Genomic DNA, 144,179 nt, shown 5'->3' with positions numbered 1-144,179 from the left:
CTTCTGTCTTGCTGGAGGAAATTTCTTGGCTAAAACTCCATGGAAAATGGTTGTTTGGAAAGTGAAGTTCCCCAGAGCTTTCAGAATCAACTTTTTTTTTTTTTTTTTTTTGAGACAGAGTTTCACTCTTGTTGCCCAGGCTGGAGTGCAATGGAGCAATCTCAGCTCAGTGCAACCTCCGCCTTCTGGGTTCAAGCAAGAACCAACTTTTTCATCATTTTAAATCTACTTATTAGGAAATCTCTCTAAAACATATTACACAAAAAGAATAATCATACTGAGTCAATACTGCATGCAAAGATATAATAGCATGGAATAAATTATTCATTTCCTTGCCTCCTGAAGAGTACTCTGAGTGCAATTTTAACCATTCTTTCTGGCTGTGAACCTCAGAGATTTTTACGGTTCTGTAGAGTAGATAGAATGCCAATCTTCTTTGCATATTTATGTCATTTTTAAAAGGTTTTTTTGTTGTTTTATTTTGTTTTGTTTTTGCCTCCTCTGTGACTGTCAGTGGTCACTTTTTAAATTTTGGTTTTGTCAGTGTGACTTCCTTTAACAGCTTCCTTCCTCTTCTCCTTTGCTGTGGAAATAGTAACTGGGATACCAATCTAGTTAAACTTGTAAGTAAAATGAGGTTAAGTGAGATCCTAATAAAGATACAAGATACTTACAAGTTAAGTGTATGAGATTTAAGACAAAACCAGAGTGACACTGCATGCAGGACTGCCCATTCCATCTGGAATGCATGACCGTCTGTCATCTATTTGGCTACTTAGAAGCTATTTTTACCTCTTCTCTATTTTTGTTCTGAATAGGTTAGTGTGAGAGAATTGTTTTAGCAAAATGAAATATTTTTTTAATGTGCCAAAGTCTTTTTTTTTTTTTTTTTTTTTTTTGAGATGGTGGTCTCACTCTGTTGCCTAGGCTAGAGTCCGGCAGCACAATTTTGGCTCACTGCAGCCTCAATTTCTCAGGCTCAAGCAACCTCCCAGTTCAGCATCCCAAGTAGCTGAGACCACAGGTGCATACCAACATACCCAGTTAAGTTTTAAATAATTTCTAGAGACAAGATCTTGCTATGTTGCCTAGGCTGGTCTTGAACTCCTGGACTCAAGTGATCCTTCCACCTTGGCCTCCAAAAATGCTAAGATTATAGGAATTAGCCACCTTGCCCAGCCAAAGTCTTGAAATGGCATAAAATAGGAGTCCTCAGCCCTGGTATTGATCCCCTCACCAAAGTCATGCCCCTTTTGATGTTTATAGCATCTTGATAAAAACCAGGGCTGTGAATTAAATGTCCATTAAGAAAAGAATAGGCTCACTTGTATAACAAAATACTATGCAGCTAGGAACTATGTATACTACTTATTTATAAGCACTAAGTGGAAATTATGTTCCTTCTTATGTTGTTTAGTTAGAGGAGTGGGTATTGACAGAAAAATGCTTTCTTCTTTGATCCCCCAGGTTGACAGTTCTGAGATGCCTTGCACAAGGCCCCCCAGAAGGTCCCAGCAAAATCTAGCACCAGTTACTCACGGCACCGTCCAGCTCAGTAATGAACCTTGCTATTAACCACCCCTTTCCCTGCTTTCCCCACTCCCCACCCTGATCCCTGCTCCTGCGCCCTGCAGTCACCTCCCCAGGTCAGTGCATACGAGCTTTTGTCTCAGAATTTGCTTTTGAGAGAAGCCACGTTAAGAAAGACATTACTGGCCAGGCTTGGTAGCTCATGCCTGTAATCCCAGCACTTTGGGAGGATCACTTGAACCCAGGAGTTCAAGACCAGCCTGGGTAACATAGCAAGACCTTGTCTCTACTAAAAAAAAATTTAAATTACCTTGGCGTGGTGGTGTGCACTTGTAGTCCCAGCAACTAGAGAGGCCAAGACAGGAAGATCACTTGATCCAGGAAGTTGAGGCTGTAGTGAGCTGTGATTGTATCACTGCACTCCAGCCTGAACAACAGAGCGAGACCCTGTCTCAGAAAACAAAAGAAATAAAGAAAGACATTGTCAAGTGAGGACATGGTGTTTAGAGTTGCCTTATCTATGTGGCAACCAAGGGAAAAGACCTAGAGAGCTTCAGAGAAGCTGGCCCAGAATGCAGGCACAACTGAGCCACATAACTACCACTCACCTCTAGATATCTTGTTCTGTGAAAAGAATAAGCCCCTATTGTTTAAGTCACTCTTAATTGGGTTTTCTGTTACTTGCAGCAAAGGTACTTTTTTTTTTTTTTTGAGATGGAGTTTCACTCTTATTGCCCAAGCTGGACTGCAATGGCGCGATCTCAGCTCACCACAACCTTTGCACCCTGGATTCAAGTGATTCTCCTGCCTCAGCCTCCTGAGTAGCTGGCATTACAGGCATATGCCACCACACCCGCCTAATTTTTTGTATTTTTAGTAGAGATGGCATTTCACCGTATTAGCCAGGATGGTCTTGATGTCCCAACCTCAGGTGATCTGCCTGCCTCGGCCTACCAAAGTGCTGGGATTACAGGCATGAGCCACTGTGCCCAGCCCATGATACATGAGGCCAATTGAAGACCTCCTTGGGAATATTTTATGTAGAAAAGAAGGCAGAGGAACAAGCTCTCTGTATGGGGAAGCCTGAGGGTGTGAGCCAGGCAGCTCCTGGTGACCACAGGTCTAGCTTGTGGACAATGCGGATCTGACAGAAGCAGAGAAAAAAAGAGAGAGTCCTGTGATTTAAATTCTTCTGGCAGTGAATTCCTCTTTTTGCCTAAGATATTTCACACAGCATTTCTATCACTTGCAAACAACAGTCCTGCCTAATTTAAGTATGAGCCATTCTTGTTTTGTTGTTTTTTTCCTTTTTTTTTTTTTAAGTGGGGAAAAAAGTGGGTGCATGAGTGTGAATGTGTCCTCATCTAAGCATAGAAAAAAATCGGAATGGATACACTTAACAGTCGACAGTAGTTATTTCTGTGGAGACTCAGAATGGAGGGGAGTAAGGAGGACATATGTATCATTTGTACTTTGTAAACTTCTCAATGTTTCAACTTGTTATAATGAGTTTGTATCATTTTGCAATTTTAAAAGTCTAAAAACTACAGAAACTCTGAGATAATAAATGTGTGTTATTTGATGCTGTTAAGTTTGAGGTATACGGCAACAGAAAATACACACGGAATCACTGCAAACTTGACAACCACTGCTTGAAAACCACCCAACAAACCTCAGATAGACAGCCACAGATCCCAATGCCCACATAAAACCAGCAACAATTTGCTGAGTGAAGGACTGATGCTGGGAAGTTGTATCTAATTGGCCTGTGACCATGGCCCCACATGCATAGATAATTTCCCCTAAAATCCAACCCAAGTAAGCCTATGACCTAAGTTTAAAAACAAAACCTAAAACAACAATCTTACTCTGCAACTGCAGCTTCAAAACAAGCTTATCTACTCGCCCCTTTCCAGCCCAGTACATTTCTAGAGAGAAAAATCTAGAGTTGCCACAGGTCAATGAGTCTGTATAAAAAGCCTAAATGTTAAAGGAGGCAGGAAGTATCGGGGACCATTCCACACACACAAGCTGATGGGATGGAACCAGGACCAGAGAGGATGGGGTTATGGGAAATGGATACAGAGGCTGGCTCAGCCATGAGCCACTTTAGGTAGACAGGTCAAAGCATGTAAACATAAGGACATGACAATCTCAGGGTGGAGATGATGTTGGCAAGTGGAGTGCAAACAGCTAAAAGGAAAGCAGGTGACAGTTCTGAGTGGCGCTAATAGAACCCGAAATGATAGATAGAGTGTGCCAGGAACAGCAAGAGAGGGGACTGGTAAAATCCTGTGTGGGGCTAGAGAATTGGGAGGCAGCATCCACTTACAGGGGAGACCCAGATTCTGGGCAGGGATACTGAGGCAAAAGTTCAGCCTTATGAATAGTAAAAGCTACATGGCGTACTTACTACCTGTCTACAGGCCAAGTGCTTTAAACTGTATTTCACTGAATTCTGCCAAAAACCCCATGAGGAAGGAACTTTTATCATCTCCATTTTTCAGATGAAGAAACTAAGGTGGACAAAATATATGTGTTTTGCTCAAAGTCACATAGCTCGTATATCAGTCAGCTCCAGATGCCATAACAGAATACACAGACTGGGTGGCTTAAACAACAGAAATAGATTTTCTTGACATTCTGGAGGTTCGAAATCTAAGATCGAGGTGCTGGCAGGGTTAGTTCCTGGCGAGGCCTCTATTCTCAGCTTGCAGATGGCCACCTTCTTCTGTGTCCTCACATGGCCTCTTCTCTGTGCACTCATGGAAAGAGATCACTGGTTTCTCTTCCTCTTCTTACAAAAGCACCAGCCCTGTCAGATTAGGGTCCCACCCTTAGGAACCCCATTTAACTGTAATTACCTCCTTAAAGGCCCTGTCTTTAAATATAGTCATCTAGTGGGCCGGGGCTTCAACAACATATGAATTTGAAGAAGACATAATCCAGTCCATAATATAACTCATAAGGAGCAAACACAGACAGTGTGACTCCAGAGCCTGATGCTTTTTGTGTTTATTTTAATACATATTTTATTAAGGTATAATTTAAATATTATAGCTCATTTAGTTTTGAATAAATGCTTATGTCCACGGGACCCACATGTCTATCAAGAATGATACAGTTCTCTTAACCACCACACCCTACCAGACCTCGTGATGACAAAAGGTGCTGCCACTGGTAGATTTCACAGCAGGCAGTGGTCATCCATAGAACTATGGACACAAGGTCCACCCCCAGCAAGACTCGATTCTGAGCTCCCTCCCTCCCATGCACACACTGCATGGGGCTTCCTGCCTGGGCCAGTCCTCACGCTCTGCTGCTGCTCTCTAGGTCCCAGGAGTCTGACCATTGCAAGCTGTATTTCCCAGGATATTTTTCCTCCTCCCTCTCTGCCTTGGGCAGTATCTCAGCATCTCTTCTCTGGCTTCAGCTCCCAAGAGATGACCCTAGTGCCTCCTCTTTGTTTTTTTGTTTTTTGTTTAAAAAAAAAGAAAGAAAAAAAAACATATTACCTCCTCCCTGTTGACCTCCAGTTTAGAAGTGGAATGGGCTTTCTGCTATCGCAATTCTTTGGATTATCTCGCCTTCCATTGTTTGGCTTCTCAGCTCTTCTGTCTCCTGTATAACCACTTCCCTGCATATTCCCTCTGTTTCAAACACTCAGCAGGGTTTCTCTTTTCCTGATTATACTTTTCTGGTATATTGACATATTCCCTATTTGTCATAACTGGCTCAGTAACTGGGATGAGTCTAGACATATAGATGGATCCCAGGCACAGAGGCCTCATAAGCAGAGGTTTCTCCAAGAGAATACCAGGAATTGTATTACATTTGTTCTCCACTTGTTGACATCTCATTGGTCCATCTTGTTATCAAATTTGCACTTGTTTGATTTATTCACTGACTATGGCTCACCTATTTTTCAGCTAGACCTCTGAATGACATCAAGACAAGAGATGCCTTTATCACCAGCTCCTTCAGCTGTTCTCATAACTGTAAGCTACTACTGGATTCCTCACACTGCAAATGCCTCATGTTCTCACTTATAAGTGGAAGCTAAATGATGAGAACAAACGGACACACAGGGGAATAACACACACTGGGGCCTATTGGAGGGTGGAGGGTGGGAGGAGGGAGACGATCAGGAAAAATACCTAATGGGATTAATACCTGGGTGATGAAATGAGACAAGTTTACCTGTGTAACAAACCTGCAGCTTACCTATGTAACCTATTACCCCTGAACTTAAAAGTTTTAAAAAAAATGTGCTTGCTGATATGAAATGGTTGGGGAGAAAAGAGTGACTAAGGAAGACAGGATGGGACACTAACACCGAGGAGCCTTCAACAGCCTGTGGATATTCCTGAGGATCCTATCAGCCAGCTGGGTGTGGAGGAGGAGCCATAGGCAGAGCCTTTCAAGAGGCAAATGCCCGTCCAGCTCTGGCTCCAGTTTTCCTTACAGCGGCCTCTGCTTAACTATAAAATCTATACTGAGTAGATTACCATGACTACTGCAGAAGGACCTCCACCTCTAGTTTGCCTGCAAAACTAAGTCTTTTCTTCCAAGAGCCTTTGGCTTTAGGAGGGAGCACCAGGAGGCAGAATGTAGCCACAGGCTCACTGTCCTACATGCCAGGGCCTTCTGCAGAACCGCAATAGTTACGAGTCAAGCTTCCTTTCCTCAGCCCATACCACCAAAGCAATGGGGTGTTGGCCTGCCCTGACAGCAGGAGGAGAAGCCCCACTGTCGGGGGTAAAAAGAAACCAGACAGTTCCCACTTCTCCTTCACTCTACGTGATAAATCACTTCAGCTGGGAGAACCATCGTGAAACGACCTGGCAGCTAATGAGAGAAATGGAACCCGAAAAAAGAAAGAAAGGAAGAAAGAATCCTGTTAGTCACAGAGCTTTTCATCTGAACCACAGAACAGGCTATTGCTTTTTGCTTTCTGTGGGAATAATAAAATCACAGTCCTGTAACTATATTAGCTCCTCAAACAAAAGCAACTCCCTAGAATAAAACTATGAGGGGTTTCTGAGTTGGATTTAGCTTTCACTGGGTAAAGGCATAAATTAAAAGGAGGAACCGGGTACCCTTAAGAAAGTCAATGAAGTAACTAAGCTCACTATTCAAACCAGGAAAACACAGGCTGTGAGGCAGCTTCGCTCTGCAGTCTATTCAACACCTGGCGAACAAAACAACACCGACTCTGCCCAAGCCGGGATTTTCCCACAGTGGACCAGCAACTTCAGAGGCCCCTAGAATGCCAGGACTGTGTCTTAGACCTTGGAAAATAGGATGAAAAGGACAGGCTCAAAGGGATATTTAGTTCCAAAGGAAAATCACAAAAGCTAAAAGTTATTATAGGAGACAGGCCCAAAAGCACATTACTGGAGATAAAATTTTAAAGATAAATAAATACTCTTTATGGAAAAGTGTTTAGGAAAAAACACAGAGAGAGCATGAATATCATATTATAGGTACAAAATGTTCTATCCAAAATAAAAAGTAGGTTCAGAATCACATCAGCCTAATCATGCCTCCTAAGCAGCAGGCTGTGTGAGGTAGAGAAATGTGGGCTCAGTACCTCTATACCACCATTCTTCATCCTCCCCTGCCCCAACACACCCACCTCCTGCCTTTCAGAACCGCCTTCCTCCAAAGACACCCAGGAACCTCAGAAAGAATGCTTCTCTAAATTATTCATACCACAGTGCTACTTCCTGTCCTTCCCTTCCAAGAAATATTTGCTATGTTAAAATCCAGTGAAAGTGAGCAATGCTTGAAACAAATAGTGAATCATTCCTGGTAATATTTCAGGCACTGGTAAAAATTTCATGGAATGGGGGAGGGAAAGAGGAGTCTCTTTCTCATACCCTAAATTATACCACATAGAAAAACAGACTATAAACATGACCTCTTTTATGTGGAAATTCACATTGCATAGGTAGAACATTGTTTTTTTAAATGCTGACTTTCAAAAGTCGAGATCAACTTTCAATCAAAATACTCACATATTTAAAGAAGACCAGCAGAAAAATATTTATGAACTTATTTTCAACTTGTCCTCATTTTTGAACTTTTTTATCAGTGAAGAAATGGAAACATTTTTTCAATAACCAACAAACCTTTCTAAAACCCTGTTTGATCTTGCCACACTTCTATTAGTAAACCAAAATGTTTTGGAAGTGTTTTATCCAAATCACACTTTGGATAAAATCCAATAAATGATAGGTCTATGTCCACATGACAATTATATGAGGTTCCTACTTTAATACTGGCATTCTCATTTCTGACTGTGGTGGTCTGTTGCAGAGATAGCTGTAATAATCCCTCCCTACTGCATGCTCTTTTTTGCTGTGACTTTGCCACTCTTCCCATCAATAGATGAAGTCTGCTTCCTCTCCTCTTGAATCTGGGCTGGTTTATTTGTTTCGACCAAGAGATTCTAGCAGAAAGGACTCAGTGTAATTGCTAGGCTTGTGCTTTCTAAAGAAGCTTCAGAACCTCTATCTTGCCCCCGTGGAGCCCTAAGCCTCCATGTAAGAAAGTCCAGGCTATACCGCTGTACTGCTAGAGAGTCACCTAGAGTGCCCCAGTTGACAGCCAGCTCCAGACACCAAGGTGCCCCAGTTGACAGCCAGCTCCAGACATGTGAGGAAGGCCATATTGGATCCTTCTGCTCAGTCAAGGCCAGCCAGCACATGAAGAGCAGAGGCCAGCCTTCTCCACTGAGTCCTGCTCAAATTGCAGATCCACAGAATCATAAGCAAATGACTGCTTTAAGCTACTTTGCTTTGAGGTGGTTTGTTACATAGCAGTAAGATAACTAAAACACAGACCTTATACAAAAATGACTACATTGTGTAAAGCTACCCAGAACAGATACCTCAAAGACCAGATACCTGATCTAAGAAAGTATAGTCTGTCTCGCCAGGTGCGGTGACTCATTCCTGTAATCCCAGCACTTTGGGAGGCCGAGGCAGTGGATCACGAGGTCAGAAGTTCAAGACTAGCCTGGCCAACATGGTGAAACCCCGTTTCTACTAAAAAAAACATATATATACACAAAAATTAGCCGAGTGTGGTGGCAGATGCCTGTAATCCCAGCTACTCAGGAGGCTGAGACAGGACAATCACTTGAACCCAGGGGACAGAGGTTGCAGTGAGCCGAGATTGCACCACTCCAGCCTGGATGACAGAGCAAGACTCCATCTCAAAAAAAAAAAAAAAAAAGAAAAAACTTTCCTTAAAAATAAAGTCTATTAATAAAAGACGTGTGCCAAAGACTGTTACATACATCAACTCATATTGCATGTATTAATTCTCATAAAGACTGAGATAGATAATTATGATGAGCCCTATTTTACAAATCCAAAATGTTCAATAAGTTATGCTCCCTAAAGTCCTTAAGGCTTACGCTATATGTTTCTTCTGGATGAAAATCTATTTGATTCAATTATTTAAAATAATGTGTATTGCTTATTGTGTGCCAGTAAGGGACTGAGTTTAGGCAATTCTATGAGCAGAGTTAAAATTGGGAGAGCAAGGGGGCTTTACATCAGCCCACTAAAATTTAAAGGGCACAAGCAAACATTTTCAAGAATTTTCTATTCTAAAATGTGTTATATTTACATGTTGACAGCACATATATTTCTCTAACATAAACAACTAAGTGGCCAGGCGTGGTGGCTCACACCTGTAATCCCAACACTTTGGGAGGCCGAGACGGGCGGATCACGTGGTCAGGAGGTGGAGCCCATCCTGGCTAACACGGTGAAACCCCATCTCTACTAAAAATACAAAAAAATTAGCTGGGCGCGGTGGCGGGTGCCTGTAGTCCCAGCTACTTGGGAGGCTAAGGCAGGAGAATGGCGTGAGCCTGGGAGGCGGAACTTGCAGTGAGCTGAGATCCGGCCACTGCACTCCAGCCTGGGCGGCAGAGCGAGACTCCGTCTCAAAAAAAAAAAAAAAAAAAAAAAAAAAACGGCCGGGCGCGGTGGCTCAAGCCTGTAATCCCAGCACTTTGGGAGGCCGAGGCGGGCGGATCACGAGGTCAGGAGATCGAGACCATCCTGGCTAACACGGTGAAACCCCGTCTCTACTAAAAATACAAAAAACTAGCCGGGCGAGGTGGCGGGCGCCTGTAGTCCGAGCTACTCGGGAGGCTGAGGCAGGAGAATGGCGTGAACCCGGGAGGTGGAGCTTGCAGTGAGCTGAGATCCGGCCACTGCACTCCAGCCTGGGCGGCAGAGCGAGACTCCGTCTCAAAAAAAAAAAAAAAAAAAAAAAACAACTAAGCTTGACATCTAATTATCAAGAATAATTACTTAAATATGAAGCCACCAGATGGCACATAGTATTAAGAATACATAAATCATACATCATATGTTACAAAGCTGATTCAAGAGTGGGTTTATGTCTTGTACTTATAGTGAAGGCTCTATCTCTGAGTACATCCCTGGTAAAAGAACACCTCAAATGAGAAAAATCTCTAAGTCATTGCATTACTTTACAAGGCTATTCACTGTAAACCTTAACATGATTTTGGCTTAATGTTTTTATTATTGGCTACCCTGTTGACTAAAACAAAGATCTGGTACCTTGGCTGGTCAGACTGAAACTCCTGGCCAATGCAATTGACTATGAAATGTTGTGAGTGCTTACTACGATAACATGGTACAATTCAGGCAGAAATAAGCTTTGCTGAAGAAATATTCTACAAAGTGTATTACCCATGAGGTTTCATTTCTATACTCTGAACTGGAATCAATTGGTAATATTCAATCCAAATAGCCACCTGAAACAATACCCAAGTGCAGTAGACCAAATGTTTGTGATCTCACAAAATATACTGAAATCTTATATATTCAATATATATTGAATCTTAACCCACAATGTGATGATATTAAGAGGTGGGGCTTTGGGAGGTGATTAAATCACAAGGGTAGAGCTTTCATGAATGGGTTAGTGCTCTCGTAAGAGATCTCAGAGATGTCTCTAGGTCTCTCTCCACCATGTGAGGATATGACAAGAAGATGAGAAGATGGCCATCTGCAAGCCAGGAAGTGGGTGTTCACCCACAGATAGAGATGCCTTGATCTTGGACTTCCCAGCCTCCAGAACTATGAGAAATAAACGTTTGTCATTTAAACTACGCAGTGTATGGTATTTTGTCATAGCAGTTCAAGCCGACTAAGACACCAATGGAGCACTTTGCCTCTATGATTTCATTGCTTCTCATGGTTCCTTCATCTGCCTCACTCTATTTATCCTTAAAAGTTCTGCAGAGAGGCCAGGCGTGGTGGCTCACACCTGTAATCCCAGCACTTTGGGAGGTCAAGGCGGGCAGACCACGAGGTCAGGAGATCGAGACCATCCTGGCTAACACAGTGAAACCCCATCTCTACTAAAAATACAGACAATTAGCCAGGCGTGGTGGCAGGCATCTGTAGTCCCAGTTACTAGGGAGGCTGAGGCAGGAGAATGGCGTGAACCCAGGAGGCAGAGCTTGCAGTGAGCCAAGATCGCATGACTGCACTCCAGCCTGGGCGACAGAGCGAGACTCCATCTCAAAAAAAAAAAAAAAAGTTCTGCTGAGAGCTGAGGTGTGCCTGTAGTCTCACCCACTTGGGAGGCTAAAGTGGGAAGGATTGCTTGAGGCCAGGACTTCAAGGTTGTCATATGCTATGATCACTGTGAATAGCCACTGTACCCCAGCCTGGATAACACAGCAAGACCTCATCTCCAAAAAAGGAAAGTTCAGAGGAGGCCTCAACTCCTTCACAGTCTTTCTTAACCTGATTTGTGTGGAGTCATTTCCGTATACGCCCATAGCACCTTGTGCTGACATCGCTCATAGGATTTATCACAATTCAGTACAACTCAACAAGTATTGAATGAATACCAATGAGACATGGTTCTAGGCACTTAGGAATCATTACTGAACAAATCAAAGATGCCTACCCTCCTAAGGAAAGATAGATAATAAACTATAATACATAAATAAATGCTGTAGTATGTTATACTGATAAGTGCTATGGGAAAAAGAAACTGTGGAGTGGATTATGGGGAATGGGATGGACTAGAGCACACAAGAGATTCAGGTTGCAGTCTAAAATAGGGTGGCCATGGCAGGCTTCAGTGAGAACATGAGATTTCATCAAAATCTTGATGGAGGTGAGGAAGTTAACTCTGTAGATCCTAGAGGAGGAGGATTTCAGGCAGAGGGAAGAGCTAAAGCAAAGATCCCTCCAGCAGGAGCATGATGATGAGATTGAGAAACTGTGAGGAGGCCAGTGAGTTTTGAGCAAAGTGCACCAGAAGCAAGGAAGAGAGGGAGAGAGGTGAAGCAGGGAGCATTAATTTTGTCGGACCTGTAGCCATTACAAAGACTTTGGCTTTTACTCTGAGCGAAATGAGGAGCTGGGAGAGCTGAGTTTTGAGTAGAGGAGAGACATTATCTGACTTAGTTTTGTAAGATTTGCTCTGGCCACTATGTTGAGAATAGAATTGTAGTGGGGCCAAGACAGAAGCAGAAAAACCTGTTAAGAGGTAATTATAGGTGAGAGATGATGATGCCTCAGGCCAGAATAGTAGCAGTAAAGGAGGGCAGATTCTCTATATAGAAACTTGGTAGATTAGATGTGGGATGTAAGAGACAAAGAGAACCCAAGGATGACTCCTGGGATTTTGATCTAAGCAACTACTACAATGGAGTTATCATGAACAAAGCGGGGAGACTATGAAAGAAACAAGTTAGGATCCAAAAGAGCAGGAATTCAGAAAAGAATATAAACCTGGCCATTTTCTAAAAACCTTGCATTGACATGCTCTAGTAAGATGGAGCAAACACAAGGAGAGTGAGCACAGTAGTTTGAAAGAAAATCTGGGATTCAGCAGAGGGAAACATTTTAGAAATGTTACATTTCTCACTTTCAATACTTGATATCACAGACAATATTTTGAGGAAAAAAACACAGAAATCAGTGTCTCTGAGTTGAAAAGTGATCCTGAAGAATTAGACTCTGATCATGAAAAAGTCCTAGAAATACCTGAAATGTTATGTTTACAGATTTGTTTACATTTGCCTTTATATCTATGGCACAATAATGAAATATGATTTTAAAAACCTGTCTAAATAAGTCTAATATTTTTTCAATAAATATAAAATAATTTGGTGATAAATCATTGTGTCAGTTTAATTGGAAATTAATTTTTATTGGTGATACAAAAAATGACATTTTAATCAGATGTAATGAAATATGATAGTAATATCCAATACTAATCATTTACAATGTGCCAGGGACAGTGCAAAGTGATACGTTTCTATCTTTTCATTTCATCCTCACAACAATACTATGAAGTAGTTGCCATTATTTTCCTCTTCAGCAAAAGCTCAAAATAGCAAAGAAAATTTATACTTTCTGTATGTCCCATAAGATTTTCATACTTTGCAATATTTTTTCTTGGAAAAAGGTCATCAGCCTCTTATTTAATAATTCCTCACATTTAAGAATTTTAAGAACAAAATCCTTAGCACAAGCCTTTCATACCTGCTCCATATGTTATCGCAAGCGTGGCCTATATCTCTGTTCCATGTAGACCTCGAATTCTAGTTTCCTGTGTCTTTTGTGTTTAGAATGCTAAGTTTGGTTCTCTCTGTTAAGGTCAAAATTCAGGCATAGAAGGAAGAGTCGAGGCTAAGAGGATTGGGACACTTAAAGTCTAAGGGGTTAGACAAATACCTGAATACGTAATATAATTCATAACACATGACAAGTGCTCAGCCTCTGTGTATGCAGCAAGCTCCGACAAGGAAGGGACAACTTAGGACAAGCCCTAAGGAAAGGAAGAGAGGGTGTTTTTTAAACTCCTTTGGCTATATCACATATTATGGATAATTTCAGTAAGCATTCCTGGGCTGCAGCAAGCTACTTAGGGAGTGTTTGGTTATAACCCTTTCGCATCTTGTATCACTTAGACCACAAGAGCATGCAGTATTTGTTTAATCTTGGACTACAGATGATAGACTAGGTTATATAAAAGTCCTGAAAATGATTCAGTTGCAGCTTCCTGGAAAATGTGCAAGAAACTCTGACACATAATGACAAAAGCATAGGCTCAAAACCACAGTTACGAAAACTATTTAGGACTGTGCCATGGAAAGATATTAGTAACACTTACAGAGTATCAGACAGTAACATATTAGACAATAACATCTGCAGATTCAGTCCATGAATTTTCACTGGGTAATTGTACTGGGGAAGAGAGGGACAAAAAAAAGTAGTTTGTCCTGGAAGAATGGAAGAAGCCTAGTTAAGGAGATTGTGGACTTTGATTAAGAAATTATACTGGCAAGAGCCAGGACTGCGAGCACAACAAATTCTAGCAAATTCAATTCCATTTCACTCTTTATAACTCTCATTCATAGTTTGAGAATATAGGTATGCTATAGGTACTAAGGGGCCTCTTATCTTAAAAGGATCTCAGAACTGTAATTGTATCTGCTCCAACTCATGGATTGGGATAGAATAGACATGTTTCCTGATCTATAAATGTAAGACCCTAATGATATGAAAATCTGCTTGTGCAGGGGAGGCATAGGCATATGTGTCTTCCTCTAAGTTCTGCTGGCAAGAAGATATTCCTGGAAGAAAAAACAAACATGTACAATAAATCATTGTCATTTTTGACAGGACTTTTTTAAAAAGTATGTCAAATAGTTAAGAATTTAGTTAATAGGAAGAGATTCCTTGCTAAGAAAAGTTTACACAGAAAAAGAACACTAGCAATCATGACACTGAATTTTTTAAGGGTTCTTACTCTCATTTGCTGCCCAGGGATGTACACAGATAAAAAGATTTATTCTCAGTTCTGAGATCTATGATACAGCATGGTGACTATAGTTAAGAATAATGTATTATGTACTGGAAAATGGCTAAGAGAGTAGATCTTAAATGTCCTCACCACAAAAAAGAATAAGTATATGAGGTGATAGATATGTTAATTAGCTTGATTTAATCATTCCATAATGTCTACACATATTAAAACATCACATTCTATGTACTATAAATACATACAATTTTTTCTTAGTATTTTTTTTTTCTTTTTAGAGACAAGGACTGGATCTGTCACTCAGGCTAGAATACAGTGGCATGATCGTAGCTCACGACAGCCTCCAACTCCTGGGCTCAAGTGATCCTTCCACCTCAGCCTCCTAAGTAGTTGGGACTATAGGCACATGCCACCATGCCTAGTTAATGTTATTTTATTTTTTGTAGTGACAGGGTCTCGTTTTGTTGCCCAGGCTGGTCTTGAACTCTTGGCCTCAAGTGATCCTCCTGCTTTGAGCTCCCAAAGTGCTGGGATTATAGGCTTGAGCCACCATGCCCTGACACATATACAATTTTTATTTGTCAACTATACTTTAATAAATTGGAGGGGAAATCCTGAAAAGAGACATAATTCTTCACAGCCTTATTGTCAAAGGAAAGTTACTTTAAAGTTGCAAATAAACGAAAACAAGAAACAACAAAAACAGATTCATTCTCCCCTTCCCCATCATATGTACACACCCAGACAAGAAACCTGTTTCTAAATCCTTGCAGAAGTGGGGAGGGTAGAGAGAGAATAAAAGTCTTGCTGGGAGGAGCTTTTGAAAATAGACGGAGCCCTTCTTTGGATGTTATTAAGGTAAGTGTGTTGTATGTGTTGGAGCGGGGCGAGGGGAAGACAACCATTGATTAAGTATCTGAACACACAAGTCAGATACTCTGATAAGGTTAGTTTTAGAAACACTGTAGATAACTCCTAACCATGTTATGACAACATTTTCCTATGCAGAGATGGGACGCTCCTTGGGGCATGAACCACTGTATCCTGTAACTGAGTTTAGGTAGTAACGATTCCTGTTAGGGCATGAGTCTTCTGTGTTCTGTTTTCCAGTATTACCAAGACAACACTCATGACTGAACCACAACTAACACAGAGAACAGAAGCGCTTTATCAAGATGCATGTGAACTTCAGCTTTAGGATGGGTAGAATTACTGATATCTTTTGTTACTTACGTATTGAAAGAAATGTCACTATTCTTAACAAGAACTGTTTGTTTGTGCTCCTAAAAATACATCCTATGATAAATTTATTTTACTTTATCCCAGTAAAGCATCAGTTTTTAAGCCCCAAAAGACATTTGCTATGGACATTTTCTTTGCTTTCTTTTAGCATCAGGTAGCATGGGCATAAAGTCTGAAGGGAAAGAAGCAAGAACCCAATGAACCAGTTAAAAAGGCATGAGAATCCCTATCATTTTGCATTATTACTACTAATGCTTTACATATTTGACTATTAACACTCACTAATATGAAAGTAGTACAGTCAAAAATGCAGAATTTGGACAGAAGTACAAAAAAGTGATCTTGTTCTCACAAAGTTAAATGTCTCCACCTTCTCAGGGTTGCTAATGCTGTTTTCCCACGGCCTGCTGGAAAATACTATTTTCTTTGGGTTCTTTCCAGGTGCTTTATTGAGAGGGCAAGATGGAGGAAGACGAGGCTGTTGTAAATCACTTAATTATGGAAAGACAGGGAGTGCTGACTTCAACATGCTTCTGTTTCTTCTACATAAATTCTCATCAATAGAATTGTGGAGGAAAGATGGTCAGAAAATGTAGCATTGGTGATTTGCTGATTGTTCTAGCGTAATAATTCTGAAATATTTTTATCCTATAATCTTACCTTTATACCCTAAACCAGGGTTTCTAAACTGCGTAAAGATGGACCAATTTTCTTAAAATTTCCAATCCATTGCAGATCAATGCCTTCATAAAATACAGTAAAAATGAATTACCAGAAAAGCAAAATTTTTAAAGCCAAGAATACAAAATATAAGTCCAAAAAGTTCGTATTATTGATTTCAATAGACATAAAATATTCTATCAAATTATTATTCAAGTTTATAAATGCTTACTCTCAATGCCTACACTTATCTTGCGGCAGACAGTAACAAACTATCCGTAACTACAGTTTGACAGTTAGTCACACATATATACACACAGAACACATACACAGCACAGATGCACACACACACTGACATATCAGATAAAGTAAATTTCTATCCACTTAAAGAATAGTTTAAATGTATATTATTACATTGCAGTTTTTTAAAACACTTCATACAAAAAAAGTTGATGAGAAAACAGCAGTCCCGTACCCCATCTCTCCCTATCTTCTAGTGCCCACCCAGAGAGGCAGCTATCTAATAATCAAACCTGTCAGAAAAGCAACAGATGTCACCCACCCACCTTCCAACCTGACCTTCCTCTCAGAGCTGTCTTACCTATCCTTCTCAATCCCAAGTTGTTGTTTCTGAGACCATTGCACAGATGTTGTCCTGAGCATTCTTTTTGCTCCCTTCTATATAAAGGTTCCTTTTGAAATAGGTAGTATTATTGTTCAAAACATTCGCTATTCCTGCATTGGGGTGGATGCTACTTCTTCATCCCATTGATATGAGTCTTGGCCATGATTTGTGATGTCCACCTTATAGACATGCTGTAATAGAAGGATTTTATATCCTTGCCCTGTTAAACTCAGAAGTGACCAGGTGATTTGGAATAGCCAGTGATACATCAATTCCAGGTAAAAGCTAAAAAGGCAGACTCACCATCGCTGTCTTCTCCCTCTGTCATAAGACTAGCAATGTCCCAGATAGAGCATGCTCCATTAGCCTGCATCCCATAAACCTATGATGTAAACCATGGAGAGTTTAGTGCCATTTGTTACTGCATCGTAGCCTAAGCTGACAGATATATCCTTGTTCTTGGCTCTTCCTTTTTGGATTACTCCCTCATTTGGTATTTTAGTAGCTTCCTGAGAAAGTATTCATGACAGGCAAAGACCTAGTTGTCTGAAAACAACAGAATACTGGATTTGGTATAATTTTCTCTCAGAATTAGAAAGCATTGATAAGTTATTTTCTAGCTTCAATGATGCTGTTGAGAAGTCCAGGGCCAATCTCACTCCTAATCCTTTGTATGTAACCCTTAATCACCACTTACAAGGTTGTATGTGCTTTTTAAAAAATAACTGTTATTCCAAAATGGCATGGTCACCGGTCCTTTTGAGATTTAAATATCTCTTTCAATCTTAATGTTCATGTGTTTCTAATCTAGGAAAGTATCTCCCATCATTTTTCTCCTTAAGATCATCTTTTAGTCTTTTTTTTAAAAAAACAATTTAGCTTTTTCAAAGTTATACATGTTCATAGTTTAAAGAGTCAACAGCCCTCTCACTGAATATTTGCCCTTCCCCATAGACAGCCACCATACATCCTTTTAGCTGAGTCTTTGGAATTAACTACCATATCTCTAAATAAAATGTTTTAATTGTGGCAATGTGGTGTTTCTGCTTCAGACATTATTTATTGGCTTCATTATGGAAATAAGAGGACTCCTCCCTCTCTGCATGCCCACCACATTCACCTTTCACCATGTATCACTATTTCAGTTAGATCAATAATCAGTATTTATATTATTAGAACCTTGTATTTTAGTCAGATTTCAGCCAAATATAAACTATGATTACTTTTCTTCTCCTACCCAACTCTTTCTTTTCCCTGGAGTTAATAAGTGTATTGTTCTTTTCATTTACTTAGTTTTCTAAGAAGATACCACTAATTCAAAACTATCTACCACTTGTTGAAATCTCATCTCAATACATTCAAATACATCAGATTTTCTGTTTGGTTAGTCAGTTGGTTATATAGTTTGGTTATATATAGATATGCTAATCCTTGATTTTCCAGTCATATTTAAGAAGGCACTAAAATGATGGCGGAAAGCTCTGTGTGCATAACAGAAGTTGGATATATTTTAGTAAGCAATTTTTTAGTAGCCTATATCTTTTAAATGTTTAGCTTAATGTTCTGTAGGCCCCCCTTTGTACTTTTTTCCTAGCTACTGCAAATGGAATGAAAAAGTATAGCCTCCGATTCCTTCTGCAGGCACTTAGGTATCAGCTTCCTCTACTCTGCCAAGTCAGTTACCTTTCTCCCATCCACTTTTCGTCTTCCAAACATATGTTGAGTTCTCTCAATTTCTGTTACCTCTTTTCCTGCCCTTTCTGTCCTTTGAAGGTTATATTAGTTTCTTATTGCTGCTGTAACAAATTACCACAAACTTAATGGCTTAAAACAACACAAATTTATTATCTTACAGTTATGGAGGACTGAAGTACAAAATCAGTCTCAGTGGGCTAAAATCAAGGTGTCAGCAGGGCTGCATTCCTCCTGAAAACTCTAGGGGAGAATCTGTTTCTTTGACTTTTCTAGCTCCCAGAGGTTGTCTGCATTCCTTGGCTCATGGCCTCATCTTCCTTCTTCAAAGCCAGCAGGGGAGCAAATCCTAACTCTCCTTCCTCCCTCTTTCCTTATAAGGATCTTTGTAATCACATTGGGCCCACCTAAAACCTCCAAATTAATCTCCTCATCTCAAACTCCTTCATTTAATCAAATCTGCAAAGTCCCTTTTGCCATGAGATAAAACACATTCATGTTCTAATCGAGGAAAGTATCTCCTATCCAAGAATCAGGTTCCAAGAATCAGGACATGGACATCTTGGGGGTGAGGGCATTGTTCTACATAAAGTCTTATACTTTTCTTTTTTTTTTTTTGAGACAGAGCCTTGCTCTGTCACCCAGGCTGGAGTGCAGTGGTACAATCTCGGCTCACTGCAACCTCCGCCTCCTAGGTTCAAGCGATTCTCCTGCCTCAGCCTCCCAAGTAGCTGGGATTACAGGCATGTGCCACCATATCTGGCAAATTTTCGTATTTTTGTATTTTTAGTAGAGATGGGGTTTCAGCATGTTGCCCAGGCTGGTCTCGAACTCCTGCCTTGGCCTCCCAAAGTGCTGGGATTACAGGTGTGAGCCACTGCGCCAGTCGGTTTTATACTTTTCTTATTTCTTACTGTCGGGTGTCAGGAAAGAGCAGAGTAAAAAGCATGTGTTCAATCATCTTGTTTAATCAGGAATCCAAATAGTGTATGTCCTGGGTTCCAAACTTTGAGACTCTTCTCACATCTACTTCTGATATAGATATAATAATAACAGCATAGAAATAATCAAATCTCAGCCAGGCACGGTGGCTCACGCTTGTAATCCCAGCACTTTGGGAGGCCAAGGCAGGCGGATCACGAGGTCAGGAGATCGAGACCATCCTGTGAATGGTGAAACCCTGTCTCTACTAAAAATACAAAAAATTAGTCGGGCATGTGGTGGGCACCTGTAGTCCCAGCTGCTCGGGAGGCTGAGGCAGGAGAATGGTGTGAACCCGGGAGGCGGAGCTTGCAGTGAGCCCAGATCATGCCACTGCACTCCAGCCTGAGCGACAAAGCGAGACTCCGTCTCGAAAATTAAATTAAATTAAATTAAATTTTTAACAAAAGAAATAATCAAATCTCAATAAAGCCCTCAATCCACATATGAAACTAGAACAGGACCAGGCACGGTGGCTCAAGCCTGTAATCCCAGCACTTTGGGAAGCCGAGGCAGGCAGATCATCTGGGGTCAGGAGTTCAAGACCAGCCTGGCCAACATGGCAAAACCCCATCTCTACTAAAAATACAAAAATTAGCTGGGTGTGGTGGTGCACGCCTGTAGTTACAGCTACTTGGGAGGCTGAGGCAGCAGAGTCACTTGAACCTGGGGGGTGGAGGTTACAGTGAGCAGAGATCACGCTACAGCACTCCAGCCTGGGCGACACAACGAGACTCCATTTCAAAAGAAAGAAAGAAAGAAAGAAACTATAACAGGCCTCAGAAATGTTTTCGTAAACCCTGTCACTGTTTTGGAGAGCAGGCAGAATAGGAATGAGAAGAAAATAAAAGTAGAAAAAATAAGTGAGAGGAGGAAAAGTTATTTTTTAAAGGAAATGCATATGACATTATGAAATGTGCAGGTTACTTAGTAATCTAGTGCTACCTGTGGACTAGTAGAGAAGAATCAAAGGTAGGAATCAGAAGGCAACATCATATATGAACAAAAAAGCTAAGGTTAGAATTGGAAGTTCTAAATTCAGACCCCAATTCTCAAACTTACAAGTTTGATCTTGTGGAAGCCAGTTAAGTAACTTGGTTCTATAGCTGAGGAACCTGAAACTCAGAGAAGTTATCTGAATTTAAATTAGCACATATATGTAAAAGACCGTAGGAAAATATCCATCACAGAACAGTTGAATGTCAGCTGTATCTGAAGCAGACAGTGGCACTAATTGAAAACTTAGCATTTTGGCATTGGCAGTGATACCATAACACGAAAACCCAACAGCTAGAAGGCAGATTGAAAGAAAATCATCTCTTCCATTTCTAAAAAGGTAGGCTAGCCTAGCCACAAGAAAATTCACCTTAATACCTGGATATAATTGCAGATAGGCTATAGAAATACCACTTAAATTCATTCAAATTTTTTTTTTTACCAAGTCCAGATGGAACATTCAAAAAAATTTTAACAAACTCCTCCAACATGCCAAACACCATGCTAGGTATTAAGGGTACAGCAATGAATAAGGCAGACACAATCTCTGTCTTCACAGAGATTAGTCCAGCAGGGAAACAGACAATTAACAAAACAATGACAAGATAGGTGCTTTGACGGAAATAAACACGTAGAGTCCAGGGACCTAAACCAGACTAGGGTGTCGGCGTTGAGGAGTTATGTGTGGCTCTCAAGAGTTAATGACACACCCTTCAGAGCTCAGCTAAAGAGCAGGAGCTAGTGAAGCAAAGATACACGGGAAGGGTTTGGCAGAGTGTTTCAAGGAGCCCACTCCTTTGACTAGGGAGAGTGACAAGGTACCTTGGAGGCCAGTCAGCCTAAATCTTGTATTATGCATGAAACGGCAACAGGGTTGATACCAGAAGAAAGTGCTTGGTTAGGAAGGTGCTTTTAGAATGACAGAATTACCATGATGGAGTCATAATTATTTTGCTTTCTTTTCAAGGTAAAGTTCTTCTCCCCTTTTCATTCTGTAAGGAGGCAGTGGAACACAATGGTTAAGAGTTCAGGCTCTAAAGCCTGTCAGAATGTGCCTGGATTCACATTCTGACTCTGACACTCACTGGCTCTAAGACCACAGACATATTTCCTCTCTGGCTTCAGTTTAGTCATCTGTAAAATGTTCCTAATATTAATATTTCCCTCACTGGGTTGTTGTGAGGATTAAATTAAGTAATATATCAAAAGGTGTTTAGAAGAGTGCCAGCACAAAGCAAGCACTCAATAAATCTTTTTTTTTTTTTTTTTTTTTTTCCTGAGACAGAGTCACTCTGTCGCCCAGATTGGAGTGCAGTGATACGATCTCGGCTCAGTGCAACCTCCGCCTCCTGGGTTGAAGAGATCCTCCTGCCTCAGCCTCCCAAGTAACTGGGACTGCAAGCACGTGCCACCATGCCTGGCTAATTTTTGCATTTTCCATAGAGACGGGGTTTCACCATGTTAGCCAGGCTGGACTCGAACTCTTGACCTCATGATCTGGCGACCTCGGCCTCCCAAAGTGCTGGGATTACAGGCTTGAGCCACTGTGCCCAGCCAATAAATCTTTGCTTGTTACTGTTATTGGTTTTAGTTGCCAGACACTGGACTTTTTGCAATTTCTAAGATAATAAGAGACCACCTGACTTTCTTTACATGGCATTGCTTTCAGTTGCAGAGAAGATGGAATATGCAGCAGCACTAGTATCCTACCACTTGGCCCTTGAAATGCTAATTACAAGCTACCAGAATCTTACTGATCAGTTCTCCAGTTCTGACTCTGTGACATGGGAAGACCAGAAAGCTTCAAAGAGGTCTACGTCTCTTTCAGGTTACAAGGAACCCAGACAGAAATGGCAGAGTGTAGCCACGTAGAAATCGGGCACCACAAGAAGATGTTAACTTGGTGGAGCCACCATGATTCAGGCTGTAATACAGAAGCTCAATATTTATAGATGCACCTACAGGTGATCAGTCTAAGAAAGACCTGCTTATGCTAATCCAGGAGATTACATCCAAAATTTCAATTGTATTCATTCAACAAATATTTGAGTGCCAGCTGTGTACCAGGCACTCTTCTAGATGTTAAGGATATAGTACTGAAAAAAAAAAAAGGGACAAAAGTCCCTGCCCTAGAGGGGGCAGACAATAAACACAATAAATAAGTTAATATATAGCGCAGAGAAAGTGGTATGTGCAATGGAGAAAAATAAGTAGTAAAGGAAAATAGCAAGAGCAAAAGAGCAAAGAAGTGAGTTGTTCGGTGATCAATTTCCACCACAGTAGTAAAGAAAGGCCTCACAGAAACAGGGGCATTTTAGCAAAGACCTGAGGAGTCGAGGAAGACATGGATATCTGGAAGAAGCATTCAGGGCAGAGACAACAGCAAGGGCAAAGTCTCTTAGGAGAGAGTGTGTTCAAAGTGTTTGAGAAACAGCAAGGAGGCCGCCAATGTGACTGAACAGAGAATGGAGGGGAATAACAGCAGGAAGTAAGACCAGAGAGGTAAGGGGGGTGTACAGGGACTAATTGTAAAAATATTTGTTTTTACTCCGAGTGAGATAGGAAGCTTGTAGAAAGGTTTAAACAGTCTTAATATGGTCTGTTCTATACTGTTAAAGGTATCACTCTGGCTGCTGTGTTGAGAATAGAATGAATGTTAAGGATAGCTAATGCAAAATTCTAGTCAATGATGGCAGTAGTTTGGACCAAGCTGCTATCAGTGGAGTTGGGGAGAGTGGTCATATATTTTGAAGAGACAGCAACAGGCTTTGATGACAAACTTAATGTGGGATATAAAAGAGTTGCTGAGTTGGCCTCAGCAATCAAATGATGGAGTTGCCAGTAACTGAGATAAAGAAGGTTGTAGGTAGAGAAAGCTTTTGAGGGGAAGGGGTATGCTGAGTTTTGTTTTGGATATGATCAAATGAAGAGGTCTATTAAACGTACAAGTAAAGATGCTGAGGTACTTGGAATACAAGCTTGGATTTAAGACTTGGGAGTTGTGAGCATATTTATCTTTAAAGACATAAGATTGAATTAGCTGGACATGATGGTGTGTGCCTGTCATCTCAGCTACTCAGGAGGCTGAGGTGGGAGGATTATTTGAGCCAGGATATAGAGGCTGCAGTAAGCCATGATTGTACCAGTGCACTCCAGCCTGAGCAACAGAGCGAGATCTTGTCTCAAAAATAATAAACAAATAAGTAATAAATAATAAAATAAAACCACAAGATTACTTAGTGAGCATTGATAACAGCTCCCTTCACATTGATTTCACATTGATTTCAACTGTGAAGAGTCTCAGCATCCCCAACTTCTCAGCTGGGGAAGAATTTCTGAGTAGATCTGATGCTTGAATCAGCAGGGTGGAGTACATTCCCTTAACCAGTGCTGGAGAAACTGTTACCATTCATTCACTCTTTCATTCAACAGACACTACTGAGCACCTACTATTACATGACAGTTACTAGGATACAAGTTCAACAAAACACAACTTTGCCTTTGAGAGTTTATGGTTCAATAAAGAGTATGTGTAAGTATACATGAAATGAATAAGTAGAGTTATAAGAGTTAAGGCGGGTACATGTATACAAAAGAGACAAAAACGAATTAAGTGGTTAACTATTCAGTAATGGGGACATTTGGGTCATTCACATTTTTTTAGCCATCATAAATAGAGGGATACGGAGGATTTCAATTAATTCCTCACCCAGAAGTATTTACATATTGATATCTATTATATTAAGACTGTAAGACATCTTAGCAAATAAATAAAAAACCCATAATATATCTTCCTCCTCACCTTAACTGAAAGAATAATCAAGAAAATAAATCTGAACAGTGTAAAACCACCTGAGACTGAAGACAGGCAAGTTATAAATTCATTCAACAAGTATGTATATATATCGAGCACATATTATGTCAGGACACGATTCCAAATGTTTGAGATACATCAGTGAGCAAAAACAAAAATACTGCTTTTTAGAACTTGTATTTTAGCAGGGGAAACAGTCAACGACAACATAAAAAGTAGTAAAATAGATTGTATGTTTGAAGGTAATAGGTCCCACTGAAAAAAAGGATTAACAGGGTAAGGGGATTTCAGAAAACTGGGATGTTTAGGGGGGTGGCTGAGGTGAGGGTCGAGTTGCAAGTTTAAGTAGTGTGGTTAAGGTCTCAGTGAGGTGACATTTTGGCAATGATTTGAAGGAGGCAAGGGAGATAGCTCTCTGCATATTTGGAAAAAGCATTCTAAGCATGGGGAAAGCCCTAGGGTGCCAAGGAAGAAGTGTGGCTGGTGCCCAGCAAGGAAATAAGTAGGGAAATTTCTTAAGTTATTGCAGTAATCCAGGCAAGAGCTGAAGTTATTAGGCTCACTTGTAATGGTAGTATGTAGTCAGTTTGGGGATATATTAATATTTTAAAGGTATAGTCAACAAAATTTCCTGATAAATGTGGAAAAAGGAAGTCACTAATATCATGCCAAGGTTTTTTGGTTTTTTGTTTGTTTGTTTGTTTGTGAGATGGAGTTTCGCTCCTGTTGCCCAGGCTGGAGTGCAATGGTGCGATCTTGGCTCACAGCAACCTCCACCTCCCGGGTTCAAGCAATTCTCCTGCCTGAGCCTCCCAAGTAGCTGGGATTACAGGCATGCGCCACCATGCCCGGCTAATTTTGTATTTTTAGTAGAGATGAGGTTTCTCCATGTTGGTCAGGCTGGTCTCGAACTCCTGACCTCAGGTGATCCACCTGCCTCGGCCTCCCAAAGTACTGGGATTACAGGCATGAGGCACTGCGCCCAGCCCATGCCAAGATTTTTAACCTTGGCCATTAAGATGCAAAGGGCTGCAGGTGCAGATGTGAGGGAGACAATTAGGTCCATTTGGACACACTGAGTTTGAGATGTCTAGTAGACATCTGTAGCACCTCAGATAATCTTGCCCTCGCTTGGCTGTGGGGCCACTGACCAATCAACCTCAGCCAGAAACGACCTGGCAGCGTTTTGCCTCCTGGTCAGGTCACACATCACATGAGTGTCTGCTTGGTGCCCCCATAAAGTTAAAGTAAGTGTGTTTGGCCGGGGGAGCAGGAAGAGACAGTAGTGTTAGCAACCCTTTGACTGAATCTTGACCTCCTGACCCAATTCACTCCTTTTCCCTATACTCATTTTCTTGGAATTGTACTCCCTAATAAAATAACAGCACAGAGCCTTTTGCCTCAGGCTATGCTATCTGGGAGAACAGAGGCTAAGACAACGTGGAAGTGGAAATATGAATACATGGTATTTTAAATGAGTATGGAGTTTGGGAAAGTGATTTGGGGAGAGGATATAATTTTGAGAGTTGTCAACATAGACATAGTACTTACAATCACGAGAGTGCATGACGGCACAAAAGAGTGAGCAAAAAGACAAATGTCAGAAAGTAGAGAGGCTGAAAATGTTAGAACATGTGAGAGGAAAGACAATCTGTTTTGTTCATAATTTCCCCAGTCTCTAGAAGAATGCCTGGCACAAAGTAGGTGCTCCACAGATATTTTTAGAATAAATGAAATAGGTCACCATGGTCTTGGGGTTAGGTAGGAAAGCAAATCACAGGAGGTGATGAACTAGGCTAGGCAGGGTTCATGGAACTTGAGTTCACAATGAGGGTGAAAATTATATTCGACAGCAGAGACGGGCAAAAAATAACAGGAAGAGGAAGTTGTGATTACAGAAAAGCTCTCAAATACCACTTTCTCTTTGAAGCCTTTTATAATCATCTTATGGGACCTTCCCCCATTCTGGACCTCTTTCAAGATACTTTTCTTATACTCTATCAAGTTACATCCATGTGCGCTCCTCCTTCATCTCCCTGATATTGACCACATTTTGCAATTGGAAAACTGAGTCAAAAATAGGGGGTTGCCTGTAGTCCCAGCTACTCAGGAGGCTGAGGGCAAGAGAGTCACTTGAGCCCAGGAGTGCGGGGCTGTCACGTGCGATGACCGCTCCTGTGTACAGCCACTGCACTTCAGTCTGAGCAACACAGGGAGAGCCTGATCCTGAAAAAAATTCATTTTAAAATGGAGGTGGCTTCCAAATCCCAGAGACAAAACTTGGACGCTGAAAGTAGAAATGTCAGAAAGTAGTGAGGTTGAAAATGCTAGAGTATATCCGAAGAGAGAATACTCAAGAGAGAAATGTCAAAGTAGAGAAATTGAAAATCTGGAGTATACCCCAAATTGTTAGTAGTAAAATAACTTGCATTGGAATGAATGGATGATTGAATAAATGAATGAACAAAGTTAGGTGGGAACGGAGGCCATTAGAGCAGAAGTCAAGAAGAATACATGTTTTAATAATTGTTTGAGGCCCACTGGTCTGACAGTAAGGGCCCAAGTGAATAGGGGAAGCTAGCCTCCAGTTAGAAGACACCTAGAAAGTTAGCAAAATAATCAATGATAATAAGGGTCTAAATGAAGGTCAGTGTATATAAAAAGGAAGAATGAATATGAGGACATTTTAAAATAAAAACTCACTATATTTGCTGGGTGATAATTATGGATTATAAGTAAATAATTCCAAAGTTTTGATACCATGTATAAGGCCACGGTAAGAAGAGCAGGTAGATGAATTCAATTTTTTTTTTTTTTTTTTGAGACGGAGTCTCTGTCGCCCAAGCTGGAGTGCAGTGGCCGGATCTCAGCTCACTGCAAGCTCCGCCTTCCGGGTTTACGCCATTCTCCGGCCTCAGCCTCCCGAGTAGCTGGAACTACAGGCGCCCACCACCACGCCCAGCTAGTTTTTTTTGTATTTTTTTAGTAGAGATGGGGTTTCACCATGTTAGCCAGGATGGTCTCAATCTCCTGACCTTGTGATCCGCCCGTCTCAGCCTTCCAAAGTGCTGGGATTACAGGCTTGAGCCACCGCACCTGGCTGATGAACCCAATTTTGAAAACGTATTTGACACAAGGATGATATCCAAATAAAAGCTAGTAATAGGCAACATTTTTCCTAACATTGTTCCAAGTACAAACATTGTTCCAAGTATACTTCACAGGTATTATGTCATGTAATCATTACAATAACACTATGAGGTAAGTGCTATTATCATCTTTGTTTTACAAATGGGAAAACTGAGGCACAAGAGTGAACAATTTGCCCAAAGTCATTAGCTAATAAGTGGCTGAGCCAGTGCAATGAATTCACCCCCACCCCCATCTCCTGCAAATTCATATTTTGAAATCTTCACCCTCAATGTGATGGTATTAGGAGATGAGGCCTTTGGGAGGTAAACCCTGTGCGAATGGGATTAGTGCCTTATAAAAGGAACCCAAGAGCTCTTGCTCTTTCTGCACTGTGAGATAAAGAGAAAAAACAGCCATTTACAACCCTGAAGAGGGCCTTCACCAGAACCTGACCATGTTGGCAGCCTGATCTCAGACATCCGGCCTCCAGAGCTATGAGAAATAAATTTCTGTTGTTTATAAGCCACCAAGTCTACATGGTACTTTATTACGGAAACCTGAACTCACTGAGAGCCAGGATTTGAACTCAAATGTTGAGAAACTTTGCCCGGGACCACTCAGAAATTCACTATTTATTCGATAAATATTTAACAAGTACCACTATATTCTAGACATTGTGTTGTTGCTAGGGAGAGGAAAAGCTGGTAGTGAACAAGAGAGATGTGGTCCCTACCTGCACAATTACATGGACACTAACCAAATAATGAGAAGTAGGAATTGGAAAAGAAAGTGATAAATTACAGTTAGGTAGGAGGAATGGGTGAGAGAAAAGAATTCCAGGGGAAGGGAAGGGCATGCGTAAATACCCTGAAGTGAGAGCCTACAGTAGGGAATAAAAAGAGGAGAGCCTGGAAAAAATTAAAATACTATGCAAGGAGCGCAGGTAGCTAAGGGGACAGATGGAAAGGCTGGAGAGAAAGACAAGATAATGGAGCTTAGACAATGTGTGGTAAGCAAAGGGAGGCCACTGGAGGAATTTAAGCAGGTCAATGATCAGATTTATATTTAAAAAATTACTCTGGCAGCAGTATGCAAATGTATTGGAATGAGGGAAGAGCAGTTTTGGAGGACCTGAATGGGTTATTGTGGGACTTCAAGCAAGAGACCACAGTGGTTTAGACTAAAATGGGAATGAAAAAATGGTCATGGGAACAGAGAGGTCACAAATCCAATTTTCCAGGAAACAGACAGATGTAGGTGATTCTGCTGTGTGTTGGAGGTGTGTTAGGTTTCTTGCATGAACTGAGTAGATGTTAAGATACCCTTTACTGAACCAGGGACTATGGGAGGAGCATTTCGAAGGAATTATGATACACAGGCTGAGTTTGAAATGCCCTAAGTCATCCAAATGAAAAGTGTACCAAAGGCAGTATGTTGGAACTATGAATATAGGGTTCCAGAGCAAGACCTAGGCTTGGGTTATGGATTGAAGAGTCTTTGACAGAAGGTATTTGATGCTACTGGGAGAGCATAAGACCACCTAGGAAAGTGTATGGGGAGACTCAGAAAGAAGGCCAGGGTTCATTCAGCTCAGCATGATTCCAATGTGTAAGAGGTAGATCAAGAAGGAAAGGCTGGTTGTTAAAGAGAAAACTCAGGTAGAGAGGAAACCTGTGACATAAGACCAGAGGGAAGACGGTATTTGGAAGAGAGTGTGGTCAAACGTGTCAAATACTGGGATGAGGGCTTGTAAAATGAGGACTGAAAACGATCCGCTGCATTTACAGACATGAAGCTTGTCTGTGGACAATTCAGAACCACTTCAGGTGAGCAGTGGGGACACTGGAGAGGGCTGGGAGGTGGGATGTGAGAGACTGTCCAGGGGTAAGAGACAGCTGGAGTTGTTGCAGAGCAATTTAGGGAGAAGAGAAATCTTTTTAAAGAATTGAGAGACTTAAGCATGTTTAAATACTAGTAAGAAAGAGCCAGTAGAGAAGGAAACGTTGAGAGTAACAGAAGGAAAGGAGACTTGTTAAGGGCAAAGTCTATGAGAAAATAGTAGGGTACCTGGAGTACCAGGAAGGACAGTTCCTTACAAGAGAAGTGAGTAATGGGCAGAGTCCAGATTTGAACACTCTCTGCTTCCTAAAGACACGTCTCCTTTAAAGGACAGAAAAATAATTATTAAGACTTGAGGCCAGGCGCGCTGGCTTACGCGTGTAACCATACCACTTTAGGAGGCCAAGGCGGGTGGATCACCTGAGGTCAGGAGTTCCAGACCAGCCTGGCCAACATGATGAAACCCCATCTCTACTAAAAACACAAAAATCAGCCAAGTGTGGTGGCAGGTGCCTGTTATCCCAGCTACTTGGGAGGCTGAGGCAGAAGCTGCAGTGAGCCGAGATCGTGCCACCGCACTCCAGCCTGGGCGACAAGACCTAGACTCCGTCTCAAAAAAAAAAAAAAAAAAAGACTTGAAACCCCAGGGAGAGGGGCGCAGAGTTCACTATCAGGGAGAATGGGGACCTAGTGGTGTGCTCCTGGGCGACCTCTGAGAGAGCAGTTCAGTAGTTTCCAGCCACGGAAGTCCCCCTGCTGGGTTTAGGGTGCAGTGGGTGCGAATCCCTGCTGTAGAAAACAGGCTGAAGAAAGCAAGCCACACAGGATGTTGTCTGGAGAAGGGCGGGCAGGTGGGATGGGGCATATTTCCAGCGGTCCCGGCAGGTTGTGGCTCGGAGGCCTCCGAGGGCCGTCGACGTCAGGCACGGCCGGGGCAGAGCGACGGCCCGGGCAGAGCCCCGGGAGGTGCCACAGTACCGGGGCCAAAGCCCCTCAGAAAAGCATGCTCCGCCGGCGGCCGCCAGGTTTCTCTGCGGAGTCTCAGAAAGGAAAACCCGTCCCCACGGGGGTTCCACGACGTCCCCGGGTCCCAGGCGCCGGGACGTTGGCAGAGGCGCAGCAGACCTTCCTCCCCAACCCGTACGGCTCCCGCGGTCCCCCGTCTCCCGGCGGCGTCGGAAAGTTCCCGGGGCTCGCGGCGGTCAAGACCAGAGCCGGGGCAGCCGCAGCCGCCTTCTTAGCCCGCCGCTCACCGCCACAGAGGCAGGCCTGCGTGGGGGTTTCCACCAAGTCGCCGACACCCCTCAGGAATTCCCCTACTGGGCCACACACAAACCCCGCTTCCTCCTTCAAATTTCCGCCGCCAGCTTTATCGATCCGAACGCCGCGCTGGGGTTTAGACCACTCCTCCCGGCGCCGGGCTCAGCCCGCCTTCGCCTTCCCTCTCCCAGCGGAACCCGTCCGCCTCGCGCGAAGAAACCCGAAGGCCTTCGGCAAGTTCCGTCCCCAGCGCGGGGGCGGGGCCGCTCGAGCTGCTCCGGGCCCAGCTCGGCTGTTTCCGTGCGCGGCCGCTGCGCACTCGGCACTGGGCGGCGCTGGCTGGCTCCCTGGCTGCGGCTCCTCAGTCGGCGGCGGCTGCTGCTGCCTGTGGCCCGGGCGGCTGGGAGAAGCGGAGTGTTGGTGAGTGACGCGGCGGAGGTGTAGTTTGACGCGGTGTGTTACGTGGGGGAGAGAATAAAACTCCAGCGAGATCCGGGCCGTGAACGAAAGCAGTGACGGAGGAGCTTGTACCACCGGTAAGAGGAGCAGGAGGAGGAGGCAGGAGCCAGAGAGAGCCGGGGGGACGGAGGGGGGACGGGGAGGCGCCGGACACCCGCGCTTGGGGCCTTCCCCTCGCAGGAGGGGCCGCGGTAAAGATGGAGCCTCCGCCCGAGCCCCACAACATCGCCGCCGCTCGCAGCGAACAAAGAATAATGGCGGCGGACTGGAGCCAGCGGCGGCCGGGGCGGCAGCGACTCTGCCTGCAGCCAGCGGCGGCGCTCATGGCGGGGGGCGGCGGGCGGCGGGCGGCGGGCGGGGTGGGAGCCGGCGGCCGGGGGTGTGTGCGGGCGGCCGGCCGCGGCGAGCTGGCGCCCCGCGTTCCCGCCGCCGCCGCCGCCGGGCCGGGCGCGGAGCCGGGAGCCCGGAGCCGCCCCGGGGGAGGCCGCCCGCTCGGCCCGGCGCTGCCCCCCGCGCCGCTCGCTCGTCCGGCCCCCGCCGCCCGCCTCGCCCCCGGCCCGACCCGGCCTGGCCTCCGGGGCAGCCGCCGCCTAGGTGCCGGTGGGGGGTGGAGGAGGAAGAAGGCGACAGTTGAGGGCAGAGGAGGTGAAGGTGCCTGCTGCCTTCCCAGTGGCCTCGGTGTCTGCCATGCCCGCTTCGCAAGGGGAAGAGCTGCAACGTCTGACCTACTCTTCTCTCCACTCTTTGTGCAATAAAGTTCGAAACCCAAGGTTTCCTCTCGTGCTGTATTTTATTCATGCCCTTTCCCCTCCGCTCCCACACCGTTGAGGAAATGCTGCTTTCTGCCCTGTGCTGCTTAGTTGAGAGATGAGAGCTTGTGTTTTGGGGGGAAATTTTTTACTCCTTCACCCCCTTGCTTTTTTTTTTTTTTTTTTTTTTTAAAGTCAGTAGTCATGGAAATGCATGCTTTTTGGGAGAAAGAGGGTGCTAAGAAAAACATAATAACTTTTTAAACTGTTGGGATCTTATAAAAGGGAAGCTGGCGTTTGAAAACAGTTTCGGTTTTAACCCTTTTCAATAAGGTAATCATTACTCGAGGTCTATGATTCTGAAACACTTCGTTGAAACGAATTATCAGCCGATGTACTCTTGTTTTACATCATTTCGCGGGGTGCAACCTTGCCAACCGCGTTTGAGTTATCTGGATCTCCCCTCACCCTGTCCCACTCCCCCTACCATATTTCCCACGAATTTCTTCGTGAACTTTAATGAGAGATTTAATACTACTACTAAAAATAGACTTTAAAGTATCCATTATTTCTCTCTCATGCAGTAGGTAACCCCCGTCTTGAGATTGACAATTTAAGCCACAAGCTGTATTTTTTCTTCGCCTGTTGGGAAAAGAGGACAGCAGAAAAATCATTGACACATTAAAAATTAAAAGAATTTTTAAAGGACATGCGGTATGACCTATTTAAGTTTGTAATATCATCCCAAGTTATAATTCTAACCTCAGCTGGCGTCTGCCTTCTGAAGGTTTAGTAGAAGATACTTTTGATTGCTGCCTATTGAAATATTTTACATTTATGGCTCATTTCCTGATTTAAAAGTAAAGCCCCGAACAGTTATTTTAGGTGGTGCAAAAGACGAACAAGTTTGTTTTAAAAATACTTGTCTGTCACTGTATGATTGCATTGTGATCGACACGTACAAACCTTCTGGTTAGGAACAAATACTGATTGGCACCAGAAGCACTGTCTTATTTTTCTGTATCCTAGTCACTTTTCCAAAACGTGCTTTGTTGTATTGCTTCTCTTTAAAAGACCACATTAGCAATTTGTCATTTACAAGAAACTTAAGAAGATGCGGTAAAGGGAGGTTTTCTATAAAGATTGGGAAAATGATTTTATTTTCAAACACTGAAAAAATTATATTGATAATGGTGAGTTACCATTTTTCCTTTATGATGTTTTGCAAGCCACTATCAGTTGAGTAGATTTTTGTTTGTTTGTTTGTTTGTTAAGAATGTAAGTCGGGTGCGGTGGCTAGGGCCTGTAATCCCAGCATGTTGTGGGGCTGAGGAGGACAGATCACTTGAGGTCAGGAGGGCAAGACCAGCCTGGCCAACATGATGAAACCCCATCTCTACTAAAAATACAAAAATTAGCTGGGTGTGGTGGTGCGCGCCTGTAATCCCAACTACTCGGGAGGCTCGGGTTGCAGTGAATTGAGATTGTGCCACTGCACTCCAGCCTGGGCAGCAGAGCAAGACTCCGTCTCAAAAACAAACAAACAAAAAGAATATACGACTCTTCATTTGTGAGATTTTTAAAAAATTGTTTGCTGATGGCCGAATGCGGTGGCTCACGCCTGTAATCCCAGCACTTTGGGAGGCCGAGGCAGGCAGATCACGAGGTCAAGAGATCGATACCATCCTGGCCAACATGGTGAAACCCCGTCTCTACTGAAAATACAAAAATTAGCTGAGTGTGGTGACCTATGCCTGTAATCCCAGCTACTAGGGTAGCTGAGGAGGCGGAGATTGCAGTGAGCCAAGACTGCCCCACTGCCCTCCAGCCAGGCCACAGCGAGACTCCATCTCAAAAAAAAAAAAAAAAAAAAAAAATTGTTTACTGATATGTTCTTTCTTCAGTCTTGCCCAAGAGATATTTTAAATTGTATTTTTTATTTTAATTTTTATTTATTTTTTTGAGATGGAGTTTCACCCTTGTTGCCCAAGCTAGAGTGCAGTGGGGCCATCTCGGCTCACTGCGAGCTCCGCCTCCCGGGTGCAAGAGATTCTCCGGCCCCAGCCTCCCGAGTAGCTGGGATTACAGGCGCAGGACACCACACCTGGCTAATTTTTGTGTTAGTGGAGACGGGGTTTCACCATGTTGGCCAGACTAGTCTCGAACTCCTGACTTTGTGATCCGCCTGCCTCGGCCTCCCAAAGTGCTGGGATTACAGGTGTGAGCCACCTTGCCCAGCGTATTTTATTATTTATACATTCATAATTTGTGATTCTTAGCAATTCCAGGTGGAACTTCAAACTTTTATATTCATTAATATTGTGAACATTCACCTGGAATATGTGACTAAATTGTACTTCTCCACTGTTCCAGCCATCGGTAAAAATTACAGCTGGATCCACTTGAATCTTTTTTTTTTTTCCCCATGAACACCTGCATTTAGAAAGCTAATAAATTATTTGACAGAATTTGCTTGAAGAATGTTAAAAGAACACTTCTTTGGGAATTTAAAACTTAAGTGTTACCTGTTTTGAATGAATTTTTCCCCCCCTACATAAAGAGCCTGAAGAAACTTAGAAACCTGATCCATAAAAATGGCACCTTTCTTTATCTACTTTCTGAAACTCATATGCCTGATTAGGTCTCATTATTAGAAGTTTTGGTTTCTTCATAGAGAAGTAGCTTGATTTCTCTCTCATTCTAAGACATTTGGTTTTGTTGTTTGGGTACAGTAAGGTTATGGGGTTATAGTAAAACCAAGTATGTGTCTTCTTCACCTGTTTTTAAATTTTTTCTCCTTTTTATAACAGTAGGGAAAATTATTTATTTTTAACCTAATGCTTACAGTATATTACCAAAATTTATAATTTCATTTATTCCATAAATAGCTTATCAGATATCAGTTACATAAACTTGTTTACAGCCAGCTTGTGACATAGTTTTGCAAATATCTTGATATATGGTGTAACTTTGATGGCTTCTTTATTGAATAGAGCTCAAATCTAAATTTAAGAGTGTAGTAAGATGTCAAGATAGAAAAATGCAGGAATTTTCTTTTTCTTACCCATATGTGAACTCATCTCTATGGCAGTATCACTTGAGACAACAGTTTATGGTAATTCAAATATGTATTTAGCACTCACTGTGACAGAGAATGTAGTTGAAAGAGCATGAGGTTTGGAATCACAGGCCTACGTCTGAATGCAAGCATTGCCACTACTCTCCTGTACCTACTCTAAAGGAATTTTGTGTCCTAAAGGAAGTTTCTTAATCTTTCTCAGCCTCAGTTTCCTTATATGTAAAATTAGAATACTACTACTTATTTCATAAGATTGTGAGATAAACATAAAGTACCTTAGGGCTACAACTAATGATAGCTAGTCCCTTAAGCTTTGTTTTAACTTCCTACCTGTGGGCCCTTAGGCAAGTTATCTTAACTTCTGGATACCTCACTTTCCTTTCTGATCAATGTAGAATAACTACCTCAGAATTGTGGGGATTAACTATAAAGTAATACATACTAAGTTCCAGGCGTTGTACAAGTGTCAAGTGCTCAAGTGTTGACAAGGTTTTTTTCTTTTAATTTTTTTTGAGACAGAGTCTTGCTCTGTTGCCCAGGCTGGTGTGCAGTGACACAATCTCAGCTCATGGCAACCTCTGCTTCCTGGATTCAAGTGATTCTTCTTTCTCAGCCTCCCTAGTAGCTGGAACTACAGGCATGCACCACCATGCCCAGCTAATTTTTGTATTTTTATTAGAGACAGGGTTTCACCATGTTAGTCAGGCTGGTCTTGAATGCCTAGGATTATAGGTGTGAGCCACCACGCCCAGCCGGCCTGTTACTTTTTAAATTATTTATTATTACTATATGTAATACAGTGGATCAGAAGCTACAACAAATCCAAAGATGAATTACATTGTCTTATCTCTACCCTCAGGAACTGTTGGAGACACAGTGACTAAGACAAATTATGTGTCAAAAGAAAGTAGTCAAAGGAAAAAGGGATCACCTTTGGTGAAGTGAGGAGTATATTTTTTATATTTCCAATTTGGTTTTTTGAATAAGTAATTCATTCAGATGATCTGTAATTCAAAACATATATAATATAGCAAAATGCCCTACATTCTCTTGCCCTGTTACCTAAGTGTTAGCAATTTTTTATATGTCCTTTAAGAGGTGTTTTATGCAAACACGAGCAAATATGTATGTCCTGTCTCCCCCTTTTTGTACAAATGGTAGCATACGGTGTATACACTCTCCTATATCATGCTTTCCCCCCACCACTCAACATGCCTTAAACTTAGCAATTTTGTATCAGCACATAAAGAGCTTCTTCATTTTTTAACATACAATTTGAGGCATTTTATTATGTAAGTAGACTTTATTAACCAGTTAGTGAGCTGATTTTACTTTTAGGTCTTACATGACCTGTTAAACTAAGGGAAACTGCCATCTTGTCTTTATTTCTTTAAATGAAAAACTTTTTATTTGAATGAAAAATAGTTTGTGACAGGAAATTGTTATTTAAAGGTCCTCATTTCCTGTTTAGCTCCAGTTTTTAAAAGTTTTAGTAAAATGATCAAAATGTACATGAGGAGGCAAGCAAGCCAGGTTAAGAGTTAACTCACGAGGTGAATTTAACTCTTTTGTTGAGGTTCTTACACTTCTAAACAGACTACTTATTTCAATTATTATTTTGGCCAAAAAGGTTTTTGTAGCTTTCTATCTTAATGAGAAAGAACATTCCATGTAGTCCAGTGTTTTTTGCGTTTTTTTAACAGACAGCTCATGGGATATTATTACCCAGTAAGGCTGATTATTATATTAGATTTCTCCCTGCATTCATTTATTTTTTACATACTTGTTAACTTACCTTGATTTTCTAGTATTTCTTAATGTAATATGAGTTTTATATTTTGTACCTAAATTTAAAAATAGTGAGATTCACCTATATAATTGCTGAGATGATAAACTTTACTGCATAAATGGTTTTTTTCCCCCTGTGTAAACCTTTGGTCAACCAGTTGGACCAAGTAATACGTATTTCAGCCAAAGCACAAAATAAGTTTTACTACCTTTTTTTTTTTTCTCTAGCTTTTTGAAACAGTGTTAAGCTATAGTACTTTACTTTTTTTTTTTTTTTTTTTTTTTTTTTTTTTTTTTTGAGGCAAGATTTGTCTCTATCACCCGGGCTGGAGTGCAGTGGTGCACACTTGGCTCACTGCAACCTCTGTTTCCTGGCTCAAGCTATCCTCCCACCTCAGCTTCCTGAGTGGGTGGGACAACAGGCGCGCACCACCAGGCCCGGCTAATTTTTTGTATTTTTTGTACAGACAGGGTTTTGCCCTATTGCCCAGGCTAGTCTCGAACTCATGAGCTCAAGCGATCTGCCTGCCTCAGCCTCCCAAAGAGTTGGAATTACAAGCGTGAGCCACCATGTCTGAATGCTGTAGTACATTTTAAATATACGTGCTGTTTGTATTTATCTTTAAAATATATACACTATGACTTTTTAAAGTTGTTTAAACTCAAAAAGTGATTAATAATTAGCAGCAAGGACACAAATCTCTTTGCAAAAAGCATCATTAAGTAAAGCTGTCATGGGCCAGGCACCGTGGCTCACGCCTGTGATCCCAGCACTTTGGGAGGCTGAGGCAGATGGATCACCTGAGGTCAGGAGTTCGAGACCAACCTGGCCAACATGCTCAAACCCCGTCTCTACTAAAAATACAAAAATTAGCTGGACATGGGGGCGGGTACCTGCAATCCCAGCTACTCAGGAGGCTGAGGCAGGAGAATCACTTGAACCTGGAACGCAGAGGTTGCGGTGAGCTGAGATTGCACCATTGCACCCCAGGCTGGGGGATAAAAGTGAAACTCCGTCTTTAAAAAAAAAAAAAACTGTCATGGTATAGTTCGTTTTTTGTATTCCCAAGGTGGTGTTTATGCATTGATCATATATGCCAAACTTTTTAATGTAAGAATACTGCTTTGAGGTTTTACTAATATTTGATTTAAAATACTACTATGTGCTATTTGGCCAGGCGCAGTGGCTCACGTCTATAATCCCAGCACTTTGGGAGGTTGAGGCAGGTGGATCACTTGAGGTCAGGAGTTTGACACCAGCCTGGCCAAGATGGTGAAACCCCATCTCTACTAAAAGTACAAAAATTATCTGGACATAGTTGTATATGCCTGTAATCCCAGCTGCTTGGGAGGCTGAGGCAGGAGAATTGCTTGAGCCCTAGAAGCAGAGGTTGCACTGAGCCAATATCATGCCACTGAACTCCACTCTGGGTGACAGAGTAAGATGCTGTCTCATAAATAAAATATTACTATGTGCTATTTGTACCTGCTAAATGATTAAAATGTTTGCAAAGTGCTTTTTGTTGTTGTTGAGACAGAGTCTTGCTCTGTTGCTAGGCTGGAGTGCAGTGGTACGATCTCAGCTCATTGCAACCTCTGCCTCCTGAGTTAAAACAATTCCCCTGCCTCAGCCTCCCAAGTAGCTGGGATTACAGGCACCGACCACCATGCCGGGCTAATTTTTTGTGTTTTAGTAGACACAGGGTTTCACCATGTTGGCCAGGATGGTCTCGATCTCCTTGACCTTGTGATCCACCCGCCTCTGCCTCCCAAAGTGCTGGGATTACAGGCATGAGCCACCACACCCGGCCTACAAGAGTGCTTTTCTTCACATATTTGGGGATGGGGGTGGGGTAGATCATTGAAATGTGTAAAGGCAGAACATTTTTTATCTGGAACATACCTGTCTGTAGACTACCAGAGTTAAATGATTTCCCACAGTGTAGTGGAATCGTCAGTAGATTGACTCTTGGAGTGGAGGCAAAGATCATTAAAGCAACAAACTGATCATGTGAACCTGGTTTTTTTTCTTTCCAATATGCTAGTTCAGTCATTATAGAAGAGCCAGATACTGGTCAGCTTGCTGAAGTTGTAAGTAGAAGGTGTGGTTTTATCACATTGGTAAAATGTAGGTTTTTGAGACAAAACTTAAATAAGAATAGACATTAGTTTTTCTTCACATTCAGAATGTCTGACTCCCCTTAATATATACATACTCTTATCTCATCTACTGGGTTTTTTGTTGTCATTTTTTGTTGTTTTTTGTTTTGCCATCTCTCTCCTTTTAAGCTCTGCCAGACAAAGCCCTATGAAAATAGATTTTACAGGTTGAAAATCTTTTATCTGAAATTCTTGGGACCAGAAGTATTTCCAATTTGGGGTTTTTTTCAGATTTTAGAATATTTGCGTGTACATACATAATGAGCTATCTTGGGGATGGAACCCAAGTCTAAACATGAAATTTATTTCATATACACATTATACACATAACCTGAAGGTAATTTTATACAAAATTTTTAATAATTTTGTGCATGAAACAGTTTTGACTGTGACCTGTTACATGAGGTCAGGTGTGGAATTTTTCATGGCATCATGTCAGTGCTTAAAAAGTGTCAGATTTTGGATGTTTTACTAGGGATGCTCACCCTGTATTATATTTTGCGCAGATGTTTGCTTATTTGTCTTCTAGGCTACCAGAAAGAGGGTCGCTTAGAAAAACATATTCTGACATTTATTCCAATAGATAAGAAGGCAGTTTCTCCAGTGATGAATAATTACCTATAAGCCTGTAATCCCAGCACTTTAGGAGGTTGATGTGGGCGGATCACGAGGTCAGGAGATCGAGACCATCCTGGCTAACACGGTGAAACCCCGTCTCTACTAAAAATACAAAAAATTAGCTGGGCGTGGTGCTGGGTGCTTGTAGTCCCAGCTACTCAGGAGGCTGAGGCAGGAGAATGACGCAAACCCAGGAGGTGGAGCTTGCAATGAGCCAGGATCGCCCCACTGCACTCCAGCCTGGGCGACAGAGAGATTCTGTCTCAAAAAAAAAAAAAAAAAAAAATTTTACCTATAATTTAATACATGCATTATACATCTCCAGTGATGAAAAATTACTATGTAGTAAAAAATTCTTGAAGCTAGATACACAATCTCAACTTCTAAAATAAAAAATAAACAGTAGTACTCCTTGATGAACTAAGTGCCTAAGTTGCCTTTTCTTGGGGTTGAAATAAGGTGATAGAGGAGTTTACCGTGAGACTAGCTGCGTGAACAAAGATGAAAAACACCCTTTCGGTTTTCTCCCTCTCGAATGATTCTAGGATCTCTAAAAAATAATCTTAAAAGGGGCAAGGTTTGGAGAGAATGAGGTCTGAGGAATTGATGGTGAGTTTTTTCTGAAAGAAGAGAAGTGACATTTGATTAAAGAGTTAAATGGGGAATTATTAATAAAATAGTTTAGGAGTAGAATGGATCTGAAAGTTGACATATACCAATGATGATAGAATGTGTCTTTCCCCAAAGATTAGTGAATGGTCTCTGAAACGAAGACATTTCTTTCATCAATTTTAAGTGAATTTCTAAGGATCTGGTTATCTGCTTGTAAGTTTTTGGTTATAATTGTATGACAGTATAGAAGTAACTAAAAATGTTTGTAATTTACCCAAGGTTAACCATTATTTTTGAGGGGTGTTATCCCTGTTGGTATAAGTAAGTAGTTGGCAGTAGAGGACACAGAAATACCTTTTCACTGCTGAAGTGAAAATTGTAGATTATTCTGAATTATTTGTACTCTTTTTTTTTTTTTTTTTTTTTTTGAGAAGAGTCTTGCTCTGTCTCCCAGTCTGGAAAGCAGTGGTGTGATCTCGGCTCACTACAACTTCTGACTCCTGGGTTCCAGCGATTCTGCCACCCCAGCCTCCCAAGTAGCTGGAATTACAAGCACGTGCCACCATACCCAGCTGATTGTGTGTGTGTGTGTGTGTGTGTTTTGTATTTTAGTAGAGATGGGATTTCACCATGTTGGCCAGGCTTGTCTCCAACTCCTGACCTCAAGTGATCTGCCCACCTCAGCCTCCCAAAGTGCTGGGATTACAGGAGTGAGCCACCGCACCCAGCCCTATTTGTACTCTTGAAAGGGAGTCATTTTCTTATAATAAGTATCAGTAGTAGCTCTATCGTTTACTGTGATCAGTAGTAACACCTTGACTTTATGTATTGCCATTTATCAATCATTTATTCAGTGAAGATTTATTGACCATTGACTTTATTATAGTTGGTGAAATAATCACAAGAAAATTTATTCAGTTAGGTATTCATAAAAATACCTAGGTATTAAATGAAGATTGTTCTAGTTGATATAAGCAATAAAGCCTGCCTAAAGCCTGACTATACGGCTCCTACCCTCAAGAATCTTATGGTATAGTGGGGATGATGAAATAGTATAAGATAGAATGATTTATATGTGCCAGAATACATGACATAATTTTTACTATCTTGAAGAGCTATAGAGTTCAGAAGAGAAGGGGCTTAGTGAGGAAAAGTTTTGTGGGAAAAGTAGAATTTACGTTGAATACTAAAGAACTTAGATAAGTACAGATAGAATGGAGTGTATTCTAGGTAGTGGAAAGGACAACAAAATGAAGATATGGACATATAATGAACTTGACATACTCATAAATTGGTGAAGAAAGTATTAGATTATAGATCTACATTATGAGGAATGCTGAGTATGAGGCAGGGAGCTTTGAGTTTCACATAAGAGAAGATAAGGTATAAACAGAGGAATAAAATGATGAATTGGGCTGAAATGTAGATTTCCTGACTCCCAGTCCTTCTCCTTGTAAGAACGTTTTGGTGAATGACAGATTGCATATACAACAGTGGTCCCGTGCTAGTGTAAACAAACCTATTAAGAAGAACTTTTATAGGTATTCCAGAAGAAGGCATTGTTACCATAGGAGATGACAGCTCCATGCAAGTGATTGCCCCTTGAAGACATTCCAGTGAGACAGGATGTGGAGGTGGAAGGCTGTGATATTGACGATCTTGACCCTGTGTAGGCCTAAGCTAATGTGTGTGTGAATGTCTTTTTAACAAAAAATTTTAAAAAGTGACCGCGGATGGTGGCTCATTCCTGTAATCCTAGCACTTTGGGAGACTGAGGCAGGTGGGTTGCTTGAGCCCAGGAGTTTCAACCAACCTGGGCAACATGGCGAAACCCCGTCTCTACAGAGAATACAAAAATTAATTAGCTGGGCTTGGTGGTGCATGCCTGTAATCCCTGCTCCTCTCCAGGCCGAGGCAGGAGAACCCAGGAGGCAGAGGTTGCAGCGAGCTGATACTGTGCCACTGCACTCCAGCCTGGGTGACACAGTGAGACCCTGTGTCAAAAAAAATAAAACAAAATAAAGTTGAACAAAAAATTAAAAAGTAAAAAAAAAAACAGGAAAAAGCATTAGATTCTTTTTTTGCTTTACTTTATTAATAAACTTGCTTTCACTTAAAATCCCTTTAGAGAAAAAATACTTTTATACAGCTGTACAATGTATCTGTGTTTTAAGCTATGTGTTATTACAAAAAAGTCAAAAAGTTAAAAAAATTAAAAAGCATATGAAGTTACAGGAAGCTAAGGTTAATGTATTACTGATGAAAGAAAATTTTGTTTATATAAATCTAGTGTAGCCTGGATGGGCACGGTGGCTCACGCCTGTAATCCCAGTTACTTTGGGAGGCCAAGGCAGGTGGATCACCTGAGGTTAGGAGTTCGAGACCAGCCTGGCCAACATGGCGAAACCCTGTTCCTACTAAAAGTACAAAAATTAGCCGAGTGTGGTGGCAGGCTCCTGTAATCCCATCTACTCAGTAGGCTAAGGCAGGAGAATAGCTTGAACCCAGAGGCGGAGGTTGCAGTGAGCCAAGATTGCGCCACTGCACTCCAGCCTGGGTGACAAGAGCAAGACTCCGTCTCAGGAAAAAAAAAAAAAAAGTATAGCCTAAGTGTACAGTGCATATGAAGTCTACAGTAGTGTACAGTAATGTTGTAGGCCTTCACATTCTCACACTGATTCACCCAGACCAACTTCCAGTCCTTCAAGCTCCATTTGTGATAAGCACCCTGTACAGGTGTACCATTTTTTATCTTTTATATTTTATATCTTTTATTTTTACTGTACCTTTTCTATGTTTGGATATGTTTTAATAACAAATACTTACCATTGTGTTACATTTCCCCACAGTATTCATTGCAATAACATGCTGTATGGGTTTGTAGTCTATACTATGTAGCCTTGGTACATAGCAGACTATACCATCTAGGTTTTGTTTTTGCAACAAAATTAGCTAATGATGCATTTCTCAGAACATACTACCATCAAGTGACACATGACTGTATTATTGTTAAAAATTGGACTTCATAGATACTTTTTTAAATAGCTTTATTGAAATATAATTCACATACTATACAATACACCCATTTGGTGTGTACAATTCAGTGGTTTTCAGTATATTCACAAAGTTGTGCATCTGTTACCACAATCAGTTTAGGACATTTTCATTACCCCTAAAAGAAACCTACACATCTCTTAGCCATCACCTCTTAATCTCCCCATACCTGCAGCCCTAGGCAACCACTAATCTCCTTTCTGTCTCTATAGGTTTCCCTATTCTGGACATTGTGTATAAGTGGAATCATATAGCATACTGTCCATTGTGATGTGCTGCCTTTATTTAGCATAATATTTTCAAGGTTTATTCATGTTGTAGTATGTATCAGTATTCATTTTTATTGCCAAATAATAGTCCAGTTTATGGATATACAGCATTTTATTTGTGGAGTTCATGGACATTTGGACTTTTTGACTGTTATGAGTAATGCTGCCATAAATATTCATTTATGTTGACTTGCTTTCATTTCTCTGAGTATATACTCAGGAATGGAATTTTATGGTAACTGTGTTTAACCATTTAAGGAACTGCCGGACTGTTTTCCAATCTACTGCACCACCAGCAGTGTATGAGGGTTTGAATTTTCCCCCATCTTCATTAACACTTGTTATTATCTGTTTTTGGGGGTTTTGGGTTTTTGTTTTTGTTTTGTTTTTTTAATTATAGCCATTCTGTTGAGTGCAAAGAGGTAGCTCAGTTTGGTTTTGATTTGTATTTCCCTCATGACTAATGATATGAAGCTTCTTTTCATGTGCTGATTTGGCCATTTGTATATCTTTGGGAAATTTTCTGTTCAGATCTTCTGCACATTTTAAAATTGGGTTGGCTTTTGTAGTTGTTTATTGTTCTGGATACAAGTCTCTTGTCAGATATATGATTTACAAAAATTTTCTCCTGTGGGTTTTCCTCACTTTCTTGATGGTGTCTCTTGAAGCACAAAAGTTTTTAATTTTTATGATTTCCAGTTCATCTAATTTTTCTTTTATTGTTTGTGTTTTGGTGTTATATTTTGTACATCATAAATTCTTGTTTAATTATTATAAACATTTAAAAAATATCTCCGTGATCTCTGTGAAAGCCCAGGCAAACAAGATACCATTATTTAATGAAAAATAACTAAAGCTACTAATGTGTATTTGAAGTTACAATCCAGCTACCTCAGGCCTTCCCTTTATTCTGTGTCCATATCCTTCAGTTTGTAGTGACAGATGAAAGAAGCAAAGATGAAAATCGAGAAATAATTTTGAGTGAAACATTTTAATTTAAAGCACAGTTGTCCCTTGGTATCAATGGGGAATTGGTTCCAGGACCTCCTTAGGTACCAAATCCACAGATGCTTGAGTCCCTTATATAAAGTGGCATAGTATTTGCATATAACCGATAATGTCCTCCCATATACTTTAAATCATCTCTAGATTACTTATAATACCTTATACAGTGCCTGCCCATCACTTGACTCTCATGGGTTCAATATAGGACTCAGCATGCAGCAAATTCAAGCTTTACTTTTGGGACTTTGGGGATTTTTTTTCCCCCAGACATCTTCGATCAGCAGTTGGTTGAATCCACAGATGCTGAATCTTTGGATACGGAGGCCCAATTGTAACTATGAATCAAGAATTTATTATTTATTATGAGAGAATGTATTATAATGACTATGTGATTGTAGTGTATAACTCATACACTCTACCATATTTGGGAAATTCACAGTTACAAACATTTACCTATGAAGGGGGAGTGAGTAGTCCTGGAGAATTTAAGTGATGTATTTACTGAGTCCTGGAGAATTTAAGTGATGTATTTACTGAGTCCTGGAGAATTTAAGTGATGTATTTACTGTGTAGAAACTCACACTAAGTAAGGCATAGTCTTCATCACTCTTGTAGTACTGCATTATCTCTTGGTGAAGTTTTCAGGGTTTTTGTTTTATTAATGGGTTTTGTTTTGGTTTGGTTTGGTTTTTAATGGAGTCTGTCGCCAGGCGGGAGTGCAGTGGCGCTATCTTGGCTCACTGCAGCCTCCGCCTCCTGGGTTCAAGTGATTCTCCTGCCTCAGCCTCCCGAGTAGCTGGGACTACAGGCGCGCACCACCATGCCCAGTTAATTTTTTTGTATTTTTAATATAGACGGGGTTACACCATGTTGGCCAGGATGGTATCGATTTCTTGACCTTGTAATCCGCCCACCTCAGCCTCCCAGAGTGCTGGGGATTACAGGCATGAGCCACTGCACCCAGCCAAAATTTTTGTTTTTAAGTAATACTAGTTTAAACTTATAAATAACTCACTTAGGGTAAATATTCTAGCCAAGATCATGAAAAAATACATTGATTTCATTATGTTCTTAATCAGATCTGCATCAGATTACCACAAATAGGAAGCTATTCTTTCTTTTTTTCCACAATTCATTGTATTCCTACCATTTCCAAATAGAAGTTTATGGTTTTAAATTACTGGTGTTAAGTACTTGTTTGGAAGGATTTTATAGTTAAACTAGTTATAATAATTTATACATGTCAAGCTCTTTCATATATAGTACATATTTTATCTCATTAGTTTTTGTAAGCTCTTGAGAGAAAGGTTCTTTTTTATTTCCAACTTATAAGTTCAGAGGTACATGTGCAGGATGTGCAGGTTTGTTCCATAGGTAATCGTGTGCCATGGTGGTTTGCTCTACACATCATCCCATCACCCAGGTATTAAGCCCAGTATCTGCCAGCTGTTCTTCCTGATGCTCTTCCTCCTCCCCCAAACCTCTGACAGGCCCCAGTGTGTGTTGTCCACCCCCCTACCGATGTGTCCATGTGTTCTCATCATGTAACTCCCACTTATAAATGAGAACATGCGGTATTTGGTTTTCTGTTCCTGTATTAGTTTGCTAAGGATAAAGGCCTCCAGTTCCATCGATGTTCGTGCAAAGGACATGATCTCGTTCTTTATGGCTGCATAGTATTCCATGGTGTATATGTACCACATTTTCTGTATCCAGTCTATCATTGATGGGCATTTCGGTTGATTGCATATCTTTGCTATTGTGAATAGTGCTGCAGTTAACATATGCATGCATGTATTGTTATAATAGAATGATTTATATTCCTTTGGGTATATATCCAGTAAGGGGATTGCTGGGTTGAATGGTATTTCTGCCTCTAGGTTTTTGAGGTATTGCCACACTCTTCCACAATGGTTGAACTAACACCACCAACAATGTAGAAGCATTTCAGAGAAAGATTCGTTCGTTCTTTTTTTTTTTTTTTTTTTTAAATGAGACAGAGTCACTCTGTTGCCCAGGCTGGAGTGCAGTGGCATGATCTCGGCTCACTACAACCTCTGTCTCCTGGGTTCAAGCGATTCTCCTGCCTCAGCCTCCTGAGTAGCTGGGACTCCAGTCATGTGCCACCATGCCCGGCTAATTTTTGTATTTTAGTAGAGATGAGGTTTCACTGTGTTGGCCAGGCTAGTCACGAACTTCTGACCTCAAGTGATCCACCCGCCTTGGCCTCCCAAAGTGCTGGGATTACAGACATGAGCCACTCTGCCTGGCCTAATTCCAGAGAAAAGTTCTTATATGTATTATGCTATAGTCCCATAGTATGGGACTATTACTGTGTAGTAATTTTCAGTTCTGCTGAAAGCTCTGTAGGCGTTACTACGTAGTAGGCACAGAGTATTTGTTTAATGAGTGATTCCCTATTAAAGGGTCATAAATTTGAAAGGTAAAAGTTAGGAACAATTCCTTTTTAGAGTTGTACAGATTAAAGGAAGTGAATTTTTTTTTTTTTGGAGACAGAGTTTCGCTCTTTCTGCCCAGGCTATAGTGCAATGGCGCGATCTCGGCTCACCACAACCTCTGCCTCCTGAGTTAAAGCGATTCTCCTGCCTCAGCCTCCCAAGTAGCTGGGATTACAGGCATGCACCACCATGCCTGGCTAATTGTGTATTTTTTTAGTAGAGACAGGCTTTCTCCATGTTGGCCAGGCTGGTCTCAAACTCCCAGCCTCAGGTTATATGCCCACCTCAGCCTCCCAAAGTGTTGGGATTACAGGTGTGAGCCACCATGCCTAACCAAACATATTTTTTTTTAACTGAGGAAATTAGATTCATTGTCCAAAGCTTAAAAGGAAGGTTTTCTACTTTGAGTTTTTATTAACTCTGATACTTTACTATGATAGTACTTCCAACCTCTGAGACATGAGAAATAGCATGAGATTGTGGTCATCAAAATGACCTTACCAGAAATCACCACCAGGTTGGTGATAAACAGTACATCTACATAGACAGTTGGACTTTATGTTGATTCTTTCAAGATTAAAGATGAAGATGCCTGAACTTGAAGCAAGTCTTTTATCAATACTGTACATAAAGCAAAATACGCTGTATGATACTGTAATGGTGGATATATGTCATTACGCATTTGTCCGTAGAATGTACACCACCAAGAGTGAACCCTAAGATTAAAAAGTAAACAACAACAGTAGGCTGGGCGCAGTGGCTCATGCCTGTAATCCCAGCACTTTGAGAGGCTGAGGTGGGCGGATCACCTGAGGTCAGGAGTTTGAGACCAGCCTGGCCAACATTGTGAAACCCCATCTCTACTAAAAATAAAAAAAGTTAGCCAGGTGTGGTGGTGGGTGCCTATAATCCCAGCTATTTGGGAGACCGAGGCAAGAGAATCACTTGAACCTGGGAAGCGGAGGTTGCAGTGAGCTGAGATCATGCCACTGCATTCCAGCTTGGGAGACAGAGTGAGACCCTGTCTCAAAAAAAAAAAAAAAAAAAAAAAAAAAATCAAAGCCTGTACATAAAGTATGTACTGTTGTCTGCATGCCATTTGTCAGTTTTATAGATTAACCATGGTTGGTTTTTAAATGTAGTCCAGTATGTCCTTGGTACCTTTGAGTTCTTGGGCTTTTTCCTTTGCTGTTTGACTAGTAAGCAAAATGTAATCAAACTAATTAGCATATTACATAATAGTCCGCATAGTTCCATTGCCAAATATTACAGAGAACTCCTCACTTTTTATAATTGGAGGCTATCTGGTATAACCCTGAAGTCTTGAACTTTCCTTACAAATCTCTTAATATCTTTTGTTCTCTATCTGTGAAGTTAGCTAACATCAGAATTCCTGCATTATAATTCCTCCCATAACATGTCTGTCTCACCTGAAGAAAACTGAATTTTCACTCTTGCATGTCCAATTTGTAAATAATTCACCAAGAATAACAATTCAAAATAACAAATGTTACTTCATAAACTTATTTTAAAAACACTTGGACATTCATCTCCCATTTGGATGTAGTGATTTTGACATAATCACTTTGGTTTTCGTAAGTAAATGTAAGTAGGCTATACGTATTTAACTTTGGGGCATAATAACTTTTGGGTCCTTACAGTTTCAGCATTGAGCTAGTTTACAAAGCAGAACTAACATTTGAAGACAGCTTCATTCTTTGTCAACATAAAAATTGCTTTTGTCAAAGTAACTGTAGGAAGTATATAATCTCTTTTTTCTTAAAAAAAAATGAGCTCCAAATAGCCATTTTGTAATGCTTCATGTATAGAGGTTTCTGTGAAATCAGTTCTTCGAAATGTTCAAAGTGTAAAAAGCTGTGAAACACCCATTAAGTGGGTGTTTGGAATGAAAGGGGAATGAAAAAATATGAGATAAAAATGTTATCTAAAATAATGCATAGTCATGGCTGCTGCTTAGCTAAGCAACACTGTCTGTTGGTGGCCATATACATGAAGACTTGTTTCAAATTCTTGAGTATAGTCTTACCTGAAGGAAAACAAGGCAAGTAAACTTTGCAAGTACTTAATTTAAAACAAACAAACAAAAAAAACTTTAAGAAAGCACTACACCCTTCTTGTTGACAGGTGCTATAGATTTAGTCACATATTCTGAGATGGCTGTCAAACCGTGCAGTATGTTTCTGTTTATCAGATGACGTTTTATTTGGGTTGGGGGGTATGGAGTCTCATTCATTGTGTCACCCAGGAAGGAGTGCAGTGGTGCAATCTCGACTCACTGCAACCCCCACTTCCCAGGTTCAAGCATTCTTGTGCTTCAGCCTCCTGAGTAGCTGGGATTACAGGTGCATACTACCACGCCAAGCTAATTTTTGTATTTTTAGTTGAGACAGGGTTTCACCAGGTTGGCCGGGTGGATCGCAAACTCCTGGCCTCAAGTAATCTGCCCACCTTGGCCTCCCCAAAGTGCAGGGATTTACAGGTGTGAGCCACTGCGCCTGGCTGGCATTTCTCTAACACATATCTGTTAAATACTTCCTTCAAGAACAATATCTTTGTCATAGGGCATGCTACTTTTTTTTTTTTTTTTTTTTTTTTTTTTTTTGCGACGGAGTCTTGCTCTGTCACCCAGTCTGGAGTGCGGTGGCATGATCTTGGCTCACTGCAAGCTCTGCCTTCCAGGTTCACGCCATTCTCCTGCCTCAGCCTCCCGAGTAGCTGGGACTGCAGGCGCCCGCCACCACGCCTGGCTAATTTTTGTATTTTTAGTAGAGATGGGGTTTCACCGTGTTAGCCAGGATGGTCTCGATCTCCTGACCTCATGATCCGCCCGCCTTGGCCTCCCAAAGTGCTGGGATTACAGGCGTGAGCCACCGCGCCCAGCCTGGGTATGCTACATTTTTTAAAACAAGTTTATTTATCAAGGATGGCATTCAAATACCCTGGTAATTACAAAACTGCAATTATAAAATACAAAATATTGAACTTAAACAGTTTATCTGAGTTAAATCCAATAAATAAATCAGAGAATTTATTTTCTTAAATAATATTGAAAAGATTCCTGGGGCCAGGCCTGGTGGCTCACATCTGCAATCCCAGCACTTTGGGAGGTCGACCCAGGTAGATCGCCTAAGGTCAGGAGTTTGAGACCAGCCTGGCCAACGTGGTGAAACCTGTCTCTACTAAAAATACAAAAATTAGCCAGGTGTGGTGGTGCACATCGGTAATCCCAGCTACTTGTGTGGCTGAGGCAGAAGAATCACTTGAACCGCGGAGGCAGATGTTGCAGTGAGTCGAGATTACTCCATTGCACTCCAGCCTGGGCAACAAAAGCAAAACTCCATCCCCGCACCGCCTCGCCCGCCCCCCACAAAAAAAGAAAAAAGATTCCTTTTTGCTATATATCGCCCTCTTTTTGGTGGTTAAGGTGGTGGTTGGGTTATTTTGGTGTTTTCTATTAATACATAGTTTATAAAAGTAAACAAATTTTCATGCTTTTATTCTTGTCTTATAAGTAATTTAAATTTTATCAGATTCAGATCACAGAGTTAACTTCATGTATAACTTTTCTTGCTTTCTAATGTCTAGATTGGAGGCTGAAATAAGGATTTGTTGTCTGTTTAAAGCAGAAGGACCTTGGTGGGAGCACAGGGAAAACTCAGCTTGATAAAGATACCAATTTATTTTCGTTTATCACATTGCCTGCTCTAACTTGTCCCCTTAAAATATTTATAACCTTTGTTACAGTGTGATCAGTCTAATCTAGTCTAAGGTTTATTCAGTTGAAGATCTGTTGAGGAGTGTGTGTACATATATACATATATGTATATGCATATGACATTTGAATATGCTTTTTTGACTGTCTGGTCTCAATGAAGATGTGCTATATTTAACACCAATAGACTATTATTAGCATCAGAAACCTGGAACATTGCTAATTTTCCAGTATTGATTAGATACATCTCAGTTCTCCCAGATTGGACATATGGTAAAGATAAATGACAAGTATTTTAAGGTTAACAACCCTCCCCTACTTAAGAAAAAAAAAAAAAAGTGCAGGGAAAAAAGTAGAGGAAAACAGTAGACAGTGCAATATAGTTACTGATTCTTGGAAAGCTAAAGTCTATTGTGTAGCACCTGAACATTATAACACTTTAGAAAATAAAGGTATTTTGAAGGGTGTAAGAATGTATTAGCAAGGCTTTGACCGGGAGAGGTGGCTCATGCCTGCCTGGCCTGTAGTCCCAACACTTTGGGAGCCGGAGTGGGCAGATCATGAAGTCAGGAGATCGAGACCATCCTGGCTAACACGGTGAAACCCCATCTCTACTAAAAATACAAAAAATTAGCCGAGTGTATGGTGGCATGCGCCTGTAGTCCCAGGTACTCGGGAAGCTGAGGCAGGAGAATCGCTTGAACCCGGGAGGCGGAGCTTGCAGTGAGCTGAAATCGTGCCACTACACTCCAGCCTGGGCGAAAGAGCGAGACTCCATCTCAAAAAAAAAAAAAAAAAAAAAAAAAAAAGTATTAGCAAGGCTTTCAGTTACCCTAAAAACTAAATATAGGTACAACATAGCTATTTAGAAATAATTATGTATCTCATGTAGGTACTTCTAGATATACTTATGAAGAGTATTTTTAGTTAACATATCTGACTGTAACAACAAAATAGTCATTCAGTTTTAAAATCATGTGCCCAAATATGCCTTTTGCTGTGGTTACCTTGGAGACTTTGGAGTTCTGCCATGTGATTTCCTTAAATCCCTGGAATTTTTGATTGCTGAGAGTTCAGGAGGAGTTGCCCACTTGTTAGTGTGCAGGGAAATGTGTTTTTCTCACTTCTAGTTGAGGTCATTCTATTTTTTTGTTTTTAATCATAGCATGTGTTCTATTAGTTATTAATGTATTATTTCTTCTTTACAGTCAAAATTCACAACTTATTTCTTTGAATGTTATCTCTGATCCTAAATGGGATGAAAATTGCCCTAGATTTAGGAGTTTAGAAAGTTTACTAGGTTGTGGGGAAGATGGGTTTATTTTTCATAAACTTGGACTAGAATGTTGATGATTATAAGGACTGGGACATTTCCTAAAGGTCAAAATATTTTAAGGTGAAAGTATGTATTCTTTCCTTTTGCTTAATGATTGAAAGAAAAAGTGGTAGTATGGGCTTGCTTTCTATTATGAGCTTTAATTTGTAATTTGATGAAGATTTTTGTTAACTTGCTATAGGTAGTTAAGTAAGGAAACAGTGGTGCCAGAATTTGTCCCTGATTCAGTATAGTTCTGTGCAGGTCTTGAGTAGATGAATTTAAATGCTACTTTATTAATAAGGGTTATATAGTCAACCTTTATAATACTAAGAACCTCCAACCTTCTTCCCAGCTTTATTTTTCTACACGCTTCCCATCATCTGACTTACGTGTTTTACTTGTTTACTAGAATGTAAGCTACATAAAAGCAGAGTTTTTAAAATTTCTTCTGTTCATTGCTTTATTCTCAGTGGCTATTATCATTTATCTTTTTTCCTTGTTTTCTATACAAAGTCTCTTATCAGCCACTAACTTACTCGTTTCTGTACAGGGCTATAATTCAAACCTTTGCTCATTCCATTTTTCTTGTAGAAAAAGTTCTTCCCAAACTTATCAATAGTGTGTTCATCCTTAATGCCTCTTTGGAATTCTCTCATTCTCCTGACTATTGCTGAACACAGTCTCTTCTTTTAAATGCCAAGGAAGCACTCATTTGACACTTTGCTGAGATGTTTACCTAAACTACATTTTAAACTTTTTAATATCTACTACCGCTTTTACTGTGGAAAGGGGTATGAAAGTGTTACAATATGGGATATGAAAGTCCCTTTACTATTGGGAAATCTAATCAGATAAATTTCTTGAGGCTAGAATGGAAAGAAAAAACTTTAGAAGTTAAGTGAAGGGACTGTTAATTAACTGTTTAATAACTTAACAACAGTTATGACCAGAGCAACATAATAGATAAAAGACAATCTCCACTAAGAATATTCACTAGGTAGAAGTATGGCTTGTAGCTTTTAAAAAAAAAAATACTGCTAATAATCTCAGGTTGTATTACAGTCTCATTATTGTACAAATGGATGAGAATATCTCTGTATTTGCCCAGGATCAAGAGGCTAGGTGACCTCTTACTCAATGTGTCATTCTTTGCTATATGTATTAGTATATAATAAAAGGAAATACTTCCTTTACCATAAATGTTAAATTAGCCGAGCCTGGTGGCGGGCGCCTGTAGTCCCAGCTACTCGGAAGGCTGAGCAGGAGAATGGCATGAACCCAGGAGGTGGAGCTTGCAGTGAGCCGAGATTGTGCCACTGCACTCCAGCCTGGGCGACAGAGCGAGACTCTGTCACACACACACACACAAAAAAGGCATCTTTTAATTTTTTAATTCATCCCTCTTGTTTTTACAGATGAGAAATTAAAACACAGAAAGTTTAGTTTGTCTAACAACCACTAGAGACAATGCCAGTTGGTGACAAATCCAGCTTGTCATCAAGTGTTAGGCTGTGTTTCCCACCTACTTAGAACACCATTCTTTGTTTTTCTAAAGATTGAATGAATAATACTACAGAATCACTTGGCTTTTTACTTTTTATATTAAGGGGTAGAATTCCAGAGACCATTATAGCAAAATGATACATATCTGTGAATCGGTTAAAAAATTGTTTCTTTTAAACATAGCACTATTTCAAAATTTGTTACCTAAGCTCAAAGTTTCTAAAGGATTAGTCTTATGTTAATTTTAAGATAAATCCAAAAAAACCCCAAATCTTAAACCTTAATGCCAAATAAATTTTAAAAACAGAATCATTGAAAGAACAAGAATTACAAAACTATCAAGCCAATAGTATATTTTAAGTGACTTTATGACTTTACGATACATTCTGTTTCTAATGTTCCAAGCCTGATGTTTCATGTAACATTCTGAGTTCATATGTATCTGGTTTCTTTCTTATTTTATAGCATTATTCAGTCTTTTATTATTTATTTTTTGCATTTGTTTAGTGAATTAAGAATCTCCTTCATACCACTTGGGAACTCACATATGTGTCTGGATTATGGCACTGCCAGCTAGACTGGTACTGGGTAAATAGGAAAATTAAAAATTCTACACATGATACTATACCATCTCTCCTCTCTATACCTGAGGGTATAAACAAAAAGAGCAAAAAACTTTCAGAGTCCAAAATAATTCTCACCAGCACTTTAAGGAAAGGCCTACTTTTTCTGATGAACTATTATATTTGTACTGTTGCCTAAGTTGTTGGTATCTACTTAAGATAAAAATTATAAAAATTAAGAAGGCTATCCTCTACCCCAAAAAAGGATTGGTAGGCTGCTTGAATGAAATGATAATAAAACACCAGTTGTTTAAATTGGGCTCCTATACATTGGAAATATCACACTTTGTTTTAAAAAGAAATATTATCCAGTTGTGGAGGGAAGAGGATGAAAAGCATTTTGAGTATGTCTTTGTAACGAAAATTTACTTGTATTCACTAATGACTTTGTTCCTTTATTGTAATACAGTAATATTTTATTTTCCAAAACAAAAAGTTGTAATGGTGTTCTGTACCTTAAATGTCAAAAAAAATTAAGTAGTCTCAATGTGTTGTAAATAAAAATGAAATAAATGATCAATCTGTGCGTTAGATTGTGTTTAATCAAATGGTAGAGTAAAACTACACATACCAGATGACAGCATAGCTTTAAAAATGTGGCTTGAAATAAAGTCCTTTAAAAATGGTTGTGTATACCCTGTCTACAAAGGAGGTATTATGATACATTTGTATTTATCTTCATTCTAGATAAAATGATGGTTTGCAGGGGGAGAAATGGAGAAAAAATTGTGAATGTCTACTGTTTTTTTTTTTGTTTTTTTTTTTTTTTTGGTAAAACAGTCTAGCTCTGTCACCCAGGCTGCAGTGCAGTGGTGTGATCTCGGCTCACTACAACCTCCGCCTCCTGGGTTCAAGCAATTCTCCTGCCTCAGCCTCCCAAGTATCCCAAGTAGCTGGGATTACAGGCACCTGCCACCACACTCGGCTAATTTTTTGTATTTTTAGTAGAGACAGGGTTTCACCATGTTGGCCAAGCTGGTCTGGAACTCCTGATCTCAGGTGATCCACCAGCCTCAGCCTCCCAAAGTGCTGGGATTACAGGCATGAGCCACCACACCTGGCTGTGAATGTCTGCTCTTATTACCTTGACTCAGTACTGTCATTGAGAGTATTTATTTATTTATTTTATTGTTACTGAAATTAGTTTTTTGTTTTTATATGCCATTTTCTTCAAGATGAAAAGTATGGATAACTTACAGGTAAACTTTTTTTTTTTTTTTTTTTTTGAGACAGAGTCTCACTCTGACACCAAGGCTGAAGTGAAGTGGCACCATGTCAGCTCACTGCAGCCTCTGTCTCCTGGGTTCAAGCAATTCTCCTGCCTCAGCCTCCCAAGTAGCTGGGATTACAGGCACCCACTACCACGCCTGGCTAGTTTTTATGCTTTTAGTAGAGATGAGGTTTCACCATGTTGACCAGGCTGGTCTTGAACTGCTGACCTCAGGTGATCCACCTGCCTCTGCCTCCCAGAGTGCTGGGATTACAGGCATAAGCCATCGCTCCCAGCCCAGGTAAACTTTTGTTGTTGTTGTTTGTTACATTTGATGTCTGTCTTATTTTTAGTTTAAAAATAAAGTTTTTTATTTTTAAATAAAAAGGTTCCAAAATATAACTCAGTAAGTTAATCACCAGTGATAACCAGAGTTATTTGATACTTTTTTAAGTTATTTTTTATAATTTAGAAATATAGGGTAAATAGGCAAAATTTAAACAAAAATGGTAATTTCATATAAAAAGTGAGATTTTAAAAACTTTGTATCAAAATTATAGTTTTGATTTATTATTTTATAATATTATACATGTCTTGTGACATTAAAGTTTAATTGTACAAGTAATCCTGAATCCATGCTCATGGGAAGAAAGAAACTTCAGTCAATATTAAAATACTGAAATATGTCTAGAGTTAAAGGTGAAAGTCATTCTGTACAGTTCTACAAAATTCTATTTCTCTCTTCAGAGCTACTGCTAGTAGTTTAGTGTTTAATCTTGCACACCTTTTGCATGCATAAACCTTTACAACAATTTGTTTTACTTTTTTAAAAATATAAATGGGGCTCTATTTTACAGTATGTCAATATATTAAATTTTTTCATTGTTACAATTTTGTAATGGTTCTCTTAATGATGGATAATTGTTTTCAGGTGGTTTTTTTTGTTATGATTAAAAAATTTTACAGCAAATACCATTGAACTACATCTCTGGATATTACTATTGATTATATGGTCAGTGCACTTGTCTTGGTGGCTTTATGAATATTTTAAATAATGTATTCAAGTCTATTGATCTTTTTCCTTATCATCTGTGTTTTGTGGATTTTGATATTTCCAAACTATTTATATTCATTTCTACAGAGATATTTTCATTTTCATTTTTTAAACTGTCACTTGTAAAACACTTTCTTTTTATAGAACCTTATGAGTGACAGCAAAATGTATTAGTATGTAATACATTGTGATGGAGTGTAATGATCACAAGGATCAGTGACAGTTTTGATGATCAGTTTCAGAGTTGTAAAATAAATGAAATATATTCTGGAAAAGTCGTGGGCTTTTTGTGTTATTTGTGGAATCACTAAAGGTAGTCCGTCAGTATTAACAAATTTGTTTTGACAGATAAGATGCGAGACACTGAATTATAACAGGCCCTAGAAACATTGCCTGTTTTCCTGAATCCTTTAGACAGGATTGTTTCCCCAGTTAACAGAGATTTCTCTAACCTTGATTTACAGTAGCTACTGCTGGTAGGAATTGCTCTCCACTCCACTTTTGCTGCCATCCAGTGTTAGATTACCCAACAGATACACTAAGTGCTTAGCAAAGCAGAGCCCAAAAAGTAATACGAATTTTTACCTTACACAGAATTTTACAATTAAAAAATATAAAAGGTGTTTCTCTGTGTATGTATATATGTGTACAGTATAGTGTTGCATGCTATACATAGGGTAAGGTATCAGAATGCCTTAACTTTTTCCGTGTTTGGCACCTCTGATTTGGCTCTGTGGCCATTTATTCCACCTTTCTACCTTGAAATTCCACAACTTGGGCTTTTGAAATTACCTGGTATGGTGCCATGCACGTGTATTCTCAGCTACTCCAGAGGCTGAGGTGGGAGGATCACTTGAGTCCGGGAGTTTTAGATTGAGATGACCTGTGATCACGCTACTGCACTCCAGTCTGGGCAACAGAGCGAGACCTCATCTCTAAAAAAAATTTGGGCTTGAAACGGACTGATTTTGTCCTACCACTAGTAATCACTTTTGGAAGTAGCTTACAATTCCTGTTTCTTTCCTCTTATGGGGGGAAATACCCTTATGGGAGGTATTATGAAGCCAATATCTAATAGAGTCTGTCATCATTAGCTCACTTCCACTCTCTGCCATCTCTCTGTACCCGATGAGTATAGTTTTGAAAAATTATAATTTTGCTACCACTGCACCTCTCCTTGTTAGTAGGGGAGATTTATGTAAGAGAAGAATCTTTTATTTCTAGACAAGGTAATATCTCATTGGGAAGAAACAGCCAAGGGAGAAGAAATGTTTTTTTCTTCTTCGAAAGGACAAGAACTTTTATAGCTCAGCATATTTGAACAAGTTTGACAGTAATTCAGCTACATTATATTTTAACTAGATTTCTGAGTTCACTTGGTAACTTAACCACCACGTATATACCTATTTATAACTTGAAATTTGCCTTTAAAGTCATGAAAGCACAAAGCACTGTGGTGCTTGTAACACTCTTCCATATTATTATAGGTAACTAAATGACCATGGAATCTGGAGCCGAGAACCAGCAGAGTGGAGATGCAGCTGTAACAGAAGCTGAAAACCAACAAATGACAGTTCAAGCCCAGCCACAGATTGCCACATTAGCCCAGGTATAAAATACGTGGAGAGATTCCAGTTTGTGACTCTTCCTAGAGGAATACGTTTCGAAGAGAATTTAGTTGTTATTACATAGATATACATAGAATGAGCAAGAGATAATTCTTACAATATCAAAATTCCTGTTTACTTAGTATTAGCGTATGTTTAGAAATGATAGTATTCAATAACAACAGTAAAATGTATTATTAAACAATAATACAGTATTTTTAGTGAAATTACCCAGAAATAATTACATTTTAAACTTATGGGTAAATTAATTGGTGCTCTTAGATAAGGAAGGAAAACCTTGGCTCTGTATGACAACTGCTTTTTTTTTTTTTTGTATGACACAGATTTATTTTTCAGCAGTGCAGATGCAGATAATATGAAAGCCTAAGTTTATATACCTAAACTAAAAATTAGGATAAGCAAATAAATTGACATGTAAGGAAATTTTAAGGATGATAGTAGTTTTCTTGTTTCCTGTATATTTTAAATATAATTCCTGATACTTTCATTTCATCTTTGTCTTTAACATCCTATCTTTAAGAATATTTTCTCTCATTCTTATGTGTTTGTTTGCATGTATTTTCCTCAGATATTTTATTAACAGCTGTTTACATAGATAGGAATGAGAAAGGTTTTTAACTTAAAAAACAAATAGCAAATACAGACCTGCTAGGTAATAGTGTGATACCGCCTCTTTCAGATGAAGGTTCCCAGGAGAATATAATCCTAACAGAAACTCTGATATATGTAGCTTCAGTTTCTCCAAGAGTTTAAAAGTTCCTAGAGAAGTCACCTAGCAAGAATGAATAATGGGAAATAGAGGGCTCACCACACTTGGTGTCTGGCTGAGATAGTGTGAGCCAGATACTAGATTTCCAGCAAGAACATAGTCAGAAGGAGTGAGCTGTTCTGTGTTTTCTCGTAAGACCACCAGGGCTTACCTCCAGCCTTCAGGAATAAGACAAAGCTAGATACATTTAATGTACTCATACGAGGCAGGCTGCAGGACTTAAGGGGAGAGAACCAGGACTTCCATCAATACAGGGGCAACACATAAGAATCTGGGCTCATCTGTGCATTTTGCCCTCTAGAAAGAAGAAGACACAATGCTAGGCTGGGCACCGTGGCTCACACCTGTAATCCCAGCACTTTAGGAGGCTGAGGCGGGCAGATCACGTGAGGTCAGGAGTTCAAGACCAGCCTGGCCAACATGGTGAAACCCCATCTCCACTAAAAATACAAAAAACCAGGCGTGGTAGCACACGCCTGTAAATCCAGCTACCTCGGAAGGCTGAGGCGGGAGCGTTGCTTAAGCCCGGGAGGCAGAGGTTGCAGTGAACCAAGATTGCGCCACTGCATTCCAGTCGGGGTGACAGAACAAGACTCCCTCTCAAAAAAAAAAAAAGAAGAAGATGATGCAATGCCAGTAGGCATCTTTATGATGATAACCCTCAACATATCTATCTCTGGAGTCACACTATTTTGTCCACTCTGGCTGTCCCCAGAGTCAGTTGTATTGTGTCATCCTGGGAATTCCATTTTCTCACAATTTGTGTTTTTGGTATGGTAAAGCATGTTTTCCAATGGTTTTATGAGAAAGAAGGGTTGGCTGAGTAAAGATAGCATGTTATAAAAATTGAATGTATGGGCTGGGCGTGGTGGCTCACGCCTGTAATCCCAGCACTTTGGGAGGCCGAGGCGGGCGGAACATGAGGTCAGGAGATCAAGACCATCCTGGCTAACACGGTGAAACCCCGTCTCTACTTAAAATACAAAAAATTAGCCAGGTGTAGTGGTGGACTCCTGTAGTCCTAGCTACTCAGGAGGCTGAGGCAGGAGAATGGCATGAACCCGGGACGCAGAGCTTGCAGTGAGCTGAGACCACACCACTGCACTCCAGCCTGGGTGACAGAGCAAGACTCCATCTCAGTCAGTCAGTTGAATGTACATGTGCCTTAACATCTAGAAGATCTACAGCAAAAATATTAAAAGTGATTAGCTATGGGTGATAGGAATATAAAGGGTTCTTATTTTTTATTGTCTGTATTTTATAAATTTGTAATGAGAGGAGCCATTATATAAAATTATTAGTGTAGAAAAGGAATTATTCATTGAGTTAGCTAGGTATATTTTCCCTAGAGAAGGCTCAGGAAAGAGAACATAGTAATTGCTTCAAATATTAGAAGAGCATTTATATGGAATTGAGATGAGATACTCTGAGTAAGGTTATGGTTCTCAAACTTCAGTGTCAGGGGAAGTACGATTGGGTTCCTGTTAGATTTAACTTTACAGAGTATCCTGTGTGACTCTAATGAAGCTATTCCATGGACCACATTTTGAGAACCAAATAAGACTAAGCAAGACTTACAGTGGCCAGAGAGAAAGTGATTAATAAGGAAGGACTTTATTACTATCCAGAGATGGAAGCTCCTGGTTTTAACCTGTATGCCAAAGACTCTGTTTTTATAGGGATCTTTCCCCCAGGCTTCACAGTCAAATATTTCACTGCCTGCTAAAATAAACATCTCTACAAATTCAGATGTCAGATTAGGCTCATCATCTATTACAACTCCAGTCACCCAAAAGGCTGTCCTTACTTCTTGCATTCTCTTTTTCAATTAAGGACATAGTCTACCAATTCTCTTTCAGACATGAAATGTGGGTCATCTGCAGTTCCTCTGTCACCTCTTTTAACCATTCATAAAGCCGTTTCTGGACTGCTTCCAAATTTTCATAAAATCACTTCCCTCATTCCCATCTCTGCTACTACTAACTGCCCTACTTTTGGCTTTCATCATCTTTCCTTAACTACTGCATGGGCTTTCTTCGTTGGTCTCCCCACCACCAGTTTTCCCCCCAAAATACGTATCTTTCACACTGCCACTAAAGTGATTTTTTTTTTTTTTGAGATGGAGTTTTGCTCTTGTTGGCCAGTCTGGAGTTCAATGGCGTGATCTCGGCTCACTGCAACCTCTGCCCCCCCCGGTTTAAGCAGTTCTCCTGCTTCAGCCTCCCAAGTAGCTGGGATTACAGGCGCCTGCCACCACACCCGGCTAATTTTTTGTATTTTTAGTAGAGATGGGGTTTCACCATGTTGGCCAGGCTGGTCTCGGAACTCCAGAGGTGATCCACCCACCTCAACTCCTGAGGTGATCCACCCACCTCAGCCTCCCAAAGTGCTAGGATTACAGGCGTGAGCCACCTCGCCTGGCCTAAAGTGATCTATCTAAAAGCAAACATCACCTTGGTATTTAGGAGTTCAAAAGCCCTTCGGTGGATTCTACAGTTCCCTCAGGATAGAATGCAATTTCTTTGATGTGACATAATACAGGCTTTTTATGACTAGCACTTCTAGGCCCACCTGCCTCCATTGTTTTCTCTCTCCCTACTTCAAACATCATACAGTAACACACTTATGTGCTCCATTGGTGCTGAGCTGCTGGTTATCCCACTCTGCCATGTGTGCTGCTTCTCTTTGCTTTTGCCACTGCTCCACTCTGCTTGAAATTCTCTGACTCTTCCCTGTAAGTAATAATAACAACTCTAAATTTTTTCTTTTGTTTTAAATTCACATTCTTACCAGGTAGCCTCCCCTTCTCTTAGGTTGGGTAGAGTAATTCTCCTCAGTGTGTCCATTTTTCTTTTAGCAAACCTCATTACTAAACTGAATTGTATTTATTTGTGTCTCTTTTCCCCATTCCTTCACATACATACCCCCAATAATTTATTTGAGGTCAGAAACCCCTCTCTTTCTCACTTCTGTAGTTTCAGTTCTAACATTAATCCTGGAACATAGGTCCCCAGTAACTGTTTCCTGAATTAGCAAATAGAATTCCTATCCTTGAATGCGTTCAAGCATAGGAGCAATAAATAACATCTGATAGACATGTATGATCTAAGGACCCTTTTAACCTGGATATTGACTCATTAAAACTGCGTTAGTTCTAGACTTAGTAGGTCAGGTTTGCTCGTGCTTGAGAGCAGTTAGATTTTAGAATGTGACTTATTTAACATATTCTGAAGAATTTTATGTTTCTTCAAGGATAGTATATCTGTTGACCTTGGGTGAACACTTAATCTCGTTGAGCAGTTATTTTTGCTCTTAAAATGGAGATCCTTATCACCGAGTCTTCATTTTCTTCAAATAGCGAAATCAGAAATTGGAAATGAAAGCAGGTGGGAAAATGTAAAGTGCCATACAAATAAAGTGATACCTCATGTTCTGAGAGTCTGTATTATATATTTGGTATAACATTGAAATAGCTTTTTTTTTTTTTGTCACTTGGGAACAGCTGAAAAGGGTAGGGGTATAGTTTTTGGTGTTTTTTATAGTGTTTTTTTGTTAAAGAATATTAAATTTAGTCATTACTTTCATATCAGGGAAATACATTCTAGCAAAAAGGTCACGTTTTTGCTTCTAAAATGTTATTTCATATTGAACATGAGTACTGCCAAAGAGTGTCTGGGATGATAATTCTTTTCTGTGTTCAACACCATAGGTATCTATGCCAGCAGCTCATGCAACATCTTCTGCTCCAACTGTAACTCTAGTACAGCTGCCCAATGGGCAGACAGTTCAAGTCCATGGAGTCATTCAGGCGGCCCAGCCATCAGTTATTCAGTCTCCACAAGTCCAAACAGTTCAGGTATGTGTATAAAAAGTTCTGCATCTATTTTAATAACTATTGTTTATAGCCATATCTCTCTCCTTTCACTAGTTATGAAAATAAGGACACATCTAGTTCAGAGTTTATTTTATTCACAGTATAGGAATATGCTGCATCTATATAGTCACCTTATGTGTAGGAACATATATACAGAAGAACAAACAAAAGAAAATGACTAATTTCTTAAGCTGCGGAAGAAAAATGATTGGGGAAAATAATGAAGTACATGAGATAAAGTGGAAATGTTTGGGAGAAACTGTAGGACTGAGGTACCTCAGTTAAGAAAAATTGAGATGCAAAAATAGTAATGAATTTTCTGAATCTACAATTGGAGAAAAATAAACCCTTGATCAAAAATTAGTACCCTTACCTAAGATATTATTTGAACTTAGAAATTACATAAAGCATTTGTAAAATCAACTGTGCTTAGGGTTTCAGTTACAGTGTGTAACTTTTAAATAATATATTCAGAGGGTACATCTTGAGGATCAGGGATTATACTATGCATGTTATCTTATTCTTTGGAGAGATCATTCCTTTGGGTTTGATCCACAGGTAATAAAGGCACTGTAGACCTTTGAAGGTGACTACTCTGTTTAACTGTAGGGAACCGAGAGCAGTATAGATCATTGCAATTGAGCTTATTGAAAAAAAAGAACGTTCATTCAAGTAGGCCATAACCCCAGCCTCCCATTTCATATTTTTTGCTTCACAGTCTTCCTGTAAGGACTTAAAAAGACTTTTCTCCGGAACACAGGTGAGTCCTAGGTCCTAGATTTGGAGAGAACTATTATTAGAAAGGAAGGTGAGAAATTATTCTTTATGTCTTTGTCCTTTTCCTCTATAAACATGGAATTTCAGCACTTGAACAAAACCCTCAGAGATCTTCTGGGTCTAGGCCATACTTGTTACCTCGCCAGCCCTTAGTCTGTTGCTTAATTCTGTTTAACATTTCTCCCCTCTTCCTAATGGTAGTCCAGCATTTACTTGAACACTTTCAGAGAAAGGAAGCTCAATCTCCTGAGGTAACCTATTTACAGTTAGGAATGATTACTAAAATATTCTTCCCTGTGATGATCCAAAATGTATCTTTCTAAAACTTTCACCTAGAGATCCCAGGTAAACACAGGTTCTATTCTCGGAAACTAGATTAGCAAGTCTAATTCCTGTTCTATTGGACTGCTTCCTCTTCCCCATCCCCCGCACCCTTCCTATTTTTAAGAAAATTTCCAGACTAAACAAAGTATTTTTCTGTAGCCATTTGTTAGATGGTATAACTTTGTTTCCTCTTCACCATCTTGGTTGTTTTCTTCTGGGTGAGAGCTGTTATATTTTCTTTACATACGGTAACCAGAACTGATTAATATTTGTAGAGGGGAGAAGTGCTGTCTCTGTCCTGGAAGCGTTCTTTTAATGTCCTCAGTATAATTTGTCAGCCATTTTATACTATTGAGTCATTGAACTGCTATTACCCACCTCTACTTCATTCTGTCTTTGTGCTTTTGGTTCGCTTTGACACTTAAGTGGGAGTGTGGGGGAGGAGAAGTAATGTTTTTGTGTGAAATCATCAGTTGTATGAATTTCCATAAGACACTGGGAATGACATTTGTTAACAAGTAAAAGATAGTGTTGTGCATGTAAAGATCTAAGAACTTGATATTTCTATGAAATCACAATGACTGAGCAATAGTCCTTTGCCTTAGTTTTTATTCCATTGAGTCCTACCTTACCATTGTCCATACTGTGTCACTACTAATTCCCTAGCCATATTCTCCTCTTGATAATAGTGAAAAAACTTGATTTGCTAGTGAGGAGACCTAGATTCCAGAACCAGTTTGGACATTAATAAGTCAAATGACCTTGGGCACATCTACCTTTCTCTTTTTCACTTACAGAAGATCTTTCTATAAAGAACACAAAAATTAAGTTACAGCCATAACATTTGCTAAGATTACTATTTTTGATTGTAATAGGTGTTATTGTTGATTGTATTCTTGATTTTAATATTTATTCTGGGGCAACATAATTTGGACATGGAGATTTTATGGCCATTAGCTATAGAAATATTCTTTTTTTTTAAATTTGCTTGTATTCATCTTTAAGGAACACATTTTTCCATTAAGGTCCGTTAAGGTGAACTGTACTTCTAATTTAAGAGTATGTATTTATAAAATAAAAGTTGGACTTTTTGAACCCTGGATTCTACAAACAGAGATACAAATATAATATTTTTTTCTTTAAAAGGCCTAAACTATGGAGTATCTATTTTAATAGTTATCTTAGCCAGTTAATGGTGATTAGTGTTAACAACTAGGAAATAGTTTCTATCAGAAGAGATGATCAAACAAGGAGAGGATCTTGTAGATGGGAGATCTCATTAATATTTTAGAATAAAGTTTCCAAAATATATGAGGTACATTTCTCTTGATGTGAGAATAGATTATTGCTTTAAATTATCATTCATTCATAAAACAAATGTTTATTGGTGACATGCTATGTGCCAGTCACTGTTCTATTTGCTATAAAAGACAGCAATGAGCAAATAATATGAAGATCATATTTTAAAGAAAAGAGACAGACTATGAAAAAATAAAGTGTGTCAGGTGAGAAGTACGAGAGAGATGAATAAAGCCAGGGGAAGGGGATGGAGAATGATGTGGAGGGAAGGGTGTTCTACTTTATGTAATGTGCTCAGGGAGCACAGCACAAACCAGAAGGCAATGAAGGAGGCTAAGGCACGCAGATCCAAAGGTTTGGAAGTGAGGGTATACTTGGGATATCAAGGAATAACAGAAAGGTATGGCTGGAATAGAGTAAGCAAGGAAGGAAGTGATTGGAGATGCAGTTTACAACATAAGTGTTAAAATTTCAAATCTAAATACTTGAAAACCCTAGAAATAGAACTTTCTAAATTGTTTAGAAGTCTTCCAGAGTTTCAGCAGGTGTCAAACTTGTTTGTGAAAAATACAAAATTGTAACCCCTTCCTATTAACATGCAATAAACTGACTTAGAGCCAGGGAGATGAAAATAATAAACTAGATAAATCTCATTGAAAGCTTGCATAATTGGTAGATGAAAATGATTATTTAGTAAGCACACTTCAAACGCACCTAGTTTTGTTATCTACATGAGTTTTCTTTTTCAATGCCAGCAATTGTTAAATCACGTTTCAGAAAACCCAAGCTTAGAATCTGATTTCTAAATGACTGTTATAAAGTGTTAAATGAGGTCAGACTCCGTGGTTCATGCCTGTAATCCCAGCACTTTGGGAGGCCAAGGCAGTCGCATCACTTGAGCTCAAGAGTTTGAGACCAGTCTGGCCAACATGGCAAAACACCATCTCTACTAAAAATGGAAAAATTAGCCAGGGGTGGTGGTAGGCGCCTATAATCCCAGCTACTCGGGAGGCTGAGGCACAAGAATCGCTTGAACCCAGGAGATGGAGGTTGCAGTGAACCAAGATCATGCTGCTGTACTCCAGCCTGAGTGACAGAGTGAGACTCTGTCTTAAAAAAAAAAACAAAAAAAAAAGTGTTAAATGATTTTTTAATGAAGCATATTAAATCATGTCATTCTCACTATCCTGAAAAACTACATTATTTATCTTTAAGAAATATATAAATTTTTAATATTTGTGCTTATCCTATCTCTTTAAGAACTCTTGTTTTATAATACAAATACTTAAAATTTAGAAATAAGAAAAATGTATGCCTATGTAAAATTTTTCTTATTTGTAAGAGATACATGCAGATCAAAAGAGTTTGAAGATCATTGATCTAGACTTTCAGTAAGCTTCATGATCCAATGAGTAAAACATTATATCTAAGGCCAGGCGCAGTGGCCTGTAATCCCAGCCCAGGCAGGACGATTGCTTGAAGCCAGGGGTTCAAGACCAGCCTGGGCAACATAGCAAGAACCTGTCTCTACAAAAAAAGTAAAAATTAGCTGGGAGTGGTAGTGCATGCCTGCTGTCCCGGCTACTCAGGAGGTCGAGTCCAGAGGATCTCCTGAGCCCGTGAGTTTGAGGCTGCAGTGAGCTGTGATCGCACCACTGTACTCCAGCCTGGATGAGTGAGTGAGATCCTGTCTCTTAAAAAAAATTTTTTAATTTTAAAAAAAAAAAAAAAAAAAACTATATCCAAACCATGAGTGTCAACTCTACCAAGGGAGAGTGCTTAAGTTTCCAGAGGACCATGTATAGTTTTAGTAAACATCGAATATTACCATTGTTTTGATTGGTTCTAGTTACTTTATAGTTTATTTTAAGATTTCAAATAATCAAAACAGAGTCCTCCACCTTTCCAATATAAACAGGTAGTATGTGTTTAAATAAACCAAAGTTGAGAAATACAGACCTAAAACTTTATATCTACAAGTGGTAGTTTAGCTTTTTGAAAATTTCTTGACTTACAAGTAGCCAAAATTAAAGACCTATTGAAAAAATTCAGAAAGAAGTTAATAAGTGATAGGAGATGAGACCAAAAGGAAAGGGTTCCATCATTGGAAGGTGATGATATGTGATGTTTATAATTGGGATATACTTTTTCATATGTATGTTTTTATTCTGTTATTTGTAAAATAGATTTTTGACATGAGTTTTATTGATCTGTTATGTGGGTCCAGTATGATTTTTTTTTTTAACAGCAGTTTTAGGTTCACAGCAAAATTTAGAGGAAGCTACAGAGATTACCTATGTACACCCTCCCCCAACTCCGTGGATAGCTTCCCCTATTCTTAACATCCGTCCCCCCAGACCAGTACATTTGTGTTATAATTTGATGACCCTACATTAACACATCATAATGCCCCAGAGTCCATAGTTTACATTAGACTTCATTCTTGGGTTGGTATATCCTGTGGCAGTATTTTTATTATTGATTAAGTGATAGATTAGGGACTCCATAGGAATTGGCTTCATGGCTTACTTGTCTTCGGATGGTATTCCCAAAGAGGAAGTGTTGTGTTCATTTCAGTGGTCTGAATTCTCTTTACATTTACAGAGTTACAAGCACTAAATAGTGATAAGTTAATTCCTTCTGTGTGAATTGACAAAATCTTATAGGTCAGAGAAAGGCAACCTTTTTTTTTTTTTCCATTAAGGGCCATAAATCCAGAGTTAGAAAAAAAAAAAAAAATTAAAAGACACAGATTTTAAAACAACATTAATTTGTTTCATTTCAAAACTATCCTGTGGGTAGTTTATATGGCATGTTTTGATGTTGTTGTTTTAATGAGTTCCAACTTGGAAGGGGGCGGGGGGTGTTCCTTAATCACTATATGTCCTTAAGAGAAGGGTGTAAGGATGGGGCATGTGAGAGTCAAGCAGTGAACACAGAAAGAGCCAAAGAGGAACTAAGTGAATTCTGAGTGGAGTATTAACGAAGGAAAACAACACTTGTCACAGTACTATCCACTTTGAGTTCAGTCTTGTTATTCCTTGAATTTCTGATCCTTTGCTCGGGCCTTTTCTTAGTTCCTGATCTTCTATATATGAGAAAGTTTGTGCAGAGACTCTTGTGTGGGCTAGTTACAGCAGCTACTGATTAACGTGAAACTTTTCTGTGTGCTCCTTTGGCAGTAATTACAGGATTATTATTCTGCTGAGAATCACAGACTAAATTCAGCATTACTAATCTTTTTATCTGTCATTTGTGAATTCATTATATGTTGCCTGTTGATTTTTAGGTCTTTCAGACTGTACGTAGACTTTAAAGTGCTTGAATGGGGCAAATTACTTCATTATAAGTATGCTCTACTACAAGCTACTAGATTTACCTGGTTTCATTTTTAAATGAGCATGCATATCACAAAGCCCTGTCAAAATGAATGCCCACTTGGGAGAACCGTTAGGCTCAGACCACACATAGAGTACACTTGGAATTTCTCAAGAACCTCTGAATATGTTTCCTTACTGCCATTGCCATACGTTTTGACATGGAGCTAACCTACATCGACCCTTTTGTCTTGGTTAAGTATAATTCTTAATCTGACAGCATAATGTGTCCCTAGTTCAGGAAAGAGCATAAGGTTTCTGCTGATTAGAGAAACGTGGGCAGTGTAAATTTGACAATCAAGCAACTTAGGTAAGTGAACTCTTCTAGTCTAGAAAAGGTGTGAAAATGCCACTGGTTGCTGCTTCTGACAAACCTGGTTTGAGACTAGAACAGTCTGGTTTGAGACTGGAACCACCAGGATTTTGATGCTGGTAAGGATCTCTAAAATGGAGGTACTAAATATTGACAGTGGCTCCACTACTTCCTAGCTTTGTGACTCGGGTGAGTTACTACTTTGTATCTTAGTTCTTCCATCTATGGAATGCATATAATAGTATAGTATCAAAATTTTTATTCACTTTATTACTTTTCAGTCTAGGGATTCTTCTCAGAAATGCATAGTTCTTTACCTTGAATTTTTACTTAAACATGATTATAGAATGCTAACTTTGAAACATGTTAGGAGTTTTTCCTAACTTGCTAGGAACAACTGTCAGGGATGTGATGATGGATCGCCAGTCTTACTGTATAACTGTAAATATATTCATAAGTGTTTATAAAGTTAAAGAATAATATTTATATAGTCACTATATAGACTTAGTACCAAATATTTAGCCATCCATTTTATCCCTTATATCAGAAACCTTATTTTAGTTGGTAGTTTTGTTTCAACAGATGTAAGAAAAAACTGGTAAGTAATACTGATGCATTCAGGATTGATTACATGGAGTCCTGAAAAAAAATTAAACTGTAGCTATTTTAGGTTCTCTAACTTCATCTTAGTTTATAGGGTAAGTAAAGGGAAGGGCAGAGTGATTGGTATGGTTGTCTCCCATAAGAACTGATTTTTTTCTACTGAAGCATGTATAAAGTTTATATATGACTTTTTGTATTTGACTGTTTAACAAAAATTTTATAGGAACTAAATTTGATTATCAAGATAAAGTTTTTATTTATTTTCAGATTTCAACTATTGCAGAAAGTGAAGATTCACAGGAGTCAGTGGATAGTGTAACTGATTCCCAAAAGCGAAGGGAAATTCTTTCAAGGAGGCCTTCTTACAGGTATGGATTTTAATAGTTAGAATCTAAGATGTGTAGGAAGTCTTAGGTAGTTGCAGATAAAGAGATGTCAGAAGACCAGTTAGTTGCTCAGGTCAGTTCTTTATAGATTACTTTTCTTCATCTTGAGTTATTTGTCTCAAATAAAGTGAAGCTTAAGAAGAGCACTTGTTACTCTCACCAGTCCTGATTTTTTTTTTTTTTTTTTTTTCTGTTTCTGTAGACTGTGCTGGCTGTCTTTCTGTTGAAAAATGTGGAATACATTTAATAAGGTTATAGCATTTTTTAGTTATAAGCCAACTCTGAGGCTCCGTTATTTATCTGCTTAATAACACATTGCAAACCATTTTTTATGCCATGGTGTTTAACAGATAGCTATTAATTTGATAATTGTCTCAGGAAGATGCTTTACTAACATCCCCTAATTTTAGGGGTAGTTTACTGTAATTTTTGTGTTCAGTTATTGATGTTGCCTAGTCCATGCCTTGCCTCCAAGGTGAACCAAAACCGTTTTTTAGTGTAAAAGTTAGCTCCACATTAAGTATCTCAGGAAGGACAGTTCCATAAATCTTGACACATTTACTTGAGCATTTAAGAAACTTCAGACTCATAATTATCTTCCTTCTTGTTAGTGTAAATTATTTTTATTTTTATATATTTCTGTTTTTCAGAGGGGTAGTTTTTTCCCCCCGCTTGGCTATTAAACTAACCCCTTTCTCTGTCCTTACAATTAAATTAAGAATCCTAAGTGACTAACAATAAATTGATTTTGAGGTCTAAGAAATCTTATATTACCAGTATATGTTATATGTATTTATATTCATAATTTATTTTAAGTACAGCTAGTGTTAGATTTTAACTTTGAAGTGTATCTCATGTTAGTATATAACACATTTGATCCTGAAGCAAATCCAACCAAATACTACTAGTAAAGTAATTACCTAGGTAAATATAAAAGCTAGGATTATTATAGTTTTGGTTTGTAACTCCTTTTTTCCTATGTGATTTGAAAGACAAAGGCATAAAACAGTAACTATAAATTTATGTGAATAAGCACATGATATAGGAAGATGTCATTTTTTATAATAGCATAAAGGGACAGAGTTTATAACTATTTTGTTACAAATTTAAGATATCAAAAATTACTTGGGTTGGGGTTTTTAGGGGGTTTTTCCCCCACCTTTCAGTGTGATTATGTTGTTCACTTGAAATATGGTATGGTTCTTCTGTTTTTGGGTTCCATTTTAGAGTTTCTCCACTCATCCTTGTTGCTTTTTTTTTCCTAGTGAGTGAAACATTTAACACTGTACCAAAAGTCAGAATTGCACAAAAAAGTATACTCAGTAGTGCCTCCCCATTCCTTCTGTCGTTTTCATTTCTTTCCTACCCATCCCCAGTAAATAGCTAAAATCATTACTCTCTGGTTTATCCATCCCGATTTTTTCTCTTGAACAAATGAGCAGGTACATGTATATTTTCTTATTTCCCTTTTTTCCTTACACAAAAGATATGCTATATCCATTATTTGGATGTACCATAGTTTATTCAACCACTCGCCTATATATAGGCATATAGAGTGTTTCCAGTATTTATTTTCCTTTTTATTTTTTTTTTTTCTATTTTAGACTTTGGATATGTATCTCCACTATTCTGCAGTTACAAACAGTGCTAATGGAAATAATCTTAAGCGAGTTTATTTTCATATTGTTGGAATTGGGGTGAATTCCTGGAAATGGGATTGAGGCATGAACACCTATATTTCCTTAAATATCACCAATTCCTTATATCGGGGTTGTGCCAGTTTCATACTCCCAGCAGCAATGTATGAGAGTGTGGGGTTTTTTTTGTAGCTTTGCTAACAGATATTGTTAAACTTTTTTGTTTCCCAATCTGAGAAGTGAGAATTTAAAAATCAGGTTTTGATCTTTTTTCCCCCTTAATTGATTGTTGACTTTTTACTTTCCGACTGTGTGTGTGTGTTCTTTGAGATGCAAAAGATTTTTTTTAATGTAGTCAGTCTTATTATTACCCTTAATTGCACCCTTCCTTACGTTGATATTAAAGAGAATCCATCTTTTTTTTTTTTTTTTTTGGTACTTAATTTGGGTTCATTTTGACGTCTAGATCAATCCCTGACCCATGAAGAGTTTATTCATGTAATTTATATATTTTAAACTTCTGCTGGCTGGGTGCAGTGTCTCACACCTGTAATCCCAGCACTTTGGGAGGCCAAGGCAGAGGCGAGCAGATCACCTGAGGTCAGGAGTTCGAGACCAGCCTGGCCAACATGGTGAAACCCTGTCTCTACTAAAAATACCAAAAAAATTAGCCAGGCGTGGTAGCAGGCACCTGTAATCCCAGCTACTCGGGAGGCTGTTGTGGGAGAATTGCTTGAACCTGGGAGGTGGGGGTTGCAGTGAGCCAAAATCGTGCCACTGCACTCCAGTCTGGGCAACAGAGCAAGGCTCTGTCTCAAAAAAAAAAAAAAAAAAAAAAAAAAACCTTCTGTCCTAAGCACTACCAGCTTTCTGTCAGTTTTCTCATCTTTAACTATTATTTGTATTTGTCCAGTAAATTTTACTTATATTTTTAATTATTCTAGTTTTCTAATTTTGTAGGAAAATTTTGAATGACTTATCTTCTGATGCACCAGGAGTGCCAAGGATTGAAGAAGAGAAGTCGGAAGAGGAGACCTCAGCACCTGCCATCACCACTGTAACGGTGCCAACTCCAATTTACCAAACTAGCAGTGGACAGTATAGTGAGTAATAGACAATTTCTGTTTCAAAAAGTGAGGAGAAAAGCTAATAGTTGCATTCTCTTCAGAGAAACCGTATAAGTGCCAAGTCTTCTCAGTTTTGCTGCCATTATTATATTTTCTTTACTCTTCACTATGCAAAGTTCTGTAATGGTAGTATTTTCTTTTCTTCAGAGAGTTCTAGTAAGGATTAGTCAAGTATATAAGCCTTTTAGATGTCCTTTTGTTTCTGTGCAGATGCATGAAAAGTCTGAAGTTTTTGAACCACTAATTGAGACCGTAGGTTTTAGTCCTCATATGTGTTGAAAAAACATGAGTTTTTTAGATTTAAAAAAATCATTCCTTGAATATATCTCTGTATTCATTTTAATAGTTTGTCTTGCCTTCTGAAAATAGCATTTTAATATCTTTGTATTTTAGAATGTTTCAAGTGGGGATGAGCATGGCTTGGTTGAGTCAGCACATTCAATTACTCCTTTTCATACGAAAGATAGTAATATACTTTTTGGCCCGCATAAAGCAACGATTGCTCTTACAAAATTACAAAGTTTTCATTTCTATGATGTCTCTGTCTGGCACTTAGGTCTGTCTTCTTATCTTTAACCAAAATCTATTATAAGGTCCTTTTGAATTTTATTTTGTTTGATCAAAAGCATTTGTGTGAATGGTACTTTTTTCTCTTTTTCCCTTTTTTTTTTTTTTTTTTTTTTTTTTTTTGCCTCTCAAAGTGCTTTATTCATTCAGTGATTTTTTTCATTTGGATTTGTTTATTAAACCCAGTGCTGCCCATTTATATCCTTTCCCCCACCCATCTTAGTTACAAATTAAATGTACACATTGAAACTTCTTTACTGGGTTCGTTTCCTAATGCCCTGAGGGAATCTGTATCAGAAATATGCGTAAAAGCTTGAGGCTGGGCACAGTGGCTTACGCCTGTATTCCCCGCACTCACGCCTGTATTCCTAGCACTTTGGGAAGCCACAGTAGAAGGATCACTTGAGCCCTCCAGGAGTTGAAGACCCCATCCCTATTTATAAAAATAATCTAAAAATTAAGAAATATGCATGAAAGTTTGACCCCCATGTTATTTTTTAGTTCCAGTTCAACCTTGGTTTGCATAACTCTAATTTGCATTCCCAACTGTATTAAAGACAAGTTCTCAAGTAGCAAACTTTTTAACTCTGCAAGCTGAACCTTTTGAGACTAAGTAGAGGGAAGGCAATTTTGACTTTTATCCACTATGCTCAATTAGCTTAGTCATCTTTTTTCTTCTTAAGATCTTTGTGGAAGATATAAAGTACAACTCTGTACCTACAACTCTATATGTGTGTGTGATTTTCAGTTTGATAGCCTCATACCAGATGCTTTCAGTTATTCAGGATGTGTATTCAAAGACATTGATACATGATCTTTATTTTTCCCCTACTTCAGCATACCTGAGGGATACAACATACTCCCATCAGTAACAGATTCACTATTACAGAGATTCTCACTGGAACTAGGAAGCATGCTCTTTAGGAAAGAGGCCTATCAGAATCTAAAAAGGGGAAATGAACGTTAGAGAAGTGCCACCGCCCCCACAGATGTTTAATTTGGTACACTCCTCTCCAGCAGCTGAAAATTGCTAGTTTTAAGAGATTAAGCCAGGCGCGGTGGCTCTCGCCTGTAATCGCAGCACTTTGGGAGGCCAAAGCGGTGGATCATGAGGTCAGGAGTTCAAGACCAGCCTGCCCAACATGGTGAAACCCTGTCTCCACTAAAAATACAAAAATTAGCCAGGCGTGGTAGCGCATGCCTGTAATCCCAGCTACTCAGGAGGCTGACACAGAAGAATTGCTTGAACCCGGGAGGCAGAGGTTGCAGTGAGCTGAGATCGTGCCACTGTACTCTAGCCTGGGTGACAGAGCAAGACTCCATCTCAAAAAAAAAAAAAGGAGAGAGATTAATACTTTGAAATTATAAACTTTGTTCATTATTTTTATCCTGTGTCCTCTCTGTATATGCACACATGGCTTTGATGGAACTGATTTAACATTATATTCTTGATTTTCATTACGAGCAATATAGTAAATACATATACAGCAACATTTATATATTTCTTAACTTATAAAATGAACATATGGTTGTTGGAATTCACCATAGGTATATAAACACACATAGTTATGTATTTTGTTTCTTTAATAGCTGCATTGTGTTTCACTGTATAAATATAGCACTTATTTAAACATTCTTCTGCTGTTGAACATTTAGGACATTTCTACTGTTTCAAACAATGCTATGAAAATATCCTAAGAGTGGAATTATCAAATTAAAGCATATCCTCTGCAAGTACCCTTCTAGGTGGAGGCATGAATTTCCACTCCTTCCTTAAATTGGTTATTTTATTAAATTCATGTTGTTACTAGATTTATCTGTTACTTGGTTCAGTGTCCCAGATAGTAAAGTCTTATTAGTGATTCTGCTCTTAGATAGAAAACTTGTATCTGTCATTTTGAACTTGAATTTTTTTGTTTCACTAAATAAAACTATGACTCATGATGTTTCCCTCTTTATTCCGGCCACTCAGATTCTTAGCTAACTTTCTGTTTAATTGTATTACTTTCTTAGTCTAGATTTTCTTCTACAATTGTTTTATATAACTAAGGATACATCCATTACTTGACTTCTATCTTTTTAATTTTGTTTTAATGAATTGTGTTTTATTGAAAGCTATCTCAAATATTTTGAGAATAATAAAGTATATACATAAATATTATAGAGAAAAACCAGTAGGATTAGACTTCATTTTCCAAAGTATTTTCATATACATGACCTCATTTGATATTTACAAAATTGTACTTAGTGGCTAGAACTCAGATGCTTTTATTTTTAGAGAAGAGATAACAGAATCAAATAACAGTTTAGTGATGGCTGGGCACAGTGGCTCGTGTCTGTGATCCCAACACTTGGGGAGGCCAAGGTGGGAAGACTGCTTGAGGCCAGGAGTTCAAGATCAGCCTGGGCAACATAGCAAAACCCTATCTCTTCAAAAAAATGTTTTTAGAAAATTAGTGGGGCCTGATGGCCTGTGCTAGCTACTTGGGAGGCTGAGGCAGGAGGATCACTTCAGCCCAGCAGTTGGAGGCTACAGTGAGCTGAGATCTTGCCACTGCACTCCAGCCTATAAAACAGAACAAGACCCTGTCTCAAAAGAAAAAAATTAAACTGTTCAGTGATGGAACTCACACTACAACTCAGTCTTGTCATACATGGTTTACTATTTCTGCTTTCTTCTTCCCACCTTGAGTTTACTGCTCTGTAGCCAAGAAGAAAGTGGTATGTTAAATACAGTAGAATTCACTCATTAACTCTAAATGAGAAATTGTGATTTGTTTCTGTTAACCTTCTGATTCTTTCAAGTAATCATGCAAAATTAATCTTAGAATAGTTCTTACTCATTTTTCTCCCTGCCTAAGAGAAGTAAAACTTCTGGGATTCGCTAAACTAGATCCAGTGTATATGCCAGCGTCTTAATTTTCACAAGTATCATTTTGCTAAACTTATCACACTGTAGCCATTAACTCTTCTTATTTCTTGATTAGGCAATAGATAATCAATTTCCCATGTACAGGTGACTCAGGATGTTATATCCCATAGCTGTTGGATAACTGATCCCAAACTAATTCCCTTCTAATGGACATGCTTAATCAGACATGTTGACTTTCCTGCATTGTTTACTTTTTTCTTAGTTAAAATCAGTTGTACAGTTTTATATGTGATATTGTGATTTTCTGTCCTTCTCGTTCTGAAAAGCTTGACCCACTACAGGGTGAATTGTCTAGAGAGGATATTGCCACCTATCTAAATCCTTCTTCCAAATAAACAATCTAATTTTTAAATTAAATTTTTCTATGTACTGTAGCATAAAGTTGATTTAGTTTTTCATAAAGTGAAATATCTACTAGTATGAGCAAAAGTTGACTGATTTATTGTTTAACAAATGAATGGCAGGTGTGGCTAATTAGGGCGTAAATAACGGGTTCCATATTAAAATGCTTGGATATGTATTAAATAATTTAGAAATTGACAGTAAAAGATTTTTTTTTCTAAGTGATGACCTTGAGCTCTGATTTTAAAATTCCATGAGAGACTGTTGATAATTAAGTTCCATAGGATATTTCAGTTGTTTCATTCAGTAGATTAGATACCATTAATGAATTTCTACAAGAGTTAGGGAATAGAATGCACTGATGAACTGCTTTATTAGTTATATGTTAAAACAACCATTTATTGGGTGCCTATTTCATGGCTGCCACTGTGCTAAGTGTATGAAAGTAGATAAGAAAATTCCTACTCTCCAGAAATTTATTTATTAGTGGGACAAGTGTTAATACATTATGTAGTTAATGCTGAAATAAAGGATCACAGAGTGGAACCTCTGCAGAACCAGATAACTTCAGAAGGAATTTAACATTTTTCCATTTAAAAAATTGTTAACAGGCATTATTATTATAAATTAGAATGCAGTTCATAGAGTGCATTTCTATTGTAGAAATTGAATATGGGTTTCCTGAGCAGCAAGTTACTTGAATATATCAGACACTTCTTGGTGATGTTATTTGCTGTAATTCTCCTAGACTATTTTACAAATTATTCTACATTGGATTTAGTGTTTTAAAAGTCTTATATGGTATTAAACTTGTAACAATAAAATCCATTGGATTTTAGTTGCCATTACCCAGGGAGGAGCAATACAACTGGCTAACAATGGTACCGATGGGGTACAGGGCCTGCAAACATTAACCATGACCAATGCAGCCGCCACTCAGCCGGGTACTACCATTCTACAGTATGCACAGACCACTGATGGACAGCAGATCTTAGTGCCCAGCAACCAAGTTGTTGTTCAAGGTAAGGGACTTCAGAATTCACAGGTGTGGTAAATTCTTCAAAATACTAAAATTTTATAAACTCACAGAAAAAGTAAGTATCATATTACAAAGCTCCATTCAAATGTAGTTAACATTTCTTCAATATAGATAGTATTTTCCATGAACTCTTCCATTATTCCAATTGGACCAAAATGTCATGGCATAAAAACAACTATTTTCAGTTTTTAAAATATTGCATCTGCCTTTAACATCTTTACTATTTGGGGTAGAAGAAACAGGACAGGTTAGAAGGGAAGACCAGGAAATCAGGAGTTAGAAAAGATGGATTCTATATCTAACTGCATGAATCTGCTATGAGGCCTTGAGTAAAAGCTCCTCTGGGCCTCAGAAAAGTGTTTTTTTTTTTTTTTTTTTTTTATCGTTTTTGTTTTGTTTTGTTTTCATGTGTAAAATAAGAGTTGCACTAAATCTCTGAAAACAGTCTTTAGAAGTTCAGGATTCTGTTTCTGTGCTTTTTATTCAAAAGAAATTTAAATCTTCTGAGATCATCAGTTTTTATTATTATTTTTTTTTTTCTAGAGACATGGTCTCACTGTGTTGCCCAGGCTAGTCTTGAACTCCGGGCCTCAAGTAATCCTCCTTTCTCGGGCTCCCAAAGTGTTGGGATGCCTCTGCACTTGACCCAGTTTTTATTTCAAATGAAAACATTATATTCCACAAAATCTTATACCATCTTATGCTGTTCTTTAGAGAAAAAGTAGTTGTTAAATTCTTGACAAATTATAGAAGTTGCTTTTTTGTTTTTGGGGGTTTTTCTTGTTTTTTTTTTTTTAGTTTAATTGTTTTTTTCTGTCTGTTTCAGGAATCTTTATGGATATCAGTTAACCATTTTTCTTTGGATTTGTTTGAATATTTCAGGAATATAGTTAATGCCAGGTTAGAAATTTGCTGATTGAGGAAATAATAATAAATCTGTTTCTGAAAATATTTTTATAAATGATAATGTATTTTGCCTGTGTTAGGTAATGACAGTTGTATCCTTTCACCATGGATAATTGAATAATCCTGAAACACCAACTGGAGAGAGTCATAACTTATTTAAAGAGCCCTAATGTTTACAGAATATATTCTGTTATTAAGCGAGTATTTGAAAAAGATACTATTTTGCTTATTGATGAGAGTAAAACACCTTTTCACTTTACATGCAGGTACTCAAAAATTGTAAAGCAGGATGTCAGTGAATTTGAATTCTGAACGTCAGTTTGAAGATGGTAACATGTTTAGTATATAAATCTTTTCCACTCAAAGCATACTTTTTAATTGATATTAATAATTAATATTAATAATTTAATAAAGACCTTCAAATTTTTTAAGTAACATTAGGTTCCTTAGGAGAGCATATTATTACACTGTTTTTAGAAGCAGTTTGACAAATAGTGATTGTGTTTGTTTTTACAAATGGTGAATCAGAAAAATAAAACTTCAGTTTATTTAGTCATTATCATTTACATTAAAACAATATGTTTTCAAATAATATAATTGGCATCAGGTGATACACTTTTTCATACTTTCAGTTTTGTTTTAATTCAAAATCTATAATAGTTGACCATAATGCTTTATCTTCTTTTTCATTTTGCTATTTTATGAAAAATCATGGTCGTTTTTATGTCGTGGCAAGAGTCTACTTGAAATTTTTTAATATGAATTTACCAATATCAAAGGAAGACATTGAGGACTATACTCTTATCTAGGAAGATCATCCAAGCTGTGCCCCACTTACCTTTTAGACTTAAGGTTGGTAAGCATGTTAACAGAATAGAACTGCATTCAAATGAAAAATAAAATATAAGATCCAGCAGACATAGGTTACTGTAATAAATACATTACATTGGGAATTATTTCTTAGTAGTGGCGCAAAGAGTGCTGATTCTTTCAACACTTTAGCCAGAATCATCTTTTCTTTTTTGTTTCCCTTTTAGTCCAGAATACATGCTTAGATTGATGATTGATACACATAATTGAATCAAGTTGCAGTGTTTCTGTCTTACCATAATCACTGTTTCTTTCAGCTGCCTCTGGAGATGTACAAACATACCAGATTCGCACAGCACCCACTAGCACTATTGCCCCTGGAGTTGTTATGGCATCCTCCCCAGCACTTCCCACACAGCCTGCTGAAGAAGCAGCACGAAAGAGAGAGGTTCGTCTAATGAAGAACAGGTACATATACTGCATTTACTTAGATTGTTGTGGGTTAAGTGTGTCTTCACATTCTACTGGATGTGTATCTTTACATCTACTGGTAATAGGATCTTTGCATTGGGTTTTTTTTTTTTTCCAGCAGAATTAATGGATCTTGCTAAACTTTATTTAATGAGCTGCATTTATAAGATAGCTATAGGATTATGGGTCAATCTTTGATCATGGAGTAGTTTTCTTTCATGCAGTTTCCCCACAGGAGATTTAATGCACAACCTTCCTATGTTTGCACTCCAACCAGCTTGCCAGGTTATTTCAAAATGGTTTTTTTTCATATATAGTATTGTTCAAGAAGATCAAGAGTTTCACATATGTATATTAACTGTGTGTTAAATTTTATCTATATTAAATTTACTTGATACAAAGTAAATGTATGGTGGCCAGTTCATGTTTTAATGAATAATATCTTTACTCAAAATAATAACATTTTAACACCTAAAGATTCTTCAAAAATATATTCTAAGAATACCACATTATGGAAAAAAATCTTAAAATACAGTCTTCAAAAACTACTACCTTCAAAATCTACGAAATGTTGGTAAAGCAGTTCTCAGAAAGTAACTTCATTGCTATAAATGATTTTGCCATCAAAAACAATAAAAACAAGTTACTAAATATTAGTTTAGAACTTTCATATAGAAGTGACCGAGACAAACAGAAGAAAATGAAAATAGGGTATGTAAAGTTTTAAAAAGTTTGAAATTGATGAACGTATTTCACTGTTCATCCCAGGATACTTCAAACACTGATAAAGTGAAAGAAGCAGGGCTTCCAAGTCCTAGCCCTGTCCCTCCATTTTGGGAGACAGTATTAACCTTCTATACCTCAGGTTTGCAAAATGGGATTCCAGCACACACCCAAGTATTGTTTTAAGAATCAAGTAAGATAATTCCTTTGAAAGCACTTTGTAACTGTAGTGCTCTGTTGAAATGGGTGTGTGTGTGTGTCTGTGTGTGTGCAATTTCACTTACAGCTCAGATCAGCTTTTTTGTTCCTAAAATATTCTTAGCTGTCACAATGTTAGTAAATTATATCTGAACTCAGAGAAAAATCTGTCTGGCAGAGATTTTTCTCTGATATTAGAAAAAGAGTTACAACAAGCCAAGTGACTGTTTTTTTTTTTTTCCTCCTGAGACAGTCTTGCTCTGTCGCCCAGGCTGGAGTACAGTGGCACAATCTCAGCTCACTACAACCTCTGCCTCCTGGGTTCGAGCAATTCTCCTACCTCAGCCTCCCGAATAGCTAGGATTACAGGCGCCCACCACCACGCCTGGCTAATTTTTGTATTAGTAGAGACATGATTTCACTATTTTGGCCAGGCTGCTCTTGAACTCTTGACCTCATGAATCCACCCTTCTCAGCCTTCCAAAGTGCTGGGATTACAGGCATAAGCCATGGTGCCCAGCCCTCAAGTGACTTTTATTTGTGTTCCATCCGTCTGTGATTTTGAGTATTTAGGTTTTACTAAACAGAAGCATAAAGGCTGCATTCATAATTTAAATATATTTTAAAATATAAATTAAAATCTGTAAATAAAAATTAAAATCTTTTCAGTTTTTAAAAATGTTTATAAGGAAACTCTTTTTTGTTGTTGTTGTTTTTTTGAGACGGAGTCTCGCTCTGTCACCCAGGCTGGAGTACAGTGGCCGGATCTCAGCTCGCTGCAAGCTCCGCCTCCCGGGTTTACGCCATTCCACTGCCTCAGCCTCCCGAGTAGCTGGGACTACAGGCGCCTGCCACCGCGCCCGGCTAATTTTTTGTATTTTTAGTAGAGACGGGGTTTCACCGTGTTAGCCCGGATGGTTAACGATCGATCTCCTGACCTCGTGATCCGCCCGTCTCGGCCTCCCAAAGTGCTGGGATTACAGGCTTGAGCCACCGTGCCCGGCCGGTTATAAGGAAACTCTTAACTTAAAATTAGAAGCAAGTCTGATTAAGAAGTCTCAAGCAAAGGCTGAGTAGTAATATTTAAGACAACACTGCTTACTAAAGAAAACAGTTCTAAGCAAACATAGGAGCAAAATCAGAAAATAAATCCTTTTGATTATAAAACACAACAGAAGGACTTCTGTTTATGTCTATGTAGTTTGGCTCTGTGGAACAAAATGTTTCCCCCCGTTGGCCGGTGCAGTGGCTCACGCCTGTAATCCCAGCACTTTGGGAGGCCGAAGCGGGCGGATCACAAGATCAGGAGATCGAGACCATCCTAGCTAACATGGTGAAACCCCATCTCTACTAAATACAAAAAAATTAGCCGGGCGTGGTGGCAGGCGCCTGTAGTCCCAGCTACTCTGGAGGCTGAGGCAGGAGAATGGCGTGAACCCAGGAGGCAGAGCTTGCAGTGAGCCGAGATGGCGCGCCTGCACTCCAGCCTGCGCGACTCTAGAGCAAGACTCCATCTCAAAAAAAAAAAAAAAATGTTTCACTGCGTTGACTGGCAGACCAAATTTCCTTTTTCTTCTATTTATTTTTCTTTCAGATTTAGGACCACTGCCACCAACAAGTTAGGAACAGGCCACACGTAACTACAGTTGCTACCAGCCTTTGCTTGCCTGAGACTTACCATGGACTCTTTCATAACATTACTTCGCTTAGATGTAGTTACCCTACTCTTGAAAAAGGAAACTTCCTATTGATTCTGCTATAGTTCTTTTCCCCTTTCCTTACCAGATTACTGCTGCTTCTACTTTTTCAGCCTCCATTCACTGGAATCTGGCTTCTGTGACTAGCATACCCCTCATATATCTATAAAAAGGTACAAATTCCCTCCCACTTGGCAAATCTAGTATTTTCTTTCATTTAATTTTAACTCTATGGAGTATGACACTTTCGACTTCTCATTACTCTAAACTCTTCCGTGGCTGGCTTCACCTGGTTTTCTGACTACTTTTCAAATTTTTCCTTTGAACCTTCATCCATATCCATGTATTTCAGGCATTACTTTATATGCTGATACCTCCTAATTCTATATATTCTGGCTTTGACCTTTCTGCCGAGTGCTATTTATTAAGCCCCAGTATATATTATTTTATTAATTCTACCTACAGTGAGGTAGAAGCTTATCCCCACTTTAGAGGAGGAGAAGGTAAATATCAGAGATAAATCAAATATATTGCCAAAGGTCACACACTTTATGAGATTAGTAGAACTGAAATTTGAACCCATATCTGGCACCAAAGGCTGTAAACATGCTACTTCACTGATTCCAGTATGCAGCCATCTTCTGCTGTGCCTCTCAAACCAGAGCACATGGCAGTATGCTAGGGATGTGTATGTAGCCTTAGGGGGTGAATGTGGAGTGCTTTCCTTGAATGTTCATTTTGCTAAAATATTTGAGAGAAATAAACCTTATTTTTAAGGTAAAATAAGAGATTTAAAAGAAGTTTATACCAGCAGTGGTTTTGCTGCACCACCAGAATCTCCATATTTGGTTTCCTCTTCTAGTGTGACTGTTTCAGTGGAAAAGTTAAGAGAAGCACACTCTTCCTAAGCATGCTCACTAGGATGAATGCCCCTTATGCACATCAAACACAGCCTATCTTAAACTAAACTTTGATAGGAAAAGATTGTAATCCAAAAAATTCGTCACTATCCAAATTGGCATTTATTTCAAGATGAAGATAAGTGGTAAACATTCTGAAAGAAAGTATAGACAACTGTTCTATTAATTTGTGTTGCTTCAGTAATAACCACGAATCTCAGTGTCTTAAAATTTCTTCCTTACATGTGTTACATTTTGGCAGCTGCAGGTCAGTTGTTGTGACTCTCCTTCATACGCCCATCTGAGTCTAGGATCCTGGGCTAGAGCAGCACCTCTTTGAGAAAAGGGCAATGCTTTTGAAAACATTTGCTTGATTGTGGTGAACATTACATCTACTTGTGCTCTGTCAGCCACAGCACAGGCAAGGACAAGCCCGAAGTCAGTGTAGTGGAAATGAACTCTTCCTACAGGAATGGGGAGTGAAAAATTGTGAAAGTAATGCAGTCTGTGACCTTTGCCTTTATGTAACTTTACATTGGAGGGGGATTTTAAAAGCAGATTCCCTAAAGGCAGAAGTAACAAAGGAAAAAGTTAAATGAATGTGATCGTATGAAACTATAAACCCCCTATTTAGCAAAGTAAAAGAAAAGTAGCAAACATTTTAACAAATAATGTCAGAAAACTAATGAGTTGAGGGATATAAATAGGCAGATTCTTAGAAAATGGATAGGGTAAAAAATTTGAAAAATTCTAAAAAAATTAAAGTATATTTGATACGAATTAAAATATATCCATTCAACTATATACATCTAGCCATTAACAGTAAATAAAGATGTATTTTTATTAAGATGGGAAGATGTTCTCGGACAACAGCAGATTACCAAAGAGTATGTACATTACTATCAGTTTTTTTTATTTATTATTATTACACAAGTAAAACATGTTCATTATAAGTAAATTAAGAAATATTACCTAAAAATTTAATTACTTCCAATTTCACCATCTAAAATGTTAACATTCTAAAGTCAGTTTTTTTACTCAAACCAGTACAAAGAAAGGTAAATATACATTTTTAATATATTTTTAAGTAATTTTAAACTTACAAAGGAGTTGTAAATAGTACTGCAGAGTTCCAGATACCCTTCATCCAGCTTCCTCTAATCTTAGTATATTACATAACCAGGGTACATTTATCAAAAATAAAAGTACATTGGTATAATACCATTAACTGAATCGTACATTTTATTTCCCCAGTTTTTTTACTTATATAATCCAATTTGGGTACCATATTGCATTTAATTATAGTCTCCTTCAGTCTGAAAGTTTCTGTTTCCTTGTCTTTGATGGCCTTGTCACTTTTGAAGAGCAGTGATCTGTTTTTTTATAGAATGTCCCTCAATTTGCATTTGTCCAGTGTTTTCTTATGGATAGATTGAGATAATAGGTTTTGGGGAGAAATTCCACAGAGGTATAGTGTACCCTTCTCATAACATCACATCAGGGAGCACATACATAACTGGCGATGTTAACTTTGATCATTTGGTTAAAGTGCTGTCCAGGTGTCTCCACTGTTGAGCTACCATTTTTCTCTTTGTCCAGCCCATAATCAAGGGGAGGAGAATTAAATTCCACCTCCTAAAAGGGAGAATATGAAACAATTTGTGGTCATATGTTAAAACCACCACAGTAATTAGGTGTATTTTAGAAGAAATACTTGGGAGGCTATGCAGATACATTATTTTCTCTTTAAAGTTTTGCCCACCAATTTTAGAATTCATCAGTAAATCTTGTCTACAGTAATTATTTCTATTTGCTATTCTGATGGGAATTTTCTATATCCCCATCCCTTCTATATTTAACAGCTTAACAACTGAATTCTATAAACAAGATTTGTTTCTTCTCCACATTATTTTATCAATACAGACATGTATTTTGGGAGTTATAATCCAGTACTATTGTTATTTATTATTTGTTCATATTGTTCTAGCTTTGGCCACTGGCATCTTTTATAAGTGTCTTCTGTGTCCTTTTGACATGCCCCATTTTTTTCTTTTTAAGCACATCTTTACTTTCTGAGACTGCAAGATTGTCCAGGTTCTCATCTTGTGTTTTCCCTTCCCTAGCCTTGGAATGAGCTGTTTTTCCAATGATCCATAGTTCCTTTATTAGAAAATGGTGGCCAATATGGTGTAACCCTGTCTCTACTAAAAAATAGAAAATTTAGCTGGGGTGGTGGTGCATGCCTATAATCCCAGCTACTCGGGAGGCTGAGGCAGGAGAATTGCGTGAACCTGGGAGGTGGAGGTTGCAGTGAGCTGAGATGGCACCACTACACTCCAGCCTGAGTGAAAGAGCGAGACTCTGTCTCAAAAAAAAAAATACATACATATATATACACATCTTCATATACGCACACATTCTTACTTCTCTATCTTTATATATAGTTGGCTTTGTTTTCCATAGTCCATATCTGTGGATTCAACCACCCATAGATTTAAAACATTGAAGAAAAAAAGTAATAATATAGCAATTTTTTAAATAATACAAATAAAAAAGTAATTTAGTATAAAAATTATTTACATAGTATTTACATTGTACTAAATATAAGTAATCTAGAGATGATTTTAAGTATATAGGGGGATGCATATAGATTATATGCAAATATAATGCCATTTTTTATAAGGGACTTGAGCATCTGTGGATTTTGATATTCATGAGAGTTCCTGGAACCAATCCCCCACAGATACTGAGGGACAACTATATACTTAAAATAAATATGAATATGCAGTAACATATCTGATTCTAAGCTTTAACCACATGGCTCACTGTAGACTTCTCTTTGCCTATTTGTAACTTCTTTCTCTGACAGAAACTTGGCTTATATGTTTGTTTAAATCTGCTATACATACAGAAAACTTGTAAGAACTGATAATATGTACCCTTGTGAGAAACAAGTTTACCAGTTATAGTGCAGTATTTATATACACTTTTTTTTGGTTTTGGCCTAATAGTATTTAGCAAAAGTGCTGTTTTCTAAAGTTACTTCACTCTGCTCCTTTTTTCTCTAGCCCTTTCAGTGAGGTTACATCATATGATTATAGTACAGTTAGATTTGTCACCATCTTCAGTTCTGGGATTTTCTGTCATCCCTAAGCTTTTATCCTTAAATTTGCATGTACATAAGTTCACTCTTTGTGCTGTATAGTTTTATGGGTTTTAATAGATGAAGTGTCATGTATCTGTCACCACAATGCCATAAGGAACAATTACACTAGTTAACTAACAGTTATATAATACTAAGTATTCTCTTATATCCCTTTGAAGTCACCTTCTCCCACACCCTGAAAACCACTGAACTGTTTTCTACCCTTACAGTTTTGCCTATTCCATAATCTCTTTTAAATGGAATCTTAAATTATAATTTGTAGCCTTTTAGATCTGGTTCCTTCATCTAGTAAAATGCATTCAAGATTTATTGATTTTGTTGCATGAATCAGTAGTTGGGACTTATCCCAGATGGTTCCATTTTATTGATGTACTGTGCTTTGTTTATTCACCTTGAATTTCATCCCAGTTAATTCCAGTTTTAGAAAAATAAAGTTACTATCAACACATAAAGGTTTTTATATGAACTATCCATTAACATGAGTAAAGAGGAGTAGGCTGGTTGCGTGGAATGTAACTAACTGTATATTTAACCTTTTAAATAAACTGTCCAGTTGTTTTCCAAAATGGCTGTACCATTTTGTATTCCCACCAGGAATGCATGAGAGTTCAGTTGCTTTGTATCCTTGCCAAAACTCGACGTTGTCAGGTTTATTATTTGTCCCCCAGCTCTAGAAGTTGTATAATGGATATCTTGTGGTTTAACTTGCACTTCACTAGTGACTTTTTTTTTTTTTTGAGATGGAGTCTCCCTCTGTCACCCAGACTGGAATGCAGTGGCAGGATGTCAGCTCACTGCAACCTCTGCCTCCTGGGTTCAAGACATTCTCGTGCCTCAGCCTCCCTGAGTAGCCAGTGTTACAGGCACCTGCCACCATGTCCGACTAATTTTTTGTATTTTTAGTAGAGTTGGGGTTTCGCCATGTTGACCAGGCTGGTTTTGAACTTCTGACCTCAGGTGATCCACCCACCTCGACCTCCCAAAGTGCTGGAATTACAGGTGTTAGCCACCGTGCCCAGCCTTCACCTAGTGACTTTTATGTGATTTGCCATCTATATGTTTTCTCTGATGAAATGGCTTCTTAGATCTTTTAGTCATTTCTATTGTTTGTTTTCTTTTGTTTTCAGTGACCTTTTTTCCAAATCCTTTGTCAGAGCAAGTACATTCTTTCAGTCTATAGCTTTTTCTTTAATTTTCTTAACATTATCTTTTGCAGAGCAAAAGGTTGCCATTTTGATGAGGCCCATTTTATCAGTTTTGTCCTTTTGCACATCATGCTTGTGGTATTGTATTTATGAATTTTCTGCCTGGATAGGCCCAGCCCACTTACACATGTCCAAGAGCCTATGGACAGGCCCATTGGTGCCCACATGCATCATCTGGGGTGCCTGAGGATTGGTTGGTCCTGCCCACCAGCATCCATTGTCTGGAGTCATGAGGATCAGCTTGCTCTCGCTATCACGCATGCCACCCAGAGGCCTGCAGACAGGCCTGCCCGACCTGCTGCCACCGTCAAGACCTTTGTGTCCACATACCAGCCAACCTGGCATCCCCATCCTCAGCAAAGCTTTATCACAGCCTCCACTGACAACCGAAGCCTAAGCCACTGAAGAAATCATAGATGCCCTGAGAGAATCATAGATACCACCATTGATGACAGTAAAAGAAATCATACAGAGATAACACATCTGAACCCACCTAGAATCAAATCCAGAGCACCCTACCCAGCTAACAGTATAGCTACATCTACAGTAAAAGTATTTCTCTACAAAAGCCAGTCCATAAAACTGGATAAAGCAGCAGTTGCACAGATACCAAGATAAGGGCAGAGAAACATAAAATACTAAGGAAACATGATACCTCCAAAGGAACACAATAATTTTCCACTAACAGATCTCAAAGAGCAGGTAATCAATAAAATGCCTGAAAAGGAATTGAAAATAATGATCTTAAGAAAACTCAGCAAGAAACAACAGAACACAGATAGACAATACAAATAAATCAGGAAAACAATTCATGATCTGAATGAGAAATTAAAGAGGTAAATATTTTAAGAAAAAACAAATTCTGGAACTGAAGAATTTAATAAAAAACAGTCAAGGACTTCAACTGTAGACTAGATCAAGCAGAAGAAGAATTTCCGAACTTTAAGACAGGTCTTTTAAAATAACCCAGTCAAACACACACTAAAAAGGATGAAGAAAACCTACATAGGACATCATAAAGCAAACAAATAATTCAATTTTGTGAGTGCCACAAGGAGAAAAGATAGGAAAAGGCATCAAAAACCTATTTAACAAAATAATCACTGAAGACCTCCCATGTCTTGAGAGAGAAATATATATCCAGATACAGGAAGCTCATATGTACTAAAACAGTTTATCCAAAAAGGCCTTTCTAAGACACATTCTTTTCAAACTCAAAAGTCAAAGACAAAGAAAAAAGAATTCTAAAAACAGCAAGAGGAAAATACCAGGTCACATGAGGGAATCAGATTAAAGGCCGATTTCTCAGCAGAAATTTTACATTTCTGAGTGGTATAATAATATTCAAAGTGTTAAAAGGGGGAAATAAATACGGCCTGCCAAGAATACTATACCCAGCAAAGCTGTCCTTCAGAAATGAAAGAAAAATAAAGTCATTCCCAATCAGAAAGTGAGGAAATTCATCACCACTACACCAGTCCTACAAGAAATGTGTAAGAGGATCCTACATCTTGAAGTGGCAGGATGATACCTGCTGTATCATTAAAACATACAAATTATAAATCTCACTGGTAAAGTAAACATGCAATTGGAAAAAAAATAAGGAACCGAATGTTAGCACTACAGAATACCAAATTATAAAGATAAAAAAGGAAGAAAAGAACAAAGAATATACAAAATAATCAGCAAACAAAAATGACAGGAATAAGCCTTCACATATCAATAACAGTTTTGAATATAAATTTTAAATTCCCCAATTAAGAGATATAAACTGGCTAAGTTAGATTTTAAAAAGTCAACCTGTGTATTTCCTCCAAAAAACTCACATCACCTGTAAAGACATATGTAGCCTGAATATAAAAGGATGGGGGTAAAAACTCCACACAAGTGGAAACCAAAAGTATGCAGGAGTAGCTATACTTACATCAGAGAAAATAGGCTTTAAGTTGAAAACCATAAAAAGAGAGCAAGAAGGTCATTATATGATAGAGGGATCAATTCAGCTGGAGGACGTAAAATGATAAATATATAACACCCAATGCCAGAGCATGAGATATATAAAGCGAACATTAGAACTGAAGGAAGAGATAGACCCCAATATAATAATAGCTGGGGACTTCAAAACTCCACTTCCAGCATTTGACAGATCATCTAGACAGAAAATCAATGAACATCAGACTTAAGATGATCTGTGGACCAACTGAACCTAACAGTTTCAGAGCATTTCATCCAAAAGCTGCAGATTCCATTCTTCTCATCAGCACATAGAACTTTCTCCAGGATAGACCATATATCCACAAAGCGAATCTCAACAAAGTTTTAAAACTCAATTACATAACGTATCTTTCCAGACCACAATGGAATTAAACAGTAATAAGAGGAACTTCAGAAACTGTACAAATAAATGGAAATTCAGCATGCTCCTGAATGACTACTGGGTCAGTGAAAAAATTAAGAGGGAAATAAATTTATTGAAACAAATGAAAATGGAAACACAACATATAAAAACCTATGGGATACAGCAAAAGCAGTGCTGAGAGGGAAGTTTGTACCAATAAATTCCTATATCAGGAACGTGTAGCAAGATTTCAAATAAAAAACCTAACAATACACCTCAAGGAACTAGAAAAGAAGAAGCCAAACCCAAAATTAGTAGAAAGAAAGAAATAGTAAAAATCAGAGAACTAAATGAAATAAAGTCTAAAAGAATCAATACAGGGCTGGGCATGGTGGCGCACACCTGTAATCTCAGCACTTTGGGAGGCCAAGGTATGTGGATTTTTGAGCTCAGGATTTCGAGACCTACCCGGGCAACATGGCAAAACCTCATTTCTACAAAAAAAAATACAAAAATTAGCATGGTGTGGTGCAAGCCTGTAGACCCAGCTACTCAGGAGGCTGAGGTGCGAAGATCGCTTGAGCCAGGAAACTGAGACAGCAGTAAGCCATGATTGTGCCACTGCGCTGTAGCCTGGTCAACAGAGATACCCTGTCTCAAAAAACAAAAAAGAAAACAAAAGTTGGTTTTTGAAGAGATAAACAAAATTGATAAGCCAAGAAAAAATGAGGGACAAGATCCAAATAAATGAAATTAAAAACTACAAGTAGACACTACAGCTAATACCACAGAAGTATAGGGGATCATTAGGGATTATTATGAGCAATGATACGCCAACAAATTGAAAAACCTAGAGGAAATGGATAAATTTCTTGACATATATAATCTATCAAAATTGAATCAAGAAATGGAAAACCTGAACAGACCAATAATGAGTAATGATATTGAATCAGTAATAGTCTACCAATAAAGAAAAGCCCAGGACCAGATGGCTTTACTGCCTAATTCTACCAAACTTACAAAGAAGAACTAACACCAATTCTCCTTAAACTATTCCAAAAAATTAAAGATGAGAGAATTTTTCCTAATTAATTCTCCAAGGCCATCATTGCTTTAATACCAAAACCAGACAAGGACACAACAAAAGAAAACTACAAATCACTGTACTTGTTGAACATAGATACAGAAATTCTCAACAAAACACTAGCAAACCTAATCTGACAACATATCAGAAAGATAATACACCATGATTATATGGGATTTATCCCAGGGATGCAAGTATGATTGTTGAACCATATTTGCATATGCTCATGGTGTGTTATTGCATGATATCACATCAGCAGCATGAAGGAAAAAAGCCATATGATCACATCTGTAGACACAGGAAAAGCGTTTGATAAAATTCATCCTTTCTTGATAAAAATAATCAGCAAATTAGGCATAAGAAGGAACATACCTCAACATAGTAAAGGCCATGTATGATAAACCCACAGCTAACATCATATTGAATGGAGAAAAGCTGAAAGGCTTTCCTCCGAGAACTGGAATGAGAGAAAGATGCCCACTTCTACCATTCTTACTCAATATAGTGCTGGATGTCCTAGTCAAAGCAGTTAATCAAGAGAAAGAAATAAAGGGCATCCCAACTGGAAAAGGAGGAATCAAATTGCCCTTGTTTGCAGATGAAATGATGTTATATATGGAAAAAACTAAAGACTCCACCAAAAAACTATTAGAACTGATGAACAAATTCAGTAAAGTTGCAGAATACAAAATCAGCGTACAAAAGTCAGTAGCAATTCTTTTTTTGTTTTGTTTTGTTTTTTGAGATGGAGTCTCACTCTGTCGCCCAGGCTGGAGTGCAGTGGTGTGATCTCAGCTCACTGCAAGCTCCACCTCCCGGGTTCATGCCATTCTCCTGCCTCAGCCTCCCAAGTAGCTGGGACTACAGGCGCCCACCACCACGCCTGGCTGATTTTTTGTATTTTTAGTAGAGATGGGGTTTCACTGTGTTAGCCAGGATGGTCCCAATCTCCTGACCTCATGATCCGCCCGCCTCGGCCTCCCAAAGTGCTGGGATTACAGGCGTGAGCCACCATGCCTGGCCAAAAGTCAGTGGCAATTCTATACATCAATAATGTACTGGCTGAAAAAGAAATGAAGAAAGCAATTCCATTTACAATAGCCAAAAAATAAATAAATAACCAAGTAGGTGAAAGATCTCTACACTGAAAACTGCAAAACACTGATGAAAGAAATCAAGGAAGACAAATGGAAAGACATTCCACACTCATGGATTGGGAGAATTACTATTGTTAAAATGACTATACCACCCAAAACAATCTACAGATTCAGTGCAATCCATATCAAAATAAAATGATATTTGTAACAGAAATAGAAAAAAGAATCCTAAAATTCTTACGGAACCAAAAAGAGCCCAAATAGCCAAAGCATTCCTGAACTAAAAGAACAACATGGGAGGCATCACACTACCTGACTTCAAAATATGCTACAGAGCTATAGTAACCAAAACATAGTATTGATATAAAAACAGACACATAGACCAGTGGAACAGAATAAAGAACCAGGAATAAATCTACTTATTTACAGCAAATGTGCCAAGAACGTACATTGGGGAAAGGACACTCTCTTCAATCAGTGGTATTGGGGAACCTGGATATCTGTGTGCAGAGAATGAAACTAAATACCTACCTATCACCATACCCAAAAATCCACTCCAAGTGGATTAAATACTTAAACATAAGACCCCAAACTCTAAAGACTACTAGAAGAAAACATGGGGGAAATGTTTCCTGATATTATACTGGGCAAAAACTTCATGGTTAAGACTCCAAAAGCACAAGCAACAAAAAGAAAAATAGTTAAGTGGAAATACTAAATTAAAAAGCTTCTGAACAGCAAATGAAACAACAGAGTGAAGAGACAACCTGCAGAATGGGAGGAATACTTACAAACTGTTCATCTAACACGGGACTGATAAACAGGATATACAAGGAACTCAACCTAACAGGGAAAAAACATCCTATTAAAAAGTGGGCAAAAGGTATAAATAGACATTTCTCAAAAGAAGACATACAAATAGCCAAGAAATATATTTGAAAAGCTCAACATTTACTAATTGTCAGATTAAAATCACAATGAAGTATCATTAGTTAGAATGATTATTATCAAAAAGACAAAAAGCAACATTGATGAGGATGCAGAAAAAGGTGAACTCTTTCTAACTCTTTGTGTTAGAATTTTCTCAGCATTGGTCAGAATGTACATTAATGCAGCCATTATGGAAAATAGTGTGGAGGTTTCTCAAAAAAACTAAAAGAACCACCATATGATCCAGCAATCCTACTACTGGGTATTTATTCTAAAGAAAGGAAATCAGTATTGCATCACTTCACGGTAGCTAAGATAGGGAATCAACCTAAATATCCATCAACATTATCAATGGATAAAGAAAAGTGCAGTATATATACACAGTGGCATACTATCGAGCCACTAAAAAGAATGAAAATTCATTATTTGTGGCTATATGGATGAACTTGGGGGACATTATGGGTTATGCAGAATAACTCAAACATGGAAAGATAAATACCACATTTTCTCACTCATGTGGGAGCTAAAAATTTTTTGAGCTCATGGAAGTAGATAGTAAAATTGTGGGTATTAGAGCCTGGGAAGGGAAGGTGAGATAGGAAGCATGGGGAGAGATTGGTTAATGGATACAAACTTACATCTAGGTTGATAGAATGAGTTCTGGTGTTCTGTAGCACCATAGGGTGAATATGGTTAAATACAACTTGTTGTGTATTTTCGCAAAGCTAGAAGTGAGGATTCTGAATGTTCACAACCCAACAAAATAAGTTTGAGGTGATGGATATGCTAGTTACCATAATTTGATCATTATATACCGTATACACATACCAGAATATCACTGTATCTCATAAATATGTACAATTATTTTATGTCAACCAGAAAGGGAAAAAAGAATTCTTTGCCTAAATCAGTATCACACAGACTTTGTTTTCCTCTAAAAGTGTTATGTTTTATGTTAAGAGTTTTATATTTAGATCTGTAATTTCTTCCTGAGTTTACTTTTGTATAAGGTATGAGGATGTGTCAAGATCCATTTTTTTAATATAGGAACATCCATTTGTCCAGATCATTTGTTTAAAAGACTATTCTTTCTCTATTGAATTGCCCTTGCTTTTTTTTTCAAAAATTAATTGACCATATTTTTGTGGGTCTTTTTCTGGGATATCTTTCCATTGATCTTTGTGTCTGTCCTTTAGCCAATACCATGTTGCCTTGAGTTCTGTACTTTTATAGTAAGTCTTGAATTTGATAGTGTGAGTCCTCCAACTTTGTTCTTAAAATTGTTTTGGCTGTTCTGGTTCCTTTGCATTTTAATATATTTATAATATGCTTGTTGATGTCTACGGAAAGCATGCTAGAATTTTGGTTAGGACTGTGTTGTGTCTATAGATCAAATTGTGAAGAAGTCACATCTTAACAATATTTAGTTTTTGATTCCATGAACACAATCTTAATTTATCTTTCAGCATATAGATACTGTACATATCTTACTGGATTTATACCCAAGTATAAATTGTTTTCTGTTTTTTTTGGGGGGGTGGGGGCGGGGACATGTGCTATTTGAAATGGTATATTCAATTGTTCATTGCTGGTATATGGAAATAAAATTGGCTTCTATATATTTAACTTTTATCCTATGACCATTCTAAAGTTACTTATTAGTTCTAGGAGCTTTGTGGGGGGGGGTCGATTCTTTGGGATTCTCTACACAAATAATCATGTCACCTACAAATATGGACAGTTTTAATTATTTCTTTCTAATCTGCATGCCTTTTAATTTTTTTTTCCGTATTGCAGTGTCTAGGACTTGTGCTGTGATGTTGAATAGGAGTGGTGAGAGAGGACATCTTTGCCCTATTCTTGATCTTAGGGGGTATATTAGTTTTCTATTGCTGCATGTCACAAACTACCACAAACTTAGTGGCTTAAACAACACAAATTTATTGTCTTCCAGTTCTGTAAGATCAGAGGCCTTCATTGGGTCTCACTGGGCTAAAATGAAGGTGTCAGCAGGACTGCATTCCTTCCTGGAGGTTCTAAGTGAAAATGTGTTTCTTTGCCCTTTCTAGCTTCTAGAGGCCACCCACATTTTTGCCTCATGGCCCCCTTTCTCCATCTTCAACATAGTGTATCTCTGTCCTTCTGTAGTCACGTTTTCTTCTGCTTTCCTCTTCTACTTTTAAGAATGCTTGTGGTTTAACTGGGCCCACCCAGATAACCCAGGATAATTTTCCTATTTTAAGATGAGCTAATTAACAACCTTAATTCCATCTGCAACCTAATTCCCCTTTGCCATGTAAGGTAACATACTCACAGACTGCAGAGATTAGTACATGGACACCTTTGGGGGACCTTAAATAATGTAATAGCTGTAGGGTCTCTGTAAAAGCTCTTTATTACATGTTTTAAAAAACTCTTTGATTTTTAGTTTCTGAAAGTTTTCATCATAAATTGTTGTTTAATCTTGTCAAATGCTTTTCCAGAATCTACTGAGGTGATTATGTCGTTTCTCTTACTTAGTTATTACAGTGAATTACATTCATACTCCAATTTTGAGATATGCACGCATTCCTGGGATGAACCCCCAAATTGGTCATGAAGTATCATTTATACATTACTGAATTCAATTTGCTAATATTTTGTTGAGGATTTTTACATCTACGTTTATGGCTAATATGGGACTTTAGTTTCTTTGTCATGAGTTCATGTCATTAGGGTAATGCTGACCTTATAAATGAGGTGGAAGTCTTCCCTTCCCTTCTGTTTTTCTGGAAGAGATTGTAATATTTGTATTATTTAAGCCTTAATATGGTTGGTAGAATTTGCCAGTGAACCCACATAGGCCTGGAGTTTTCTATTTTTAGAAGTTTTGTTTTTTTTTTTTTTAATAGATAATGGGATCATTCAGACTATTTCTTCAGTGAGTTTTGGAAGTTTGTGTTTTTAAGACATTGGTCCATTTCTTGGAAGTTATCAAATTCATGACCATACAGTTGTTTGTAGTGTTAATTATTCTTTTACTGTGTGGGATGTCAGTAGGGATGTCCCCCCCTTCATTCCTAACATTGACAATTTTTGTCTTCTCTCTCTCTCTCTCTCTCTCTCTCTCTCTATTCGCCACCCCCACCCCAGCCACCTTCCTTTCCTTTTAGTTAGTCTGGCTAAAGGTTTATCAATTTTGTTGATTGTTTTTAAGCAACCAAAATTCTTAGTTTCATTAGTTTTCTCCTTAGAATTGTATTGATTTGGCCGGGCGCGGTGGCTCACGCCTGTAATCCCAGCACTTTGGGAGGCCAAGGCGGGTGGATCACGAGGTCAGGAGATCGAGACCATCCTGGCTAACACGGTGAAACCCCGTCTCTACTAAAAATACAAAAAAATTAGCCGGGCGAGGTGGCGGCGCCTGTAGTCCCAGCTACTCGGGAGGCTGAGGCGGGAGAATGGCGGGAACCCGGGAGGCGGAGCTTACAGTGAGCTGAGATCCGGCCACTGCACTCCAGCCTGGGTGACAGAGCGAGACTCCGTCTCAAAAAAAAAAAAAAAAAAAAAAAAAAAAAAAAAAAAGAATTGTATTGATTTGTACTCTACTCTTTATTATTTTCTCTTGCTTTGGTTTTTTTAATTGTTCTCTTTATAGTTTCTTTTTCCATTAACTGTAAATTTTTTCCTGTTAATATATACCTTTGTCTTATTTCAGTTTCTAAGAAAACATCTGCAGGTATCTAGTTTCTTAAGACAATAGTTGGATCAGTTTGGCAAATCTTTTGTAAAGGGCCAGAGAGTAAATATTTCAGGCTTTGCAGACCCAGTGATCTGTCACAACTACTCAACTCTGCCGTTGTAATACCAAAGCAGCGATGGATAATACAAAAACAAATGGGCATGGCTGTGTTCCAGTAAAATTTTATTTACAAAAACAAGCAGGGAAGCAAAGTTTGGCAACCGTTGATATAAATAATTGATTTAAGCCCTTTTTTTCTAACATAAGTGTGGGCTGTAAATTTCCATTTTAGCATTGGCTTAGCTGTGTCCCACAAATTTGGGGTTGTCATATTTTTATTTGCATTCAGTTTAAAATTGTTTTATTTCCTTTGAGACTTCTTTTTTGACCTATAGACTTAGAAATGTTTAATATTCAATTTCCAAATAATCAAGGATCTTCCCAGGTGTTTTATGGCCCAAGAACATACTTTGTGTTATTTTTATTCTCTTAAATTATCAAGTATCGTATCAGTGTCAAATAGGTGTAGTTGATTATGTCATTCAGGTGTACTATATCATTTTTAATTTTCTACTTGTTCTGTCATCTCTGAGACTCTACTTAGTCTGTCATCACTGAGAGGAGAGTGTATTAAGGTATTCAGCTCTTTGTTCATTTCTCCTTTCAGTTCTATTAGCTTTGGCCTCATACATGAGAATTAGGTCTCCCATTTAGAATTATGTCTTCTTAGAGGATAGACCTCTTTATTATTATATAATATCTTTCTTTATCCCTGACAATACCTTCTTCAGAAGTCTGTTTTGTCTGATATTAATAAAACTACCCCATTTTCCTTTGGGTTGTTGGGTTTTTTGTTTGGTTGGTTGGTTGGTTGGTTGGTTGGTTGGTTTTTTTGTTTGTTGAGACAGAATCTTGCTCTGTTGCCCAGGCTGGAGTGCAATGGCACAATCTCGGCTCACTGCAACCTCCACCTCCCTGGTTCAAGTGATTCTCATGCCTCAGCTTCCCAAATAGCTGAGATTACAGGTGTGCGCCACCACACCCAGCTAATTTTTGTATTTTTAATAGAGATAGGGTTTTGCCATGTTTGCCAGGCTGGTCTCAAACTCCTGACCTCAAGTTATTCGCCCACCTCAGCCTCCCAAAGTGCTGGGATTATAGGCGTGAACCACCATTGCCAGCCTCCTTTGGATTAGTATTTGCATAATATATCCTTCACCATCCTTTTTCTTCTGTGTTTATACTTGAAGTGGGATTCTTGTAGGTGGCATATACTTAGGTCTTGCCTTTTTACCGAGCTACATGTCTTTTAAATGGTTTAGATCAGGGATTGGCAAACTATGGCACAAGTAGAAATTTTTAATTTTACATTTATATATTTAATTTTCAATTGTCTTCATTTCCTTATATAAATCCATGTTTTAATCTATTATATTTCTGCCGCAAAAACTCTTTTTTACATTTCTTAGAAAACAGATCTCCTGGCAATGAATTCCCTCTAGTTTTGTTTGAGAAAGTTTATTTCATCATCATATTTGAAAGATATTTTTGCTGGGTATAGAATTCTGGGTTTATCATTTTTTTATTTGAAGTGACGAACTTTAAAGATGTCACTTCAGGCCGAGGTGGGCGGATCACAAGGTGTGAAGTTCGAGACCATCCTGGCCAACATGGTGAAACCCCGTCTCTACTAAAAATACAAAAAATGAGCTGGCGTGGCGGCACATGCCTGTAGTCCCAGCCACTCGGGAGGCTGAGGCAGGAAAATTGCTTGAACCCGGGAGGCGGAGGTTGCAGTGAGCCCAGATCACACCACTGCACTCCAGCCTGGCAACAGAGTGAGACTCCATCTCAAGAAAAAAAAGATGTCACTTCATTTTCTTATGATTTAAATGGTTTCTGACAAGAAATCTGTGTGTATATAATGTTCCTTTTCTCCCTCTGCCTCTGATTTTCAGCATTTCAAATATAATATGCCTAGGGATTTTTCCCTCCCTTCCCTCCTTCCTCCCCCATCCCCACCATATTTATCTTACTTATTGTTCTTCTGTCTGTGGCTTGGTGTCTGTCATTAATTTTAGAAAATTATCGGCCGGGTGTGGTGGCTCACACCTGCAATCCCAGCACTTTGGGAGGCCAAGGCAGGCAAATCGTGAGATAAGGAGATGGAGAACATCCTGGCCAACATGGTGAAACCCTATCTCTACTAAAACACAAAAAATTAGCCAGACGTGGTGGTGTGTGCCTGTAATCCCAGCTACGCGGGAGGCTGAGGCAAGGGAATTGTTTGAACCTGGGAGGCGGAGGTTGCAGTGAGTCGAGATGGGGCCACTGCACTCCAGCCTGGCGACAGAGCAAGACTCTGTCTCAAAAAACAAAAAAATTGTCAGATATATTTTCTTCAAATATTTTTCCGTCCTGTACTCCCTCTTCTTCTGAGATTACAGTTATAAATATGTTAAGATGTTGGAGACTGTCACACAGCTTTTTGTTGTTCAGTCTTCAAGTTCACTGATTCTTTCCTCAGTTGTGTCAGTTTTACTTACGAGTACATCAGACATATTCTTTGTCTCATTTCCATTTGATTCCTTTTCATAATTTCCATGCCACTACTGAAATAACCCATCTGATCTCACATGTTATCCACCGTTCCTATTAGAGCCTTTAGCATATTAGTCATACTTTAGCAAATCAGTCGTACGTACTTAAAATTTGTATCAAGGCCGGGTGCGGTGGCCCATGCCTGTAATCCCAGCACTTTGGGAGGCTGAGGCAGGAGGATAGCTTGAGTACAGGAATTCAAGACCTGTTTGGAAAACATAGCAAGACACTGTCTCTACAAAAAATAATAAAATAAATTAGCTGGGCATGGTGGTGCCTGCCTGTGGTCCCAGCTACTTGGGAGGTTGAGATGGGAAGATCACTTGAGCCTGGGAGGTCAAGGCTGTAGTGAGCCCTCATTGTGCCACTGCACTCCAACCTGGGCAGCAGAGCAAGACCCCATCTCAAAAATAAAAATGAAAAATAGAAGCAAATGCTACTTTTTTCTGAATCGATAGGCTACATGAGGATGAAGACATCAATGGAATTGCAGTATACTACCATTTTAAGTTACCTAAAAATAATAATAGCTAACACATCTTCAACATTCTAGGCATTATATTGTGTGCTTTACATATATTAACTCATTTGATCCTCACAAACTTTTTGTTTTGTTTTTTTTTTTGAAACAGAAACTATCACCCAGGGTGGAGTGCAGTGGCGCTATCTTGGCTCACTGCAACCTCTGCCTCCTGGGTTTAAGCAGTTTTCCTGCCTCAGCTTCCCAAGTAGCTGGGATTACGAGCACCTGCCACCATTCCCAGCTAGTTTTTGTATTTTTAGTAGAGATGGGGTTTCGCCATGTTGGCCAGGCTGGTCTCAAACTCCTGGCCTCAAGTGATCTGCCTGCCTCAGCCTCCCAAAGTGCTGGGAGCTGAGATTACAGGGGTGAGCCACCACACCAGTTCTCACAAACCTTTTGAGGTAGAAAATATTACCATGTCTTTTTTACAGTCAGAAAATTAAGATTTAAGTAACAAGATTGTGGCCCTTGACCACACAGAGCTAAAAAAATAATTTAGTGGTTTAGTTTGAGTAACTTGCTAAAGAACAATTTTTAATTATTTTTAATCTATGTTAGATTTTTTAAATAATATTATTTTTAATCATGGTAAAAAATATAACAAAATTTACCATCTTCATCAGTTTTAAGTATACAGTTCAGTCGTGTTAAGTACATTCACATTGTGGTGCAGCAGATTTCCAGAACTTGTTCATCTTGCAAAACTGAAACTCTATACCCATTAAACAACAACTCCCCATTTCCTCATTCCCCCAAGCCCCTGGCAGCCACCAATCTAAGTCCTGTTTCTATGAATATCATTGACTTTAGATGCCTCATAAGAGAAATTACACAATATTTGTCTTTTTGAGACTAGCTTGTGTTAGCATAATGCCCTCAAGGTTCATCTGTGTTTTAGCATGCAGAGGGCCTTCCTAAGTCTGAATAATATTAATATTACATTGTATGTATATACCACATTTTGCTTACCACTCATCTACTGATGGACATTTGGGCTGCTTCCACCTCTTGGCTATTGTGAATAATGCTGTAATGAACACAGGTGTTGAGACCTTGTTTTCAGTTCTTTTGGATATGTAGGAAAAAGTAGAATTGCTGGATCATATGGTAAATTTTGTTTTTAATTTTTTGAGGAACCTCCATTCCATTTTCCATAGCAGCTGCACCATTTTACATTCCCACCGACAGTATGCAAGAGTTCCAGTTTCCTCACATCCTCATCAACAACTGGTATTTTCTGCTGGTGGTGGTTTTTGATAGTAGCCATCCTAATGGTTGTGAGGTGATAACTAGTGGTTTTGATTTGCATTTCCCTAATGATTTGTGATGTTGAGCATCTTTTTTTTTTTCCCCCTGAGATGGAGTCTTGCTCTGTTGCCCAGGCTAGAGTGCAGTGGCGCAATCTCGGCTTACTGCAACCTCTACCTCCCGGGTTTAAGCAATTCTCCTGCCTCAGCCTCCCAAGTAGCTGGGACTGCAGGCACCCGCCACCATGCCCAGCTAATTTTTGTATTTTTAGTAGAGATGGGGTTTCACCATGTTGGCCAGGCTGGTCTTGAACTGACCTCGTGATCCACTCACCTCAGCCTCCCAAAGTGCTGGAATTACAGGCATGAGCCACCGCGCCCGGTCCATGTTAAGCATCTTTTTATAGGCCATTTATATATCTCTGGAGAAATCTATGTTCAAGTCCCTATGCCCATTTTTTAAATTGGGTTATTTTGCTGTTGAGTTCAAAAGTTCGTTATATATTCTAGATCTTTTTTTTTTTCCTTTATTTTGAGACAGCGTCTTACTAGCTGTCTCCCAAGCTGTGGTATAGCAGCATGATCATGGCTTACTGCAGCCTCGACCTCCCGGCCTCCAACCTCAGCTTCCTGAGTAGCTGAGACTACAGGCACACACCACCTAACTAATTTTTAATTGAGACAGGGTCTTGGTTTGTCGCCCAGGCTGGAATGCAGGTGGCAGGATCATGGCTCACTGCAACCTAAGACCTCCTGGGCTCAAGCAGTCCTCCTACCTCAGCTTCCTGAGCAGCTGGGACTACAGGCATGTGCCACCACACCTGGCTAGATTTTTAAAATATTTTTTATAGAGATAGGGTCTCACTATATTGCCCAGGCTGGTCTTGAACACATGGGTTCAAGAGATTTCTCGCACCTCAGCCTCCCAAAGTGCTGTGATTATAGGCATGAGCCGTACACCTTGCCTATTCTATATCTTAACCCCTTAGCAGATACATGATTTGCAGATACTTCTTCTCATTCTGTAGGTTGCCTTTTTACTATTTATTGTGTCTTTTGATATGCAGAAGTTTCCTAGTTTGATATAGCCCTATTTGTCTATTTTGCTTTTGTTACCTCTGCTTTTGGTATTGTATTTAAGACATCACTGCCAAATCCAATGTCAGAGAGTGTTTTCTTCTAGAAGTTTTATAGTTTTAGGTCTTATGTTTAGGTCTTTGATCTATTTTGAGTTAATATTTGTGTATGACATAAGGTGAAGTCAAACCTCATTCTTTTGCAGTGGATATCCAGGTTTCCCAGCACCATTTATTGAAGAGACTGTTAGATTTTTTAAATGCCCTGAAATGATTAGTTTGTAAGATATTCTATTTAAAGGATTGTTACACATTGAAATTTAGCTTTAATGTTTTCTTAGTTGTTGATATGGATAGAATTTCAAGTTTTGCAGGAATTATGCAGAATATCTTAATAGTGAGAGGTATAATTTTTAAGTGGTCATTTAGGTCTTATTTGTTTATGGAGTTGTTTGTTTGTTTGTTTGTTTTGAGACGGAGTCTTACTCTTGTCACTCAGGCTGGAGTGCAGTGGCGCAATCTCAGCTCACTACAGCCTCTGCCTCCCAGGTTCAAGCGATGCCCGCACCTCAGCCTTCCAAGTAGCTGGGACTACAGGCACATGCTGCTAATTTTTGTGTTTTTAGTAGAGAGGGGTTTCGCCATGTTGGCCAGGCTGATCTTGACCTCCTGACCTCAGGTGATCCCCCTCTGCCTTGGCCCCCCAAAGTGCTGGGATTACAGGCGTGAGCTACAACGCCTGGCCAGATTAAAATTTTTAATATAAGGTAATTTCCAAGTCATTCTGTATATCTTTTCCAATTCTTAATATATACTAAAATGTTGGTTGCTGTGAGCTATTTCTTTAAAAAAGAAAAAAAAAAAAGGTAATCCAAAATAAATATGTGGAAATCATTTGCATTATTTTTCCCATCTTTTGCTTGTAGGGAAGCAGCTCGAGAGTGTCGTAGAAAGAAGAAAGAATATGTGAAATGTTTAGAAAACAGAGTGGCAGTGCTTGAAAATCAAAACAAGACATTGATTGAGGAGCTAAAAGCACTTAAGGACCTTTACTGCCACAAATCAGATTAATTTGGGATTTAAATTTTCACCTGTTAAGGTGGAAAATGGACTGGCTTGGCCACAACCTGAAAGACAAAATAAACATTTTATTTTCTAAACATTTCTTTTTTTCTATGCGCAAAACTGCCTGAAAGCAACTACAGAATTTCATTCATTTGTGCTTTTGCATTAAACTGTGAATGTTCCAACACCTGCCTCCACTTCTCCCCTCAAGAAATTTTCAACGCCAGGAATCATGAAGAGACTTCTGCTTTTCAACCCCCACCCTCCTCAAGAAGTAATAATTTGTTTACTTGTAAATTGATGGGAGAAATGAGGAAAAGAAAATCTTTTTTAAAATGATTTCAAGGTTTGTGCTGAGCTCCTTGATTGCCTTAGGGACAGAATTACCCCAGCCTCTTGAGCTGAAGTAATGTGTGGGCCTCATGCATAAAGTAAGTAAGGTGCAATGAAGAAGTGTTGATTGCCAAATTGACATGTTTTCACATTCTCATTGTGAATTATGTAAAACTGTTAAGAGAAATACCCTCTAAAAAGAACTTTAGTATGGTATTGAAGGAATTAGAAATGAATTTGGAGTGCTTTCTATGTATGTTCTCTTCTTCAATACTGAAAATTTGTCCTTGGTTCTTAAAAGCATTCTGTACTAATACAGCTCTTCCATAGGACAGTTGTTGCTTCTTAATTCAGTTCTGTATGTGTTCAACATTTTTGAATACATTAAAAGAAGTAACCAACTGAACGAAAAAGCATGGTATTTGAATTTTAAATCAAAGTAAATAAAAGTACAAAGCATATTTTAGTTAGTACTAAATCCTTAGTAAAATGCTGATCAGTAAACCAATCCCTTGAGTTATATAACAAGATTTTTAAATAAATGTTATTGTCCTCACCTTCAAAAATATTTATATTGTCACTCATTTACATAAAAAGATATTTCTAATTTACTGTTGCCCATTGCACTTACATTATACCACCACCAAGAAAGCCTTCAAGATGTCAAATAAAGCAGTGATATATATTTGTTTATGAAATGTTACATGTTGTAGAAAAATACTGATTTTAAATCTTTTCCATATTAACAATTTAACAGAGAATCTCTACTGAATTTTTTAAATGAAAGAAGTTGTAAGGATATAAAAAGTACAGTGTTAGATGTGCACAAGGGAAGTTATTTCCAGACATATTTGAATGACTGCTGTACTGCAATATTTGGATTGTCATTCTTACAAAACATTTTTTGTTCTCTTGTAAAAAGAGTAGTTATTAGTTCTGCTTTAGCTTTCCAATATGCTGTATAGCCTTTGTCATTTTATAATTTTAATTCCTGATTAAAAGTCTGTATTTGTGTATATCATATTGTTTTCAATACCACTTTTAATTATTACTCATTTTATTCACTAAGCTTGATAAATCTAACAGTTACTCTTTAAAAAAAAAAAAAAAGACTAAGGTGAATTTTAAAAATTGGAAACTGACATAATATTAGATTATAATTTCTCATTTGGGGCCGGGCGCAGTGGCTCACGCCTGTAATCCCAGCACTTTGGGAGGCCAAGGTGGGTGGATCACCTGAGGTCAGGAGTTCAAGACCAGCCCAGCCAACATGGTGAAACCCCATCTCTACTAAAAACAAAAAAATTAGCCGGGCCTGGTGGCGGTCGCCTGTAATCCCAGCTACTCGGGAGGTTGAGGCAGCAGAGTCGCTTGAACCTGGGAGGCAGAGGTTGCAGTGAGCCGAGATAGCACCATTGCACTCCAGCCTGGGCGACAAGAGTGAGACTCTGTCTCAAAAAATAAAAATAAAAAAATTTCTCATTTGGGAAGGAAATTCCTTTTAAAAAAGAGTTGAGACACTTAGAAAACTAATGTTTTTTATTTAGTCAAGAGTTATTTAAGAAAGTCAAACTTGTTTAATAACAAAATATGAAGATTTAAGTGTTAATTGCTAGATCCATTTTAAAAAGTAAGATTTTAATTACATTTGTAAATGGTATATTTTTGTTTGTAACAAACCATTGTCTTTTTTCAAGGATGAACAGAGTTTATGAAGGAGCATCATTCTAAGAATTGAGTGATTTAGTCTTTATGTTTGGACAGTTCACCAGATTCTCAAGAAGGCTTTCAAACAACTATAAAGTTTGATGTTTGTCCTGCTGAGCTAATGGGGAAAGTTATAGCATAAAAATTGTGTAACAGCATAGATATGTCATTTTTAAAAACTGGTTTAACAGAAATCAAGCAAAGTCACAGTATGTTCACAAGTTGGAATTATTTATTGAGTCAAAATGTCGAATTGAACATTTTGAATGTCATAAGTGTTATAAATGAAAAATTGCCTGATGTTTAGCAGTTTGTATTCTCTAAAGCTTTTTTCCCAAAGTTGAGGCTTTCTACTTACTGGGAAGTTGGTGGCCCTCTTAGTCCCTGATAAATCAAGGCAATCACATTCATGTGAGCTGGATGAATTTATAAGTTATAAAGACCTTGTCCTTCATACCTTGAGGATGACTGCACTGGTTTTGAAGTCAGTTACTTAATGGTGAGGTGAGAAATGTATCCTGTTGCTAAATCTGTTTTAGACCTTTGGTGAGACTTGAAGATTTCAGTTTATAAAGATAAAAATCAAGCATCTTTTGTGCAGGTTTTTTCTTTTTTTAATGCAAGAATGGTGGGGAGGTTTGTTTGTAAGCATGAAACTTTGAGAATCTTTATTAAGAAAATGACATAATTTTTAAAAACCTTGTAGCCAAGAACATATGTGGCCACATTACCAGTAATAAATGTTTTTCTCTTTATATTGGCCAAAAGGGAATAAAAATGTCATCATAGGAATTTGTATATATGCTACTGATTTGCCTAGAAAATAGCAAGTTTCGTATTGCTCACTTTGCAAATATAGGGCCATGTGGCACTTTTATCTATAGGACAGATTAACTCTAATAAAAATGAAGTGGGGAGGGGTTTATTTTTGATATATTACTCTTATGAGTTTTCAAGCTTTGATAGTGTTTAACTGAAAAGTGGCTTAGAAAGGGCTAGATCCAGTGTGTTCATTATTAAATAATTGCTATCAGATACAATTTTAAGTTCATTATTTTTCAAACTCAAGTACCATATTGGCAACCATAATATTGTCATAGGTGCTCTCTTCATTTAGATATTATTGGGGGGGGTGGCATTTGTATAATATATGTGTACATATATATATATATACATACAGTATATAATCTAAAGCTCTGAGAGCTCTTAAGTCAGGAATGCTGAGTATTATAGTATATTGAGGTCAGATGAAATTTTACATTTTTGTGTGTTCTGTTGCATCCCTTCTGGTAGTTTCTATGACTGCATTACTCCAGCACTCAACAATTGATTTTATCTTCTAATCTTTTTCCAAGTATTTTATTTTTTATTAGTTTTCTTTGGCTTGATACTTTTAAATATGTTACTAGTCACTTGAAAGCATCTCCCCCAAAAGTATTTGGTTTTTATGATTTGTCTGTGGCAGCTATAACAGTGGTAAGAACATTTTGAAGATAGCTTTTTAAAGGAACCACTGATTTTTTCAAAAATCATCCTGGGGGAGGAATTTTGGCATTTCATTTGAGCAGGGGTTTTGTCAGAAAATGTGTTTTGACAGTAGGTCAGCAGCAGTGCTAGTCTCTGAAAGCACAATACCAGTCAGGCAGCCTATTCCATCAGATGTCATCTGGCTGAAGTTTGTCTCTCAGGACAAATCCCTACTATCATTTTGACCTTTTGGAGTGACATGTGGAATCATACAAAGGCTTAGGAGGAAATATGTTTGTTTAAACCAGGATGCTTTTACTTACTTGAAGTGACTTCAATCTAGATTTCTTTTCATATTTAACAAGTTTTTAATTCTATGATCAGCTATAGTCAGCTATTACCAGAAATTGGTCTCTGTTTATTTTGAAGATCACGGTTGCTTCATTTTGCAGGATTAAATAGGGCTAATATATCTTAAAGTTAAGATCTTGAATTAAAGTTGGTTTTAGAATAGTGTTACATACCTTTTCAGTTATTTTCAAGAGGCTTTATTTTTGTTGCCTTTGTAGCCCTGAAAGCTGTTGGTATATTTTTCCCCCATGGACCTAATAGAAAAGTTGTATATTTATTTGGAATATATTTACATTCTGTCCTTTGTAAATGTCTGGTGTAACTTGCACTTTTTAAAATGACCCAGTTTGGGTATTAGCAACTTAAGAAATTCCCTCATAAGTAATTCTCAACTTTTTAGTCTTTCTCCTCTCTTCAAATCATGTGACTTTTTAAATGGAAGTTTTTCATTAATTAAAATATTTTAGCACCTAAAAGCTAGCCTTAAAAACAGCTGTAAAAGAAGAACATCAGGAAATTAGATATGACTAGCCCAGTTAATTAAAAGACGGGCTCAAACCTTGTTGTATTCTTTTTCATCTTGGATAAAGACTGAAGGCAAAATAACTCAAGTGAATAATACTTATTTTCAATTTTTAATGAGACTTTATCCTCATCACATTAATACTGTACATAGTATGTCAAAATGTCCACTAATTTGTCTAGAATAGTACAAGACTTTTTAGAGCAATTGTCTTCACAGAGACCACATGTAATCATTTTACTGAATTATTTTCATTTTTAATGGCTTTGTTAACATCAAAGAAATGCTGCCTAAATTTGACTGATTGCAGATGAGGAAGGATAAAGTAAAGTGTGCATAGTAAGCCTGAAGGTGAAGAGTTGTGAGATAAATTTGTTCACTCAGTTGTACAAAGCACAACTAGAACTTTTTGTTGGGTGGCTTACATACATCTTGAATATTCTTAATGTAATAATGTTGACTATTAAGTTGACTACACAGTCACTGTATGTACTAGGAACTGGTTTCCTTGACATTGTAGAATCAATGGCTAGGAGAGCATTAATCTTTGAGGGGCTGAACATATCATGAAGCTGAGTCAGTATGGAAAATTTTCAAATAAACAGGGTGCTGAAGTTCCATCTGTCTCATCTGCTTATGATAAGTTCTTATTGATTAGTGAATGTAGCTTAAGCCTTTGTATGTGTCCTCAGGGGGCAGACCGACTTTAAGAGGGACCAGATAACGTTTGAATGGAGGGATTATATTTCAGGTGTTTTAGCTTGAAATTTATTTTTTAAAAAAAGAAAAATTTTAAAAATATATAAATAAAATAGAACAAAGCCGGTGATGCAAGTTGATATTATAAACAGGCAGTTTTAGCACAGAAAGAAAATACTGACCTGTCTGCATTCTGGTACGGTGGGTGCAGGTCCCAGCTGGGTATGACATGATACATTTTTAATTATTCTCACCAGCAAGTAAAAGGAAATGAACAATCTTCTGGAAATGTCTTTGAAAATTATCAAAGAGTAGGAAATTCACATTTGACCTAACATTACTTGCCTATAGAAGTATGGCATTTCGAAGCTTTTGTCTGAGAAGCATCTCAGAGATGTGAGAGTAAATCTGAGATAGTTTAAAAATTGGTAGGGAAGGAAGAAAATCTCTGCAAATAATGATTTTATGTTTGTTGGCCAAGTGAAATGATCTATCATTGTGTTTGGGAGGTTTTATTTTCTTATGTTTTTAAAATTGAATTGGTAAATGCTTTATAGATGTATTTTTATCCAAGTGCCACTCCAATTTGTGTATGTAATAAAATTATTTATATTAAAAGTGGGAAATAATTTGTCAACATTTTTTTGAGTATAGATTTATTAGGGGTGGCAACAAAGAGTGCTAGTTAGCAGTTTTCCATGTAAAGTTGTCCTTGACTGATTTGTCCACATGTCAGTTGTAACTCCCCCACTCCCTACAAAAGGAATTATTTCTAACCCAGATATATCACTTGAAACTTTTTAAAAGCAAAATAATCAGGGAAGTTCCTAGAAAGGTGTTTGGCTTTTTGTTTTTTCCTTGAGGACTGGGGTAAAGACTTCCCCCAAAACTGTCAGCACAAAACAGGGTATTGATTTTTAACTCTGATGTTTCTATTGGAGTTGAAATAATAAATAAATAATGAGGGAAATACGTTTCTAATAAAATTCCCTACATTCTAGAACATCCCTGTTTTAATTTTACCTAAATCTTTTTGTGCTTTATGTGTAAAGAAAAAAATGTACTGAGTTACAATGCATTTTATTAACACTATGTACATAATAGCTGCTTTGTGTTCAGAATGGTAGCAGTTGCTTTGTATATTAAAGTGATCCTTGTGAATTTGTGAAATATTGTCATAAAGTGCTTTTTCTTACTGTAATCTTTGTGGTATCAACTGTCAATGCTCTTTTTACACAAACATTTATGTGCAGTCACATAAACATGCTTTTAAAAACTCTGTAAGTCTCTTTTTTGGGAATGGGATCTCTTGATATTTTGTTGGGTTTTTTTGCTAGTAGAGTGAAGCCATGTTTTATTGGACTTAAAGTTACAATATATTACAAGCTTGTGATGGAAGGCAACAAAACTAATTCAGACAACAAGAACATACCTTCAGTTACTGGATCCCTAATTTTCAGGACAAAACCTGTTTTTCAGTAAGATTGAACAGTGCCTATTTGTGGATTTGGAGATGTTACTGTCGAAATGACCAATGGAGACATGTGACCAGCTGTCTCTGATGTCATAAAACACATGTGTTCACTGAAAGGACAATAAGAATATATACCTTCTTAGGTCCCCTTGCAATTCTAAAACTCTGATCATATAAATTGGAAGGAAAGGGGAAGGGATATGGTTAATCTTTGCTTAAGATGTAAGAATAATAAAATTACCTCTTAGACTATTAACTTCTGAAATAAGTTCTGAGACATCTGAAAATAAGCAGCTGCATATTCATATGTTTCTTCACTGTCAAGATGTGTTCAAGCCTGCTATACCTGCCATTGTATTGGAAGGATTAATTAATTTCATTTATTTTCTACGACAATGATTACATAATTTATTGCACAAAATGAGACATTTTTGAGAGTGGTATTAATTACATGGGGGACAATAGGCATGAACCAGGGTTGTTCTGAGCATATCAGAATCTGAGGTCACCCTGCCATGTTCAGGTGCTTGGACCTTCAGGAAAAGATTGCCCATCTTCATTGTCATTTGACCAGGCACTGAAGTGACAAGACCATCCTTGAGAAGTCACATCCAAAGAGAAAATTCTGATCCATTTCTAGTTTTAGTGCTTCTCCACTGAAGAGTTAACATGTCTTTTACACTCTGGTTGCAAAACACAGGCCCAAGATAAAACTCTTAACTTCTCCCCCAAATCTTCCTTCAGCTGTTTTTTCCATCTTGTAAGTGGTGCCACTATCCACCTGTTAAATTGTTTAGGGGAAACCTAGAAAAGCACTACCTTAATCAGTTTTATCCTCCCTCTTAACTGTGCATTCTAATTTCTCCACATCTTAAGTGCACTGACCAAACCGGACGAGAATTCTAACAGGGGCCTGACACCAAATGGAAAGGAAGGATAATGTCCAGGATTGAATGTTATCCTTGCTTTTAATTAAGATGCAATTCACATAACAAAATTAACTTTTTAAGTGAACGATTAAGTGGCAGTACATCCACAATGGTGTACAACCACCACTTCTATCTAGCTCCAAAACATTCTCATCACTCCAAAATAAAGCCCCGTTACTCTCCATTTTCTCCTCCCCACTTGTCCCTGGCAACCACCAATCTGCTTCCTATTTCTATGGATTTACATCCAGATATTTCATGTGAGAATCATACAATATGTGTATTACTTTTTTGGTCTAGCTTCTTTAACGTGTTGTTGAGGTTGATCCATTGTAGCATGTTTGCAGTACTTCATTCCTTTTTATAGCTAAGTATACTTTTTATAGTAAGTATACCATTGTGGATATGTACCATAAGTTTATCGATTCATCCAGCTGAGTTGTTTCTATCGTTTCGCTAATGTTCATAGTGCTGTTATGAATGTTCCTGTACAAGTATTTGAGTCCCTGTTTTCAATTATTTGGGGTATATACCTGGGAGTGGAGTTGCTGGGTCATATTGAAATTGTACATTTAACTTTTTGAGGAACTGTCAAACTTTCCCTCAGCCGCTGTACCATTTTACCTTCCACCATTGACGTATGAGGGTTCCAATTTCTCCACACCTTCATCAACACTTATTTTGCCATTCAAAAAATTATAGCCATCCTCATGGGTGTGGTCTCTCATTGTGGTTTTGATTTGCATTTCCCTGATTACTAATGATGTAGAGCATCTTTTCTTGTGTTTGGCCACCTGTGTATCTTCTTTGGAGAAATGTCTGTTCAAGTCCTTTGTTCACTGAAATTTTATTGTTGGGTTCTAAGTTCCTTATATATTCTGGGTACTAGGCCCTTATAATATTTCACCTATAAATTTTTGCTTTATAATGTCCTCATTATTTTCAAACTTTATGAAATATGTACACTTGTAAAAAAAATGGAACATGCAAAAGGGCAAACTGTAAGAAGCAGTTTTCTGTGTTATGTTTTTCATGACAGTCTGTGCATATATACACAAATATAATGTATGTTCTCTCCTCCTCCCTCCCTTTTTTACACAAAAGGTAGCTACAAACAGTGGCTTATAAACAGCTGTCATTGTACAGATATAGTTTAACCAGTACCCTCTTTTGGGGACATTTGGCTGTTTGAAATTTTTTACTGTTACAGATATACACAGGTTGGTAACTAGGTCTACACAAGTTACATCTCCAGAATACTGAGAAGTAAAAGTTATTTCTGAATTATGGTTTTCTTCATATTTGGATATTGTTTCCTAATGATTATTAGGTATCTGCTAAGCAATTTTTATTAAGTTATGTTGATTACTATTTTGATGTCAAACTTTACAGTCTAGGCATTTTTTTCTGGAATTAAAATTAGAAGTGGCACAGACTTTAATAAGACTTTCCTTTTCTCATCTCTGTTAATACTGTTTTCTTTCTAATCTCATCCTCAGAAACAACTGTTCTCAGCAAAGAAACACGTTTTCAATATGCCATCTTTTCTAGTGTTACTAAATGTTTAACTCCTCTCTGGTTGTAGAAGGAAAGGTGTAACATGATTTTAGAGCAGAAAGAGCTAACAATTAAATCTTCAAGTTGGGCCTTGTGCCGTGGCTCACACCTGTAATCCCAGCACTTGGGGAGACCAAGGCAGAGGCGAGCAGATCACCTGAGGTTAGGAATTTGAGACCAGCCTGACCAACATGGTGAAACCCCGTCTCTACTAAAAAAATATAAAAATTAGCCAGGTATGGTGGCAGGCGCCTGTAATCCCAGCTACTTGGGAAGTTGAGGCAGGAGAATCGCTTAAACCCGGGAGGCAGAGGTTGCAGTGAGCCGAGATTGTGCCATTGCACTCCAGCCTGGGCGACAGAGCAAGGCTCCTGTCTCAAAAAAAAAAAAAAAAAAATCTTCACGTTTTAAGGTAAAACAGAACTAAGGACTATCCGGTGTCATGCTGTTTATGTCAGTGCTAAGACAATAAAAGTCTCCAGTTTCCCAGAGCAGGGTTCTCTATACTCACTTACTACATTCGTGTTAAAGACTTTGAGAAAGCTACTTCTCTCTAGAGAGACATTCTGGGGAGCAGTGAGGTTGTGACTGTTTGTCTAACACTAACACAAATTACAAGTCTGTTTTAGCAACTATTAAGTGAAGTCCTATACCTAGGGCCACTTAACAGTACTGGGGTACATTATATAGTGATTTTTTTTAAGTACTTTAAAATTTTATTTTTGTTCATTTTTAAAGAATTGGCAGTAAATGCTTGCCATAAACAGCAATTAAATGGTATTATTATTGGAGGTGAATCTTTGTGAATCTTTTACATTATGGTAATTTTGTTATTCAGAGTATGCCTCGATACTTTAATATTCCTGCAAATTTATTTCTCCTATACCTTGGGCAAGGAGAAATAAAGCACATAAATTAGGCATATGGTAACTCATCTGTAAAAGAATGTGTATTTTTCATGAGTCAGTGTGAACTCCCTTTATGAACAGGGCACCATGTTACCACCTGAAATACAGAATATAAGGTCAGGCATGGTGGCTCACACCTGTAATCCCTGCACTTTGGGAGGCTGAGGTGGGTGGATCACGAGGTCAAGAATTCAAGACCAGTCTGGCCAATATAATTAAAACCCCATCTCTACTAAAAATACAAAAAATTAGCTGGGCGTGGTGGCGGGCACCTGTAATCCCAGCTACTCAGGAGGCTGAAGCGGAAGAATCGCCTGAACCCAGGAGGCAGAGGCTGCAGTGAGCCAAGATCACGCCACTGTACTCCACTCCAGCCTGGGTAACAAGCAAAACTCCATCTCAAAAAAAAAAAAAACGATATATGGACATGTGCTATCATCCTTGCCTTCTAGGAGCATAAATTGTATTTGCTAAGATAAAACATTCCAAATAATGTTATTCTGCCGAGTTTGCAATCTAGTGTTAACAGATAAAAGCATTTTGATAACTACTATTTGAAGATGGTATCCAGGCTATCTACCATGAACTAAAGCAAGCTACCCTTTAAGTGATAATCTACTTGGAAAACAGCATTCTTTAGAGTGGGATTCCAAGAACCTTGTATCATACATACATTTTAACATAGCATCTTGGCAGCAGTATTTGGTATTAATTGGGGGAAAAGTTAGTGACACCCACTGGATTATTTAAATGCATAACTGTTTAAAGAAATTGGGCAATGTGAGAATCAAGACTTAGTAAAATAGGTTTGGATTAGGTTTCTATCTTTAACTTGAGGACAAAACAAGCACACTTAAAATGTGCATTTATGGGATAAAATATTTAAGTAAAAAATACATCCCAACTTCACTGACATTGATAGTGGACACTGTGGTGTGCTGCCCAGATACGCTCTCGCTCGCTCTCTGTCACACACACACACCTGAAACACTCATTTCCCCAGCTTCTGGGAATGTTGATGGCTGATGGCTCCCAACAGACTCCCTCTCCAGTACTGTCTTCAGCTTCACGTTATGACCCTTGTATCCACCAGTCCACGCAGGGTCATAAAGGACCATCACCTGCCTCAATTACGGCTTAACTGCAGGACCATCTCAACTCTAAAGAATTAGCTGAGGACTTTCCTGACTACATCCAGCCCAATTTCTTCCTCTTTCCCAGTCTGTCTGCTTTCCAAGGTCAGAATATTGATCTTGGAGAAAGCATCCCCATTTAAACTTTTCACACCCTAATCTCAATCTTTGAGTCTATTTCCCCAGGGAACCTGACCTGCAACAACATTCTAAGCCCCAAGCCAAGAAAATCACTTGATTTTTCACTTGGACAACCTAACTATTTCTGATGATTTTTGTTTTTTCTTGCCTGTGCTTCTAATTTGTAGGTCAAAGGAAAAAAGCTGCTTTCAAATTTTTCTGATTAATGTTTTATGAAAATGGAAAACAACCCAATAATAGCTTACCTCATTTGGTAGATCACCCAGGCATATTATTGAAGCTCCCACCTCTAACCCACCCTGCCCCATCCATGTTAACACCCATCTCCAAAGTTATGGATCTTAAAGAAACTGAACTCTAACTAATATATGCATTTCCGATAACATACCTAAGTGGGACTGGCTTGTCATTATAGTGTTGGTGATACTGCCAGGCTTTGTTTTAAACAATCTTTCATATTCATGGTGCAGCACTGACATTTTATGGATTCAGTAAGCAATGGGTATTTCCATTTCATGTGTATTAGAATTGTGTTGAACTAGTATATCACAGAATGCTCACAACTTTTAATCCATCTTTATTAAAGTGAAACTGCTATATCAATATATGTAGAAAACAACATACTGAATATTTTCACCTCTGGGATCAAAAGGAAGAGAACGTCCTGTTTTTAAGATTTTATAAAAGAAATCTATTTCTAGTACCAAATACCATATTGAGATTATAATATTCTTGCAGTCTAAAGTTAAGCTATTGTTTAAACGTTTGCATTGTAAAAAGAAAAGTTTGTGTGTATGTGAGATGTCAAAGTGTATCAAAGATAATCATCAAACAGTATAACAATCATTTAACCCAAAGTCAATGTCCTTTAAATGGAATATATCTTTTTCATTATTTGGTTATGAAATATACAGAAGGTACTCGGGAAGCAACAATGGAAGAGGCAGAAGCATTCTTGACCCTCAAGAAGCTTACACTCTATGGGGCAATACTAATGTTGAATGAGCAATTACAAGTACAATACAAAAGGAGCTTATATGTGGGAAGCTAACCTCTCAGGGAGGGATGAGATTTAAAACTTCTAATGTCATCCTATGCATTGTTAAGGAAGCAAGGAAAGCTCGGGAAAGAACTGCATTAAGACATTTGAGCAAGGGTAAAGCAGAAGGGGAAAACCTCAGCTTTTGACTTGAAATAGACAACCTATTCAAGATTTCAGGTGCTTTTTTTTTTTTTTTGAGATGGAGTCTTGCTCTTGTCCCCCAGGCTGGAGTACAATGGTGCAATCTCAGCTCACTGCAACCTCTGCCTCCCAGGTTCAAGTGATTCTCCTGCCTCAGCCTCCCAAGTAGCTGGGATTACAGGCGCCTGCCACCACGCCCAGCTAATTTTTGTATTTTTAGTAGAGATGGGGTTTCACCATGTTGGCCAGGCTGTTTTTGAACTCCTGACCTCAGGTGATCTGCCCACCTCAGCCTCCCAAAGTGGTGGGATTTCAGGCATGAGCCACCGCACCCAGCCAGATTTCAGGTGCTTTCAAAAAGTAACTGAAATTTCATTTTTATTTAATTCCTTTATTAACATATATAAACCTGAAATTAAGGCAAAAAGTATGATATGAGACTCAAAAAAACTCATATCCTACTCAACCAACTAAAAGTTTTTAGGATCTAAACAGGGCAAAAGGTTTCAATAGCACTAACAGCTCAAGGAATGTATGTTAAACCTTTTGTTTTACATCCAGAAAATTAGAAAACTTGGCTAAACATTGTATATATCAGAAGGTTTTAAAAATAATTTGTTAAGATTTAATCTTACCAAAGAAAGCTTGCTCATTTAAAGACATCTTTATACCAGCCTTCATGTCATCAGTGGAAACTTTATTAAGAGGGAGTAGTATGAGATACAGAAATAGCATAAACCAAAATCTCACACTTAATCCTTTAATGTTAATTGGATTTCAGTGTGAGTAAATATGACTAAAACTCATAGCAATGGGACAAAGCACTGCTTTGTTTTAAAACTGCACATGTGCTTTCTCCCCTGAGAACCTTTGCTTTAGACTTTTTGTACAGTAAGACATTTCATTAAATATGTTTAGATTTGCAGTCTAAGACCTTAAGTGACACACTCAATGACAGCATTCTTATAAATTATAGCCAATTATAAGTCCTCCTTCTGGTTTCTCTTCTGTGCTTCGTAAATATGTACATCTTTTTCAGGATCATAGTGAACCTTTCTCACAGTAAATTGCCTCTCCAGCATTGCTAAGAAGTTGTTATCCCGTTCATAGCGAATTCGGCATGCTAAAAGAATCACGGAGTGATTGCTACAGAGATGTTCCAGTGTTTGAAGAAGATCTGTGAATGTTTCTTCTAAATATATGATATCAGCTCCAAGTATCAGGTCAAATTCTCCAGGAGAAAAACTCCCCAAATTCTGTCCCCAAGTCAGCTCCTTAACAACAGTTTTGGGTTGGATATGAGGAGGTAAGTTGGCTTGAACGTTTGATTTAAGAAATTCTAATGCTACTTTTCGATCCGTGATAGTCACATGAGCACCTACAATGTGGGACAAAGAAAAAGTGATGTGCACATCAGTACAGCTCTGTTAGGTAGAGAGGGGGTCAAGTTAAATGTAGAGTGTCTCTTAAATATTGCATCTGATACGCAGAATATCAATCATGCCTTTCATGGACAGCTGCAATAGAAAAATGACTCATAACTCCTTTTGCACTAACTACTGGCAAAAGTGACTCTGGATTTCCCTCTGACATACCTGCTATTTGCTAAAATTGTGCCCATAAATTGCAGAATTGGCTGGGTACGGTGGCTCATGCCTTTAATCCCAGCACTTTGGGAGGCCAAGGCGGGCAGATCACCTGAGGTCAGGAGTTGGAGATCAGCCTGGCCAACATGGCCAACTAAAAATACAAAACTAGCCAGGCATGGTGGCGGGTACCTGTAATCCCAGCTATTCGGGAGGCTGAGGCAGGGGAATCGCTTGAACTTGGGAGATGGAGGTTGCAGAGCTGAGATCTCGCCACTGCACTTCAGCCTAGGTGACAAGAACAAAACTCCATCTCAAAAAAAAAAAAAAATGCAGAATTAAGCAGTGACACGGCTGATGCTTCTGAATTCTGCCAACAGAGCTGGCCCATACTTTATTCATTAGGTCATTATCTTTTTTTTTTTTTTTTTTTTTTTTTTTTTTTTTTCAGACAGCGTCTTGCTCTGTCACCCAGGCTGGAGTGCAGTGGCGCGATCTCGGCTCACTGCAAGCTCTGCCTCCCGGGTTCACGCCATTCTCCTGCCTCAGCCTCCCGAGTAGCTGGGACTACAGGTGCCTGCCACCTCGCCCGGCTAGTTTTTTGTATTTTTATAGAGACGGGGTTTCACCATGTTAGCCAGGATGGTCTCCATCTCCTGACCTCATGATCCGCCCGCCTCAGCCTCCCAAAGGTCATTATCTTTAAGTCAGTTGGCCGCAGGGTAACATGGAATCCAAGAATGAAAAATCTGGGAGCAGGCCAGGTATGGTGGCTCATGCCTGTAATCTCAGCACTTAGGGAGGCTGAGGTGGGAGAAGCCCTTGAGCCCAGGAGTTCAAGACCTGCCTGGGTAATACAGGGGACTCCATCTCTACAAATAATTTTTGTTTTTAATTAAGCACAGTGCACACCTGTGGTCCTAGCTACTCAGGAGGCACGGGTGGGATATCATGTGAGCGTGGAAGGTTGAGGCTGCAGTGAACTGTTATTATGCCAATACACTCCAGCCTGGGCAACAGAGCAACACTCGGTCTCAAAAAAAAAAAAAAAAATCTGGGAGCAGACTGTTATTGCAAAGAGGACAAGATACCAAAAACAGGGAAAGGCTGTTTTGTAAGGTTAGTTTTAAAAAGAATCATGGAAGAAATAAATGGGCTACTAAGAAATCCCAGTCCACTTCTCCTTAGGTTGTTATGAAGCAGCCAACTTACATGTTTTCTGTATATAGTTATTGAAAAATAGTAAGCTTAAAAATTACTTAAGTATATTACAGTACTGTAAGTTAAAATGCTTGTTCTTAATGCTAAGTTTCTACACACAGTGTAGAAAGTTAAACTGTTTCTTATGGATTGTTGACAAAAAGATCCTTTTTTTTGAACCAATATGGGTAAGAGACAACCTTAAGGTGGAACAAGCACATAAGATCAGGTTGGATCCACCTTCTCTACGTTGTAGGAAAGATATAATACGTGTAATACTCTTTACTTCTGGCCCCAGAAATTCTGAAATTTAAAATTATATTTCAATCTTTCATAAAATTCTTTCCATTTGCATCCTTCTTCAGTTTGTAATCTTCATAGGTAATCTTCCCACAAGATTCCAGACTAGCTGTAGTAAGCACTATTTCAGTGGCAGCTGAAACTCAGTGTTTCTTATCTTGACACATAAATTAGGGCAGTAATTCAATTTGAAATTTACAGTCCTAGTATGAGATACTGATGAAAATGCTCAAGTTGTTGAATTTTAGAAGCCTGAACCTACCACTTTGACCATTCATTGCTAGACAGTGTATTGCCCAATGGGCAGATTTCAATGATAGTTTTCATCTCTTCTGACAATAAAAATTGCAGACAGCCAGGCCAAGTGGCTCACACCTGTAATCCGAGCCCTCTGGGAGGCTGAGGCAGTAGCATCACCTGAGCCCAGGAGTTCAAGACCAGTCCTGACAACATAGAGAGACTCCATCTCCACAAAAAATTAAAAAATTAGCCAGGCATGGTGGCACTATTCAGGAGGCTGAGGTGGGAGGATCTCTGGAGCCCAGGAGGTCAAGGCTGCACTTAAAGAACAACTTTAGGCCAGGCACAGTGGCTCATGCCTGTAATCCCAGCACTTTGGGAGGCCGAGGCAGGCGGATCACGATGGTCAAGAGATCAAGACCATCCTGACCAACATGGTGAAACCCCATCTCTACTAAAAATACAAAAAAATTAGCTGGGAGTGGTGGCGCACGCCTGTAGTCCCAGCCACTCAGGAGGCTGAAGCAGGAGAATTGCTTGAACCCTGGAGGCGGAGGTTGCAGTGAGCTGAGATCGCACCACTGCACTCCAGCCTGGCAACCCAGTGAGACTCCGTCTTAAAAAAAAAAAAAAGGAAAAAAAAAAAAGAGCAACTTTAACTTAGCACTTAAAGAACAAGTATTTTCACTTACATTACTGTCATACAATTCAGTAATTTTTCAGTGATTATATATGTATTACATAAACACATATAGATTGGCTGCTTCATAACAGCCTAAGGAGAGGTGGACTGGGATTTCTTAATAGCCAATTTCTCTCTTCTATGATTTTTTTTTTTTTTTTTAGAAATATACAGAGAGGGTTTTGCCATGTTGTCCAGGCTGGCCTCCAACCCCTGGGCTCAAGCAATCCACCTGTCTTGGCCTCCCAAAGTGCTGGGATTATAGGCCTGAGCCACTATACCCAGCCGTATCATTCTTTTTTAAAATTTTAACCTCACGAAACAGGCCTTCCCTATTTTTGGTATTTTTTCATGTGAGAAATGAGCCATGGTCATGCCACTGCACTCCAGCCTGGGCAACAGAGCGAGACCCTATCTCTTAAAAAAAAAAAAAAAATGCAGACAGCCTTTTCCAGGGTTTGAATTAGAACTGTATCTCTGAAATTTCTTAACAGTACACAGAGCACTCTGCAGGCAATATTGGAGTGACTGAGTCATCTGCTCATCACCTCAGTATTCATTTTACCAGCTCATAAAGGCCTTCTCTAATGTCTGTCCCAGGCATTTCAAAGACTACTTCTAATCTGGTAGGTATTCCAGAAGTCCGAATAGGATCTTAATGTCAGTTGACCACTCCCTGTAATTCCACACATATCTGAATGACTACCATCAGCCACAGGACAGAAACCTCTCCCCTCACACAACTTACATTCAAGTGAGAGATAGGCAGTAAGATGTTTTTTTAAAAATAGAATATCTGGCTGGGTGCGGTGGCTCACACCTGTAATCTCAGCACTTTGGGAGGCCAAGATGGGTGGATCACCTGAGGTCAGGAGTTCGAGACCAGCCTGGCCAACTGTCTCTACCAAAAATACAAAAAAATTATCCAGGTGTGGTGGCAGGCGCCTCTAATCCCAGCTACTCAGGAAACTGAGGCAGGAGAATGGCTTGAACCTGGGAGGCAGAGGTTGCAGTGAGTCAAGATCACTCCACTGTATTCCAGCCTGGGCGACAAGAGTAAAACTTCCTATTAAAAAAAAAAAAAAAAATACAGTGAAACCCAGCAGCAGCATTTCCTTCAGCCCCTCTCAGCCACAGAGGCACAGACTGGGGACAGTGGAAGGCTGCAGTTAACCTGGCTTGTTTTGAAGCAAGGAAAGGCAGGGTGTCGGTGTCAACCGTACATGAAGATGGTGATAAAATGACTGCCCGTGAGATTTATGCTGGGTAAGGAGGGTGAGACAGTATTTAGTTCAGAAAAGACTAATGGAAACTGACCCAATAAGACAACACAGTATGCTGTCAATTAGTAATGGGAAAAGAATGTATAAACATGTCAGCACTTTTTGTTTTAGTTTTATAACACCTTATTTATGCAAACATTCAAGCACATACTATGTGCTAGAGATACAAAGATGAGGAAGAAAGTCCTTACCCAGAACTCAAAGTCTCACACGGGAGAGACACATAAACACAGTTGTGATGCCGTGTGGGAAGAAAAATAATAGAAGCATGAGTGTGCATAGGAAATTACAAAGGAGAAATTCTTCAAGAGGAGCAGAGGTCAAAGAAAAATTCCCAAAGGAAGGGAAATCTGAGCTTACACTTAAAAGATGAGGCATGAACCAAGGGAAAGGTGTGAAGAAAGGGCATCCAAGGCAGATGGGACAGGCCAGAGCAGGATGTGTGTCCAGGAACTTCATGCACTGCAATCTTGCTGAGAAAAAGTGAGGCTGAAGAGTCAGACAGGATGAGATAACAAAGCCTTACTAAGACAGCTGGGATTTAGCCTGCAGGCAGGCAGTGGGAAGCCAAAGAAGCGTTCAAGCACAGGTCATGCCATCGATTTTGCATTTTAGATGGGCCACTCTAACAGCTATTGAGAAAGTAGGTTTAAAAAGACAAACAGAGGCAGATAGGCCAGGTGAAAGAGTGATGTGGTCATGCAGGCAGGTGACAGATGATGAGAGCTCAAGCCAGGCAGTGGGAGGGGACAGAGAGAGATAGATCCAGGAAACAGTTAAAAGACAGAATCAGTGGGACTCCAAGGGGTAGGGGAGGTAGAAGGGGAGTCAAGGAGTTGAGGGGGCAGTGACTACTTGGAAGGCGATGCCAACTCAGAATAAAGGAAGAAGAACGAGTTTAGAAAGAGAAGAGTTTGGGTGTAAACAGATACCATTTGAGGTGCTGGGAAATAGCCAGGGACAGATATCCAGCTTTCAGTTAAACACACAAGCCAAAAGTTCAGCTGAGATTTGCACTCGAATTACAGAAAAGTTGAAGATAGGATCTTCTTGAGCATTATATTTCAAGACAGTGGTCCACAGGCTTGGCTGGGCATCAAATCACATGGGAAGCTTTTAAAGTTCAGATTCCCTGACCCCATCCCAATTTACAGAATCCTCCTATCTTCAAGATGGGGTGTTTTTATTCTATGGATACAGCAGTTCCCTGTTATCTGCAAGGGATATGTTCCAAGACCCCCAGTGGATGCCTGAAACCACAGATAGTAACAAACCCTGTATATAAGATGTTTTTCCGATATGTATACACCTATGGTAAAGTTTAATTTCTACATTAGGCACAGTAAGAGATAAACAATAAATAATGAAGCAGGATAATTATAACAATATACCATAATAAAAGTTATGGGTAGATCACAAGGTCAGGAGTTCAAGACCAGCCTGGCCAAGACAGTGAAATCCCATCTCTACTAAAAATACAAAACAAAATTAGCCTGGCATGGTGGCAGGTGCCTGTAATGCCAGCTACTCAAGAGGCTAAGGCAGGAGAATTGCTTGAACGGGGGTGGGGGGTGGGAGGGAGCGGGCAGAGGTTGAAGTGAGCCGAGATCGCATCACTGCACTCTAGCCTGGGTGACAGAGTGAGACTCCGTCTCAAAAACAACAACAAAAGGTATGTGAATGTGGTCTCTCTCTCTCTCTCTCTCTCTCTCTCTCTCTCTCAAAATATCATACTCTAGTCACGTGTTTTCAGACCAAGGCTGACAGTGGGTAACTGAAGCCGGGGAAAGTGATCACAGATGAGGGGGGACTACTATATAGTTCCAAGTAGCATTAAGGCCAGGGAGATTTTCAAACTAAGAACCAGGGTTTGAGAGTCAGATTGGATTCAAATTCTAAGCACAATCCATTAGCTTTGTGACCTCAGGCAAGTTACTTACCCTCCAAGCAGCCTTCCTTTCACCAATGGAAGGGTGCTATAAGTAGGTAAGGCCTACTTACCATGCAGGGTCACTGTGAGAATGAAAGGGTGAAATGCACAGTCCTCAGAACACAGGAACTGCTCAGGAATTAGCAGCTGGTTTAACAGGAAAGTCTCATCACCCTATATAAATATCTACATAGCACTGCTTTTGTGTGTGTGTGTGTGTGTGTTCTTTCTTTACCTCTACCCACTAAACTCAGAACGTAAGCTTCCAGGGACACCTGCCAGCCTGTTTACTGCTCCAACCAGTGGACCGCCAGGCTTGTGGTGGGTTCTCCCCAAATTCAGGAATAAATGACTACGGTTACAAAAAGGGAAGCTCCTTCTAAAAGAATAATTAATCTCTTCCTGATATTTCAAAATCACTACCTGTTTTAGTACTCACTGATTCTATTTTGAAGAGATTAACATCTTGTTACCCTCAGGCTCCAACAGCAAAACTTCTCCAGCCTAATACTTTGTAGTGACTACAGATAGTGAGTATGAAAATCATACAGTAGCAGAGAAATGCTTATGACATAATGTGAAAACATCATTTGTATAGGTGTGTGTATACAGATACACAACACACACACACATCCACAGACATATATATTCACATATATATAATCATAATTACAACAATGATTAAAAATACAGATGGAGACAAAACACACCAAAATACTAATGGTAACTATGTTGCAGAGTCATGAATAATTCGAATCACTGGTGAGTTTTTTTCCCTTTTCTTTAAGCTTATTTTTGTAATAGAGTTACATCAGTTTTATAACAAAAATATTTTCATAATTTTAAAAATTATTTCTCTGTCTCTGCTGCTTGAATCAGAATAAATTTCCGTGATTTTCAAAAAGCCTTCAATCTAGTTTGTTCATCTCTTATTCCAGAGTTATTTGAGTAAATATTGAGTGGTAGGTGTTGTCCAAGGGCCAAGGCCACACAATGAAACATGGTCCCTTTCCTCAGGAGCCTTGGCCTGCCAGGAGAGATAGACACATGAAACACCTGCCTGCAATAAAATGTGACAGAGCTGTGATAGAGGCGGGGTATTCCAAGCACTATGGGGAAAAGAAGGCAGAAATTAACCCTTTGCAGTGGGGCAGGAAAGGACTCCACAAGGCCACAGTGTAGCCTGGCCATGAAGCATGCTTTGCTTCATGGTGGTATCTGAAATACCATATTCTGACTTTCCCAACCTCAGAGATCCAGACTGCTAGATCAGAAAAAGCAGTACTCAGAAAGCAATCAACACGCGTGGAGCATTTCCTTTGTGTCACTCAATGAGCCAGCAGATGTTATACACACATCTCATTGGTTCCTCACTGTGGAGTAAATATTACTATTATGCACAGTGTACAGATGGGGTAATCAATGTTTAGAGGTTAAGCAACTTGCCCAAGGTCACAAAACTAGTAAGAATGAAAAGAAAAGTCAAAACCAAGTATAACTAAGCCTATGCACTTTGCTACACTAACATGTCTATACACCAGCCAATAGTTTTTGCATGAAGCCCTGGTTGTCAGGAGGAAACAGAAGACACTTCATTTCCCCTTATGCAACTCTTCTCCTATCAGCAGAGAGAGAAGTTGGAATTACAGAAAAAAAATAAAATAGGCCAGGCGCAGTGGCTCACTCCTGTAATCTCAGCACTTTGGGAGGCCAAGGTGGGCAGATCACCTGAGGTCAGGAGTTCAAGACCAGCCTGGCCAACATGGTAAAACCCCGTCTCTACCAAAACAAAAAATTAGCCGGGCATGGTGGCACGCGCCTGTAGTCCCAGCTACTCAGGAAGTTGAGTCAGGAGAATCGCTTGAACCCAGGAGGTAGAGGCTGCAGTGAGCCGAGATCGTGCCATTGCACTACAGCCTGGGCAACAGAGTGAGACTCCATCTCAAAAAATAAATAAATAAATAAAATAAAATAACTAACTGTGTCTAACAAGCCTGGTTTTGAGTCCCAGATCTCCAGGGATCAGGACTTCAGAAAGTAGCTTAATCTCCCAGAATTCCAGCTTTGTTTGAAAAATGAAAATTAAAAATAATACCTAACATACACGGGGATGTTATAAGGCTCACCTGAAAAGAATAAAAGGCAGTGTACCAGCCAGGGCTTCATTGATGACTTAAGTGCTGTGGTCGAAGAGGACGGACATCTCCGTCAATTTATACAGACTTTTAACCACCACCCCTGCCCATGCTCCCTGTCGAATTTTGGAAAGTAACAGCTAAGCAGAAAAAGGAATAGTGAAAAAGAATTGGGTTTCTGGAAAACAGGCAAAACAAAAGAGGGGCTTTAGCTGGTCCTCAAATATCTGTAGACAATGTGATGGGTTTAGAATACTCTAGAATCCTGGATCCTTCCTACCCGAGTGTGGTCTGAGAACCAGCAGTGTCGGCATCACTACTGACATTTCTACTGCTTGTTAGAAATGCAGGTTCCCAGGCCCTAGTCCAGCCCTGCCAAATCAGAATCTGCATTTTAACAAGAGCACCAGGTGACAATATGGAAGTGACAAATATCATACATGGAATCTTGAAAGCTGGTCTATCCTTATGATTAGATAGCTTGAACTATATATCTCAGAAGTTATAGAAATGAGTCAATAGTCAATAATAAAAATAACAATGAAGCCTAAAAATGCTCCAGCTCCAGGCCTCAATTAATGTCTGTATACCAAATTTTAAAATGACAAGCCTTGATATCAAGTCAGAACTGTATGCTGTTCATACAATTTTAAAAATAAGAAGTCAGTACAAACTATAGTGGGGGCTAAACCTCCCTACAAGAGAAAGTTCCCTCAGCAATGAAGAAAAGATTATCTGCTCTATCTCCCTCACAGGGTTAAATCTGATAGTCTATGGGAAAGAAAGCCCCTTAACGTGAAAAAACTCTATGCATGGGTAAGATTATTCTCCTGGAATCGACTCACTTTAAGACCGTACTATTGGCATCACAGAATTGAGGGGAGCAGAGCAATCTCCCATGGGAAGTATAAATAACAGTGTGTGTGAGAGACAGAAATTAGAGAGAGAAATTAGAGAGAGAGCGAAATTAGCCTGTTATCCTCACTGGAGTTAAGAGCCCCAGCAGTTGGCCCACAACTCATAAGTATAAGCAAAAGATAATAACCCAGTAAGGGGAAAATCCACAATGGGTTTTGTGCTAAGAAAACAGCAAATGCACCTCTCAGTGAGTTCTACTCACTAAGGAGTCAATGCATGACACTCACCCAGCAAGGCAGCCACTATGCCCACCAGCCCCGTGCCAGCACCCAGCTCCACGGCAGAGCGGCCCCTGAGCTCCACAGCTCCCATCTCCAGATACGTGGAAAGAACGATGGCCTGAGTGAAAACACAGCGTGATGACGATTAAGGTCAACATGTGCTTGAGTAGCTGCAGGGTTTCAGGTCAGCTACACACACACCTCTCCCACTTCGAGGTTCAATTCCCAATTTAACACACACAGGAACTTAGCTGGTGAAGCAAGGTAACCTCCCCCTTAGAGCAAGCACAGGGTCCCACAGCAATGCCCAGAGACGATGCCCACACTAAATGGGGTCCTGCTGGATCTGGAAGCTTAATTTTATTTTATTTATTTATTTTTATTTTTTTTTTGAGATGAGAGTCTCAGTCCGTCTGTCACCCAGGCTGGAGTGCAGTGGCACAATTTCGGCTCACTGCAACCTCCGCCTCCCAAGCTCAAGTGATTCTCCCACCTCGGCGCCCCCCAGTAACTGGGACCACAGTCATGTACCACCACACTCAGCTATTTTTTGTAGTTTTTTTGGTAGAGATGGGGTTTCGCCATATTGGCCAGGCTGGTCTTGAACTCCTGAGCTCAAGTGATCCACCTGCCTCAGCTTCCCCAAGTGCTAGGATTACAGGCGTGAGCTACCACACCCAGCCTGGAAAACTTAACTTTTTACTGTATCATGGCACTTTTACACTTGAAGTTTACACAACTATTCTGCAAGAACTGACGTGAACAATTTCTATGATTTTGTTTAAGGGAATGCCCAGTTCCTAAACCAAACTCAAGTCAGCAAAGCCACAACTTCACCCATAGGGAAAAAGCAACACATTGCCCAAGGCTCTCTGAGCTGTGTCACTGACGGTCATCGCCCCACAGGGGCCCTCACCATACATTTTGGGCATCAGAAGGTAAGTTCTGGCCAAAGTTTTGGATACTTGATGTGTGGTTTAGCATTTGCTTATGACCCTACAGAAAGAAGTATGTAAAGTTAACATAACTTTTACTATAATTTATTTCTCACAGCCACATATTGTGAGTATAATTGGCAATTCCTCATGGTATTTAGGAGACTTCCCATCATTATTATTATTTTTTTTTTTTTTGAGATGTACGCTCACTCTGTCACCCAGGATGTAGTGCAGTGGTGCAATCCCAGCTCCCTGCAACCTCCACTTGCCAGATTCAAGCGATTCTCCTGCCTCAGCCTTCCGAGTAGCTAGGACTACAGGTGTCAGCCACCACAGCTAATTTTTGCATTTTCAGTAGAGATGGGGTTTCACCATGTTGGCTAGGCTGGTTTCGAACTCCTGACTTCAAGTGATCCACCTACTTCATCCTCCCAAAGTGCTGGGATTACAGGTGCAAACCACCACACCAGGCCTATATCTTTATTATTACCAGAGTAATTTTCATGTAATTACCTGGACTGGATTCCTAGAAGTGGTATTACTACGATACTGAGATTTTTATTCCTACGTGTTTAACATCCCTAACAATGTTAAAACTGTCAAACTATATTTATGCCAATCATGCATTCAACATTGAGTTCCCACTGAGTCCTAGGTTTGGGCTAGATGCTAGGGGCACAAGTCAGAACATTGCTGCGAGAGGAAGAAGTGAAAAAGCAGTTACAATTTTTTAACGATTATAACTATGGAAAACTTAAAACACATAATCTTCATTTTGGGCTCTGCCACTTTACAATACTCTGTGAATAAAGAGACTAACTCGGCCGGGGCAGTGGCTCACGCCTGTAATCCCAATACTTTGGGAGGCTGAGGCGGGCAGATCACTTGAGGTCAGGAGTTCCAGACCAGCCTGGCCAACATGTCGAAACCCCATCTCTACCAAAAAATACAAAAATTAGCCCGGTGTGGTGGCGCATACCTGTAGCCCCAGCTACTCCAGAGGCTGAGGTGTGAGAATCACTTGACCCCAGAAAGGGGAGGCTGCTGTGAGCCGGGATTGCGCCACTACACTCCAACCTGGGCAACACAGAGAGATTACGTCTCAAAAAAAAAAAAGAGAGAGAGAGATAATTCGTGTCCAAAGCAGTTGGGAGCTTTCTTTCCGATCCTCTCTTACCCAGTGGGTAATTACTGGCAAGTCATTAACTTTCCTCAGCTTTCATTTACTCACCTTAAAAATGTAATCTATGTGGGGGGACAAGAGGAGTGATGTAAGGGATACCGGTTTGGAATGGCAGTCATAGTAAAACTGTTTTAAAATTGAAGCGGTGATAGTTGCACTACTCTGGGAATATGCTAAATTTTTAAAACCGCACTGAATTGTGCACTTTAAATAGGTGAAGCTGGCCGGGCGCGGTGGCTCACGCCTGTAATCCCAGCACTTTGGGAGGCCGAGGCGGGCGGATCACGAGGTCAAAAGATCGAGACCATCTTGGCCAACACGGTGAAATCCTGTCTCTACTAAAACAAAAAAAAAAAACAAAAAATTAGCCTGGCGTGGTGGCGGGCGCCTGTAGTCCCAGCTACTCAGGAGACTGAGGCAAGAGAATGGCATGAACCCGGAAGGCGGAGCTTGCAGTGAGCCAAGATCGCGCCACTGCACTCCAGCCTGGGCGACAGAGCGAGACTCGAGACTCTGTCTCAAAAAAAAAAAAAAAAAAAGGTGAAGTGTATGGTATGTGAATTACATCTCAATAAGGCTGTTTTAAAAATAATTTTAAAAGTCAGTCTTACAAGCAAGTGTGGACGTTTTCAGAGGTCCCACAGGGCTTACTTACCGCATCCCAAACCACCGCTGCGACTCCCAGGTGTCTCCAGTCCTGCCGGATCTGGATCGTGTGGTTTGCAAAGGAAAAGGTTGCAAGAGGTTTGTGGAATTTCTGCAGCCCCAATTCCGTGGTCTCCTCATAGGGCACCAGGGCCATTCCGCCTGCACCCTGCCCTCTGCTCAGACCTGTCGTGCAAAAGAATCCTGGGTGACGCTCTGGCCAAAAGATACATTATCTCTTAACTAACTCCAAATGCTTTTACGGTTGTTTTACAAGTTCAAAAGAAAAAAAAGAAACAGGTGAAGGAAGCCTTTGTCCAATTTCTTTTGCATGGCTCTTTCGAACCTGAGTGAGATTTGGCTCGGCATTTGTGTCAACGGATGTCTTCGGGGAAGGAAAAAAAAAAAAAGCCCAGAACATTCCAACTTCCGCAGAATACCCTACACATTGCACTGCTACCACTCCGTGAATTCAGAGCTGCACAGGCGGTGGAACTGGCGGTGACCGCCCAGGGCCCCAGGGCAGCGGAGAAAGCAGCGCTTCCAATCCAGACCCGGGAGTCGGGACTGCAGCTGCAGCCAGCCGGGCGGCCCGGGTTCTTTTGTTACGGTTTCGCCACCCACCTCCCCTCCTCCATCGGCTGCTTCAATAGTGATTAACAATGGGACCGAACCTGCCCTTAAACTGGGTGTTAGCGTTTTGATAAGCCAGAAATATACGGTCGCCGCAGTTCCGTCCTCCCGGGACTGGAGCGACACTGGGGGCCTCCGAGTGGCTCACGGGGACAGCAGGAGCTCGGAGGCCTCCCCGAGGTCCCCCTAGAGCTGCCCCCCACTCACCCCTCTCCCGGGCCGACCAGTGCGCCCTTCCTGCCCGCGGGCCCCGGAGCTGCGGCATCCCCTCAGGGGTGAGAGGGAGACCAGGCGAGGCGGGGCACAGGGCCTCTCAGGACCCCCCGGCCATGCGGGGCGCCGTGAGCTTCCCGGCGGAGCGCCCAGGACTCGCCCAGGCCAGGCGGAGGCGTCGCCACGCCGGTACTTACGGCTCGGGAGGCGGCCCCGAGTGGGGCCCGCGCGCTCAGCTTTCCCCGCCCAGTGCTGGCTGCGGAAACCGCCGGCCTTAAAGAGCCCGCGAGGTGGAGGCGGAGGCTGGCCGCCCCGGCCCGGAGCCACGCGTTTCCGGTCTCCCGGCACCCCGCCCCCTGCAGGTGTCCCCGGAGCCTAGGGCGGAGCCGGGCCGTGGCGCGGAGGAGGAGTGACGTTGCGGGGAGGGGGGACCGGGGTTTTCCCGCGTGCATCCCCAAGTACACGGACGACCTAATCCGTTTCCCCGGCCGCCGAGGGAAGCGCTGTGGGGGCAGGAGCGAGAGCGAGACCGGGGTGCCGAGCAGCCGCGGGTGCGCAGGGAGAGCGTGGGGTGCCCCGGGCTCTCCCAGGCGGAGGGAAAAGCCACCTACCTGGCGCTGAATGTGCTCCTTACCTTTCTAGCATGTGCTCCGCCGCTCTCTGCCTCTGACTTTCTCGCTTGCGCCTTGTGCCTGTTTTTTAAAGGTGGCGGGTTAGCGGGTGATGAAGAAAGCTACCTCCGAAGAATGCGTGGTCACTCTGGTCCCCGCGTCTCCACTATGGGGTCCGAAGCGGCGTAATAGCCCGCTTGGCGGCAGTCGAGTGGAAAAGTCACAACACCCTTCTCAACTAAAGCGCGGTGGGGGAAGTGAACACGTGGGCGCCCGAGTGTTAAGTTTTTTAAATGGGTTGGGGGACGCGGCGGGCTCCGGCTGCAGTCGGGAGCGCGGAGCTGCGGGCGCGCGCTCGGTCCTAGCCCCTGCCCCGGGCGCGCGCTCGGTCCCAGCCCCTGCCCCGGGCGGCGCTGCAGACTCCAGTGCCCCCGTCTCCCTCCTCCCGATGCCGAGGCGCACCTACCCGTGACGACCCACGCTGGACGTGGAAGGTGTCTAGGGCCTGGCACCCTGGCCGCAGGCCCTGGCAGAGAGCGCGGCTGAAGTGGGTCCCCTTGAGTGGGACCGCGCGGGGGCCGGCATCCTCCCGAGGCAGGCTTCCTTTTCCTCCAGGGCCCCCTCGCCCCACGTCGCCCGCCGCACTCAGCGCGGCTGCACATTAGAGCGAGCTAGGGTAAACTCCCTTACCCGCGACCCGGCCCCGAGAGCCGGCCATGGAAGGGGGCCCCGAGCGCTGATTTTTTGTTTGTTTGTTTGTTTGTTTGTTTGTTTTTGAGACGGAGTCTCTGTCGCCCAGGCTGGAGTGCAAGGGCGCGATCTCGGCTCACTGCATTCTCCGCCTTCCGGGTTCAAGCGATTCTCCTGCCTCAGTCTCCCGAGTAGCTGGGATAAATGGCCTACACCAGAAATTTTTGTGGGATTTTTTGTTTGTTTGTTTGTTTGAGACGGAGTCTTGCTCTGTCGCCCAGGCTGGAGTGCAGTGGCGCGATCTCGGCTCACTGAAACCTCCACCTCCCGGGTTCAAGCAGTTCTCCTGCCTCAGCCTCCGAAGTAGCTGGGATTACAGGCGCCCGCCACCACGGCCGGCTAATTGGCTTTTTTTGTATTTTTAGTAGAGACGGGGTTTCACCATGTTGCCCAGACGGGCCTCAAACTCTCGACCTCCAGTGATACGGTCTTCTCGGCCTCCCAAAGTGCTGGGATTACAGGCGTGAGCCACCGCCACCTCCCCAACCCCTACCGCCCGGAGCGCAGATATTTTTAAGAGCTCCCCCGGGGCCCGCGTCTGCTGCCCGCGGTGGGAGCCTGGCGGGGGCCTGAACCTCCCTCTTCCGGCCTCTTCCGTCCAGTAGGCGGCGTCCCCGGCCTCCAGATTAATCTTCCATCGGAAGGCTGGGGACTGCGGCTTCGAGGGTAACAAGGGAACTTGGAAGACCACCAATGAGGGTCTTCACCTCCTTTTTCGTTTTCTTTTTTGGTCCTCTCGCTTTCTCTCTTAGTATTTACTTTCTCTCTTACCTCCTGCGCTTGCCTCTCAGCTTTCACTTTAACTAAGACCTCCCTTTCTTGCCCTTATTTTCTCTCTCTCTGCCCCTTTTTGCAGGGAGAACCAGCATTGGGCACGAGAAAGAATATGTACGGGCTTTGGGGCCAGACAAATATGGAAACTTTAAATTCTTCCTCTGACTCTTTAAGTGGGATGACCTTGGGAAATTACTAAACCTCCCTAGACCCCAGGCTGCTCATCCCTGAAGCCTGTCCTGGAACCTTGGGCCGCTTCTGTTTCTTCTTCCTATTCGCCATCCTTTCTGCCGAAATCATGCATATGACCTCAAAAAATAAAGCAAAACCTTCCCCACCTCTCCAGCGCTCTAACGTAGAACATGTGCCTCATTATATTTACTTACGGGTTCTCTAGGAAGCTGTCATTTACCGTCTTGTCCTCCCAATGTTCTAAGTTGTATCAGATGGCTCAGGAAGCACCAAAAGGAATACTGAGGAACTTATGCAACTTGCATAGCAGTGTAGCCATTAAGCAGAGCTCTGTTTTTATCAAAATAAGCCAGTGGTCCAGTGTGAATATTTGAAAATAAGTTTTTAATCCTAAAAACAAGTTGGTATGTGGCAGATTATGTATTGTTCAGAATAGTCGGCCGAGTGTGGTGCCTCACACCTGTAATCCTAACTCTTTGGGAGCCAGAGTGGGAGGATCACTTGAGCCCAGTTCAAGATCAGCCTGGCCAACATAGTAAGACCCCATGTCTAAAAAATTTTTTAAAAAAATAGCTGAGCATGGTGGTGCACACCTGTGGTCCCAGCTACTTGGGAGGTTGAGGTCGGAGGATCATGTGAGCCCAGAGGTGGAGGCTTCAGTGAGTCCTGAAGTCACACCACTGCACTCTATTCTGGGTGACACAGCAAGACACTAAAAAAAAAAAAAAAAAGAACACTGACAGTCTTTTTATTTTTTTATTTTTTGACACAGGGTCTTCTCACTCTGTCATCCAGGCTGGAGTCCAGTGGTGCAATCACGGCTCACTGCAGCCTGGACCTCCTGGGTTCAGGCAATCCTCCCATCTCAGCCTCTTAAGTAGCTGGGACTACAGGTGTCCACCACCACACCTGGCTAATTTTATTTTTTGTGTAGAGACAATCTTGACATGATGCCCAGGCTGGACTTGAACTCCTAGCCTCAAGTGATTCCCCCCCCCTCCTGCCTCAGCCTCCCAAAGTGCTGGGATTACAGGCATGAGCCACTGAGCCTGGCCTCTCCTGACAGTCTTGTTGGGAATATGCAAAAAGATAGCTTTACTTTCTGCATTATTTGTAATTCTGAAGTGCAGTTTAATCGTAATGTAACAGTGTATAAAATAGTGCTTTGGCTGGGCGAGGTGGCTGACACCTGTAATCCTAGCACTTTAGGAGGCCTAGGCAGACGGATCCCCTGAGGTCAGGCGTTCGAGACCAGCCTCACCAACATGGAGAAACCCCATCTCTACTAAAAGTACAAAATTAGGTGTGATGGCGCATGCCTGTAATCTCAGCTACTCAGGAGGCTGAGGCAGGAGAATCCCTTGAACCCGGGAGGCAGAGGTTGCAGTGAGCCAAGATCGTGCCATTGCAGTCCAGCCTGGGCAATAAGAGTGAAACTCTGTCTCAAAAAAAAAAAAAAGTGATTTTTACTTTTATCTGAATGACTGAAATGGACTTTTTCCAATCCTATGACTCCTGACTGCAAAAATAATGGTAGAAGGACACTTAGGCCTTTGTCCCTCCTATCTTCTGGAACTAGTGCATGTCCGAGGTCATAGTAGAAGCAGCCACCTTGCTACTACCTTGGCACAACTTGATCCCTATGTCCCCCCTAGGCGTGTTCCCTTTTTAGGCCAGGGTGGATACCCAACTCTGCACTGGGTACGTAATTCTCTCTGCAGAAGGAGAATGCAGAGTGGCTGTCAGACATCTGTTGTTACTGCCTGCCCAGCATCTATTTCTCATTTTCCTGGTAGCAGCAGTTCTCTTCTGCTGATGGTCAGGAGCCCAGCTTCTGGAGTAAAGTTCTGCATCAACTCAGCTCTGTAATTTATTAGCTATGAGGGCTTGGGTGAAATGCATTAACCTGTGTCTCAATGTCCCTATCTATAAAATAGGGATAATATGATTATTATATTAGTAAACAACAATATATTATTATATTAGTAAAAAGATAACCTGAGATTAAAATGAGTTAACTTATCTACTTAGAACTGCGCCCAACAAACATGTTTTGCAGAGCATTTGCTTACACTGTGATGTGTTTGGACTGGGTCTATCCTCAGCCCTCACTACCTGATCAGGCACATGTCCCAGGCCTGGCCAATATGAACACATTCCTTCCACCTGGCCACAGGCAGGTGAGACATGAACAGGTAACCAAAGCTGGGCCTAACCAGAGCCCATTCTGAGGCTTGAGACTCAGAGAACCAGCCTGTTGGGGAAGGATAGAAATTTAGAGGTCCTATTGGTCATCTGGTCCCAAGAGAACAAAACTAGCAGCAAATGTGGCCAGCGAAGGAGGTGGTGGGGAAAGAGGCTGCCTCCTGATGATGTTTGACCACCTGGATCCAGCTGTCCTGGAATTTTCAGTTATTTGAGCCATTAAATTCTGTAATTAGCTTAAGCTGTCATTTGAGCAGCCTTTTTTTTTTTTTTTTTTTTTTTTTTTTTTTTTTTTTTTTTGTCTCCTGAAGAAGAAAAACAATCCAGTCTGGGCTGGTCCCTTGAGCAAAGGACAGATATAAAGCCATGCCTGTATGGGCCATCTTCACCGTGCGGTATAGGTGAAGAAACCATTCTACAGAGACACCAGCAGAAACTTGGGGCTGAGCTGCCAGCTGCCAGTTTCCTGATGCCTGTTTTGTCCTGAGCCCTTGCTGACTACACCCGGGCTCTCAGGTCCCATGGGAACCCAGGTTAACCTGACAAGACATTTTCCTTTCTTGTTTAAGCTGGCTGGAGTGCCTATGACACACAACCAGAGTCCCAGTGAAAAGGATGTTTTTTGTTTTTAGGAAGTAATGTAATCAGAATATAAACATTCTATAAGTTCCTCAGACCTGCTTTGATAATGGCTGACTTCCATCCTATTTGCCAAACAACCTGATCCTAACAGATGGCTTGTGTTTCAAAGACGTCAGTCCCCTTACCACACTTGCCGTCTGCAAGCGAAGTGAGCTAGCACAAACATCAGTGCATGTTTGTAAAATGGAAGCATGATCTCTGGCTCCATCCTTCTGTCCATTCCAGGACAAAAAAGCAGACGCTGCCTGCCCCTGCCACCACCACCACCACCACAAATGACCCTGAGTGTTCTGTCCCCTCTCCAGTCCTGAGGAGATTTGCCCCTTAATTTGTTCCCACCACCATCTCCTTTTTGCCTTTACATGTGTATGAGAGTCCCCTGTTAGCTGAAGACTCGAACTCTTTTCATTCTCTCCACCATGCTGACTTGCTCCTTCCGTCACAAGCAGGATTTGAAGAGTGATCCAAGCTTACTGCCTCTGGGTTTGCACTGCTCAGTCAGCTGCCTGGACTCTGTCTCTGCTCTCTGCGCCCTACTGAGACGAGCTACTCCTGGCCAACACCAGGTCTTGCCACTGTCTTGGACCTCCCAGACTTCTTTATGGCACTAGACCCAAGAGGCCCTTCTGTCTGCAGGGTTCCTTCCCATGACATTGGGCCACCAGTTTCCAGTCTTACCCCCTTCCCCCGCTCCCACTACTTCCACTCAACCTCTAGGTTTCTCCTAGGCTAGTGCAGCTTCTCAGAAGGCTTGCTTTTCTTTTTTCCTGCACTTTTGCCTACTTAACCATTTTACTGTGATTTCAGATTCAACATGTTCAAGAGTACCAACTCCACACAAGCCAAGTCCTCTGGTCAGCAGTCACAGCGGTGTAGTGGAAGGAGTGGGGAGGTTGAGATTGCAGGACTTGAACTTGAGTCCCACATCTGCTATTCTCTAACCATTCGACCGTGGGCAAGGCACTAAAACTCCTTGAGCCTCCATTTCCTCAAGTGTAAAATGGAATTGGTGATAATACCTAACTCATGATGTATGCACACACTCCTTGAACACTGCAGCACATACCATAGAGTAACACAGTATATAGCACAAGAATGAAGAAAACCAGCCTGGAGTCAAAGGACTAGATGTAACTCCTGGCTGTGTCTTTTCCTAGCTGAACCATCTTGACCAATGAATTAGCATTTCTGTGCCTCATCTTTCTCATCTGCAAAATGGAGATATTACCATATCTCCCATTGGTCAGTGCCCAGCCTTTGCAGATGATCACTCTACCACCCTCCCCTAAAAACCTACTGTCGTCATCATTACATTCAATTCAAAAGCCTGCTGTTTTTTTTTTTAATATTCTACCTTGTTCCAGAAATTTTCAGGCAGTCTCATTATTATGGTTTTTATGATTCACAGTGATCTCACTCCAAAACTAACCACCAAAATAACTCAAGAACCCAGACTAAATTATGAGCTCAGTGTGCTCAGGTCATCTGTTCATTTGATTGCTGTCTCCCTGGGGATACAAAAGTCAAGGTCTCTCTTGGACTCTAGGTTCATGTGGGACCGCAGCCTAGAAAGTCATTGTATTAGTTCCCATGGCTGCCATAAAAAGGACTGCCAATTGGGTGGCTTAGGAAAAAAAAATGATTCTCTCACAGTTCTAGAGGCTTTGGGAGTCTAAGATCAAGGTGTCAGCAGGGCCATGCTCCGTCCAGAGGTTCCGGTACAGAATCCGTCCTTACCTCTTGCAGCTTCTGGTGGCCCTAGGTGTTCCTTAGCTGATGTCACGTTAACCCCAATTTTCCTCCGTCTTCACAAGGCGGTCCTACCCCTATGTGTCTGTGTCACCAGTTCTCCCTCTCCTTAGAAGAACACTAGTCACTGGGTTTAGGATCCACCGCAATCCTGTATGACCTCATCTTTACCTGATTACATCTGCAAATGTGCGTATTTGCAAATAAGGTCACAGTCACAGAGACGGAGTTTAGGACTTCAACGTATCTTTTTGGGGAGAGGGGCAGAGGGAGGAACAATTCAACCCGCAATAGTCAGAAACCAAAACAGCAAAGACAAGCAAATGAGGATAAACTTGTAATGAGGAGATTTCTATTTCAAAACTCTGAATTTGATCCGGGTGTGATGGCACACACTTGCAGTCCCAGCTACTCAGGAGGCTGAGGTGGGAGGATCACTTGAGCCCAAGGAGTTTGAGTCCAGACTGGCAACATAGCAAGACCCCATCTCTAAATAAAATAAATAAAATAAAGTAAAATAAAATAAAATAACTGTTAGGGATTTGTTTTAAAAGCATAGGATGGGTTGGGCACAGTGGCTCTCGCCTGTAATCCTAGCACTTTGGAAGGCCAAGAGGGGTGGATTGCTTGAGCCCAGGAGTTCGAGACCAACATGGGCAACGTGGTAAACCCTGTCTCTACAAAAATATACAAGAATTAGCCAGGTGTGATGGTGTGCACCTATAGTCCCAGCTACTTGAGGGGCTGAAGCAGGAGGATCACTTGAACCTGGGAGGTTGAGGAGACTTCAGTGAGCCGAGATCTCCAGCCTGGATGACAAAGTGAGACACAGTCTTAAAAAAAAAAAAAGCATAGGATAGTGGTTGAGAGCTGGGTTTATTGACTCATACTGAGTTTAAATCCTGCAAAGATCAATTTCTTCACTTTTGTAAAAAACTGAATAATAGGGCCGGGTGCAGTGGCTCACACCTGTAATCCCAGCACTTTGGGAAGCTGAGGTGGGTGGATCACGAGGTCAGGAGATCAAGACCATCCCGGCCAACATGATGAAACCCCGTCTCTACCAAAAATACAAAAATTAGCTGGGTGTGGTGGCGCATGCCTGTAATCCCAGCTACTCAAGAGGCTGAGGCAGGAGAATCGCTTGAACCAGGGAATTGGAGGTTGCAGTGAGCCAAGATCCTGCCGCTGCACTCCATCCTGGTGACAGAGGGAGACTCCTTCTCAAAAAAAAAAAAAAATTGAATAATAATAATGCCTACATCTTTGGAGTATTGGGAAGTGGTAGTGAATGCACTGAAACATACCAATCACCATGTGTACACCTGCACAGAGTTATTACTTACTCAATAGCACTTAGCCACTATTAATCCACAGGAGTATGGGATAATTTCACCTGGTTTATTTATTTATTTTTTTTATTACTATGTTTTTGTGAGACAGAGATTTGCTCTTGTTGCCCAGGCTGGAGTGCAATGGCGCCATCTCAGCTCACAGCAACCTCCACCTCCTGGGTTCAAGTGATTCTCCTGCCTCAGCCTCCGGAGTAGCTGGGATTACAGGCATGCGCCACCACACCCAGCTAATTTTGTATTTTTAGTAGAGACAGGGGTTTCTTCAAGTTGGTCAGGCTAGTTTCAAATTCCTGACCTCAGGTGATCCACCCGCCTCAGCCTCCCACAGTGCTGGGATTACAGGCGTGAGCCACTGCGCCTGGCTCTGTTTTTTTAATTTACTATTTAGAATCTTAAGTTTCCAAAAAGTTGGAATAGTTTAAATGAATCCATTGTTATCAAGCCTTTAATCGTGCATGATAATGGGCTACTTTGTGCCACACAGCAATTTTTTTATATAAGGTAACATGAATATTAATATCAAGTTATTATGACATACAGCTATTGCAATGAACTAGAAGAAAGTGGCCACTTGATTTTATTTAAACTGAAGTTTACCATAATGACAACGACATAGGACAACACATTCAACCATCAGCCAAGTTTGAGAGCTATTCGTTCACACAGCAGGCAGTTAGAATGGGTTTTGTTGCTGTGGAATTTCACCTGTACCCAGTTTTCATTAATTGAGTAAATCAATGAAGGTAAATTGATTAGACTACTAATCTCCAATAAACAGAAGACCTCAGTGATTGAATCTTGTGCTGATAACAAATTGGACCCATTTTCCTAATATTCTTGAGAAAGAATGGAATTAGGGAAAAGAGACAGAAAATTGAGGAAATTTTTGAATTTATTATTAATGCTCCTCTGTAAGTTTTTTAGAGTTCTTGATTCTAATCCAGGTTACTATGAGATGTTTTAAATTAATCTTTTATTCAATGTTATAATATAGGTAGTATTAAAAGTGTGCTATAATCTCACTTTAAAGAAATTGAGGCCGGGCGTGGTGGCTCATACCTGTAATCCCAGCACTTTGGGAGGCTGAGGCAGGCAGAGCACAAGGTCAGGAGATCGAGACCATCCTGGATAACATAGTGAAACCCTGTCTCTACTAAAAATACAAAAAATTAGCTGGGCGTGCTGGTGGGCTCCTGTAGTCCCAGCTACTCGGGAGGCTAAGGTAGAATGGCGTGAACCCAGGAGGCGGAGCTTGCAGTGAGCCGAGATTGCACCACTGCACTTACAGCCCTGGGCAACAGAGCGAGACTCGGTCTCAAAAAAAAAAAAAAAAGGAAAAAAAAAAGGAAACAGAAATTGAAAGCCAGGCACAGTGACTCACATCTGTAATCCCAGCACTTTGGGAGGCTGAGGCGGGTGGATCACCTGAGGTCAGGAGTTGAAGACCAGCCCGGCCAGCATGGTGAAACCCCATCTGTACTAAAAATGCAAAGAATAACCAGGCATGGTGGTGCACCCCTGTAATCCCAGCTACTCAGCATGCTAAGGTAGGAGAATTGCTTGAACCCACGAGGTGGAGAATGCAGTGAGCGAGGTCACGCCCATGCATGCCATCTTGGGCAACAAAGCAAGACCCCATCTCAAAAAAAGAAAGAAAGAAAAGAAAGAAAGAAAGAAAGAAAGAAAGAAAGAAAGAAAGAAAGAAAGAAAGAAAGAAAGAAAGAAAGAAAGAAAGAAAGAAAGAAAGAAAGAAATTGAGACACAGACATTTTTAAAGATTTTTTTTTTTAACTGAGATCCTTAATTGCTATACAGTAGAGATTAAGCTGATATCAGAAAACACATTTCCTTGCACTGTCTAACCCAGCAGCAGTTCTCACATGTTTTGGTCTCAGGATCTATTACACTCCTTAAAATTATTGCACTCCTTAAAAAAATATGAACCATTCATATTTATTGTGTTAGAAATGTTAAGTTTTTAGAAGTTAAAACTTAAAATAATAAACTATTTGTTATTTTACATAAAGGTAGCAGCCATACCTCCATTATGGATTAACATCACAGCAGTGACATCATCACATATCGGGGAGCCCCTGGAAAACTTCACAGTATACTCACGGGACAATGAGAATGAAAAGGGCAAATAACATCTTAGTATTATTACAAAAATAGTTGCAATCTCATAGATGCTCTAGAGAGGTGTTAGAGTTCCCCAGAAGCTGCAGACCATATTTTAAGAACCACTAGTCTACACTGCTTCTTAGCCTTCTTAGCAAAACTATCTCTTGTCTAAGTTACTGTTGTTCAAGGACTAAATAATAAGAATACTTATAATACTGACTTCCCATCACTGACTGTAAATAGACAACTGACATGTTATCAGTTTTCTTGTTATCTTTTAACGTGAAAGCAGTATAGAGAGTGTGTTCAAAGTGGGCTTTGGAGGCTGGTGTCCTGGATTCTAATCCCAGTTCTTAGCTGGGTGACCATGGGTGAGTCACCTAACCTTCTGAACCTCAATGTCCTATCTGTAAAATGATCATTATATTACTATTTATCTTTGCTGTGAAAATTAAGTGAATTAATCTATTCTTCAAAAGTGGAGAAAGAAAATAAAGTAAAATTTTTATTAGGAGAAAAAACAAAAACTGGCTGGGCGCAGTGGCTCACGCCTTTAATCCCAGCAATTTTGAACACCAAGGTAGCCGGATCACTTGAGCCTAGGAATTTGAGGCTGCAGTGAGCTATGATCTCACCACTGCACTCTAGCCTGGGTGACAGAGCCAGGCCCTATCTCAAAAAAAAAAAAAAAAAAAAAAAAAAAAAAAAAAATTCAATGTAGAAGAAAACTGGTTTTTCACCCCTCCTTTGAAATAACTTGAGGCCATTTGCCCATATGCCTGGGTCCTGGCCAGTATGATGTAGGCCGTAATGCCCCTGCCTAAGAGCCCTTTCTTCCCCATCTGCACGCCCTCAGAGGTGGGCAAACTGGAGAAGCTGGATCCCTGAGTCATTGCTTAGAGGAGAGTTGCTCAACTCACAGTGGATTGTGACATGAGCAAGAAATCAATCTTTGTCATGTTGAGCCACTGAGATTTGGAGTTTATTCACTATTGCAGCATATAGCCTGTCTCCATTAATACACAAGGGCAGGCCATTTGAGCTGGGGAAAGGAGAGGGCTCTGAAGAGGTGACATTTAAATGGAAATTTTTAAAAGTAGAAGAAAACAGCCACTTGAAGGGTCAAGGGAAAGGCATTTCAAACAAGGGAACAGAAACTGCAAAAGCCGCCAGGCAGAAGAGAGAAACTGTCAACTGACCGGCCAGGAGCAAGGGGGAAGGGGCACAAGATAACTCTTAAGATTAAGTCAAACAGAAGAATGAAAGCTTTGAACTACCCAAACTCCACTAACAACTTACATCCTGCAGGAGAGCCATTTTTGCATCATCACTACCCAACTCTCTGTGTGAGTCACAGACCCTGGGTGCCCTCAAGGATGAGGCTGGCTGCCCTGAAGACACTACCATACAGCTGAGGGGTTGGCTTAAGGATATTCAAAAAGCCTTAAGGAATAAAGCTCCAGTTGGTGCCAGAGAAAGACAACCATAGACAGAGTCTTGGTATAACTGTTTTCACCACCATCTTTTTTAAGTTCTTCTCTAGCTTCTCAGTATTTCCGTAAGAACTGACTGCAGAGAGAAAAAACAAGACAACTGCTCAGCTACCTTGGGGGAATATGCAGCATAAATAGTTACATTTGGATTCTTCATTTTGCTGATGAAATCACATTTTTGATCACAGCTCCTGGACAACTGCAGCCTTGCCTGATGCTCTTGTTCCACAACAAAATAGAAGCAGCAGCTAGGGGAGAAGTTTCCAGACTTGTGTTCTGTTGGGTTTTAGAGTCACATCTGTGGCTTTTAGCTGGAAATGGCTGGAAACCTATTTGTTGAATGAATGAATAAATGAATGAATGAATGAATGAATGTTACATCACATCAAATTATTGCCCACCTCACTCCAAAAGTGTTTAAATGCGAATTTGACTTATTAGATACCTTTGAGTTAATGATGCTGAAGAATTTGTAGTTCCTTTCATTAACCTAGAATTCAATAATATTCATAGGTGTAGTACATGTCTGGGGAAGAAGCTGTTGACTGTCTTATCTTTTGATGATTCCAAGAAAAGGTAAGGAGCCATTTGCCTTTTCATAGTTTATAGATTAATTTGTGTGTCATTAGAAAAGTGGGTACATTTTAAGTAAGTCAAACCAAAAGACAATATCAAGGGGAGAACAGTAAATAGTCAAGTGAAAATGCTAGCTTGTAATTCCAAGAGCTCATGTATTTATAGCAGTGCCTCTTCCCAGGTGACACAGGGCATTTGGAGCTCTTTTCCTGATGGTATGTACAGGAGTGGGAGTGGAGTTACATGCTAATGTGACCAGGGAGGATGCAGTGCTGAGGATCCAGGGCAGGATGGAGGCAGTGTCCCCAACTGGCAGCCTCCAGAAAGCCTTGATCTACAGATGTGTTTTGTGTGTCCCATGCAGACTTGACTCTCATGGTGTTTTGTTTTTTAGTTTAGTGTCAACATTTGAAAGTAGGGAGATGTATCGTAGTCCATTTTGCGCTGCTATAAAAGAATTACCTAAGACTGAGTAATTTATAATGAGCAGAAATGTATTGACTTCTGGTTCTGGAGGCTAGAATGTTCAAGATCAAGGGGCTGGCATCTGGGGAGAAACTTCTTGCTGCGTCATTCCATGAAAGAAAGACAAAGAAGGAGTGAGAGAGAGCAAGAGTTCAAACTTGCACCCTCCAGCCCTTTCATAATCATTATTAATCCATTCATGAGGGTGGAGCCTCATGACCTAAACACCTCCATTAGGCCCCACTTCCCAACACTGTTGCATTATGGATTAAGTTTCCAATACATGCCTTTTGGGGGAACACATTCAAACTAGAGCAAGACGTCAGATAAAAATCAAGATAGTAAAACTGAGATAATTATTTGAAATGGCTTTCTTTGAAAATTTTGAAATATCTGGCAAACATGGGTCCAAATGCCCACAAGATGGCAATGAGCTAGAGCCAAGCCGGCTCTTCCCCCTTTGGGCATTATGGTCTCCCCTCAGTGTGCCATGGTCCCCTCCCCTCCTTGTTGTCTTGTCCCCACAAGCTTCATTCATTTACTTACGGTACTGGCAGGGTCTGTGAGGGAGCACCGGTAAAAAGCCTCTCATTTTATCTTCTCTGGGTTCTAAACAAGCTGAGAAATAAAACAACGACTGAAGCTGAAGGCAGAAACATTCCGTCTATTTACTGAGCGAGAAGAGGCTGGAGGGCTAGGCTTATATCTGCAGGCAGATGGACCTCTGAAGAATGCTAAGGTGACTCACCCAGCGCTGAATCGGGGCAGGCCTCCCATGTAATTCCTATAGCATGGAGGAGCAGAGGAGAGTGCAGGTTCTGCCCACAGGCCTGGTCCTAGAGGCAGAAAGATCTGGACTGAGCCACACATAGGGAATTTATTGCCAATGCATGCTCCAGGGCAGAGAGGCCCGGAGGCATTCACAGAGCTCCCGTTGAGGAGAAGCAGCACTCCTCAACTCACCTGGGCCTCACAGGTCTGGAGCTGATGAAGGCTACAGGAAGGTTTCTTTAACATCCCAAGCAAAGAATACCTGATGTCCTCCCCATGGTCATGCTGATTTTTTTTTTTTCAAGGGGTTTTTAGCTCAAGTAAATATGGTAACATTCAGCTACCATGGAAACACAAAGTTTCTAGGAAGAAAGAAGCAGAACTCACCATCTACTGGGGCAAATCAACTAGAATAAAAACCAAAGAAAGACAAGAGAATAAAAAAGAAAAAAAAAAAAAAGAATCAAAAGAGAATCCAAGATGTGCTGTTAAGATGATGCTAAATTGAGGAAAACAAGAAAGGGCCCAGGCACAGACAGGTGGCCAAGCGGGGCCCAGGGGCCAGTGACTGAGGTATAACCACCATATTCATTGAGCACTAGCTTGTGCCATGCACATTTGTGACGATGCAAAGAAGGGCAAGTGAACCCCACTTTAGAGATGAGGAAATTGAAGCAGAGAGTGATTCCGAAAGGCCGGCGGAGAGATTCCACAGGCAGCCCCACTGACTCCGAAAGGAGCCTTTCCACTCTCCTTGCCTGCTGCTTCAGCCAAACAAATGGGGCTTCATAGAGAGCAGGAGCAGCCTGAGGCCTCTGGGGTGGCTGGAATGGGCTCCTTTAAAGAAGGGCATGGTGGGTGCAGTGGCTCACGCCTGTAATCCCAGCACTTTGGTAGGCAGAGGT

General features: G+C 39.9%; 2 protein-coding genes across 12 annotated transcripts; one reads left to right on the top strand and one right to left on the bottom strand.

The window, feature by feature from the left end:
• The first annotated feature begins 30,933 nt into the window (after positions 1-30,933).
• CREB1 (cAMP responsive element binding protein 1) lies at positions 30,934-109,417 on the top strand. Of its 7 annotated transcripts, XR_007718418.1 has the most exons (10): positions 30,952-31,150; positions 57,795-57,916; positions 62,414-62,560; positions 63,297-63,338; positions 69,539-69,639; positions 72,255-72,397; positions 77,102-77,284; positions 79,335-79,485; positions 102,920-103,489; positions 105,089-109,417. XR_007718418.1 is itself a non-coding variant. In XM_050752651.1 (9 exons), the coding sequence occupies exons 2-9, from the start codon at positions 57,803-57,805 to the stop codon at positions 103,062-103,064; spliced, it is 1,026 nt and encodes a 341-aa protein (XP_050608608.1). In that variant the 5' UTR covers positions 31,052-31,150; positions 57,795-57,802; the 3' UTR covers positions 103,065-109,417. The 7 variants fall into 7 exon arrangements, 5 of the variants coding, with proteins under 5 accessions (XP_050608608.1, XP_050608610.1, XP_050608609.1 ...); XR_007718419.1 differs by lacking the exon at positions 63,297-63,338 and having other exon boundaries at positions 30,934-31,150; XM_050752651.1 differs by having other exon boundaries at positions 31,052-31,150; positions 102,920-109,417.
• On the bottom strand, positions 83,898-130,565 carry METTL21A (methyltransferase 21A, HSPA lysine). Of its 5 annotated transcripts, XM_050752662.1 has the most exons (5): positions 129,565-129,924; positions 128,735-128,910; positions 125,965-126,076; positions 92,687-92,738; positions 83,898-84,640 (listed from the first exon to the last, which is right to left on the bottom strand). In XM_050752662.1, exons 1-4 carry the CDS (start codon positions 129,620-129,622, stop codon positions 92,734-92,736), a joined length of 351 nt encoding a protein of 116 aa, XP_050608619.1. In that variant the 5' UTR covers positions 129,623-129,924; the 3' UTR covers positions 83,898-84,640; positions 92,687-92,733. The 5 variants fall into 5 exon arrangements, with proteins under 5 accessions (XP_050608619.1, XP_050608617.1, XP_050608614.1 ...); XM_050752660.1 differs by lacking the exons at positions 83,898-84,640; positions 92,687-92,738; positions 129,565-129,924 and adding exons at positions 114,842-116,841; positions 130,205-130,565; XM_050752657.1 differs by lacking the exons at positions 83,898-84,640; positions 92,687-92,738 and adding an exon at positions 114,842-116,841.
• Positions 130,566-144,179: the final 13,614 nt, after the last annotated feature.

This window comes from Macaca thibetana, chromosome 12 (genome assembly GCF_024542745.1).
Source record: "Macaca thibetana thibetana isolate TM-01 chromosome 12, ASM2454274v1, whole genome shotgun sequence".
NCBI classification, from domain to species: domain Eukaryota; kingdom Metazoa; phylum Chordata; class Mammalia; order Primates; family Cercopithecidae; genus Macaca; species Macaca thibetana.
This window is presented reverse-complemented; position numbering and strand designations above follow the sequence as displayed.

Bases quoted from the DNA above. Each gene is read 5' to 3' on its own strand.
- CREB1 (XM_050752651.1), top strand. From the start codon at position 57,803: ATGACCATGGAATCTGGAGCCGAGAACCAGCAGAGTGGAGATGCAGCT. The intron at 62,561-63,296 runs GTATGTGTATAA...TTTGCTTCACAG, and splicing joins CACAAGTCCAAACAGTTCAG to TCTTCCTGTAAGGACTTAAA. The intron at 69,640-72,254 runs GTATGGATTTTA...CTAATTTTGTAG, and splicing joins TCAAGGAGGCCTTCTTACAG to GAAAATTTTGAATGACTTAT.
- METTL21A (XM_050752657.1), bottom strand. From the start codon at position 129,622: ATGCCGCAGCTCCGGGGCCCGCGGGCAGGAAGGGCGCACTGGTCGGCC. The intron at 128,911-129,564 runs GTGAGTGGGGGG...TTTGCACGACAG, and splicing joins CTGGTCGGCCCGGGAGAGGG to GTCTGAGCAGAGGGCAGGGT. The intron at 126,077-128,734 runs GTAAGTAAGCCC...GTTTTCACTCAG, and splicing joins CAGCGGTGGTTTGGGATGCG to GCCATCGTTCTTTCCACGTA.